Genomic DNA, 121896 nt, shown 5'->3' on the forward strand with positions numbered 1-121896 from the left:
GTGCATTATGATTAAGCTGAATAACATGGAGAAAATCTCCCTAACATTGTGCCAGATCAATATGTACTGACCCCAAAATACTTATTAATTAAACCTGTTATTGCTGTAAAAAGTGACTCTATAATTGTTATATAATCTTATATATAAACATTAAAAAAAAAGTCACATGATAAAAAGAAATAATTAAATATATATGCAGGGTTAGGGGAACATACATTGGGGTTGATTCACTAAAAGTCGATAAGCGTTATCACATGGTTTTTGGCGTTCAAATTGACGCGATAAATAACGACCGATTTGTCAAATTAATTTTGCGTTAAATCGCACACTACTGCAATGCGTTAATTTTAACGCATGTGTTAATTCGCTTAGAAATAATACTAACGCATGATTCACAAACACATATGAAGCTTTAAACACGCTAAATATCCCATTAGTCTGTGCGAAGATTAACACCTACTTGGGGCAGGCGGTACTTAAAGAAAATTGTGGTTTGTGAGCTTTTGGCAACACAATATGGACTTTGCAGTGGGATTTTTTCAAGTATGTGTTGGCCCTAGAGTGATGCAGCCTCCAGTTTGCAGGGAAATGGTCATTTTCAGAAAAGTAGTTTTACGAACGTAATGGTTACGTGCATTAAATTGTGCGCTAGTATAGCAAGCAGCAAAATATATAGTGTGCAGCGGGAATTAACACAAGCGCGGAAAATAACGCAAGAAAAATGCTCATCGCGATTTAAATAACGCAAACAACATTGCGTCTAAATTAATGCAAGTATCCTTTTAGTGAATCGTGCGTTGTCGCAAAAAATAAGAAGCGATAAAATTTTAACACACTTTAGTGAATCAACCCCATTGTCTTTTTTCTACTTAAATTCATTTCACGATAATTAACTATGAGTTCATAGGCTCTCAAAAATATTCCATTATAGAGCCATAGTACTAAAATGTAGGGATATGTAGTTTTATTTTTTTTTCTAAAGTTAAAGGGTGATTCACCTCTGAGATGGCATTTAGTATTTCATAAAATGTTATTTTGTGACTTATATTGAAGTTTAATACAAAACAAAGCAAAAAGAATTTGCAGTTTTATACAATGCATTAATATATATGAAAATCTAACAGATTCGGCAGGTACAATACAGTCTGTATAATCCTGTTATGAGCATTCTTATAATTATTCAAAATCGTTTGTATTCTTTTAACATAGTTAGGTATTGAAATGTTCATAAAATGTTCTTCTTAGGGTAAGAAACCATGGAGCGAGTTACTCGCCCCCGATCGATTGCTGCTATCGCGGGCGAGTAACCAACAATAGAAGCCACCGGTGGAAAGCCCATCGCATCACTTTATTTTCACCTGCAGGAGCGACTTCGGATTACCAAAGCGATGCAAAGGACTTTCCACCAGTGACTTCTATTGTTGCCGGTGGAAAGCCTTTTCAGAGCGGTTATTCGCCCGCAACAGCAGCAATCTTCTCCTTAGAAAGTGATAAATTGGTTATTTTTTTTTATTATGTTTTCATTATTTTATCATTTAATCATTATATTATTTATTAATTTGTCTTATCTTTCTATTCAGGCCCACTTCTATTTACCTTCCCATCTCTTATTTAAACCACTGCCTGGTTGCAAAGATACATTTGACTGGATAGCTGCTGAAATTCTAAATAGATGACCTGCGGAACAAAAAGCTAAATTATTAAAAAAAAAAAAAAATGAAGACCAACTGCAAATTTTCTCCGAATATCACTGTCTACATCATACTATAATGTAATGTAAACATGAACTACGCCTTTGCATCACACACCACTCCTGTGCACTGAAACTTGAAGAGACTTGTGCATCCAGTGAGTTTGAACCAGTTACAGTATCACAGTACAGAGGACTATAGCCTGAGGCAAAAATACAGCACAGAGGGACATAGCTGCCTGAGGCAAAGGTTCTGCACTTTTCACTTGCTTAAATGACAATACCTTTTTTGCAATGCACTTATGGCGCCTACTGTTCTTGTAAACAAATGTTATGAGATACCCCTCTCTAGTGCCCCTAAAACTCACTCCCCACTTACCAGAGGTTCATTAACCCATGTCCTTTCCACCTAAGCACTACAGTTGTGCACTGGGTCCTGCAGAGTGAAGGATTTCTGTTTTTTTTTCAACCAAAGTGAAAGATCTAATTTTTGTGCGCAATGATCCGAATGCACCCTCTTTAGCTGCCCCTCAGCATTCTGGCATTGCCCCATATTTAATGCACTCAGTATGCTGATAGCTTCTGTTTCTGCATAAGTATTCCAACTTCCATAATCTTTAGCCAGAAAAAAATACAGGTAACTGCATGTGTCTTAATACATTGTAATACCACTCTATACATATGCATCACCATGTCCCTCCTATAGTTTATTATTATGTGGTGTTCTGGTTTTCAAATGAAAAAAATCACTTCTACATATAAATATTGTTATTGTGTGTTCTCTGAATTATTACTGTGACTTAAAACCAAAACAAAGGTCAGTTTTTCCCCTGAAATAACTACCAAATACTTTACCCATGATCTGTGCTTCTTTCTCTACAACTAATGACTTATGGTTAACCTATTGCAAAATACATTATTAACATAATTACTTTTGTCAGGGTCCCTGTTACCGTTCCTATTGCTGCCGGTGTCCTCCCCGATGCATTTCATTTACACATGTTCAGGGGAGGCTGTCAGGCGGGTGGCGGGGCCCCTATGGGGGGTTAGGGGGGCACGGTGGGGGGCCCTTGTGGGGGGTGCAGGGCCCTTGAGGCGGCAGCCCCGGTGAGCCCTGCATCCCCCCGGTCCGACCCAAAAGTGTACAACTATCACCACTTAGCTATAGTTTACAGTTTGGCCGAGACATTTAGGCCGGCTGGTGCAGGGCCAGCCTTAGGCCAATTTGACCTATTGGGCCCAATAAGGCCCCACACCCATGGGAGCCCCACACCAGTGGGAATTAGCACATAAAGCTGTCCAGCCCAACCCCAGCAACAATTGCCTGATAATACTGCTGTGTGTTCTGAGACATTAAACACTGCATTTATACTGCTACCCTATGGTACGCATTGTTTTTCACTGTGTATAGTGTGCTTGAGGGGCCGTTAATCACTGTCTCGCACTGTATATAGTATGCTTGGTGTCAGTGCCCAGTACTTGGGAGCCACATTGTGCCATGAAATGTTGGGGGCCAATGGAACAAGAGAGAGAGAGGTGAAAAGGTAGGGTTACAACATCAGTCACATGGAGAGCGCACAGGGACTATTTGCCCAACCATGGAGTCCTGTGCCAGCTGCCAACACCTTGTGTAGGTGGCCCCGCCAAAATGGTCCCAGTTGGGTTCCACAGTTTATAAGACTGGCCCTGTGCTGGTGCTGCTTGACAGCAGTAAACTTCTTGATTCTTTTTAAAAGCTGATTCTTGTAACCCTGTTCTTAAGTATTGCATGTAATGTTCTCCCTCTGGTGGAGACAAGTGAACTGTGCTGTTAGAGCTGGTACATCTCCATAGATGCAAGAGCCATACGTTTCCAGTTAATGTTACACTGATGATAGACCGCAACAAACTGAACTTTGTAAAACCAATTATCATTTAGATTTCACAAGTTCAACCCAGGATGCTGTAATTAAGAATGAAAAGAAATAGAACAATGGGAGTTATTTCTTTAGGTCTACTAAACCCCCAACTCAGTACAGATACTATTGTTATCCTGAGCTTTCCAAAAGATTCTGCCTCACTGCATTTTACTGGCAACCTTATCTGTTATATAAAAGCAACCCCAAAGCTTTAACTGAAAGCTCTGCACTACAATCCCCAATTGTTTTATCATGTGATCTGTGAGTGAATTTAAAAGAGTAATTAAAACCTTGTGCTTTTTGTTGAAAATCATTATACATATATAAAGTGTAATTTTTTTTTTACATAAACCAATATGTAATTTCAGTTTAGTGTTCATTTAAGGTCTGTGTCACACTGTGGAACTAAATGCTGCTTGTAGCAGAAACAGATATAGGTTTGATTGTTTGGTATGGGGGAAGTTATGCTATAATTCTTGTATAGAAAAGAAATAGAACCTTTTTCTAATTACAGTATATTCAAATAACACTGATTCTCCTCTTGTTGTATAGGCCTTAGAATTCCAGTTGCAGAGAAACAATTGCCTCTCCTAAGAACAGCTTGGGGTGGGTCAATTAGGTTGGGATTACTTTCTGTCCAGGAAACTCTTGAAACTATGCCTAATACAGTAATGTGTTCATGTGTCTGTAACTTTGTTATGAGCTAAAGGGATGTCTGACTACTGTACATTTGGGACCTTAAAGGGGGGTTTAAGCCAACTGGTTTGAAATCAGTGTTTTAGAACTTCAATAGGTTCTATGGTTTGCAAGGGCGGCAACCACAGAAGGGCCTGTAATGGCTCAATGGGCAAAAAAAATAATTTAATACTAAAGAAGAGGCAAAAAACACTATAAAGGGACCAATGCACAATTTCAGGATTATTTCATACTTAGTCACAGTTTCACTGTAGTCTATTGATGCTATTCCATTTTAGGCTGTTGATGAAACAGTATGGTATCTCCCACACATATCAATATGCAGATAAGATTTTCTCTGCAACCAAAAAGTTATAAAATGTTAAGGTGCAAGTGTAAGTGCAGAGGATTGCCATGGATTTCCTCCTCCTAACAACCAACATAGCCAACTTGGTTATGTTAACAATGTGAACAGCTCTATAAATTTGTTGCTTACTACTGCTTTAAATAGATGCAAATACAATGTTTCTCCCAGTGTATGATGAACTATTTTAGACCATGGGGCATATTTACAAAAGTGCCACATGTCAGATTTGCTTTATTCTCAAGATGCTGAAGCAAAAATATGCCTGCCGTATTTATGTGAACTTTGAGTTTGAGTAAGATGAGAAGAAAATTACCACTTTAGTAATTATGCCCTATGTACTAGGCTTTATTGGTTCTAGGATGTGGTTGTACCTTATTTACCAATAAAAGTGATACAATGCATCGCTGGTTATTATTGCAGGGAATGTGTTAACTGCCTTATCCAATACAGATGTTTCCAGCTCTGCTTGTAGGACTTTGGCAGTCACAGAGTTTTCAAAGAGTAATAAGTAGTGATGGGCGTGGATTCCGCACGATTCTCCGCGTTTCGCCATTGGCGGATTGTTTAGGAAACAGATGAAAAAATTTGCTGCGGAAAAGTTCGCCGTGCGTCTAAAAATTGTCGTCTGTGTCAAAAGAATAGTTGTGCAACAAAATAATAGCCACGGGCGACAAAAGAATAGCCGTTCAACAAAAGAATAGCCGCGGGCGATGAAAGAATAGCCACAGGCGTCGAAAGAATAGCCGTGGGCGAAAATGTTTTTTGCTGCGCAAGATTTTCGCCGTTTCGCAAATTTTTTGAAAGACAGATTCGCTCATCACTAGTAATGAGTTTTTACGTAATAAAAAAATAACAGTTTAAGGTCTTCCCACGGAAACCTAGCCCTTCTCCTCCTTTCACCATTACTATTGATGGCATGACCATTAACCCTGTTAATTCAGCACGCTGAATCTCTTTCTCTAACCATATTCATAACACCGCCAAAACCTGCTTCTTTTTCCTCCACAATATTGCCAAGATACGCCCCTTTCTTTTACAAGTAACAGCTAAAACTAATCCATGGCATTATCCTTTCCCGCATAGATTACTGCAATCTTCTACTCCCAGACTCCCACCTCCCTCCCCTGCAATCAATCTTAAACTCTGCTGCCAGGATCCTCCTGCTCTCTCCTAAGGGAACCTGTTCAGCCTCACTCTCTAGCATGGTTGCCTTTTAAGCAAAGTATAGCTTACAAAATCCTTCTGATAACATTCAAAGGCCTGCACTCCTCTGCTCCTCACTACATTTCTTCACTGGTCTCCCTGCACATTCCTGGTCGTCTCCTCTGCTCCTCTCAGAGCCTCCGTCTTTTTACACCATCCACACCCACTGCGCTCTCTCGTCTTAAACCTTTCTATCTCGCTGCTCCTTACCTCTGGAACTCTGTCCCGGAATTCCTCCGTAGGGAACACTCACTCACTTTAAGAAAAAACTCAGACTGTACCTTCTGGAGCACTAAAACATTATTTTGTCTAGTCCTGTGCTTACGAGCAAATGCCCATACCTAGTGCACTCTTACCTTCCAATTTGTGTAAGATCTACAGGGCAGGGACCTTCTTCCTACTGTCTCATACCACATGGCACTTAATCCTCTCGTCCTCCCTGTAATTGTGTATATTGTAAGATTTACAGTGCTGCGTGTCCATGTAGCGATTTATAAATAAAGTTATACATACATATTTCACATTTCTTTAGAAATACTGTCAGCGCAAAATGTGTAAAAACACATTACACATTGATGCAACATGGCTTAAGGCGGGGGGCCCAACCTTTCTTACTCGTGAGCCACAGTCAAATTGGAATTGGAGAGCAACACAAGCATCATAAGAGTTCATGGAGGTGCCAAATAAGATTGGCTATTAGGCAGCCTCTATGCTCACTATCAGCTTACGTGAGGCTTTATTTGGTAGTAAATCTTGTTTTTATTCAACCAAAACTTGCCACCAAGTCAGGAATTCAAAAATAACTACCTGGTTTGGGGGCACTGAGAGCAACATCCAAGGGGCTGGTGAGCAACATGTTGGGGATCACTGGCTTAAGGCATAATAGGACTAACCAAATTCTAAGTGCCACTGGCATTAAATCCCCTTCATCTTAGCAGAGCTTCAAAACCTTTTTACAATCAAAAATAGGATGAGTGCAAAGCAAGGCAATGTCTTACTTTTACCAACAAGGCATTAGCAAAATGATCCAGGAGTTTGGTCCAGAGGCCCTGGCATGTGGTTTCTGGTTATGTGTCTTAGGGCGGCATTGCAGTGTTTTAACATTTTGAAGAGGAGTACTCGAAGATGACGAACAATGATGCTGTTAATGCAGAGCCATTTACTTACCAGGCCGATACTCTCACTCCTGCCGTCTCTGTACATAGCCCAGTATGCTTGTTTCAAAATGTTGTACAGCTTCTGAAAAATAAGAATATCCCTTACAAGTGGGGCTTCTCATTTGCGATGGTGGCTCACAAGAAAAGGAGAATGTACACACTGCAAGAACTATCTGATGTGGCCTCATTCTCCCGCTGCCTAGGCCTTCTACCTCTTGAAAGAGTGGAGCGGATTTTTCTATTCAGATAAAACTCCTTGAGACATCATACCAAAAAGCCGTGAACCTCAACCCCAGCAGTAGATTCAAACTCCCCTATATCCATATCTCTGGACCCAGTCTGAGTAGATGACAGGTGACTAGTCTGAATTTGCCACTCTCTCACAGCAATTGTTTTGATATTTCAGGTGCTTTGTCACCATTTTCAAATGCATTATTATACCAGTGTACCACTCATCAATGTGGTCTTACCCCTATAGCTTGGGGAATGGATGCCTTCATTTTTTATTAAACCTCCTTGAGACATCATGCCAAAAAGCCGTGAACCTCAGCCCCAGCAGTGGATTCAAACTTAATTCAACTTACCCATATAGCTTGGGAAATGGATGCCTTAATTTTTTAGGAAAGTTCTCTGCTTGCACTTCACTATTATCCTTATGTTTCCCGGTCACACTGCTACCTCTCCTATGGCCACCCTTGCCTTCTTATAACTCGGATGCACCGAATCCAGGATTCGCTGAAAATTAGGCCTATTTCAGCAGGATTCACATTCAGCCAAATCCAAATATCTTTCCCAACCAAATCCTTAAAATCACATGACTTTTGGAGTTATAAACGCACAATTTTATTTAACCCTTCCGTAGCCTAATTTCCATATACCAAATAGGATTTGGATTCAGTTCGGTACTCAGCCATATCTTTCACTAAGGATTCGAGGTTCAGAAGAACCCAAAAATAATGGATTTGGTGCATCTCTAATATCTCATGACAGTTTTATTAACAAAGAGTTGACAAGCCAATCTCACTATGCTATCAACTCTCATATTATTATAATGTAGCGTGATGGCAATAATAATAATAATGGCTCGGACACCTTCCCTATTTGTTGTCGGACTCTACCACTTTTAAGTTTCATAATTACTTTAAGTACTGGATGCTCAGTTATACATTTTTTGCCCATGACTAAGTGACCCGTAGGGTTTTTGGAGATGTTTCATGTTTTAATGTAACTTTGAATAAAGTCTTTTTTCACTTTTAAATTGTGACCCCTGTGGAGATTCCCGAGTGCCTATATGCCTATAATGGTTGCCACACATACACTTTTGCTAACCTGTACCTCCCTAAACTTGTCCAGGCTCAGGAACTCACCCAAATAATAGATGCACAGCAGTCTTTCATAGAAGGCACCCTAGTGGCAGGAGCCACAGTTTGATTGCTCGACAAGCCAGTCCAGCATTTCCTCCAGGCAGTTGACACAATGTGGACAATTACTTCACTCTGTACAATCCTTGGTGCATCCTGTATCCCACTGAAAAAGATTACTTATTCTATTTACAGACACAATACATATTTGAGAATAGATTACATTTTTATCTCCCACAACTCGTAAATCTGTCATAAACAGATATTTACTAGAATATGGTCAGATCACTCAGTGATTATTTTTTCTCCCTTCCCCTAAACACTGCACCTGGTCCCTTCGTAGTGAGGTTCTCCTTCATGACAATGATATAAGACAAGACTTCACAGAAAATTCTGCACCTGATATTTCTCCACTGACTTTCTGAAAAAGCCCACAAATGTGTACTCCAGGGCCACTTGATCAAACATGTGGCTAGATGCAAAAAAGACAAATAGAAAGTCAGATTGGATTTAATAACTAGAGTAAATACATAAAACCAATCTTTCTGATGAAACACTCTCAAAACTGCAGCCCTCCAGCTTTTGCACAGTACAGTTCAAAAATAGCTAGTTCAAAAAGTTTGGCTATCCTTCACCTATGTATCCTTTTTGCCAGTCAGATGGGAGCAGCAGCATGTAGGCAGAAAATGATTTAGGATTTACCTCCCTAAGGGCTCTGGCACACAGGGAGATTAGTTGCCTGCGACAAGGGAGATTTGTCGCGGGCTACTAATCTCTCCGAAATGCCATCCCACTAGCGAAAATGTAAAATTTCACCCTCTTCTGAATGAATAGGCTGTATCTGAGTTATTAAACCAATGAGCTAAAAGGACAGTAAGGAGTACATTTGCATGTCTTTATTTATATCCCCCTAAATTAGGGTTATAGCCTCTCACTTTTGGATTTAAGGCAATGCTTTGTGTGCAGCATGATAACACCTTCTGGTGTTCTGTCTACCCCTCACTTCATTCACTCAGGGCTCTTTTCACCTCTCCCTTGCCCCTTCAGAGTCCTGGAGCTCTTTTCAAACCATAACAAGCACCCTTGGTTCTTAGCCTAGCATAGCTAGAGTTTCTATTCCCCCCATCCATCATCAGCATTAGCACAGCACCTTGACAACTGGCCTTTAGTGCAGATAAGAATCAGATTTACAGCCAGATTCGGACTGGGATTCCAAATAGGCCTTCGTAGATGCCTTACCCACTCCACCATCTGGAAGAAATGAGCTTCCAGGCAGCTTGTTGGTTATGTTAGGCTAAAGATAGGCTGCCGGCACTGCTCAATGGCTAGACTTATTTATTTTTTTTTTTGGCACTGTTTGTTCAGACTGCATTAATGAGTAACTACTAATTGGGGTCCAGCTAGTTGTAAACAACACATTGGCTACATGATGCAATAGTTAAGTGCAAAGATCCCTGGGTATGAGTCCTGCTTGCTACTTCAGTAAAGGTGGCCATACACGAGGCGATTTCGCTCGTTGTGCGATGAACGATTATATCGACAAACGATCGTATGGCGATCGAGTTCCCATACGATATGCCATCCACGGGCAACGATAATTCGGGAAAGATTTTGTCGCATCATTATCGTAAAATACCTACGATCGTACATCTACGTACGATCGATGTCGTTGACTTCTGCTGCTGGCAATCGTGACATGCGCAGAGAACAATCGTTGAAAGACAAATGTCTGACACTCACACCAACTGGCAGATTTTATCGTTAAACGACCAAAATTTTTAAACCTGGCCGATCGATTTTGGGGACGATAATGTCGGCTCGTTTAGTGGGCCGACGATCGTTCGTACACCACCAACTATACGATAACTTAACGATAGCATCGGATCGTTCGGGAATCGGTCGTTTGTAAGTAAAAAATCGGTCCGTGTATGGCCACCTTAAGATGGTCTTTGTTGTTGGCAGATGTGGCCATTATGATAATTAAACAACACTTAGCAAAGAAACTTGTGAGGTTTTACTTGTGAATCACAAAGCGATAAAAACTTTGTACTTTCACAGTGTGGCAATCAAGAACCAGTTTGGTGGAAGTAAGAGGAAAAGAAGATAAAAAAAAAATAGTGCAGAAATACAGCAGCATATATCAGCAACAATACACATTAACAAAATGCACAATGCCACCTTGTGGTTACCTTCGTACAACTCACACGGTTTAAGCATGAATGCTGTTGCATATATTCCAACAATTGTTTCCCTTAGGGTGCCATTTTATTCATGCTACATTAATGGGAAAGGCAAGGCTGGAAGGCAAGTAGTCTCTGTAATGCAATGGTTAAAGCAACTGCCTCCAGGGCAAAGAGCCCTGAGTTTGAGTCCCTGTTGCTACTTACAAATCCTTTGTAAAATGATTCCTTTTGATGCATTTTGTTCACACTGCATGAGTATCCAATATATATGGTTCGGCAAAGCAGGACAACCCTGTTTTCTCTGTGGTGCAATGGTTAAAGCAACCTGCTGTGATAGAAAAGGCTGTGAGTATGAATCTTGCCTGATGAACTTTGGATGTTGACTCCTGACAAGTTTTAGCTTGTCCTTTTGATGGCATTGGATTGGCACTAGCTGTCAAAGTAAAAGCCCCGCTGCACATTCAGTTGTAATGATCAAGAGGACATTTGCTCAACTTACATTCTTCTGTTTGCCATCCATACTTGTGATTTTAACTTGACCTTTCTAGTAAAACAGCTGCTTGGAAGCCCTGTGGTGAGATAAATTAGAGTAAGCCAGTTCTCTTTGTAGTATAATTTTTAAGGTGAGCTAAACAGACATTTTAATCAGAGGCTGGCTGTTCTTCCCTGGGCATCCAACACATCTGGTAGATCTTTTACCGATTTGGTCAACCTTGCAGTGGTCCAAAATGGGCATACACTGGACCATAGATCAAATCATACTGTGGGCCTAAGAGGTCCACAAGTAATGATGAGTGAATCTGTAAGATTTTGCGCCTGTTTTGCGGAAAAAAAATTGCACATGGGTGAATAAGCTGCTGTATGAACATTTTTAGTCACATCTGAAATAACAAAGGTTGCAGTTGGAAAAATGGGTTTTGTTTATACAAACAGCTTCTCTGTGGATTGGTAATTTGCTTAATCAGCCTTTGGGACTAAATCTGGCCATACATTGTCAGATCTGCTTCTTTGGTCACCAACCCATGGGGCTAAACAATTGCATCATTAGGGGGCCTACAGAGATATGTTGAGAGGATTGCATCAGCACATCAATGCAGTTACTCTTGATATGCTTCTGACTTGGCAAATTTTATGTATGTGCAAAATGTAAGTAGAAAGTTATATAGCCAGTTGTACTTTCAGTTTCAGATTTTTCGGTTTAATAAGAAATAAAATATAATATAAAAAAAAAAAATAGTGTGCTCAGTACAAACCCTATTCATTGAGCTTATGTTAAAAAGGAAGGTATACTGCCCCTTAAAAAAGGGGCATCTGTTCATAAATACAGATACTCTAAATCTTAACTAGATAATTAGCAAAGGGGCCATACTGCTCATTTAAGAAAGCAAGCAGAAATCCAAAAACTCAAAAATAGGTGCAAAATTGAGCTCACATTGACGCTATTTAGAAAGACACTTGCCTCAATACAAGCTATTTTGCCAGTGACATCATCAGCTTGGATCTGATTGGCAGCAAATAAACACTAATGCAGTTTTTGATGCTGTGAGCTGGAAGTGACCAAACACAAATACAGACAGCAATAACATGCATCATAGCTTACACATTATTTGTGAAAACTGATGCTAATTTGTGTCCATATTGGTGCAAGTTGTAGTGAAAGCAACTTATTTGGAGGCTGAAATGTGTTAGAAAAAAAACATGGCAATTTGCGTCCTATTTTAGGAGTTTGTACCATGTAAGTAAATAAGCCTTACAAGAAAAAATCAAACTCAAAATCTAGCCTTAGAATCAATTTCTGGTTTCCAGTATGTATCCACTAGAGGGCAATAATTCTTTTTGTATAATGATGCGACACAGAGAATACGTTAAAAAAGTATATTTGCTGTACACAAAAAATGTTAATTATCAAGGGGGGGCAAGTTGCAAATTTCAAATATTGACATAAAATGACCCTGTTTTGTGCAAAAAATACCTTGCCCCCCCCACCCCTTTGTATGCAAGTTTATGCAGAGGGAGATATGGAAAGATTCAAAAGTCTTGCTTGACCAGTGAACCCAAATAAACAATAGTGCATATCTGGCCACATGAGGCAATATGCCACACCTACATAAAAGCCTCTTAACGCTACAAATTAAAACTTGAGACTCAAATATTAGGAGAGGGAACAAGGCACAAAACCAGGGTAAATTTCCACATTTCTATTTTCTTACAAAATGCTACACAGGATGCGATCGCCATTAGCATTTAGGGGCAGATTTACCAAAATGCAAGTTTTGAGCTTAATAAATAAAAACTCACCCAGTTTTTATTGCCATGGGATTTTTAAAAGTGTATTTGTCAAATGGTGAGTTCTAACTTTCACCCATTGATAAATAAGCTTTTTATGTATTAAGCTCTAAGCTCTCATTTTGATAAATCTGCCCTTTAGTGTCAATATTGCCTTTGTGCCTATGGTAACATATAAGGCACATTGTGCAGCAAAAAAAGTGCAAAGGAAAACTCTCATGTACACTTAATTAGGCATTAAAGGAGTGCTGTATACCCCCTTCTTCAACATAAATCCAGTGAATAAGAAGGGTGCTGAACATACTTTTTGCTTATTGTTTTAATTACAACAAACAGAATTATATAAGGAGATGGAAACTACTCCATGTTTGGTACAGATAATCCCACTGCATTATGGACTCCTACGAAAACAAAGGGGAAAAAGAAAGATTTGTTTAGCAGTAATCCTGTTATTAAACTTGCAGCTTACATGGAATACCTTTGATTTCCCTGTTTAGCTCAAGAATATAGAAACCATACTTTTCGTCAGGTGACCTGACTATGGGTGCCAATGTATAACCTATGCGCCCTGATTTCAGGTTACACTATGGGAAAAAGTGATGCCCAAACTACAACTAAATCCGCCTCTTCACTGGTATGGAAAGGGTAAAAAGTTACTTTGCTTTGGCAGGACTATAATACACTTATTGATAATGCTCAGCAAAGGCTTACAAGTAAAGATGCTTTAGTAATGTTTATATGAAAACCTTTATTATGCTATGTACAAAATGTTACGATAACAAATCATTAGCTCTCAGTAAATCAGACATTTAATCAGTAAAAATACAAATATTTGACTACATATCTTTTATACAATAAAAGAGAGATACTTCTTGCTTACTTGAAATTGTTACGATTTGTGGCTCATTCCTATTGGTTACAAACAAACGATTAATTTAATAACAACTCTTAATAAACATAGTGGTCATGAAGTGTGTAACGGCCTGTAGTCCAGCTATAATATTGGGCAGTAACCATATTTCTCTGTAGTGGAAATGCAAGAATCTATGGATTACACTGGGTTGGGCAACCTGTGTCCCTCAAACAAGTACAGGGCTACAGGATGCATTTCCCTGAACTGTGTCAATGCAGTAAAATACAATAGGAGCAATGTAGAAAGAGGTGCAAGTTTGCTGCAGGCCTATAAACTATGGTTGTCTCCTGGCCCTGCCAGCACAATTGATACTGGATATCCAATATAATCAATAAGGACAACAGATAAAGGGCAGATCACTAGGACAGGAGGAAACTTTGCTTCTTTTAACACATTATTATTTCTGTCTACAGTTATATTGGCACAATCTTACATAAATGGAAACTACATAAACAGTCCGTATATGAAACATTGTTTTATATAAATACAGCATTTTTATGAAAAACTGATTATTCTAATACCATGTGCCATTGCATAATCCCATATTATAACACTGCCCCTATAAGGTGGCTTGTAAAGGCACGGTGCTTACAGACAAACACATACATACAAAGGCACACATACATGCAAGGTCACATAAGTCAATGAATAGACAGAGCTGTGTCTTCTATGCTCAAACTTCTTCCTGTTAAAGTTACAAGCGCCATCATTTACTGTCAGGTGATCAGTGAGTGACACAGAACATGACAAAACAGCGCGACATGCATTGCCATACCAGTGCTTGTCGGACAAATTATGTGCGAGTCAATTGGGGTAATTTTGGGCACTTTAGTGCCATGTTTTTGGGCTGCTCAAAAGACAGAGCAGATTACAACAAATACAGAGACACTAATGCAAAAGCAGGATAAAATAGTAATTGTCACATTCCCATCCAATGATAGGAGGACGTCTGAAAGTTAGAGCCCAAAGGTAAGCTGGGCTATTGATATAAACATATCATTGGCCATGGCTGTGTGTTTAACAGGCGGAATCCTGCAATAACCCCACTGCCTGGCAGGTGTTAATTGTAGGGCTCCCTTGAATCCATGTGTCCTGTATGCACGAAAGCATGTTGAACTGGCAGAGTAGGGCTGGGTGCAAGCTCCAAGAAATGTATACAGATGGAAGTACTTTTTGTAAATGCCATTTAAGTTTCTGCAATTTTGCGCTTATAAATGTGCAACTGTACAAATAAAATAAAACTAAAATAGGACAAAATAAAAAACATGACAAAAATGGAACTTGGACTCCCCTTTATGTTGTCCTACTCAAATCTCATGCAACTTAAAGGGGTGTTCATCTTTGAATTAACTTTTTGCATGATGGAGAGAGTAATATTCTGAGACAATTTGCAATTGGTCTTCATTTTTTAATATTTGTAGTTTTTTTTATTTTGTTTACTTTTTGTTCAGCAGCTCCGCAGTTTGAAGTTTCAGCAACTATCTGCTTGCTAGGGTCCAAATTACCTTGGCAACAGTTTGAATGAGATGATGGTAAATAAATAGGAGAGGACCTTAAAGGAACAGTAACACTATAAAATAAAAATGTTTTAAAATAATTAAAATATAATGTACTGTTGCCCTGCACTGGTAAAAGTTGTGTGTTTGCTTCAGAAAGACTACTGTAGTTAATAGAAATAGCTGTTGTGTAGCCATGGGGGCAGCCATTTAAATTAAAAAAAGGAGAAAAGACACAGGTTACATAAAAAGATAACAGATAAACTGTGTAGAATACAATGGGAATCTATGCTACTTATCTGTTATCTGCTTAGTAACCTGTGCCTTTTCTCCTTTTTTTCAATTTAAATGGCTGCCCCCATGGCTACACAGCAGGGTATTTATATAAACTGTAGTAGTGTTTATGAAGCAAACACACAGCTTTTACCAGTGCAGGGCAATAGTACATAATATATTAATTATATTTATACACTTTCATTTTTTGGTGTTACTGTTCCTTGAACAGAAAAACAAGTTATAAAAAGTAACAATAACAATAAAACTGCTGCCTCACTAAGCAACAGTTTTTGGCTGCTGGGGTCAGTGCAAAGAGTTTAGAAGAAAAAGGCAAATAGATCAAAAACTATAATAAATAAATAATGAAGGCCAATTCAGAAGTTGCTTAGAATAGCCAATTCCATAACATAAAAGTTAACTTAAAAGTGAACCACCCCTCCCTGTAAAAGGAATATAAATGTGTCTATGTCTCACCCATGTACTGCCCCTTCCCCGCATGTGCAATTTATAGCCCATTTGAATGCAGTTTACTAACTAGTGCTAATCTTACCCCTGTTATCTACTAACTAAGTATAATGTAATAGCTGAGTTATTTATTGCACACAAAACAGCAGCAGATAAGATCTTCACAGACTACACAAAATGACAAAGGATTATGGCATATTATGACATAAATGGCAGCAAGAAACACATTTTGGCAGTGGGTTATCTGGAATGTTATAGATAATTAATCCCTGGATAAATAAACCAAAAAGATGCATGAGACCAGACTATAGGGTTATATTAAAGGAACAGTAACACCAAAAAATGAAAGTGTATAAAAATAATTAATTTATTATGTACTATTGCCCTGCACTGGTAAAAGTTGTGTGTTTGCTTCATAAACACTACTACAGTTTATATAAATACCCTGCTGTGTAGCCATGGGGGCAGCCATTTAAATTGAAAAAAGGAGAAAAGGCACAGGTTACTAAGCAGATAACAGATAAGAAGCATAGATTCCCATTGTATTCTACACAGTTATCTGTTATCTTCTTATGTAACCTGTGCCTTTTCTCCTTTTTTCAATTTAAATGGCTGCCCCCATGGCTACACAACCGCTATTTCTATTAACTACAGTAGTCTTTGTGAAGCAAACACACAACTTTTACCAGTGCAGGGCAGCAGTACAATATATTTTAATTATTTTAAAACATTTTTATTTTTTAGTGTTACTGTTCCTTTAACCAAAAAATGTTTCCTTAAGCTGGCCATACACGTGGCGATCTGACGATGTTTCGTGCGACCATCCGTTGCACGAAACATCGTCAGATCCGCCACACACAGTCAGGGCTGAAACAGCAGATAAGGAGGTAGAAACAATAGGATTTCTACCTCCTTCTGCCGATTCAGCCCTGACGGCAGATTTTGGTCAGGCGCCTTCTATGGCACCCGATCAAAATTTTCTAACCGGTCCGATCGGCGAGTCGTCCGATATCGGTCGACTCGCCGACATGCCATACACGCACCGAATATCGTACGAAACGAGGTTTCGTACGATAGTATCGGTGCGTGTATGGCCAGCTTAAGAGATACAGGACCAAAGTGTTATACAATATATTGTACATTAAAGGTGGCCATACACGCACCGATATTATCGTACGAAACCTCGTTTCGTACGATAATCGGTGCGTGTATGGCATGTCGGCGAGTCGACCGATATCGCAGGAAGCTGCCGATATCGGACGACTCGCCGATCGGACAAGTTTGAAAATTTTGATCGGGCGCCATAGAAGGCGCCTGACCAAAATTCTCCCTTCAGAGCTGAATCGGCAGAAGGAGGTAGAAATCCTATTGTTTCTACCTCCTTACCTGCCGATTCAGCCCTGAATGGTGTGTGGCGGATCTTACGATGTTTCGTGCGACCGATGGTCGTACGAAACATCGTCGGATCGCCACGTGTATGGCCACCTTAAGTATAATAGTGGAGTAGAGAAACAGGTTATTACATCAGGCAATTAATAACTAGCTCTATCATACTGTAACAAAACATGCTGAAATAGTATGAAATGTATTCATCAATGCAACAAACTACAATAGCTCTTGTCTGACACTTTTGCTGGCAAAACCTGTATGACTACCAAGTAACCATGCACTACTCCAAACTAAGTGCATTGTCATTATAAATTGTTATTATAAATATCTGCCCTGTGTATTACAAAGACAAAAATGCAGCACCTATTAGTAAGATCAAATGTTTATCACAACATATGGTAAATGATGCTCCAAAAGACAAAACACCTCTGTAATTGTATAATTCCCTGTTCCTGTAAGATGGCAAGAGACTGATTTACCAATAAAAATAAAGGTAAAATCTTCTTCATTTTCTACATAGTCTACCATGCAGATTCTTTTTGTATCCATTGTAAAATTCACATTTTAAAATTTGGCTCACACAGGCACTTTGTATATAGTAGGCACTGCAGATATTTAACACAATAAGAAAATATGGCATTAAAAAAGTATAGTATTAAACAATATAGTACTGCCATTGTACATTATAAAAAAAATTAAGGTATTGCAAAAAAGGCACTTCTTTATATCAAGCAATATTTATAAATTATTAAACATTTAACAGTTTTTGGAGATCAAAAGATGTTTAATTAAAGCGGCAATATGTTATATAATGGTGGGGGTTCCTCAGTTGATTCCTCTTAAATACAGTTAACAACGAGGACATCTGTTCATCATACTTATACTTGTTCTGTACATTTGTATTCATCCATACAAGAAGAAATGGTCTCTGGCAAGCCATACCATGAGCACTAGATAATGCTTTTATACTATGATCTATAGAGAATGAGTCTGCTGAACCACAAGATATTGCAACACCAACTCTTGTACAGACATACTGGTAAGGAATGTTCTATAAACACAGTAGGCTATGTCCTCATATTGCTCTGAATTGTCATGACAAAAAAGTATTATTTTTACATTTAACAATGGCATCTGTTGATTCATTACCTACAAATAAACTCTTTTTGGCAATAAATGTTGTATTTTAAATATGTTTTAATCTTAGAGCTTTGTAGCAAACCAAAAATGCACCTGACCTTGGTTTATATTCCTGTGTAAGAAATAAACCCATTGTATTTTACACAGTTTGTTTGCTAGGTAACCTGCTCCCTTTTTGGCCTATTTAGCATAAATGGCTTCTTCCATAGCTACACAGAAGCTTGTTTATATATAAACTATAGTGGTGTTTTACATACAATTTTAACTAGTGCAAGGTAACAATGCACTATATTTAAATATAAATACATCACTTTTATTCAATAGTGTTACTGGTCCTTCAAAGGGGAACTGTCATTTTTATAAAATGAAAATAAATCTGCTAAACTGTAGTGGATGCTTAATTTTTTCCTGATACACGTTTGAAATCTTTTTTGTAAAGCCAGCTGGGTTAAAAAAAACCATGAAAAAGTTTTAAATGTATAAACAGCTCTGAGAAAAAAATAATAAAAACAATATGTTAAACAGATTTGTTTAATAGTAACTAAAGTACAGTGGATTTCTTTTTTAGAGCAGTGACAGTTCCCCCTTTACGGAAAATAGATCCTAAAATACAGGGGATAGTCTACCCTTCTGCTTTGCACGTGATTTAAATAAATATTTACTTTAGAAAATGTATTTATTTGAGAAAATAGGTTTTCCCATAGTGGTAAGAGTTACTTTAGATATAAAATATTATAAAATATTCCTCTAAGATAGGGCTGTCCAACTAGTGTCTCCCTTCAACAAGCATAGAAGGTTCTATCAGTGCTTCAGAATAATCTGGCTCGGAATATTAGAGAAGAATCGTACTTGCTTGTGAAAACACTAATCTATAACTGCTTGGCTGCATAACAAAATGAAAGATTAGAATATTCCATTAATTAGATCTACACATATGCTGGCTAACACTTGGCACATAAAGAGTGTAAGGTAAGGTTGATTTTATGCACAGTGTTTGACCCATGGATTCCTACAATGCACAGTGTTTGACCTGTAGAGTCTTACTTTGCATCAAAGGTGTAAATCATAAATACGTGTATGTAGATCTTTCTGCTGGGAGACAAGGAGCAGCATAATTTGGGCAGTACCACCATATTAGTGTCAGTGCTAATAAGTGCTTTATTGCAAGCATCTTTTTAAAAAGTAGAAAGTCATTTTTGCTATTTGACACATTTTTAGACATTTTACACTTTGCAATGCGCGACTTTGATAACTATAATATTTTTTGATGTGCAAACCATGAAAACGAATCAAGAGCAAATATAAGTAGCTCCCTCTTGCTTCTTGCCTCCATAGTTACTTATTACTATTCGGATGTCTTGTTGATTTTATTATTGGATGGACTTTGCATTTCAAAAAATGTCTGTGTAGCATATACACATTTAATCTTCCTTATTTATCATAGAGATGTCCATGCCTTTTAGGAACCGGTCAGCCAAACCACCCATCTGTTTTTTCATAACTCTCAAATGTCTTTCATGTAAAAGCTTCTGTGTAAGGTATTTTTCTCGCTTGATCTTGTCTTTGGTTTCATTTGATACATCTGGGATAATGTATGCAATAATAAACTTCACAAAGTAGACAATGTGCTGTTAAAGAGAAATACAAATAATGAATCACAGCCATCAAGTAAATATTATATAATGCACATAAAAAAAAATAAAAATATTATATATATATATATATATATATATATATATATACATACATACATATACATACGTGTGTGTAGTCAAGTGGTGAATTATAATAATGCATGTATACAGCACAAATACTGGTGACTAGCACTTTTTTGTCTATGGGGCTTACCAGCAGAACCATTTTAAGCAGTTTTATAACACTAAAATAATTGTATTGAGTGGGACTGTTTCTGTAGATTACAATGTGAGCTCAATTCATTATTTACTCATTATCCTTGAGATTATTTACCAAAGTATTAATGCTGAAACTCTTAAGCCTTTGCTCCAGACTGATGTTTGTGAGCCTTGTATCCCCAAACTTAGGTAGGTAGCACATTACATTCTGGCCATGCTACAGCCTTCAATGGCCTAGCTACGAAGAGTCACAAAACTGACAGACTAATAATGTAACACCATTCAGATGCGCCACACTCTTTGGAAATTAGCAATTTGCATTCTTGTAAGCTCAAACAGCCAAGAGCAAAGGAAATACATCTATAATAATATACAGAACTCCAATGTAAAGATTTACAACTGTTTTTTATGTATATTACATCACCATCAAAGAAACAAACTATTCTTTCCATGCATGGGTCTTCATCGCACCAAGTATCAAGCATGGTGAGAAGACTACAATTCTCAGCAATCCATGTATATCAGATCTTAGGTGCAGTGTACCAGAAGTGACTCTGGTTGTTCTTTCCCACACTGCACCTTTGTAGGTGCTCTGTGGTAGACATCACTAGGTTTAAAACATATTTGTAGCTGTTTCATAAACACTCTTTCCAAACTGTTTTGCTTTATTAAATTTTACAGAAAGTTTTAGACATTTACCATAAATGATGGCCTATTGTATATTGCCAGGGGGAATATGTAAAATAGACTAATAAAGGTAATTACCTCCATAACAATGAGGAAAGATAGTTTGGCAGCGACAACATGCCAGTAATATACGCTGTGTTCATACTGATGCTCATGTCCAGGTGGGTAACGAAAGTCACGGTATCTATAAGGCAATGTATAAAAATAATTCCAGTTACTTATCATAAGACCAAAGTGACCCACTTGTTAAATGTATAATGTTTATTATGATGTAGAGTTTTGTACTTTAGAGAGGGATGTCAGTGCAATATGTTATTTTGTAAGGATATGTCTTTAAACTTTTTAGGTAAAAATAGTGTCTGCAAAAGGAATGGGACATAGATGGTAGAATGTTGGTTAGTGGCAGCAGAGGCCAAATAAGAGTAAAGGCACAGTAGTATTCTATCCCTATATAAACAGCTAAAAAAATGTAACAAGTACTGACTTACTTTGGCAGTTAGATCTAAACTAGTGTTCAAGCCCTCAAACAATGAAAACACTTTTTCTGACCCTCAAAGCAGGCAACACTGACAATACTTACCTGCATACAGTTGGATTAAACCAATTTACTGCTACCGGCTTGCTCTCACTCTGAAAATCAGATACACTGAAGACTGAGAGTGTATTATTAATGTATCCTTGCATAGTATTAGTAGTGTAGTTTCCATAGGGAGGTACAGAGAAAGACCAATAATACACTAAACGTGGAATCATATCAGATGTAAAAGCAATAATCATGGCCTGAAAGGAAGAAAATAAATGTTATTTCTCTGTGCAAACAAAAAGTGTAACCTTTTACAGAACATACATATCATAGGCAGCTGCTTACACTTAAATCTAGGCAAGAAAATGTCCCCAGTGTGTCATGCAAATAAAGGGGGCAGCACACAAAAGCAGTGTAGAGAGCAGCTTGTATACCATGCTTTACTGCTAGTGAAATGTTAAAAGGGCAAGATAAGCCATAAAGGGAAAATATACCCTCCTTTTGACATGAGCCCACACAGCTGGGCTCCTGGTAATAAAGAACATGCATAATGTCTAAACTTCTGGAAAAAATGCTATTTTTTTTTTTTACACAAACATACCCGATTCCAATGATTTCAAGAAACCATGTGAAGTGGGTAATTCCCTACCCCTGAATTAAACAGATCATTTCCCACCCCCCAGAGTCTGTCAGAATCATTCCCCCTTCCACACCTTGTTCCAAGTACAAGCAGAGGCAACTACCATTCCCAGAATGCATAAAGGGGAGAGGGGAATGACTCTGACAACCTCAGTGGAGATCTGTTCAGGTCAGGGGTGGGAAATTACCTACCTTAAATGGTGTCTTTCAGACAGTGGAATCAGGTATGTTTATGTAAAAAACATATGCATTTATTTCTTACTGTTTAGATAGTCTGTATACATCTTTGTAACGTGTTCCCAGTTGTATGGGCTCATAGTGGGGTATATTTTCCCTTTCACTTATGGCTATGCTATATTTTATTAACTCTTATGCTAAATGAGTGGTTCTCAACCTTCCTTAATGCCGCGATCCTTTAATACAATTCCTCGTGTTGTGGTGACCCCCAACCATAAAATTATTCCTATGACCATCGGAAGTATGTGTTTTCCGATGGTCTTAGGCAGTGTTCCCCAACCAGTGGCTCGTGAGCAACATGTTGCTCTCCAACCCCTTGGATGTTGCTCCCAGTGGCCTCAAAGCAGGTACTTATTTTTGAATTTTTGGTAAGGAGACAAGTTTTGGTGCCATAAAAACCCAGTATAATGCCAAACAGACCCTTCTATAGGCTGCCAGTCCACATAGGGGCTATTAAGTAGCCAATTATTGCTCTTATTGTCACCCCAGGAACCTTTTTAATGCTTGTGTTGCTCTCCAACACTTTTGTCATTTGAATGTGGCTCACGGGTATAAAAGGTTGGGGATCCCTGGTCTTAGGCGACCCCTGTGAAAGGGTCGTTCAAGCCCCAAAGGGGTCCCGATCCACAGGTTGAGAACCGTTGATCTAAATACTACATTACATTGTTAAATATTTCTGATATGTCGCATGGTAACCATAAAGGTAACATTGTTTACAATGTAATAGCATAGAATGTTTACCCATTCGAATCAATGTTTGAATTTGAATTTTTTTCATGATTTTTGCACTAAAATTCGAGTTATGGTTCGAAAACTCAAATGTCTTATTTATTAAGTGTAAAACCCCCCCCAAAACTCAAATTTAAACATTTGGCAGCTAAAAGCTTGTATGTTCATATAGTAGTCAATGGGAGTTGTCCTAGACAAAGTAAAGCCATATTTTCAATTCGAGATTTTCAATTTTTTCGTTTTATTCAAGTTTGTAAACTCGCTAATTCAAGGTATTCACGTTTTAAATTGGAACGAGTTTACCATATTAATAAATAAGGAAGCATTTATTAGAATTAGAAAAAACTCTCAAATTCACAAATTTGAACATTGATAAACAAGCCCATAAGTATAAACCTCCCACTAATGTCACCTACATTTGTCACTACAGCAAGAATTGCAACTCCTTCCATGATTGGTTGCCAGGCGCCAATGTCTTGTGCCTTTTCAGGTACCATGCGTCGCCACTGAGTGGTGATTTTCCAAGCATCAACTCGGATTTCCAACAAATTGTTAACAAGAGCCAAGACAGGTGCCAGTGGAAAAGATGCCACAAACAAAGTGACAAATCCAAACTGAATTACTGCCAGAAGTGAGAAGTGACATTTTAATTTACAAGTGAATATTTACACATATGCATGCCTAGAGTAGTAAAGTGGGACTAGATTTTAATAAAAGTGCATATAAATGTGACATTAGGGATAAGGTAAAAGAACAGCTACAGCAAAATACAGCAAGTGGTTCTTGAACATATGTTCTCCTGTATTAGTCTTACAAAGTGATAAGTGGACCGTGATGACCAGAAAGATGTTCAGAAAGATTTTGTCAGCTTGCATGAGCTCAGCACAACTAAACAATTCCAGTTTTCATTTTAAAGGGGACCTGTTACCCTAAGAAATAATTCCAAATTTGTTTCTATCATGTTAGTGAAGCAAGATTAACACACTATAAAAATTATTTAAATCTTGTTTCCTTCAGTCTTGGAATTCCCAATCCCAACAAGCAGACAGGCGCCATTTTGTAGGCACTGTTGTTATTAAGTCAAACTTTGCATCATCCCAAATTCTTGTGTATGTGCCAGAATAGGGGGGGGGGCAATGCCAATAATCAGGATACACAATTATATGCAGTGAGAATGGAAAGGGAATTAGAGGAGAACAGTGCCATCAAAGGGGTGTAGATTGGAAAGTAAAAGTAACTGCCTAGAGGCAGGGCAGGCAATATATGATTGACAGTTGAGATTTTTAAAAACAGGTATGGATGTTTTAATAGAAAATATTTGGGCTTAATATTTAATTTGAAAAGGACTTTTATTATGCAGCTTTTTTTTTACCAGCGCTATTGTAAGATTATGGTAGATGAAGCAGGCTGGCACAGTATTGGAAAACTGCAATAACTTTATACACAAAGACTTCATAAAGGGCTCTCTCCCTAACATGTAGTTTGTTTATCATTTTACAAATAGAAATTACTGCAGTTTTCTAGCACTGCATCAGACTTCTTTATCTACTAATATTTGTACATGTGTGTACCTGCAAGGTACACCAGGAACAGGTCGGTGAAGTTATTCTGAAGAAGGTGTAAAGCAGCTTGACACCATTTGCCACTCTCCTAATTTCAACATAGCTGAGCTTGACATCAAGAATCTCAAAGGTATATAAAATCAAACAACAAGAAAAAAAAAAAGCAGTAAGAGTTTCCAATGAAAGGAAAAGTGCCCTTTTGTATTATCATAATTTCCTCATTAGAATCTATAGGGGGCCTTGCCAAAGAACTGTAGTTTCCTATTATATGGGAAATATTATATTTTATATTTTTGTGTGGTCATATGCCAATGCCAAGAGACCACAGTCTCTTCTTAGCTCCTATGGATTCTCTTAAGGGGATTATTTCAGCACAAAAGACTATGGAAGAATATAGCAAAATGCATTCTAGACAATGCAAGGGGATTCCAAGGAAAGCAAAGCAAAATGTAAATAATTATTCATTCACCTTAATATTCTGTTAGATAACTACAAACAGAATATAGAAAAGTAAAATTTAGTGGCTCTATAAATAGAAAATACGGTAGAAATGCTTCTAGGTCATCCCCAGGCAACAGTTTAAATTCTAGACTATAAAGCTGCAAAACAATATGTTAAATATTTCAAATGACATAAAAAACAAAACATAAAAGACCAAGACCAACTGCTTAAGGTTAGGGAGTAGCGGTATTATATTAAGCAAGAATACTATAGCAAAATAATATTTCACTTAACAATATACATCGATTTTTGCAAAATCTCGCTTTAAATAAAGTTATAAGGAACCCACCCATTTCCAGGTACTCATAGAACAATCCTAACTTTCCAGCTGGTTGCAAGAGGTAATCAGCTTCCCACCTTGGCAGTACGGCTTTTGAACCCGAAGAACGACACCGACTGATAAGGTTTTTAACCCAGCTAGAAATATCCAACATAAAGGAACTCAGCATGTGACTCAGTGTGCTGACAATACAGAGGAACATTCTTCTTGTATCCTATCCTACTGACTTATATAACAAACTATAAAGCTTAGTTCTGGCAAAAAAAACCTTGGTCCGTTGCCTGTACTGTTAATGCAGCTTTCCCCAGTCTCTGCAATCAACTATGGAAGCTGGTGCCATAAGTTGTATAGAATTTATATTGGTGCAACAGATGTGAATAACATGTTTCACCACTAAAAACAACTTCCATGTTTTCAGTCAACAAAAACTTATGCCCTCATAGTTTACAATCTGCTAAGAACACTAAAGATATGCCCTCATTATGAACACAATATACTGGTTTTGTTTCATCTGTTTTCCTTAAGAAAAGTGACATACAGAGCAAAAATAACTATGTTCAATGGACATTTAACTGCATTTTATACACAAAGGTGTAATATGAAAAAGTGGCAGATTATAAATGGCAATACCAGCTAATTAACATTTAAACGAGAAGGAAAGGTAAAAAGCCCAGTATAAGCCGAGTTTTCCAGCACTCAAAATGTGCTAAAAAAGGAATCCTCGGCTTATACTCGAGGCAAGTAGTAAATGCACTTACATGTCCTTCCGGAGCAGCTGCCACTGAGCTTGCATGCTCGCACACAAGCCACACGTCAGGCACGGCGCGCGCATAACCCCCCCAAGCACCGAACATACACGCACGGCACGGCGCACGCACTAAGAAACAGCAAAGTGGACATTTTATATTATGTAATATAGGCTTTGCATGACTAGCTATCTGAAGTTACACTGACACAACTGCTACTGCGCCGAACATGCACGCACGGCGCGCGCATCCCCCCCATCGCCACAGCGACGTGCCGTGCGTGCATGTTCGGTGCAGTAGCAGTTGTGTCGGTGTAACTTCAGATATCTAATGTGCATGTTCGGCGCTCGGGGGGCCGGGGGAGCACGCGACGTGCTGTGTGTGCATGTTCTGAGCTCGGTGCCGGTGCAGGATCATAATACAGGAGCATGAAATAATGTCTTTGGTAAGTAAGAATGGAAAGATTCATGGGAAAATATCTTGTTTAACAGTTAAAGGTTGCTTTGATTCTGCAACTGCCACTGCTTGGAGAGCAATGGGACAACATTGTGCATAGTATGCTTTGGCCTCCTTTCCATCGCTGGCTTCTTCTCCATTGTTTCCTATGCGCTAAAACCATCTTTCAATTTTACAGCTAAACTGCTTCTGTTACTTTATTTATCACTTATAAAGTAACAGAAGCAGTGGACTCTAACAAGTATGGAGACCCAGTTAAAACAAATTGCTCATCTATATAGATCACTTGACCACATCTCTTTTTGGTCTACATATGTCCAGTTGATGATGGCCCCTGTGGCTCCATAAAGTCGAGTTATTCCTGTGCCAACTGGTCAGAGTTACATTAGCAGCTTAATGCTCTTAGATGGCCAGAGAATGTATCCATGTAACAAGTGCCAGTGATTTACACTAATTAGTCAATTTGAGTGTCCTTTTATTAAATAATTTGATTATTGAAACTTAGCAGCAGCGGCTGCATTTCCCACCCTAGGCTTATACTCGAGTCAATAAGTTTTTCCAGTTTTCTTAGGTAAAATTAGGTACCTCGGCTTATATTCGGATTGGCTTATACTCGAGTATATACGGTAAGCTTTATCAGAAAGGTCTATGTACACTCACCTAAAGGTTTATTAGGAACACCTGTTCAATTTCTCATTAATGCAATTATCTAATCAACCAATCACAAGGCAGTTGCTTCAATGCATTTAGGGGTGTGGTCCTGGTCAAGACAATCTCCTGAACTCCAAACTGAATGTCAGAATGGGAAAGAAAGGTGATTTAAGCAATTTTGAGCGTGGCATGGTTGTTGGTGCCAGGCGGGCCGGTCTGAGTATTTCACAATCTGCTCAGTTACTGGGATTTTCACGCACAACCATTTCTAGGGTTTACAAAGAATGGTGTGAAAAGGAAAAACATCCAGTATGCGGCAGTCCTGTGGGCGAAAATGCCTTGTTGATGCTAGAGGTCAGAGAAGGGTATCAGTATGGTGTTCCTAATAATCCTTTAGGTGAGTGTAAATACAGCCATAAGCACTGCACTGAGTCCTCTTTAAAAAGATTTTTTGTCTTTTTGTTTTCCTGTGCCATAGAAACGCAGCTCTCTCCCCTCTCCTGCTCCCCCTCCCTCAAGAATGCTAAGAACTCACTCCCCCCCTTAGGAATGTGTCCTCATAATCTTACAAACTGGGCATGTACACCGGTCTTGGGCATTATGGGAATTTTCTTTACACAGCTCAGCGTTTTTTTTCCCTATGAGGCTTCTGATCATCTGAACAGGTGAAATATGGGGAGACTTAAGGGCACTATTGAGACAACTGAAGGAATGCCTGCAGCTTGAGATCAACTCTTTATTAGCCTTTCCTTCTCCTTTAAGATTGTGTTGAAAAGCTGCAATGGACAATAGAAAATTGAATATTTTTTATTTGAATTTTGAATGTTTTTAACAAATGTTTCTGCTGTTTCAATTCATAGTACACTTCTGAAAACACAAGCGAGTAGATACTTACGGTACAAGTATTTCCTGTATATTATTCCAAATGGCTTTTCCTCCCATAATAATCGTCAGCTGTGTTGTGAGTTCAAGAAGACACCCACCAGGATCACACTAAAAATAATAATGGAAAAAATGCCTGTTATGTTAAATAATAATGTTTTAATAACTCAACTGCATCATATACAGGTATTTAGTTTTACAAAAAAGCTTACCTCCTCATTGCGATATTTTCCAAACCAATAAACTGGATCCCCTGGGTACCCTACAATCTTTCCCTTGAAGAATGCAATGTAGAAACAAGAGGAATAGTAGTTGACAAACTGGAACAGAAACATCTTTGTGGTCAGACTGTTTTCATATTCTGTCCGTGTCCTTGGTAATTCTGGGGAGAAAAGGGGCAATATTTAACTATTAGCCTTCTATGAACTGTTAGTTATAATCAGTGATATAGTTTGTGTCACATGATTCACTAAAATTTGTGTATTACCAAAAAAAAAAAAAAAAAAAAAAAGTACCCTCTATTGTGAACTGGCCTTCGACCTTGTGCTTTATATGGTCAGGCAACTATTTGGTGACTTGTATTATCCTTATATTTTACAATAGGAGGTACAATATAGACTATAAATATTAATTAACAAAATAAATCAATAAATTGCACTCACAGGTTTTAGCATCACTTTTTACTGAAAATCCAACTTCTTGAGGGTCAGATTTTTTTAGTGCTAAGAGCTTTGAATGTGGTATTTTTTGTTATATAAATTGAATTTACAAAACTATACTAAAACATTTTTAGTCATGTGATCAAATTAACTCTTATGACGCTTATGACTTGTTTAACAGTCAGGTTTCAATAAAGCTTTATAATAAAGACAAAAGGTTACTATTTTTATTTTTACTACTTTTTAATACTACACTTATATTGTATAAATATAAGGTTACTGGAAACGAAAATTTTAAAGGGCACCTAGGGCACATGTTAAAACTGCTTTTCCAATCAGAGGTGCCGGTTAATAGAGCTAGGACTCTATGGGGGAAACAATAGTTTGCAGGTGGCCATGCTATTTAGTGTGCATGTGCATAATGAGCGAGACTCCCCACTTGCTCATTATGTGGATCAACTGCAATCCCACCGGCGAAAATGTAAATCTCGGTGGGATGGCATACGCGGCGGTTTCCTCTCAAGGCAACTTCCGTGATTTTACTGAAATCGCGCCGCCGCGTATGCCATCCCACTGGCGATTTACATTTTCGCTGGTGGGATGGCATTTCGGGGAGATTAGTCGCCCGCAAACAGGCATATTTGTCGTGGGCGACTAATCTCCCCGTGTGCCAGAGCCCTTATGCGCATATGAGTGCCACAAAATGGCTGCCCGAACCGAGGGCTCCCTCCCAGTGCGGGCAGCCTAGCACTGTTGGGGGGACGATGCCACACCGCACTGCTATTGATTATTGTAATCAACTGTATAGCAATGTTCATGTCTTTTTTCTTTTTGTTTGGTTTATATAGAAAAAGCAATAAAGCAGTCAATGCTTCTTGTTGATTAGTTGCTATGGGTTACTGCTCCTGAGCAAACTTGGTGGAGGTAATTTATTTATTGAGGAAATTTGCACCTGAACAGTAAGCCATGGCAATTAATCAGATGTTTATTTTCATCGTTCAACTTTTCACTGATTGGTTGCTATGGATTTTGCCAAGGTACAAATTTGCCCAATGTTTATATATGAGCCTTAGGGGCTGATTTACTAAGACACGATTTCGAATCCGAATTGGAAAAATTCCGATTGGAAACGAACATTTTGCGACTTTTTCGTATTTTTTACGAGTTTTTCTGCGTCTTTACGATTTTTGCGTAAAAACGCGAGTTTTTCGGCGTCTTTACGATTTTTGCGTAAAAACGCGAGTTTTTCGGCGTCTTTACGATTTTTGCGTACAAACGCGAGTTTTTCGTAGCCATTACGAAAGTTGCGCAAAGTTGCGTTTTTTTCGTAGCGTTAACACTTGCGCGCAAAGTCGCGCCTTTTTCGTAGCGTTAAAACTTAAAAGGCGCAACGTTTCGCGCAAGTTTTAACGCTACGAAAAAATCGCGACTTTGCGCAACTTTCGTAATGGCTACGAAAAACTTGCCTTTTTACGCAAAAATCGTAAAGACGCCGAAAAACTCGCGTTTTTACGCAAAAATCGTAAAGACGCCGAAAAAAAATCTCATTTTTACGCAAAAATCGTAAAGACGCCGAAAAAAATCGCAAAATTACCGATCATTACGAAAAAAACGCAATCGGACGCATTCGGCCCGTTCGTGGGTTAGTAAATGTGCCCCTTAGTGTATTTTAATACATAACACCATAAGTTTAGAAGTTGTCGTAAAAAAATTAAGAATAGCCCGTGTACCACAAATGTGAAACCATATGTCTATATGGGGGCCTGTTTAAACTGCAAATGGTGGATAATAAATGGCAAAGTCATGGTGAAAGTAAAACCTGTATTAATCAAAAAGAACTCTGGAAAACATACCAAAATCTGTAATAATAATAGCCACTTTTTCATAGAGCATGTTTAGAAGCATAATAATTATGAAACTAATTATTGATGCAGTAATTGTTGTTGCTGTCTGTGGAGTCAAGTACTTCTGGATTGCTTCTACATTTGTTCCATTCACAGCTCGTGGCAATGTGGCAGAAAATACCAAGAAAACAGAAAGTCGATATACAATAATCCCAACAACAGAAGCAACAATCAACAGGATCTGTGAAAGTACAAAAAAACATTGTTTGTCTAAATATTGTACAGCAAGCAATAATATTTCTATTCAAATATCTCCAGCTGAAGACTGTAAACAATGTTACTTGCTTTCTCCCAAGATTCCCAGCCAGACAATGGCAACTGGAACCTGTAATTCCCTGTATCATAACATTCTATATTAATCTTGCGGCTGTCTTTTCTTGTGAAGGAAAAATATTTGTGCAACAGAATAAGAACAAGCAAACCTAACTTGGAAGTCAGAAAAAGTAAAAAACAAGAAACAGGAATATTATGTTATCAGGTGCTGCATGCAAGTAAGACCAAAGCTTAGGGTGATAGCACACAGAGATATTTGTCGCCTGTTTTTAAATCTGAGCTACTGTGGGCGACAAATCTCCCCAGAATGCTTTCCCACTGGCAATAATGTGTATCGCCGGTGGGAAAGATAAGCAATGCTGCATTTTCCAAAGTTGTCTGAAGTCTTCTCGCCAAATGTTCAAGCCCTGGTCATTTATTCAGGTCTCTTTGCAAATTCTATGATTATAGATATACAAATGTAAGACTGTAAAGGTTGCCATACATGGGAAGATTCGCTCGTCTTGTGAGAACGGGGATAAGCTGCTGAACTGAAGTGCCAGAATCGGCCGTTGAAATCTGCCCGTGTATGGACACCTTTAGGGTCACCCTTCTAAGAGAATCCTTGAGAAGAAACAGACTTAGAACTCCATAGTTGCCATAGTTGCTGGCTGAGGAGGCTAGGATTTTTTTACCAATACTTAAAAAACTTGAAGGAAATCACTAATAAACAAAAGATATTACCCAGAAAAAAACAGCACTTGTACAACAAGTCACTCTCAGGCATTTCCCAAAGGCTGTGTAAGGCACATGCTCCTCTTGCTGCAAGAAAATATAAGGAAATGTCAAAAATTCTAAGAATCAAGGAAATGTTTACAATTAAGTGATATTAAGAGTATGTTATTCATGTATGTGGTATACTTAGTACCTGAGTTATGCGATTTTTTACTACATGTGTGCATTTTGCCTCATATTCTGGCAGAGGTTGTTCTTCTTGTTCTAAAAATTCAACAGTGTCCCACTCATACTCTAGCTCAGCCTGTCTGCGCTTCCAGAACTCCAGGAACAGAGTGACTGCCAAGACAAAAGCACCACCACATTGAGTTACGTTCTGTTACTATTTTTCCTACTATCACAATGAACTCATAGTTACAAACAATCATAGGCACCAGTCTCTCTGCAGTCTCACCAAGTGAAGTTAATACTACAGTAGATGCCCAGCACTGATACAACAGCAATCTACACATTTATTCTTGTGAATGTCTAGGCTACAGGGTCGGACTGGGGTGTGGAGGGCCCACCGGGGCCCGCGACCATAGCGTCCCCCCCCCCAACCCCCCTCACAGGGCCCCCCCCCAACCCCCCTTTGCAGGGCCCCCCACCTGACGTCCTTCCCAGAGCGCGTAAATATAACATGTCGGGGCAGGAGCGGTCGGGCAGGGGGAGCGCCGCAAGGGTCGGGGCCGCCGGGGCCCACCGGGATTTTTCCCGGTGTCCCGGCGGCCCAGTCCGACCCTGCTAGGCTCCAATAATTTAGGATTGAACAGAAGCTGTATTTCTTATTGCCTATATTGTTTCAATATATTATGCCTATATCTTTTTCTAAAATAGTGCTTTCCCCCACTCTTCAACTGTCCTCCCATCATTTGATATAAGGACCATAATACATTTTAAATTAACCTGGATTTACTATATATTTAGAATTTTATGTGGTGTTGGTAGTGACTCTTTTGTTTTTAAGTATAGTACAGGTATCAGACCCCTTATCCGGAAACCCATTATCCAAAAAGCTCCGAATTACGGAAAGCCCGTCTCCCATTGCCTCCATTTTAATCAAATAATTCAGATTTTTAAAACTGACTTCCTTTTTCTATGTAGAAATAAAACAGTACCTTGTAATTGATCCCAACTAAGATATAAATAATCCTTATTGGACGCAAAACAATCCTATGGGGTTTAATTAATGTTTTATTGATTTTTTAGTAGACTTAAGGTATTGAGATCCAAATTACGGAAAGACCCCTTATCCGGAATACCCTTGGTCCCAAGCATTCTGGATAATGGGTACTATACCTGTATGTATTAGTAGGCTGGCCAGTCATGTAATAACTTTTTAATAAATGTAATTATGATACAACATAGTAATGAGGGGATTTAATTATTTGCTAGCAACTTCCTTTTTGTCCACCATCAGTAAAATGAAACAGTGTAACTGAAGTTGTGGCCTTTATGAGTAAAATTTACAAATCAATTTGGTCATCTGTGCCCCAGCGCTTCAGCAGTATCCAACACAAGTGTATTAAGTGTCCAATCTCAAAATAAAGAATAAAAGATTGTCTTACCCCATATTCCCATGAAGACTGCAAACACAAGTGTTCCAAAACTATCAAATATACAAAGTTTCTATAAGAAGAAAATACAACATTTAGCATTTTCATAAAAATTGTGAATAATCATTCAAAAAAGTGCAGCAATAATTAGTAGTTCAGCGTTGTCACAGTGAAATTACAGCCTGTGGACCAAATACTCACTTTATATTTTGCTATTTCCTGGTGAAAGTGCCACTAGGCTTTCTCCACACTACAAGAGCAGCTATCAGTGTCTCTGACTTTATAATTTAATGCTCGCCTTGCTAAAAAGACAAAGGTTTTGCAGTGACTGACTGATCAACTACAAAGCAATGCTTTGTTATAAAGAACTGAAAAGTGCACGGTGATAAAGGTATAAGGGACACTGAAAAACAGCTGCTATAGCATGGGGAAGTTTATTAAGTAAAACAAAGCAGTAGTCCCACACATTTAAACTGTTACAGGGAAGTTTAACCTATTTATTACCACCTGTGCCCCACAAGTTTTGTGGGGTTTAACCCCTAAAACACTAATGACGCACTGGTGATTATAAATAGGGTAAGCCCCCTCTTGCAGTACAAAAGTGTGCAACTACTGCTTTGTTTTACTTCATAAACATATACAAGTGCATATGCCAATGTCTGTTCACTAGAAAGACTGTTAGCAACTCTGCTAAAGGAATTACAGCTGCAAAATCTACCTATTTATCTAACAAAGTTTATTAAGAACTCAGGGTCTTCTGGATAAGAAATGTTTCCTTAATTTGGATCTCCATAGCTCAAGCTTACTAAAAAAAATCATTTAAATGTTAAATAAACCCAATAGGATTGTTTGGGCTCCCATGTTGGAAGGATATAATGATATGGGAGCCATTATCTGGAACCCTTTATCCAGAAAGTTACGAATTACAGGAAGGTCATCTCCCATAGACTCTATTATAAGCAAATAATTCTAATTTTTAAAAACGATTTCCCTTTTTCTCTGTCATAATAAAATAGTATCTTGTACTTGATCACAACGAAGATAAAATTAATCCTTACTGGAGACAAAATAATCCTATTATTATTTAATGTTTAAAAGCTTTTTAGTAGACTTAAAGGTATGGAGATCCAAATTACGGAAACATCCCTTATCCGGAAAACACAAGGTCCAAGCATTCTGGACAACAGGTCCCATACCTGTATTACAAAGAGTGGTTTGATTGAGAGACTGATATGAATAGGGTAGGAATGGAACAGAAAAATAAGCTATACAATGTAGCAATAACAATAAAACTGTAGCCTCACAGAGCAATAGTTTTTGGCTGCTGGGGTGAGAGACCCTTATTTGGAAGCTGCAAAGAGTTAAAAAAAAGGCAAATATTAAAAAAAAAAAAAAAAATAATGCAGACCAATTGAAAAGTTGATTAGAACCTCCCATTCTATAACAGTCTATATAGACTGTCAAGGTTGGGGTTGTTTTCTCTGGAAAAAATTAGAGGGGATTATAGGAAGACGGGGATGTTCTTTTTTCCCATAAAAATGATCAGCACACCAAAGGCCACCCATTTAGATTAGAGGAACAAAACTTTCATTTGAAACAGAGTAGGTGTTTTTTTATGGTGAGGGCAGCGAGATTGTAGAATGCCTTTCTGAGTGATGTTGTAATGGCAGATTCTATTAATGCAGAGGGGCTTGGATGATTTCACAAACAAGCGTAATATCCAAGGCTATTGTGATACTAAAATCTATATATAGTTTATATATGTGAGTGTATAGATAGGTCGGTATAAGTCTCTATATTTTCACTGGGGTTCGCTTGGAGAGATTGAACTATCTAACATCATAGTTTAAAAATAATAAATACTAAGATACCATGCAATTAACGTACATTACCTTTGAAGATTCACATGTAATATTAAGATACCAATAATTGCACGCTTTATCGCATTGTGGACACATAATGATGCTTCCTCCAATACTGGGATCACAAACTTCTTTGCTGAAACAAACCACATACTGTCACCAATATAGTATATACTCAGTTTAACTGTAGAAGCAACACGGATAAATAGTAAAATGTTTTTAAGATTAATCTGCAATTTCTCTTTTCTGAAATAATGTTTATAATGGTCTGGATGATTTCAGCAGAAAGAAAATGGGGAGTTGGAGCATGCAATCTTTTTACACGAGTATAAAAAGTAACAAATATTATATATTGGGCTCCAGTCCTTAAGAAGGATATTAATGAGCTGGAGAGAGTGCAGAGACGTGCAACTAAACTGGTTAAGGGGATGGAAGATTTAAACTATGAGGTTAGACTGTCGAGGTTGGGGTTGTTTTCTCTGGAAAAGAGGCGCTTGCGAGGGGACATGATTACTCTGTACAAGTACATTAGAGGGGATTATAGGCAGTTGGGGGATGTTCTTTTTTCCCATAAAAACAATCAACGCACCAGAGGTCACCCCTTTAGATTAGAGGAACGGAGCTTCCATTTGAAGCAGCGTAGGTGGTTTTTCACGGTGAGGGCAGTGAGGTTATGGAATGCCCTTCCTAGTGATGTGGTAATGGCAGATTCTGTTAATGCCTTTAAGAGGGGCCTGGATGAGTTCTTGATCAATCAGAATATCCAAGGCTATTGTGATACTAATATCTACAGTTAGTACTAGTGGTTGTATTTATAGTTTATGTATGTGAGTATAGATTGGTAGGTGTGGGTTAGGTGTGCTGGGTTTACTTGGATGGGTTGAACTTGATGGACACAGGTCTTTTTTCAACCCTATGTAACTATGTAACTATGTAACTAAAATATCAATAATATACAGTACCTGTTACTGTTAAATATATAGTGAATACAGTGTACAAGCTGTTGTAAAATATAAGGATATTATAAGTCACTGAGGAGTTCCACAACCATATAACAGCACAAGGCTGAAGGCCAAGTGCTTTTATACAGGTCATGGAACTCTGAGGTAACTTCTAATATTCTCATATTTTCCATTAGGGGTACATTATTTATTATAATACACAAGAGTCACGTGACTGAAATTACATCACTAAGCAACAATTATAACTGAAGACATCACTAAGTAACATTATAGGATATAATAAACAGGATATTCATGACTCTTGTGCATTAAATATATATATATTATATATAATATAGATATATATTATATATCCATATAATTATATAGATATTATAATATAGAGTTTTAAGCCAATATAAAAGCACAAGGATGAAACAGTAACACAGATTTTTTTTTTAACACATAATTCACCTCTACATTGCTGTAATAGCAGGTACATGTTACTCCCACATACATTTTACAGCTGCTTCACCCTCTAATTACCCTTACAAAATGCGCCATCTAATTTGCTGAAAGATTCCAAAAAAGGCGATCGGGCACCAGGCAATGTCCACCACCCCACACTTAATAAAAGGCACTAACCTTGCCCAGCAGCAGTAACCCATAGCAACCAATAAGATGCTTGCTTTAACCCTTTCACTGCCAGCCGTTTTGGACAAAGCGGAACTTCTTCTGCCAGACAGGTTTTGAACATTTTGCAACGTTTCACTTTAGGGGCCTTTCCTCAGGGGGACTTTTAGTTTACCCAGGAAAACAATATATCGTTTTTTTCAGGACGACCTAAGCTTTTAAAATATGGTAGAATTTTTGTGTAATTCCAATTCTGTAACAAGATACAGGCTTCTAAATTTCTAAAAAATGAAAAAAAATAATTTTTTCCATAATATAAACACATATACCAGAAACAAAAATTATTTTATGCATGAAAATACACCTGATTTGGAAAGTCCCAGGTCTCCTGAACGTGCCAATACCAAATATATATAGTTTTATGGAGATTTCTCACTTGTATAGGTCAAAAACTTCCAGCAGTACACTACCAAATTTCCAAAACACTGCTTCAGAAAGCTGCATACTTTTTATCCCAGAAAATTTTAAATTTTTAGAAATAACAGATGCTGGGGAATCCAGACTAGGCACAGCTGTCTGTCTGCTCCAAACTACCAAGTCACAATGCTTTCCTAAAGTTATTGGTTTTTATCAAAATTTGTGAAATTTTTTAAAAATCGCTTCAAAGCTTCCAATCTATAGTATCTTAACTCCTAAAGGTCATAAAGTAACCAGATAAAACACCCTAAATATGAACGCCAGGGGTCCCCTGAACAGTTTGATATACAATATGTATAGGTTTACCTAAGTATGTGGCATGTAGAGGCCCCAATGTGAACATACCCCCATATGTACTGTCATTTCTGTCATTTCACCTTCTGCAAAATCAACATTTACATCATTATATGTGGGATAGCGCTGGTAAAAAGTAAATTCACCCCATATATTCTTGGAATGCACACATTCCCCCGAATCTAAAATGGGTACCCATGTCTTTCTACTCCAAAGTACCAAGCTGCAAAGCTTTCCTAAAGTTGTCAATTTTGATAACATTTCCAAAAATCCACTTAAAGCTTCCAGTTTCCAGCATCTTATCTCCCACATAGCATTAGATAACAAGATAAAACAGCCTGAATTTGAACGCCAGGGATCCACTGAACAGTTTGATGCCCAATATGTATAGGTTTACCTAAATATGTGGCATGTAGGGGCCCCAATGTGAACATTCACCCATATGATCTATCATTTCAGCTTCTGCAAGATCAACACATTTACATCATTATATGTGGGATAATGCTAGTAAAAAGTACATTCACCCCAGAAAGTCATATATTTTTGGAAAGTACACATTCCCCCGAATCTAAAATGGGTACCCATGTCTTTCTACTCCAAAGTACCAAGCCATAAAGCTTTCCTAAGTTTGACGATTTTTATGGCATTTCCAAAAATCACCTCAAAACTTCCACTCTGCAGCATCTTATTTTCTACAGGTCATTAGGTACCAAGACAAAACACCCTAAATATGAACCCCAGATGTCTACTGAACAGTTTGATGCCCATTGTACATAGGTTTATCAAAGCACATGGCACTTAGAGACCCCCAAATATACCTTGTGCACACTAATGTCATGGCTTATCTTTACCTAATTCATAAACACACGGCAGTTTTATGAGGGGTAGAAGCTGCAGAAATGTAGGGTGACCCCTAAAAACCCTATATTTTTGGAAAGTACACATTCTGAAAAATCTAACATGGGTAAAGAGTCCTTTCTACACCAAAGTACCAATCTGCAAAGCTTTCCTAAAGCTAGTGGTTTTTATGACATTTCAGAAAATCGCATAAAAATACTGCAGTTTGCCGCATTTATCTCACCCAATTTCTTGCATACAATGGCAAATCACCATTGGTCTACAGAACAGTTTGATGCCCAATATATATAGATATACCAAAGTCTGTGGTGTGTACTGAACCCAAAATGAAAATAGCGCATATGGATTTCTCGCCAACTCAGCTTTTGCACACAGCTGACCCTGACAGGGTATTATGTGCCGTAAGACCCCCTAACTATACAGAGACCCCCAGAAAACCATAACCAGCATAATTAGTGGTCAGAATATCTGATCCAATAGTCACGCTGTCAAAATAAACAGTTTTTGGGGGAAATAAAATGAAAAAAATGTAAAATTAAAAAAGTTTTTGTGAGTTTGTGTATACCTGTGCACATGTAAATGTTGCGTGACAGTGTGTATATAAGTGTATATAAGTGTGCAAAGTGGGAAAAAAAAACCTGTGCTAAATTGTGTTGTATGTGTGTATAACTGTATGTAAGTGTGTGTAAAAGGGGCACATTTACTTACTCACGAACGGGCTGAATGCGTCCGATTGCGTTTTTTTCGTAATGATTGGTATTTGGGGATTTTTCGGAAAATTGTTGCGACTTTTTCGTTGCCATTCCGAATGTTGCGCAAAATCTGGCGATTTTTTCATAGCGTTACTACTTCCGCGAAAAGTCGCGACTTTTTCGTAGCCTTCGCGCCGGGTACGAAAGATTTGGATTCATTCAAGCTTCAGTATGGTGACTTTTCTTGGGCCAGGTTGGAGCTGCAGGGTGCCATTGAGTCCTATGGGAGGCTTCCAAAATCATGCTAAGTCTGAAAGTTTCGCCCGCCGCTTACGAGCGCTCAATAAGAAAAAGTCGCGACAAGATACGAGCACATCGTAATGGCTACGAAAAACTCGCGTTTTTTCGTGCAAATTGTATTGGTAACGAAAAAGTCGCGACAATTTCCGAAAAGTCATAAAGGCGCCGAAAAAAATCGCAAAAAATACAAAAAAGTCGCAAAATGTTCGTTTTCCAATCGGAATTTTTCCAATTCGGATTCGTGGGTTAATAAATGTGCCCCAAAGTGTGTATAAATAAAAATAAAATCACACTTACCTGTCCTGAAGGTCAGATCGCTTCCCTGCTTCTCCATGCTGCAGTCGTTGAGGAAGTAGGTGGGAGGCGGCGCTGGGGGGGAAGTAGGAAGCAGTACAAGCAGCAGATGCGATAGCATCTGCTGCTTGTAGGATGGTCCTGCGACAATCGCATCGCAGGACCAACCCCCTCGGCTCGTTGCCGAAGGGGTTGGGGGCACATCTGTCTCTCTGCACCAGTGGCTTTTGCCGCCGGTGCAGGGAGAATCGCATAGGCAGAAATAACGTAGGTACTACAGTGTTGGCAGGAAACTGCTTTTTATAAAGCAACGTAGTACCTACGTTCATGGCAGGGAAAGGGTTAAAACAGGTAACCAGTTATTATTTACTGCGCCTGGACAAATTAAGCAACTTTTATTACATAACCACCATGGGGCAGTATGATGTACTTATTATGTTAAAGAAAAACTACATAACCAAATGTTTATATTATGTTATGTGACCTATTAAAAAATCTCACCAAGCTGGAATATATACATATCAGTAAATATTTCCCCTTGCCACCATTTAGTGATGGGCTGTGTGCTCCCTCAGAGATCACATGCCCAGAAATAATGCAGCTCTAACTGTAACAGGAAGAAGTGTGGAAGCAATAGGCAGAACTCTGTCCATTAAATAGCTGATGTGGCCTAGCATGTATGTGTGCCTTGGCTTGTTTGTGTGCACTGGGAATCATATGATCCCAGGAGGCGGCCCTAAATCTTAAAATGGCAATTTAGGAGTACCCAATAACACATAGTAAAAAAGTATATTTTTATGAAAATGGTTTATTTAGATGAAGCAGGGCTTTACATATGAGCTTGTTTATCATTTTTAATAGCATATATGCAGATTTTGTTTATTAAAAACATTGGTGTTACTGGTCCTTAAAGAGCGAGTTTATACAGGTCACTGAACTCCAATGTGTCTTCTAATGTCCTCATATCTTAAAACAGGGAGTATTTTATATAATACACAAGTTTCAGTGAGTTATGTGGCATAAATAATCACTAAGCATGTATTATAACTGATGACAGCACAAAGCAAAGTTTTTAAGGATATAATTTACAAGATATTCATGCCCCTTGTATACTATATGAATGTATTCACTGGAAATTTTGTCCAATTTAGATGAATGATGACTCACCTCCAAGTGCAAGTTTCCTGAGACTTCACTCCATACAGGAAACATGCCACTCCTACTACTGCTGCCACTATCAGCATCCGGGTATAAAAACCAAGCCAAGCAAAATAAATTCCTACTTTTTCACCATAGTATTTTCTGTCCAAAAAAAAAAAATTCTTATTATTCCAAGCATTCAGTTAAAGTATACATTTAAAAAGTGTAGAGTTAAAAAGTAACATTTTCTTGCCATTTTAAGTCTGCTTATGCCAATTGTGGGGTTTTGTGGCATTTTAAAATCAACTTTGTGTTCAGAGAAGAGTTTAGGATGCAAAGTGCTAAGGCCTGTAACTGATGCAAGTCAATAACAGTTGTGGTTATGGCTCACACAAGTCAAAAAAAATATGGACATGCTTAGCTTTAAGATCATAAACATTTAACTAAAACTCCTTGTTTTCAAAATTGTATGCAATTGTATATAATGGATTATTAAACTGGAAACTTAAAGTGTGTACTCCCCTTTCAACATTTATTAATTATTATGCCCAGAGGTCTTTCACCACCAAAAGGAATAAAATGCAGACTGTCCAATAAATGCTTTTACCAGAAAAATTGGTGCTGTCTGCACAAACCATGAAAACAACATTTGTCCAATAAGGGCTTTTTTTTTTTTTTACAAAAAAAACAAAACAAAAACTTGTCTGCAAGTACATATAATAAATTAACACAAGTCAAACATTGGGCTGTTGAATGAGTATTGATCAATATCCATTATTATATACTTAAGGAAATATTGGTATTTCAGTTACTATTTTATTAGAGATGACTTAAAAATTTGTTTTATCTTTGTTTTTGAAAAAATGTAAGCAAGAGGGAAACCTTGGTCCAGGGAATGTATATTTTATCAGTTCCCTTTATTTTGCATGTTTTTATTACTAGGAAATGCTCAAAAACTAAAAGTAGCTAGATTTCAAATACTTCAATATCATTTGTCAACACAGGAGTTGAACATAAGACTTCAAAATGGTGAATTTAGACATAATCTTTATTTACATTTACTGTTATTAAACTCACCTTACAAGATCCAGAGGCTGGAACTTTAAAATGCTAAATGGATGAGCCCACTGTTTGTACAAAATATATCTTTCACTGGGGCATCTAGAATCCACAGACACTGCGTTAAAATTACACTGTAAAAACAGAGAGGCAACTATCAGCAGACAAACACTCTCTGGTATTTCTTCTTCTTTTACTGGTAAAAAAAAAAAATCACGCCCAGAGGAGGGCCTAGGCAACCCGGCCTCCCCTCTTGCCTCCTATCCCCCGTGTGTAAATGCATGCATGAGTAATAATATCAGAGGTGGGAAGTACGGACTGGGGGTAGGCAGAAGAGGTATCTGTCTACCATCACCCTCACTATTGCACCCTAGGCAGGTGGCTCTTCTGCCTACCTCTAGTTCTGGCCCTGATCATGTCCTTGTAGTATATGTTTCAGAATTAGTGCTTCCCTTTATGCTTTCTGATATGTCCTAAATCAGTGCCGTTCAACTGTTCTAGTGGTCACATTATAATGATGTGTAATCCAAAGAAGTAAGAGGAGCATCTGAGAAGTTGGAGACCCATATATTTTTCTGGACAGCCATGTTCTAGATAAGCATTCCTATTTATTGTCTCTAGGTAATGGTTTGGGTTCCCTAGCGAGTTTTATTAGTTCCCAGCATTTTGCATCCTGGGAACAATAAACCATGCTAATTATAGAGTCTAAACGGTCTATTTCTAAATTAGGTTGCCTACTAGCTACTGTCAAATACAGTTACCCAGTGATAAACTGTATACAAATCTTAGTGTGCCTATACATCCTGTTTCTACTGCCTTATTATATTATCTTTACCTATACCATTTCTTTTGTACTAATTATGTACCACTAATCTGCTGTAAAATAAATATGCAATAAATTCAAATATTTTCTTTGAAATCCAATATTATTTGCAGCCCAGTGGTATATTAATACATACAAATCTTCTCATGAAGTAGAAAGGCACACATTCCTAAAGGTTGTGTTAAGTGAAGACTTTATTTGATTTTTTTGTGCAAATGTGAATATTATCTTTGCATTGTATGCTATAATGTTAAGGTTATCTTTAGCCGGAACCAGTGTTTCTAGTCCAGACCATGATTTTTTTTCCACTTTATTTAACTTTACAGTGAGCATTACGCATCTACATTCTCATAACATGTACTAAATCCAGGCTAGCATGCCACACTGCCAGACAGTTTGGCATAGTCTCCATGGCTCCAATGGTAGCGAACTTTATACGACTCCAGTTTGGTGCTGTTTTTACTTTTGGGAACAGAATTGTGATTTTAGAAGAGGTCTCAAAAACTCTTGATGATACATTGTGTTTGAATACTTCTGTTAATATAATAAGAATGTTCATCCTATCTTTTCTTTGGCTTCTGCCTGTAAACATGTATACCAACCACCTCATTTACAGTTCCTACTGAGACCCCTATAACTAATCTGGCTTTATAGGATTAAGACACAGACTAGAGCTCCAATGTGACCAGTTACATGTTTGCAGCCCATGCTTTAGTGTTGTTCAGCAGCCAAGTGGGCTATGCACTAGCAGAGCATCAAAGACTGCTTTGTGTTAGGCCAGTACTTAAAGCTACAGTCTCAATACCTCCCAGTTACTGTTACTGTTAAGTAGATTGTGGGTGGTTTATGGATAAAAATGGCCTCAGTGCCAGGCTAATGCAAAGAACATCAATAAAGATAATTTACATACATCATGAAGAGGAAATGCTGCTTTGTAGATTCCTGAATCCAAAAGTTTGTTTATACCAAATTTCTTGACGTTTTCCTTTATTGCGTATTCAACACGTGAGAGAATAAAATGGACCTAATAAACACAGGCAAGACATGAAAAAACTGAATTAGGGATGCACACTTGTAAACAGCTACAGGTACCATACATTTAAAAATATAAACCTAAGGGCATATTTATTACAGTGTGTAAGCCAACATCACCGGTTATGTTCCCATAGCAACCAATTAGCAATTAAGTATGAACGGTACCTACAAATTAGAAATTAAAAGCAAAGATCAGATTGGTTGCTGTGGGCAACATCACTGTTGATGTTGGCTTACACACTACAATAACTATGCTCCTCGGTGTCTCTGCCTTAAAAAAATGGAAGGAATAAACTGGTAAAATCAATTGTATACTATACTAGGTTAAAAGATATGATGCTTGCAGTTTATTTTAATCCTTACTTTGGAAGCCCTTATGATGATAATTTGGAGGTTTGTTTCCTGAAGTGCAATAATAAAAAAATACACTGGAAATGGACGGGCCTGGGATAGGCAGAAGTGGCACATGCATATGGTGCAATGGTGGGGGGAGATAGGTACATGCCTCTGGTCATGAAGGAGGGTACTCAGTGACAACCACAGATGAGAGAGGAAGTTGGCAAGCAGGAGGGGGAGACTTGATGAGCGGGGGATGGAGAGCATGTGTATGTGCATGCAGGAAAGTTTAAATCTGGGGGACTGTTTTCTGAAGGGAGGGGGTGGAAGGGAAATGAAAATATTCTATTTTTAGCTTTTTTCTGACTTAAAATTATCACAACAAATTATAATTATAAGATTAATATCATTTACCAGAGTGCCACAGCCATGTGACTTGTGCTCTGATAAACTTCAGTCATACTTTTCTGCTGTGTTGCAAGTTGAAGTGATATCACCCCCCTCCCTTTCCCCCCAGCAGCCGATCATCAGAACAATGGAAAGGTAGCAAGACAGCAGCTCCCTGACACCTGTGGTAAATATCAGAACAGCACTCAATAGTAAAAAAAAGTCTGGCTTGGGACCTTCTGAAAGCTCAGAATCAGGCACAATGCTCTGAGATGGCTGCCTATACACTGATATTACAATTAAAAAAAAATACATTTGTTGGTTTAAGAACAAAATTATAAATGGCAGAACAAATTATCTGCTATGTAAACAATGTAATTTAGAAACAAAAAGGACACCATAAAATTCATGGCAGAATCCCTTTAGTAAACCTATCCCTTATATAAAAATAGAATGACAATGTTTGGAAGCTCTAAAATAATTTTATGATATACTAGAGATAAGGGATCTATTATTTGGAATGGTTAGGACCTGGGGCTTTCCATATATTTACTGAATAAACCCAACAGGATGTTTTGCCACCAACATGGACTGATGTAGATTAGTTAGTATTAAGTACAAGGTACTGTTTTATTATTACACAGAGAGGAAAAAAAGAAATAATTAACAAAAAACAGAAATATTTGCTTAAATCTCTGTGGGAGATGGCCTGAATTGGGTTTTGCATAAGGGATCCCATACCTGTACTAAGACAAATGTCTGCCCAGTGCTTTTAGAATGAAGAAAAGTTTTACTTACTATTCGGCTTCTTGTAGCAGGGGTGAAGAAGGTTTCCTTATCCTGGATGTAAAAATCATCAATGCGATCCTTTTCAAATGGCGCAGTGAAAAATTCCTGCTCAGGCTTTATTATATCTTCACTAACTCTGAATATTTTCGTAAAGCAATTAAAAGCAGACTGATGTTTTCTCAAGTCATTGGGTTGTAAAGGTAGCTTGATGTGCATGACTTCAGCATATGTACACAATACTTCCCAAGGTGCATGCACCTTTACAAAGATGATTTTTCCATCAGAGACCTAAAGTTTTATGCCAAATAGAAACAAAAACATAGTATGCATGAACCATATAAATAAGGAAAGCAAATATTAGTAATATTGTTGATGACTGGTGCTTAAAATTGACAAAATTTTAAACAAAATGACAAACTGTTTAAATAAACCATTCCAGGGCAGAAATCATATATTTAAATATATTAAACTGAGTATTTGTTCATGAGCCATAACCCATCCTTACTGTTCAGTAAAAGTTACCAAACATCTGCAAACCCAGGCTGTATTTTTATAAAAAAAAAAAAAAAAAAAAGTAACAACTAATTCTATAAAATACACTGTTAAACTTTTTAGAACTTGAGAAACTTTAGATGAAGGTGAAAAAGTAGCAAAATAAGTACTTTACGAAAAACAGTTTCAGGTTCACTAACTATCTATTACACTGAAGAAGAACTTACCGAACGTGTTGCTTCCAAATGTAAACCACTTTTTATAAGATTTGACTCGTATGCTTGCCTTTTTTTCTGCAACAGGAAATTAGTACTGAAATTAAACAAGTGAAAACAACTATCTACAATGTAAAGAATATTTAGTTCATATTTTAAGGAATATATCCACTCTTGAAGGTTTATTTAAAGGTTCATTAAGTGGGACAGGGTACCAATATTCATCTAGCACACATAATCTGAACATTGTACATGTATTAACATAATTCAGATTTTCCATTTGTATATTGCAGTATTTTAGGCCATGCCCCTTATTAGCCAAGTCTTTAGCAGCCATGCTGCCAAACCACTACTATTTTAATGGTAAATATAAGCTGAACCACTTGAATATGGTCAGTGGAGACATATGTAATGGCAGCGTGTTTGCAAGGAACTGAATGGTTGAAGGATGATTCTGGGTTAATAGAATGGGTTAATGATCAGAGGGAACAGAGACAAAAAAGCTTGATGACTCAAGGATTATATAATTGCTATACTAATAACAAAACTGGGTATCATTGTTATTCATAGGGAACACAATTTTAAGCATGTTATAACGGCACTCATTTCCCTTTTTTTTAATGGTCATTTTAAAAGAATATTATTGCGCCAGACTACTCCCAAGCTGCCTTAATGCCAGCTATTTGAACCATGTTTTTTTTAACCAATATTGCATTCTTTAGTTCTCAGTTGCCAGCCCTGGCTGAATCCGAATCTAGCAATCCAGCACTGGAAGGAAGGACCGCTAACCATCCTAATCCTGGCTGTCAGTCTGAGGAGGGAAACGCCACATCCTTCAAATATTGGACAACCATTTATGTAATAAAATTAGTCACAAATCTAACCAGCAATCTTCCTGTTTCATCTCATCTCTTGCGCAGCAGAGTGAAAAGCCAAACTTTAACAAAAAAGCCAGCTTATTCACTCTACTGCACATGTGCCGGCCCTGGGATCCCAAAGATAGAAGAGAGAAGAAAGAGGATTGTTGGTTGCAGCTACCCTGGGCTGGTGTGGTTTTCTCCTAACAGAAGCACCAGCCATGGGTTAAAGGTAAGCGATAACAATCACTTGGGGGTGTCTAACATTTGGCACCCCCCAGTTATTTTTATCTTTCCTTCTCCATTCAATTCTTACTTTCTGCATTCTGGGAAAACATGGGAATGATGTGCTCAACAGACAAAGACCTAACAAGCATATTTATAAACACCATACAATATTATAAAACATGTCTGAATAAACTATAATGAATGCCAATATAAAATTTGCAGAAAACACATAAATACATAAAGTGCTTTAGAGAGGGTAATTAGCTGCAGTTATATTTAAAGTATAGAACTGCGTTGTTTCTCATTTATAATACAGAAAAACAAGGAAGTCTGTGCCCTGGTGTTTCACAAGGGAGCAGTGTAGCTGCATAACAGTTTCCATGAGAGCAGATGCTCATAAACAAATGAGGGAGAGTTTTGGAAAGCTGCTAACTCAAAGGAAACATTACAATTATATTCTATACATAGAAAAATGTATGGGATAGTCTGTATTCACACTATATGGTTCTGGCATAGACTGGTACTGATTTGTTTTTATTATATATTGATGGAAGTACCAGCTGTATTAAACAATGAGTCATTATATAACATTCACCTGGCACTAAGTACTTAAGGCTAATGCCAGACGAGGTGTAGGGCGGATATTCCATCTGGCATTAGCCTTAAAGGTAACAAAGCATAGTGGACAACAAAATGTTTGGAATCATCCCCTATTTCTTGCTAACGTAATGTACAGCACCCATACATCCACAGACTTTATTTGAAAGTCTTAGCTAATGCATTTTTGAGTGCTAATTGTGTAAACAACAAATTCATTTGCACTGCTGTGACAAATCCGTGTGGAATATTTATCTTATAGGAATTTATAAGTGGACTCTAGGTTCCAGAATGAATTCATTTGGAATGAAATTGTTTTTTGGGACCTAAAAAAAGAATAAATAAGGTTAGATCCTAATTTCTGTACAGCATACAAAGTGGGGGAGGCATTAGGATATTATTTTAAATTATAGGATTGTTTAACCCAAACAAGTAAGGCAAGGATCTCATATATGCACTGTATATCAGTGTGAGTGTCCCTATGTGCTATATGTTTGTCATGTAAGGCAAACTTAAAATCCAGAGAGTATATGGATTCCTGTCCAGGTGTGCTTTTCTGCACAGCCACCTTTGGGCCTGGCCCTCAGCTTTTTAGAGCAGGCAGGATTTACAGCACGCTTCCTTGCCTATCCCTGTGTAACTCCCAACGGGTAGGCAAGGTAGCCAAATGTATACTGCAGGGAAGAATCCTGTAAGGACAGAGCTGGATCAGGTCTGGACCAGATAAGAACCATATAATAGTAAGACAAACAGAAGTCAGGAACAAGCCGGGGTCAAAATAAGGGAGTCAACACAAAGGACAGGACAAGGGAAGCAGAAACCAGGGAACAGCAGTAGCAGAAATTAGAGCACATAGGAACAAGCAAGCTTGACTTATAACAGGCAATGAGTAAATTCAGAGCTGAGGAGTTTATAGGCAGACTAAAAACCAGGCCTGCATTTGGATTCAAAATAGGCCCTCACTTATCAAGTACATAGAAGCCCAAACAGCCCCCCACAAGCCTGCTAAATAGTGACTGTCTATGGCATCTTACAACAGCTCTGACATTTCCCAGAATCCAAATATTGCCAGTCCAGGCATGCTGAAAACTCAAGACACCAAAGCAGTGAACCAGCACCTTAGCTATCTGCCTTACATAGAGCCATGACAGGTATGACAACCTGCATAGTAGATCAATGGTTCAAATCCAGGAGACATGTTACAGTGTTAAAAATAAAGACTGCATTGTAGGGTTGAATTGAAGCAGCTGATTAATAGGTAGGGATGGGAGACTTGGGAGATTTGTAAAGTGTTTTTATTAGGGGCATTTTAAGTCCATATATAATGTTGAGTGCATCTCAAATGATACTAGTTTCTCCTAGTCTGTTGCAATCTAATCCTTAAACAGATATCACATTGGCAGAGGAGGGACAAACCGACCGGCCGACCCCATGCCTGGACAGGGATGTCATTGTTGGGGGGGTGCACGACCTACAGGCCTTATGGAGGGGAAGTACCAAGAATTGAGCAGTGGGGGTAATATTTACAAAACCAGGGTTATACTTCCTCAGAGGCTATCTGCAGTTTTTTTACAATAGGGACATAAATGGTAGTTTTCTAACATACTTCATTTAGTTACTGCACTGTATATGTATATATTTCTATTTGTAAATATTGTGTGCTGTGAACTCCTATTGAATTCCAATTAATAACACTGCTGGCTTGGCTGATAAATACCTACAATTGTATTATTTTTGTTTTTTTTGTAATAACTTTGATTACCCAAGTAATTTGTAGCATGGCCCTTGGCTTTCTGCTGCCTCTGAGATCTTATAGGAGCTCAGTGGGCCCAGACAGATAGTCAGGGTGCAGAGTGAGTGGGCCTTTTGATTACCAGGTGGTCACATGCTACCCAAGCACTGTGGTGCTTGTTAGAGGACCTGGGTGCAGTCAGGCTGGTTTTAAGTTGTGCCTGTGGCAGAGGTCAGGCTAAATTAGTTTTTTTTTTTTTTTTAATTAGACTTGAATTGTTATAGTCTCCTCTTTATTTTTGCCCACTTAATACCCCTGGTGGATGTAACTACCCCTCGGTTTCCTCATACCCCTGCTTTTTTCACATCAGTAGGGCTACTGGCCCTGTAGGCTTCCAGGAGCTGTGGTCAGAGCTCATTTCAGGGGAATATCATAACATGTAAAATACAAAAGGCTTCTAATTAAAAAAAACATTTTTAATGGGTTTATACTGCAAATGTATTACATTTAGTTTAAATAACACATACAAAGATTATAATTTTTGACTATACATCCCCTTTGAGATGATAAGTAAATTTAAAGCTTTGTGTCGATTTTTTTTTTTTTAAATTAACAATAACAAATTTTTAATTTCTCAGAAGATGTAATTTACATGTTTTGTAAATGTACTGTTGTACAGGTAGGGGATTCTTTCTACGCAAGTCAAGTGTCTCCCATAAAACTATCTATAGGGCTTTCAAATCAATGTATTTTTGTGTATAGAAAAAAAAAAAATCTATTACAATTATTTCCCTAAATTTTATGTATTTTTTACATAAAAAATATATCTACAGTCATATATCTTACAGAAGTAAAAGATATATGAAATGCCCTAAATAGTTAATACTGCTATGTACTTTCCCTCTTTTACTAAACTGTAAGCATTAAAGATTTTTCTAGAAAAGGAATCTTTGTCAAAGTGATAAAAACCCATAGATTTTAAGCAAACAAGAAAAAAAGTGATTAAAACTTTTCAAAACTAGTACACTGATAAAACATACAAAATTATTTTTAGAAACAGATAACACCTTTCTAATGTTGATAATTCTTTAACCAAAGAAAATTAAGACAAAAACTACTGCACAATAATTTCTGTTCCATAGAAGCAGGTTGGTCACTTGTAAAGTATGAAGAAAAGTTTCCAGGAGAAGCCCTTGTAAATTATGCAGAAGAGTTTCTGGGGCAGTACGGTTTGTATGTGAGAAAACCAGTTTTTTTGGCTATAATACAGCTGTCCTTTGTGTTACAAAGTTTATAAGCTACATCATCAACTATCTGAATAAGGACATAGAACAGCTCATAAAAACTAAAATATTTTCAATTCAATCCTATTCCTAATGTTATATGAAATCCACCTTAATATTACTTTGCTAGCGGACTCCATGTAACATTGCCATGGAGCAGCCATGGCACACGAGGGAGGGCTTGTTTGACTGCTGCAGTTATGAAAACCCTGTGCCACACTGGGCTAAAGTATATGGAAATCTTACAGAATTGCTGGGTCCTTAAATTATTACCTCTTTCTATTTATAATTAAATGCAACACACAGTAAGTCATTTTATGGACATAAAAACAGGCTGGGTTTCCAGGTTCTTGGTAGCGACTGACAAGCTGAAGCATGTGTTCTGGAAGCCCCTATCTGGTTTGCAGTGCACATGCTCCTGGTCGTTAATCACTGGCAGTGTTTGGGCAGCTGCCCTGCTTTACTGCTTTCATTTTATAGACCAAGAAGGTGGTAGACACTGGGGAAGGCTTTATGCAGTTGGGGTGGTTGCCTTGTACTTTAATTAAATTAACTGAAACATCAGACATATCTAATATGCAGGGTTCCCTTTACCTCCTGTATTGGGCAGTATTAGTATGTAACCTGTTAATAATAACAGCACAACTACATTCTTAAATGGGTATAAATACTAAAACCCTTTTGTTGAAACATAGATGGGCAGCACAGAGGTCAATAAATTTCTTGCCACCTAGCTTCCAATATGGGTCAATGTCTACATATTATATTGGGGGTTATGGCTTCAGTGTGTGTGTGTTTTTTTGTTTTTTAAACTAGCCTCATAAGATGAGGTTTCAGAACACCACTGTATTCTATAAACCTTTTTTTAGCACATCTGTGTGTTCTCTGAAAAAAGGGGTCCTGGATGTAACTTTCCCAGTGCTGGGAAGCAACACAAAGTGAACAGAACTGGAAAGTGACCATAAACTGATGACTCATGCAGTTTTAAATTGGGAACACATGAGCTTGGCTGGAAGCAGCTAACAAAATGAGAATCCCATGGCAGTTACTTATTTGCAGAAGACTTGCCGCCAGTATAAAAATGATTACATTATGAAAGAAAAGGAGGCACTAAACTAGGTTGCCCGAACCGGGAACCGGAGTTCGTGGTGCAGGCAGTTTGTGGCACATGCATGTGCATAAGGAGCGAGTGCTGAAATTCTTTCATTATGCACGTGTATAATGTAGACGGGTGAGTTGCACCCACCGCTCCTATGTCACACATATGCAGATAATGAGCGAGCAGGGAGCCTCTCTCATTTTCCGCATGCACACTAAATAACATGGCTCCTTTTTGGTGGGGGCGACCTAGCATTGGCAGGGACTGTTTTTTTTTTTTTATTGTTTTGCCCAACCGGAGTGTGGGCTCTATTAGCCCACACCTCTGGTGGGGGAAACAATATGGGGGTGATAGGTGCACTAAATGCTAGCTTAGAGGCCACAGATTGAACTGGGAAGCATCTTGATGAGATTGGCTGGGTAGGATCCAGAGCACATTATACTATGACAGCAATGAAATAGCATCTCTACCACATAAAGTAATTTAGCAATTAAGCAATTAGAACTAGCATCTCTAGCACTATATTCAGTGAATGGCATTGCATACAGACATAACATGCACATTATATGCTCCCCTGGCCAATTTTTAATTCAGAAAGAGAGGGAGTGGAACAATTAGGTTAGGATGCAAGATGAGTAAATGCCACCAGAGCATTTAGTAGGACACAAACCATGCCAGACAGGATCTAATGATAATTCTGTATGTAATTTTGCAAAACACATGGCAAGATAATTGCAGGCACAAAACAAACTGAGGCTTCGGCCCACAACCCTGTACTCTATAGATGTAAATAAAATACCCCTACATATCTTCTCGTTTGTTTTTCCATGCTTTCTACTTTCTCTTTTATTTCCTTTGCTCTATCACTATCCATTTGTATTAATTTCTCTTTCTTCCAATTATGTTTTTCTTGTCTAATTTTCATCGCTTCCCAAATATTCTATTTTCACATTCTTAAATGCATTCATTTTACCCATATCTAGCCCTCCTCTCACCTCCTCTGATATTATACCTTCCCTAACGCTGATTTCCTTTATCTTTCTATTATGTTTTCTTTCTGTTTTTCCCCTATTCTATTCTCTCTCGCCATTCCTATTCCGTTTACATGTTTTTTTGTTTATTTGGGACTCTCTTCTGCTCTCAATATCCTTATGCTTTATTTTCTGTTAATTTGTTTTTTAATCTTATTTGTCTGCCCGATTCTTGTTTTCCCCTTTTCTTAGGGCAATGATACATGGAGCTACTTGTAGGCAGCTACTTGTCGTGGCTACAAAATGGACAATACTGATTATTGTTTCTATGTATATTCAAGTAAACTGCCATTTTGCGCTAACCATGCACCACATCACGAGGAGGCGCATCAACTAGTTTTGCCATGCCCTGCTTTATGACATGGCATTTTTGAAAGGCAAGGTGAAAGCTAAACACAGGGCCAGTAATATAATACCTATGTTTCAACTTCCTTCAAAGTCCTTAAGGCAAATCCAGATGAAGAATTGTCCCTGCACTTATATAAAGAATAAAACCACTGGGTCACTAATGCCAAGGATGACTTGTCTTGCTTCATTCTGCTCACTCTTTTTTTGGCATTCTATGATTATAAATTAGGTCTGAGGTAGTCTCAGTTTCTGGTTTCCTTCACAGTCTCAGTTTCTAGTTTCCTTCACATCACACCAAATCATTATGTGCGAAGAGTGTTACATCACTTTTAGATGGAAATAATCAAAAGCTTTTTTTAAAAACATTATATGTTATAAACACTAATTTCCTGCACCTAAGGACTCCTCCTCACCTCCCAAACTTGCCACAATATGATTTAGGAAATCCATAAGTGACAGTATTGTACTGAAATTATCTATACAGCACCACATATGTATGTAGTACTTTACAAGGCTTACACACAAACAGGGGTAACATTATTAATTATACAGAGCAAATGAATAACATAAGAGGAGTGGAGACCTGGGACAGTCCAGTTGGATAGACTGGCTCCTTACTTGTTCCGTCAACCCACATTTTTGTCTGAAGGAACCCGCAACAGCTTTAACAGCAACCCAACACAATACCATGCCTGCAATAAATCCATAAACGTATAGGGTGGGTGACGGCAGGAGGGAGGCAGCCTATTTTCCAACCTGCATGTTAACATGAGACCTCACCTTTACCTCTACCAGCATCTGCATTTACTTACACACAAACTATCCAATACCTGCATTTTCCACAGATATCTGGTACTCTACCTCCTGGGTACTCCAGTAAAAAGACCAGTCCCATGGCACCCTCTTCTGCAACTTTAATAACTTAGTAACAGAGCAATCAAATCTCCACTTATTGTTCGGTATACACACACCAAAAGGATTATTAGGAACACCATACTAATACAGTGTTTGACCCCCTTTCGCCTTCAGAACTGCCTTAATTCTACATGGCATTGATTCAACAAGGTGCTGAAAGCATTCTTTAAAAATGTTGGCCCATATTGATAGGATAGCATCTTGCAGTTGATGGAGATTTGTGGGATGCACATCCAGGGCACGAAGCTCCCATTCCACTACATCCCAAAGATGCTCTATTGGGTTGAGATCTGGTGACTGTGGGGGCCATTTTAGTACAGTGAACTCATTGTCATGTTCAAGAAAGCAATTTGAAATGATTCGAGCTTTGTGACATGGTGCATTATCCTGCTGGAAGTAGCCATCAGAGGATGGGTACATGGTGGTCATAAAGGGATGGACATGGTCAGAAACAATGCTCAGGTAGGTCGTGGCATTTAAACGATGCCCAATTGGCTCTAAGGGGCCTAAAGTGTGCCAAGAAAACATCCCCCACACCATTACACCACCACCAGCCTGCACAGTGGTAACATGGCATGATGGATCCATGTTCTCATTCTGTTTACGCCAAATTCTGACTCTACCATTTGAATGTCTCAACAGAAATCGAGACTCATCAGACCAGGCAACATTTTTCCAGTCTTCAACTGTCCAATTTTGGTGAGCTTGTGCAAATTGTAGCCTCTTTTTCCTATTTGTAGTGAAGATGAGTGGTACCCAGCTTGAATCAGTCGGCCCATTCTCCTCTGACCTCTAGCATCAACCAGGCATTTTCGCCCACAGGACTGCCGCATACTAGATGTTTTTCCCTTTTCACACCATTCTTTGTAAACCCTAGAAATGGTTGTGCGTGAAAAACCCAGTAACTGAAATACTCAGACCGGCCCGTCTGGCACCAACAACCATGCCACGCTCAAAATTGCTTAAATCCCCTTTCTTTCCCATTCTGACATTCAGTTTGGAGTTCAGGAGATTGTCTTGACCAGGACCACACCCCTAAATGCATTGAAGCAACTGCCATGTGATTGGTTGATTAGATAATTGCATTAATGAGAAATTGAACAGGTTCACCTTTTGGTGAGTGTATTTTATATTAAAGCACCAGGCTGTAAACTGCACCTTAATGTTGTTGAAGTTATGGCCCCACTTTCATCAGTGTCATGTATTTTCTGCATACTGCCTGTTTTTCTCTAAAATTTAGCACATGGTCTAGCATGTAAACAGTGAACCCCTTCATGGTCGTGGGTTCCACTGCAAATACATGTATATAACGTCACCAGTGAGAAAGAAAACAGGTGTCAGAATGGCAGGTGCAGAGGGAAGACTAGGGCCATAACATGGGATGCTTCCAATGGGAAGATTTTGTGTCTTCACTGCCTGGCCCTCACTGTAACCTCAACCTAGCATGAAGCACCTAAGCAGAGTACCACCCCCTATGGTGCTGGGTTGTACTACACATGCAAAAGTACCAAACTGAGCATACATATGACATGGGCAGTACATAACTTCAGTATGTAATTCACGACTATCGTAAGAAATTCATCAGCAAGAAGTGCTGTTCATAAAAGCCTATGGTCACTGTATACACTACAAAAGAACATAAGGGAAAATGGAATGATGCCTGTGCATTTGGTTTTGGATGATTTTAATAAAATACAGCAGTTATAAAACCCACCTTTTGCTTTAGAAAACTTTTTTTTGCAATATGCTCCTTCATGGTCTCATCTTCATAAACAAGAACATAGTCAATTCGTCTTTGGTTATCAGTGAAATACAAAGAATCTAGATTTTCATCAAATTCAACCTGTTAATTTGAAAAGAAATGTTAAATTCACACTCAAAAGGTCAAAAGGATATAATTGCATATGTTTTGCCACTGGCAATTCACTTTATTGCCGGTAGGAAAGCATTCAGGGGTGATTTGAAGCCTGCAGTAGCCCACGGTTAAACAATCGTGACAAATCTCCCCGTGTCCCATTATCTTAAAGGGCTGTTAATTTGACATCCGTGGTACAAAAGAGTTTCTTGGGGAACAGATATTGGAATTCAGGGTGGTTTAAATAAATTAAAGAATTGAGGAGTAAATGTGGTTCAGTGTTGAGAAACACAAGTGTATGAACTTGGGCACAATTAATATTGCTGTTTGTACAATAAATATGATGTGTTGCAGGCCTCCTTAATTAGTAAGGATCTGGGGGTTACTGTGAATGTGCACAGTCTCATATGGAAAGCTTTCTTCATCATCAAAATGCAGTTGGCCAAACACCCAAACATACCCTAATATAGGTAAGCATTGAAATCACCATAAGCATGCAGTGAGGCTTTCACTTACTCACTTTTACAGGCATACTTACGGCAATGAAACTACTTACCTGTGGAAACGTATAGTGACAGTCAACTGTAAAAATACAATTTGGTGACTTTTGAACAAACTATATGATAAATAATGACCTCTGGTCTGCAGGATCAAATTGGCTTTCAGTGTCTGCCAGGGAGCTTAAAACCTGATATGTTGCATAAAAAGAAACCTGCTGCAGGTACAGGGCAGAATTTGTTTCAAAATGTCAGGGATACAGTTGGGGAGTGGGCCCTTTGTGGTTGTAGTAAGCCATAATTGTAGGGTGTGTTTTTTGAGGTTTTAAATGGCAAAAAGGCAACTCCGGAGTCATGTAAATGCAGATTCAGTACTGCGTGCTGTGAGTAGAAAAGCATTTGAAATATTTACATAGCAGCCACTGCAAGAAAAAAAAACCAGACAAAAAAAACCCAGACAAGTTATAAAACAGCATTGGATATTATTGGATATGGCTAATAAGTTCATGTATTAGTGGCAACAGAAGGAAGAGACTAATTTGATCAGTTAAAAGAAATAATTAGAGGACTATCAAGCTCCAAGGGCTAGGGATGCACCGAATCCAGGATTCAGCCAAGATTCAACCTTTTTCAGCAGGATCCGGTTTTGGCTGAATCCACACTCCTGGCCAAACCGAATCCTTAAAATTATGTGACTTTTTGTCACATAAACACAGAAGTTGAAAATTTTTCGCTACGTGCTATGCGGCTACTAAACAGACAATACTGATAATTGTCTCTTAGATCCGCTTTCTCCAGTGTGCAGGTACACAGAGCAGAGAGGAGTGTAGCCCCAATATGCCAGCTTTCATGTTTTTGGCCTGGTCTCCACTCTGCTCTGCTCCATGTACTTGCAATAAGACGGAAGCTGTACTTGTCAATGCAGATACACAGAGCTGTGGGAGAGAGCATATCTGCTTCTCTCTGCCTGCCTAAAAACTGCAGACTGAGAGGAGCAGAACCAATAATCTGTGTGTCCTTGCCCTAGGGGAGGTGACAGAGGGGGAGATTAGTCGCCCCACAACAAATCTTTGTTGCCACGGGCGACTAATCTCCCCGCAATGCCATCCCACCGAGAAGAATGTAAATCGCTGGTGGGATGGCATACGCGTCACTGTGATTTCCGGTCCTCTCAAGGCATCTTCGGGTGACTTCCAGAAATCACAGCGACGTGAATGCCATTCCACCAGCGATTTACATTCTTGCCTGTGGGATGGCATTGTGGGAGATTAGTCGCCCCGTCTGTCACCTCCCTTAGAGATCAGGATAATGAGGTAGATAATAACAGAAAAGGAAACATTTTACAGCCAGAGACTGGACTATCCATCCATCTTAGTTTAGGGATTATTCCGCTACGTTTGCAAATGCACTCACAGACATGGTATCGGCCTGTCAGTGCGAACACATGAAGGATTACGGTGCAGAAACACAAAAGTATGCGTGTGGATTGTATTTTTATCCACTGGCGTATTTATGCCAGCAAAAATGTGTGGTATTCCCCTGGCTAGAGGGTAATAGGAGGGTACTTAATGCTTTTGCAGATGAATAAAATAAATGGGGAAGAAATTGCATTACAAAGTAATTAACAAAGTACTTACAATTTCAGCTGCTGAAAGTATTGGTGCATTTTCTGCCATTGCGCCATATGTAGGAACTATTGTTTGTTCCATTTCCACTGAAACTAAAAAAATAATTAAATGTTTAGACCACAGCAAGTATACCACTAGTGTGAGACATGCAATTAAAGGGTAAAAAACGTCACTATTTACCCAATTTTATTGGCAACCATGCTTAACCTGCACCTCTCATCTAAGTAGTTTGGCCGGCTCTTAGAAAAAGCCCCTCTTGCATTATTTGTGGCATACATATTGGATTGCATTAAGAGCTTTCAAATATATGTGTGTACAGGTATGGGATCCCTTATCCCGGAAACCCATTATCCAGAAAGTTACGAATTACAGAAAGGCCATCTCCCATAGACTCCATTATAAGCAAATAATTCTAATTTTTAAAAAATGATTTCCTTTTTCTATGAAATAATAAAACAGTACCCTGTACTTGATCCTAACTAAGATATAATTAATCCTTATTGGAGGCAAAACAAGCCTATAGGGTTTATTCTACATTTAAATTATTTTTAGCAGACTTAAGTTATGGAGATCCAAATTACAGAAAGATCCCTTATCCGGAAAACCCCAGGTCCTGAGCATTCTGGGTAACAGGTCCCATACCTGTATATACATACAGATAATGTCAATTAAGGTGAACATCTTTCATCTGTACCAAAAGAAAATCAGTGCAAAAAATAACTGCTGCAAAATGGATAGACACTTGTATTATGTATTCAAGGAAACAGCAGTTTCCATTCAAAATCAGAGCAGGCTCCTCTGGCAAAAATAGCATTGATAAGTGCCAGGAAGAAAAACAGATGTGTAGATAAGCACAGCAGTGAAGCAAGGATTGAAAACAGACTACACAAATCTAATAAACCGATTAAAATTGGCTTCCAGTAATAAATTCCATCTAATGCTAAGAGTGCGTAAAAGGCACTTTTGTAGCCTTCAGTCAAAATATATACATAGGTCACTATGGCGTAGAAAATTTGTTCAATAGATTTGAACATACATATTATTCTTTTTCAAAAATGAAACAATCTCATCTAAATTTCTACACTGAACCAATTACAACTGTCTCTGAAATGGGCAATATGTTAAGTTGATACACAAAACAAAATACACAAAAATGTGATGCTTTGCTATCAGGATTCATTAGGATATTGCACACACAAAAAATGTTTCTCATTCCCCATCAAACTTTTACTTCCAACACATTCATTGCCAGAATAAAAAACTATGATCTGATGAACAAATTACAGAGAAACTGCCAAAAGTCCTTCAAAAAAAAAAAAAAAAATGACCAGAAGGAGATTTGTGGTTATCCTAGAATTTATAACAGGCGTTGCTACTGGGCCACCATCAGAAATACTGGGGACCCCACGACCCAGCCAAAACACAAGCACATAGTACCATAACTTTTGGCCACTTCCTTCTATGCGCTACACAAAATAATCAACTAGCAGTTTGGTATGTTTTGACAAAACAAAAGATTTAACTTGATGGATGTGTTTTTTCAACCTCAGCTTCTATGATACAAACTCACTAATCATTTTACTAAGAAGTAGGGTTGATGCAGCTCGGTCCTTCTGCAAATTTTTGGCCCATGTATGGGGCCTTTCGACAGGCCCACCCGACCAATATCTGGCCAAAGATAATTAAATAAAACAGGGACTGTTTGCCCATATATCCCGTGTATGGGCACTACCGACAGGCCTGCCCGACCAATATCTGGCCTGAAATCGGGCAGATCTCAATCGGCAGGTTAAAAAATCTTGTCGGATCGGGGACCGCATTGGATCGTTGATGCGGTCCCCGGACCGACTTTGCCTATACCCGCTGTAATAATTTGACCTTTTGGCCCCAGGGCCAAACGATCGAATTAGCCTGGATTCTCCCGATATCGCTCACCCGTAGGTGGGGGATATCGGGAGTGCCCATGAAGGTGTATGGGCACCTTAAAGGAGAAGGAAAGTCAAAGTCACTTGGCGGTGCCAAAATGTTAGGCACCCCAAGTGACTTCAATAGCCTACCTTTTACCCCGGGCTGGTGCCCCTGTTCTGAGAGAACAGCACCAGCCCGGGGTAGCAGCGATCGCTTCCTCCTTCCTGTATCGCTGCGCGCGCATACGCAGTAGAGTGAAAAGCCGAACTTTAACAGAGAAGTCAGCTTTTCACTCTACTGCACATGCGCCTGTCTCAGACAAACAGCAGCAGCTCGAGTAGGAAGGAGGAAGCAATGCGCTACAGGTACCCCTGGCTGGTGCTGTTCTCTCCGAACAGGGGCACCAGCCTGGGGTACGGGGTAAGCGATTAAAGTCACTTGGGGGTGCCTAACATTTTGGCACCCCCAAGTGACTTTGCTTTTCCTTCTCCTTTAAGCCATCTGACCAGCCCTATAATTTGTTTTACTTACTGTTTTGTTACACATGTATAGATGGGCATATAAAACAAACATACACATTACATACAAAAATACAACCAATAACAAATACAGGTAAAGAGGGACCTGTCCTGAAAATCTAAAAGTAGAAGAGGTGCAAAACACAAGGTGTGGGGATAGGCAATCTCAGGATTCAGTGAAAGATGTGTATTAAGCATTACATTTAGCAGCACACAGCGTACACTGACACTACTTTAGGCTTGATGAGAGTAATGTTCTGTAAATAAATACGTTTCAAGAGATTGTTTAAAGCAGCAAGATTAGGAAATATTTGGATGGAATGTGGGAGGGAATTCCAGAAAAGGGGTGCAGCCCAAGCAAAGTTTTTGAAGAGGTAATTAGGGAGAAGCAGGCCAGTAGAGGAGTGTAACAAGCAGTTTGGGGGTTGCTTGCAGATTAGCTCAAGAGATGTAGGATAGTGTAGTGAATTGCTTTGAATTTTATTCTGAAAAGTAGCGGAATTCATTATGTACTGGAGAGGTAACAGTCTCTGGAAGGCAAGGCCAATTAACAGAGTGTAATTGATACATGACACAATAAGACAGAATCAAAATTTTGGTGGCATCTTGGTTGATAAACTATCCTAGTTTTGGGATTATTCCTTAGGGCTCTAGCACACGAGGAGATTTGTCACCTGCGTTTTTTCCCCCTGGCGCTTTGGCGACAAGTCGCCACGACAATACCCACGAAGAGATTTCATGCGAGTTGAGCTCCAGGCGATCTGCTACCCATGGTACACTCAACAGTTAACCCCCCCTCATGTTTACTCAAGTTGCTCAGAAAAGAGTCTGTGTGCGATTTGAAACAGCAGGCGATTTGAAGTAGCCTCGTATGTTTTGACGCTGGCGATTTCCATTGATTTAGCATTGGCATCTTGTCGCTCGTCTTGTCGCCAAATCGCTCTTTTAAAAATCGCCAGTGACAAATCTCCTCGTGTGCCAGAGCCCTTAAAGGAACAGTAACACCAAATAAAATAAAGCAAATAAATTAAACTAAACTATAATATACCGCTGCCCTGCACTGGTATGGGCTCTGGCACACGGGGAGATTAGTCGCCCGCGACAAATCTCCCTTGTCACGGGCCACTAATCTCCCCGAGTTGCCATGACCCGCCATCCCACCGGTGAACATGTAAGTCGCCGGCGGGATGGCACACGCGGCGGCGCGATTTCCCGAAATCGCCGAAAAAGACTCGCGAGTCTTCCCCGTGTGTCAGAGCCCTAAAAGTTGTGTGTTTGTTTTAGAAACAGTACTAGAGTTTGTATAAATACCCTGCTGTGTAGCCATGGAGTCAGCCATTCAAATGGAGAAAAAGCACAGGTTGTATAGCAGCTAAGAGATAAACTCTGTAGAATACAATGGTGTCTTATCTGTTATCTGCTATGTATCCTGTGCCTTTTCTCCTTTTTCCAGCTGGAATGGCTGCCCCCGTGGCTACACAGCAGCTTATTTATATAAACTATAGTAGTGTTTCTAAAGAAAACACTTTTTCAGTGTGAATGAAATGTATAACCCACTCCAGATACCTTGTGCTTCGGTTTAAACAAAAAAAAAATACTTAACTCTGGAGCGCCCTCCTCTGTCCAAACTTCTCAGATGAGGTCTTATGGGGTAAAATAAAATAAATAAAAAATAAAAATAGCGTAATACAGTAATAAGATATTAATAATCACCCCTCTAAAACGTGTTTATATCTAAAACAAATCTAGTGAACACCGCTACTAAATTTACTTCACTTTTCTGTGAAAACACATAAATACAATCCACCGCAAAATGTTTAAAGTTCGTGTCTATTTAAATAAGTGAATTTCAGTATTTCACACTCTTCCGTGACTTCTTTTATCCTTAGCCAATTGTGCATATACTTACAGACCAACACTGTGGTCTTGGAGCTTGTAACAAATTCCCTCGTGGTTGAACTATAACTCCCAGCTTCTCTTTTTCCACTTTCTCCTGCTGCTGGACAAATATACAACGGACATGTGTAAAATCCTAAAACTTTATTCTAAAACATATTTAAAGTTTAAACTCACAAACGCCATAAAAATTGTGCCCATCGGCCCATTTGGCGAGAGAGATGCCAAAGGGAGAACGCGAACGGAGAGATTTGCAAGCCAGGATCAAAGCGAGTACTGCAGATCGCATAAAGAGACTGATAAGCAAGCAAGGATCCAATGCTGTTTACAAAAGGACTCCCGATGGGCGCAATTTTTATGGCGTTTGTGAGTTTAAACTTTTAATATGTTTTAGAATAAAGTTTTAGGATTTTACACATGTCCGTTGTATATTTGTCCAGCAGCAGGAGAAAGTGGAAAAAGAGAAGCTGGGAGTTATAGTTAAACCACAAGGGAATTTGTTACAAGCTCCAAGACCACAGTGTTGGTCTGTAAGTATATGCACAATTGGCTAAGGATAAAAAGAAGTCACGGAAGAGTGTGAAATACGGAAATTCACTTATTTAAATAGACACGAACTTTAAACATTTCGCAGTGGATTGTATTTATGTGTTTTCACAGAAAAATGAAGTAAATTTAGTAGCAGTGTTCACTAGATTTGTTTTAGATATAAACACGTTTTAGAGGGGTGATTATTAATATCTCATTACTGTATTACGCTATTTTTTATTTATTTTATTTTACCCCATAAGACCTCATCTGAGAAGTCTGGACAGAGGAGGGCGCTCCAGAGTTAAAGAGATACTGACACCAGAAATTCAATCTTTTTTTACATCTATCATAACATTGTCTTTGCAAGAACTTTATAATTTTGCCATAAAAATATTTGCCTGATGCGTTTACATTACCTGTCTGATCCCCTATGTTCTTCTATGAGGGGGCGGCCATATTTGTCTGTTAGCATTAGAAGCTATAACTGACAGGTTGGGAAGTGACAGTCAGGTTGGCAAAACAGTCAGGTTTAGGAACTTCAAGTAACAATTACTTACAAAACCAAACCTGTCAGCAAAAAAACGTCAACATGACCTATAGGTAACTTTTTATGTATATTCATATTTTGAAAAGTAGTTTTTTCATGTCAGTATCCCTTTAAGTATTTTTTTTTCTAAAGAAAACACACCAGTTTTACCAGTGCAGGGCAACAGTAAATTATATTTTAATTACTTTAAAACACTTTCATTTTTGGTGTTACTGTTTCCTTAAGTGAATGCAATTTAGTTATAGCTGTAATATGAAAGTGAAGGACAGAACAGAACCAAAGATTACCCCAAGGCACTGTGCCTAGAGACATGCGGTGATAATGAATTATTTATTAATGCAATGTTGTGGCTGTTGGATGGGGCAAAGGGAATAATTCTGTCTTAGAGAGGTTTAGAGTAATGTCCCATGGGCGAGTGTAGAGGACCTCTTCTTTGTACCCCATTGCAGTAGAAACTGAAAGTGATTTGTGAGATGACATAATGCATAAAGAAAGAAATTATCTGCCTTACACTAACTTAAATTTAGCAGTAGATATACTGTGAAGATGGGGGGCACTGTGCTGAATTTTTAGGCTACTGACTTTTCATAAGGAACCATTTGGCTCTATAGACAAAAGCCTAAAATGTATGTTTGCTCAGCTATAAGGTGTGTTATCACTTGCTTTCTTTTGCAAAGAAGAATACACTAAGCATGGATTATAGAGATTAATGTATACTGATTATATAGCATAGCTGTTTGCTCAGCTATAATAATTGAAACATTGTTTTATTTGACTTAAGAACTAAGATAAAAAATGGAATAGGACAGTGTACTGATACAATCTATTGTGAGCAATGGATGCAATGGATGTAATGGTAAATAGGTGGAGTATCCTGTGTTACACAGGCTTTCCACAAAAAGTGAATTATCATTTGCTATGTTTTGCAAAGCAGAATGCATTTATCATGAATTATAAAGAGAGAAAAGAAAAATCGCAAGTTAATTATTCTCTCATCTGTGCACATCTCTGATGTCACATTTACTTTTAGAGCCAAAAATATTAATCAACTAAATATCTGATGTATACAGTTTAAAAGTTATTTCCAACCCAGGCAACTGCTTTTTCATAAATGACTGATTATGCAATGTAGCGACATAAGAGCAATTTACACTTTTTGAAACATTGCTGCTACACGCTTGGATTATATTTTTTGTGCCATTCACCTCTTTTCCTGCTCTATGTATATCTGCCATTTCAGTATTTTCATATGCATCCTTTCACTTAAGCCATTTGTGTGCTACCTCAGAGATCACATGACCAGAAATAATATATGTGTACCTTGTGTGCACTGTGACTCCTATGATCCCGGGGGGGGGCCTTAATTCTTAAAATGGCAATTTTCTATTTAAGGAGTACCCAATGCCAAGCAGGGTTTGACATGTGAGCTTCTTTATGCAATATATTTCTGTATAGACCAACACTGTTCATGGGTATAGTTTTTCTTTAAGCTAGGCTGGGTAACATCAAGTAAACAGCAATATCTTATTATTAAAAAGGAAAATGAGATAAGCGAGTCTCATCAAAAATGAGTTGTTTAAATAAAACACTGTAAGGAATAACACTGCTGTTTATAACCTCTTTAGATGATGAATTTTCTGAACAGAAATCTCATACATGAAATGAACGTTACAATATGTTTGGATATTGTAACCTGGAAAACGTGTTATTACAGAGTATGTTAATATTGGCAGGGTTCCAGGCTTACCAGTTCTGGCTCCAGAGTGGCTTTTAGCCAAGGACTCCAGAGGTATGATTTTTAATACTTTGGCTAAAGATAAAGCTACTAACAACATACATATTTATACTGTGGCAGTTTCTAAAATTAAAATATTATATAACAGTTCCAAACTTTTAGTATCTTGCAGGGGTGGGATTCCTTATGTGGAAATTCATTATCCAAAATCTCTGAATTACAGAAAGCCATCACCCATACAGTCTATTTTAAGGGAATACATCTAATTTTTTTTCTTTAATTATTGCCTGTAACAATAAAACAGTACCTTGTATTTGATCCTACGTGGCATGAATCAATATTGGTGACAAAAAAATCCTATTGGGTTCATTTAATGGTTAAATGATTTTAACAGGCAAAGTAGATTAATCAAAATACAAGTTTTTTGTTTTTTCGATTTGAGAAAAAACACAGCAAAAACCGCAAATGTGAATATACGTGAAAGAAATTTCTGAAACCAAGAAAAGTCGCAAGTAAAACCTTACAATGGGAACTGTAGCATCTTTAGTTATCTCCTAGTTTGATAAAACATTTGCGATTTTCAGCCTCAAGCAAATGAATGAAAAATGATTTCCAGTGGAAAGGAAGCGATTCTCTATTTTGTGATCTTTTGGGGCATATGGGGATTGGGGCATATATTGAGTTTGACATGCAGCATTCCAACTAATGCAGAGGGGCAGGAGAGTTCCCACTGGGCGATGAAGCACCCCATGTGGCACAGCCCTAAGGAAAGATTTTGGTTAAATAAAATGCACATGAAAACCAATCTTGAAGGTCAGTTAGGTAGAGATGAAAACGTTATTTGCTGTCCTATTCTTTAAACTATGGCCAAATGGCTGATACCTAGTATTCTGCAGATGCACTATATCTGCACCATGTATGATGCATTGCCACATGAATATGTGAAGAGATATATTCACAAAGCATTAAAGGCTTACCTGAAATTATCCTACAAATACTAACCAGTGAATTCTAGCCTTAAAGAGATACTGACACCAGAAATTAAAATGTTTTTTACAACATCATAGCATTGTCTTTACATGAGCTATAGAATTTTGCCATAAAAGTACCCAATGCTTTTACATTACTTTTCCAAATCCCTATGTTCCTCTATGAGGGGGCTGCCATATTTGTGCAGCAGGAGTCATTACTATTAAAAGCTATAACTGACAGGTTGAGTAAGGACAGGCAGGTTGGCAAAACAATCAGGTTTAGGAACTTTAAGTTACTTACAAAAGCAGCCCAATCAGCAAAAAATGATCAACATCACCTATAGGTAACTTTTAATGTACATTAATACTTTGTAGAGTAGTTTTTTGTGTCAGTATGACTATAATGCTTTATTTGCACCTTTCAAAAGACACAGTTACTCTATCATTAGAGCTTGCATGCAGTCAGTTGCATTTAACAATGTCTTGTGCTGCAGGAAATAATTGTAGTACAAAAGCAGCAGGTTACAGTCAGGTTTCCTTTGGGTCATAAAATCCAGTCACCACACAAAAAAAAAAACAACTTGTGCTAGGGTATTGACATATTGTAGCCTTGTTTCTCTTTGCAAATGCTGCATTTAAATCTATAGAAACTATGATTAAAAAACATAAAAATTATCACATAAAACTAACATCGCATGGGCCTTAAAGGAGGAAGAAAGGCTAATAAAAAGTTAATCTCAAGCTGCAGGCATACCTTCAGTTGTCTCAATAGTGCCCTTAAGTCTCCCCATACTTCACCTGTTCAGAAGATCAGAAGCCAAACAGAAAAAAAAAACTCTGAGCAGGGTAGAGAAGATTCCCATAATGCATCACTCCTTCCCAGACTTAGCGACTTGTTACTATAGGTGGCGCATGCGCACACAGCAGGAGCATCCGGTTGCCATGGCGACGCAGGACAGTGAACTCTGTGACATGCAGGTGGGGGGAGTGGGGGCAGATGCAGGGAGCGACCGAGGGTTTGTGGCAGGAGCGGGGAGCAGGGGGTTTGTGGCAGGTTTGAGTATGTCTCTTTTTTGTATGGGCCATGCGAGTAACTGCCGAGCCGCCAAGCTGCGAGCGGCGGCAGCGGGGGGTGCTGCCGGCATGCTGTGGGAGGGCACAGAGTGTGACATGCTGTGGGGGGCACAAAATGTGGCAGCAGCGGCGGCAGGGGGGGGTTGTGAGTAGCTGCCGAGCCGCCTAGGTGCGAGCGGCGGCGGGGGGGGGGGGGGGAAGGTGTTGCTGGCAAAGGAAGATCTGTGACATGCTGTGGGGGGCACAGAGTGTGGCAGCGGCGGGGGGGGGGTGCTGTCGGCAGGTGAGCGGAGCGGAAGACACTCTGTGACATGCTGTGGGGTAGGGGGGGGACACTCTGTGACATGCTGGACAAGATGGCGGGGCCGTTCACTGAAACAAGTATGTAGGTTCTAGTATGTGTATCTCTGTAACTCTTTCATTAGGCAAGCCAGGAATATAGCGTTTTTACACAGCAATAGTAGTACTATTTAATAGTGTGCTTAATAGATTTTGACTTTCATTGTCCTTTAAGCTTTCTTGTAACATGGCAGTAGGCCACTAAAAGTAACTGGGACCCAAAATTTGTATGACCCCTTGTCAACAGAATTTGAGATTATGTGTATCATATGCCTTTTCTGAATTTATTAGTCAGGACCCCAGGGTCCTTGCTGGGTGGGGGTGGGGGTGAGCTGGTTTAAATTTGGCAGAGGTCCCCCCCCCCCCTTATTCTAAAAGAAGGATAGTGTTATTCACTGGAGGGTGTCAAATGTTAGGCATGCACAGAAGTCAGTACAGGCTGAAAAATGTATCTAATTTAATTGTTAATTAGCCACTGAAGGATCAGTAATGAATGTGTACTGGAAAGTTGATTGGATTTATAGTTTCTTTCACTAGCCAAAAATGTATTTTTTGTGGGTATATAACCTCTTATTCAGGGGAGATGTTACACCTAGTGCAGTAAAGATTCACAGCAAAAAATGCACCACAAAGTATAGCTGTTAAACCTCTTGGCAATACAGTCCTATGCACCATATTCCAAAATTAGCAGAGCTCTGTGTTCTCCCATAGACAAGCAAGTGTTGTTGATGAAACAACTCACTTGTTGCTGCCAACACACTACCAACAACATTTGTTGATTGTTTGGCTGTTGTCTGTCAGGAGAAATTGAGGCCATGACACCTGACTGTGTAATCCAGTGCTATCCAACTCTGTGCTACTGAGGGCTGGAATTTTTCTGACCTACATGGTGGATGGCCGATAATGGAAGCCAGTTTTGACCACTCCCCTTTTTAAAAACCACCCTTCTTTCATATGGGAAAGAATTATATTATGTCATATTAAGACATACTCATAAATCCTTATGCCTCCTTCTCCCCTGTGGATAGCACAGCAACCCCCAGCATATATATATATATATCTATATATTACACACCTTAGTGGCCATATAATGACTATTTCCAAATACTAATAAACTCCCAGAACAAACCCCTGCCAGGTTCACCTCCCACAGGCAGCATAGGGCAGGCAGAGTATGGCACACACAGGCAGCATAGGGCAGGCAGAGTATAGCACACACAGGCAGCATAGGGCAGGCAGAATATGGCACACACAGGCAGCACAGGGCAGGCAGAGTATGGCACACACAGGCAGCATAGGGCAGGCAGAGTATGACACACATAGGCAGCATAGGGCAGGGCAAGCAGAGTATGGCACATAGGCAGGTAGGCCCTATTTAAACTTACAAAAAGGTAAGCAGTCACAGCAGCCAGGCAAGAGGGGGGGGGGGGGGGCGCTGGTGGCCAGTTGGACAGCACTGGTGTAACTAATCTACAGTATGTGAATATGCAGCTAAATGTAAAATAAAGGCATTAAAAAATGCAAGAGAAAAAATAATGTGTAAATACACGTTATCATGTGTAACTGAACTTTATAATCATGTCATTAATTTGACACCATAAACACTTTGCGCATTTTTATTGATAGGGCCTGTAAGACATGTATCTATAGCCTGCAAAAAGTAGTCAGCTGCAACTCACCGGAGTGGCTAACCAATATACTGTTACCCATAACCACAGTCCTAAACATATTTCATATCAGTGGTACAATATTATCATTAAAAGCTGTTGACAACCTACAGTACACGGCTCCTCCTAAACTATAACTCTCCACATCCTGCTGTTCAACCTACCAAGGAGCACAAGTTCCCAGCCCTGGTTTAGTCAGCTCCAGTGTAGAAGATTAAAGTTGAAGAGTTTGCAGCCAGTTATCAAAACGAGTTTAATAAACTTACAGGCAATCCAGCCAGAGCCCAGCTCCTGTCCATCCTTACCTATCATCTCGCCATCCTCGTCCGACACATCGTCCAGCTCCAAGGTGGTATGGTCCCATACGGAGGCCATTGCGCAGTGTCTGTACCCCCTACGGAATGTCTGCCCGAGGGTCCGGCTAAAAGCCGCTAGCAAGAGGCGTCTCGACCCAAAATAAACAGGGTGCAGTTATATAGCGCAGCTGCCTTCCCCGTTGTGATCCCTGATGACAAGTCACAGGGTGTTGCCTCTGAAGAGAAACCCTTTTCTTAACTTCAGGCAACTGCAAGCGTCCCGCCCAACTTGTTGCAAGGAGACTGGTGCGGCCGAACGCCTGTATCACTGGAACGTAATTGTGGGGAAGTCCGGACACATCTGCCTGCCGCTTCTGCCCCTCATACACACACAGCAACTAGCGGATATAGGAGGGGTTGCTCCAAACCTTATTGTTCCGCCAGCAAATATGCAGTGGGCAAGAGCTAGCTAGCTCATATGTGCTCAACAACTCCCCTCTTGCAATGGTGGAGCCCTATTGAACCTTATTATTTGGGGTGGAACAGTTGTGTTTACAGTAATGAAGAGTATTGAGGAAAGACTCCCACAGTGCTGTATTCCTTGGCTTTTAGGAGTCTGCATATTGCACAGACACTAATAACAAACGTACTGCCCCTTAATGTATTTGTAGATCTGGTTTATTTGTCATAAATAATCATACAACCGTGTTGTAACCATAATAATATATAGGTAAAGTGTTTTAAAAACTGTAAAGCCCCTGCCAAACATATACGAAAAGCTTAAGATAAAACAGCGTAGAACTTCCATCCCAAACCGAGGTGAGCCCTCTATATAGCAAGCTAGTTCTCTTCCTCTCTGATAAACGCCATTATCAGACTATCACACTATGTAACACACGGTGCCACAGTACATATCTGCATTTTTACCATGGACGACCCCTTCTTAGGGTTGTTTTTTACCCCACCCCATAATTCCCATGAGTTTCACAGACCAATGATCTCCACCCAACCCCAGGGTAACAAGTGAGCTTGCGCAGTAGGGAACAAGCGGCCGAACACGGTGGGCGTGGCCTAGGTGTGACGGGAGTGGTTTCAGAGACAAGAGTGTAGTTTTACGCCACAAATCACAGACATCACATACCCTGTTTCCCCGAAAATAAGACATCCTCCGAAAGTAAGGCATCCCCATGATTTTTCACCCCCCTCGGAAAATAAGGCACCCCCCCGAAAATAAGACACCCACCTAGGGCTGGGCGATAAATCTGTACTGTATTCTTCTTCATGGAAAAATAAGACATCCCCTGAAAATAAGACCTAGTGCATATTTTGGAACTTAAAAAAATATAAGACAGTGTCTTATTTTCGGGGAAACATGGTATTTCCCATAACCTTCCTTCCTGCTTAAGTTAATAAGCGCACAAGAGTTTAAAAACTGATATAAATACTCTGAAAGGTAGCCGGCACCCTGTTTTTAGCCCCATATGTCCCTTTAGACTTGTACAAAGGTATTTTAATTCCTGTGTAATTCTATAGAACAATTTGCGCTGAACAGTTCACATGGTTCAAGTGTTAAAATGCTGAAATGCATAGTCTCTGCACCTGTCAAACTGCATACAATATACTGTGCTCTTCCATCCCCATGCAAAAATCCTGTTTACAGACCTCTCTTTTAAGTCCAAATGCCTAAGTGCCACTTTGCTTTTACAGCCACCCACATGTCACAACCAATGCCCATTTGTGCTCATCTTATGCAAAGGTACAATTATGTCCCTTCAGCCTGCCCCTCTGCTAGTTCCCCTATAAAACTCTCACTCTCCTTAGTACTCCCCACAACTCCTCTGTATCCTTTTTAAGGGTGAAGACGCACAGAGCTACTAGTAGCAGCTACTTGTCCAGCCAATTCTCAGTATTGTCTATGGCAGGGTATTTTCTGGTGTTTAGTAGCTGTAAAATAAAGTAGCTGCTACTTGTAGCTCCACGTGTCTTCACCCTAAGGGCTCTGGCACACGAGGAGATTAGTCGCCCGCGACAAATCTCCTGTGTCTTGGGCAACTAATCTCCCCGAAATGCCATCCCACCGGCGAAAATGTAAATCGCCGGTGGGATGGCATACGCTCTCGAGGCAACTTGCGCGATTTCACTGAAATTGCGCCGCCACGTTTGCCATCCCACTGGCGATTTACATTTTCGCCGGTGGGATGGCATTTCGGGGAGATTAGTCGCCCGCGACAAAACTCCATGTTCGCGGGCAACTAATCTCCCCGTGTGCCAGAGCCCTAAACAGTCCAACCCACTAACAACAATGTTATAGCTGGGTAATGTGCAGAGAGTTGAGTAGCACTAATTATTTTTATCATCATTGTTGTAGGGAATGCAAAGGAGTAAACCTCCCACTGTGGGTGTGTAGCCTATGCCCTGGGCTAGGAATGTGTTTCCATGGGCCCAGGAGAATTATGAAAGATATCTGTTCTATAAGAAGTAAAGGAGAGTATGGTTGCACCTTCTAGAAAAAAATATCAAGTCCAAAAGTATGTGGTTACTTAATGAGGATGAGAGGGTAATGTGCATATAGAGTATCGAAGAAGTATATGAAACAAAAGAGAAGAACACCACTCAAGTGATATTAAAAAGGCTCCAATTATCTGCACTATTCCCCAAAATACAAATCAGGTAATTCAGTACCCAGAGACAAAATTAATTAAACTTAACTTTTATTTACAGAAATAAAAATCCACAAATCAACTCTATTTAAATTAAGAACGCATAGGGTAGAAAAATTAATTATTTGAGGATAAGAGAGTCAGTTATATCACAGTCCGTTTAGCAGGGGAAAAGGGAAAAACAGAGAGACAGATGGTGAATTAGGTGGAAGAGAGAAATTACATACAAGAATATGTCTTGAGTTCACCACCTAACCAACAGATTAATGTTACAAATGTCTCTGCCTCTTACCTAGAGCTCACTACACATCCAACGGATTTATGCTACAACTGTCTCTGCCGTATCTTGCAACAAATGTATCCGCTCACCTTAGAGCGCACCACACATCTAAGGGCTGTGACAGACGGGGAGATTAGTCGCCCCACGTCAAGGGAGATTTGTCGCGCGGCAACTAATCTCCCTGAAATGCCATCCCACTGGCTAGAATGTAAATCGCCGGTGGGATGGCATACGCGGCACCGAAATCACCGAAGTTTCCTCTCAAGGCATACACAACGCGCGATTTGCCAAAATCGCCAAAGTTGCCTTGAGAGGAAACTTCGGTGATTTCGGTGCCGCATATACCATCCCACCGGCGATTTACATTCTCGCCGGTGGGATGGCATTTTGGGGAGATTAGTCGACCACGACAAGGGAGATTTGTCGCACGGCGACTAATCTCCCCGTCTGTCACAGCCCTAACAGATTAAAGCTGCAGCTGTCTCCACCCAATTTAGCAACAACTGTATCCGCTCTCCTTTTCTTCACCCCCATCTGATCAGCACTAGTGTTGCCTCAGTCGGATTGTGGCAACAATTGTATCCGCCTTAGCACATTTCAATATAGAGGCTTCTTAAATGAAAAAGCTGAAATGGGAGTGTTTCACCTAACTTGTTTAAATAACGGCGCATACGCCCATCCGAAATATCATCAAACGCACCCCATTTGGATGTCACCCACCAGCTGCCTCAGTCACCAACCCTAATTAATAAAGGACTATTATAACAGGCAAAGTTCCCTTTACCCAACCTCAAACCCCAAAGTTAAACCACCCTAGCTTTTAAAAAAACCCATCAACAGCCTTCAACATCCCTCCTACATCAGCTGCCCAATATAGGTGAAACACTCTCATTTCAGCTTTGTCATTTAAGAAGCCTCTATATTGAAATGTGTGATAATAATGTATGAATATATTTAAGATGCGATAATGTTGCAGTTAGAATAATATATTGTTCTAATTCATAAATGTTACATGTCCCACTTGTAACACTCGATTTGTTGCTACCAATGTTGATATCAGAATAGCTTATTTCATATTTATATAGTAGCGAGTAAGTAGAGAGTTAGTTAAGTAGGAAGAATGGCAGCAGTGGTGTAATTTCCAAGGCCCTTTTAATGAATCGATGCTGTTAACGAATGTGTGTCTATGATTACATGCTTTCATACATGAAACATGTCAGACTTTTAACAATGTGAAATAAAGGTGACTGTTTTACTGCAACTAGGATTGTGTTGAGTGCACATCGAATATATTTGTGCCAATTATGTGGAACTGCCATGACATATCATAATGTATATGTATGTATGTTTTGATTCATATTATAGCACTACTTATGTACACATACAGCAGAACAATCAGTTAATACAACAAACAGGGGGTCTTTACATTAATAGATAAATGAATACAAAGTACAATAATAAATACAAAGTATAATTGCATTAAAAATTCCACAGAGCTAAGAGACAAGAGAATGGAGGTCCTTTTGTCATTAATATTCTTTGTACAAAGTTATCTAACCTCTTTCTATTACTTTGTTCTTCAATAAATCTGTAGTTAAAGAACCCTTCTACCTGTGGGTCCCCAGTTCCCTGACTTCAGTGCTAGATGTAAAAGGCAGGGGAAGGGGCTGATAGGGGGTTAGGGAATGGGGATTGTGAGCTGCAGGGAATCCAGAATGGGGTGGCCCCTGTGTCCTGGGCTCCCTGCTAGTTAAGCCATTGATCAAGATCCCTTCTCTCATTTATCTGCAAAGACAGCAGCTGAGGAGGAGTTATGTAGAAATGTTCTGCCTTAAAGAATATATGTATATACATACACAAAAAGATATACACAACTATTGCCCAGTTATTAGAAAAAAAATATTTTGCTTCACATATAAAGCCATAACATAAAGTGTAAGACAAAGTTTGGGCTCCCTTCCCTCAAGTCTCTCAGAAATCACAGTTACTGCCATTTCCCTTATACTGCATATGAACCCCATTGACACCGCACTGGTTGCACAGTTATTGCATACCTGGAGATGCAGGCGTCGCATGCATGTCAGTAGAAATATTCCATTCAGTGTTCAAGTGTTTCTGAAATGGTAGAAAAACTGTAGCAAAAAGAATAAAACATTTCCTCAGTTTTGGCAAAAGCTTATGATGCACTGTTATCACTTTCAGTGATGTGGAGCAACAATAGATAATGATAAATACTGTGGGAGTGGAGAGCTCAGCCCCTGATAATCAGTCAGAAACTTGTATAGCTGCCTCTTATCTGAATGGTTTTCTGTTTTGTGAAACCACAGCTGCAGCTAAGGGAAAGTATACTGAACTATTCACATGACTTCAATTTACAGCCAAATTATATGTTCTCTGGTGAATGTGTGCCCCCCCCCCCCGCAGCCCTTCAATGTAATGTTACTGATAGAACTGCACCAGCACAAACCAGCCAAAACAAAAAGCTAGGCTCAAAAGGCATTTATGTATGGGGACACCCGGGATGTTACATGGTACACACTAGTTTAAAAGATCAGCAAAATAACTTTATGATTACCATTGCCTTGACACATACAACTGAACATTGCAGCTGAAGCTGTGCAGCTTCTAAGAAATGGATCAGCTAACATAGCATTTTAAAGAGGCTGTTTACTCCTAAAAACACCTTTGCTAAAAATGGGCACAATAGGACTTTAGTTGAATTTACATTCTGCCTATTGTTTTAATGGAGAAGGAAAATTACAAACACTGAGAGGTGCCCAAATGTTAGGTATCCCCCAGTTATTGTAATCACTTGCCTGATACCCCAGGCCAGTGCACTTGTTAGCAGAAAACTGCACCAGCCCAGGGTATCTTTGACCAAGCATTCATCTTCCATCTTCTGTTTTTGCGCTGCTTGCGCATGTGTAGTAGTTTGAAAATTCAACTTTAACAACAAAGTCTGCATTTTCACCAACCAGGGTACGTGATTACAACCACTGGGAGCTGCTTATTGTTAGGTCAATGACATACAAGGAGATTAGTGGCACTAATCTCCTCTAGTGTTGGTGACTAATTTCGAATGCTCCCAAGAAGGGCCTGCCTAGGCCTCTATAATGATCCACCTTAAGGTGCCCATACACGGCCCGACTATAGCTGCCGATTTTGGTCCCTTGGACAAATTCGGCAGCTAATCAGCCCATGTATGGGCAGAACAGAGCTGCCTGGCCGACCGATATCTGGCCTGAAATTGGCCAGATCTCGATCGGCCAGGTTAGAAAATCCGGTCGGATCGGGGACCGCATCAGCTCGTTGATGCGGTCCCCGAACCAACTGCCCCATAAGCTCAAATGTAATCCGATCGTTTGGCCCCAGGGCCAAACGATCAGATTATTTTTTTTTTAAGTCCCTTGCTACCCGATATCGCCCACCCGTAGGTGGGGATATCGGGTGAAGATCCGCTCGCTTGGCGACATCGCCAAGCGAGCGGATCTTATAGTGTATGGGCACCTTTACAGCTAATTACTTAGCTTATTTTGGCCCACCACATGCCAAATTTGGCAAAGACCTGCTTTTCTGGCAGCCTTGCCAAATAAGCAGGCCCTTTGAGGCCAGTTTTACTGTACATTTGCATTTCAATATAAATACATAGTAATGTATAATGTATATTATTACTTCTGATGCATAAAGTTTTATGCAGTATGTTGCTTTATGTCTTTAGAAAGTCTATGAACTGGTTAGGCTGTAGCAGTCCTGATTAGCAGATGTTTGTGACTGTACTGCAGAGATATGCAAAGCTGCAGCAACATTATCTTCTGGCACATATGACAAGGTAATACTATGAGATATGACTGATGGTCAGGATTCTATCACTTACGATAGGGAATCAGTTATGGGTGAATTTAGGGTGAACAGCAAGACTCTAGGACTCATTTATGATTACAGCAGCGATTGCAGTCACAATGGACAGATTTATATTCATTAAGGTACTTGGGTCCAAATATGCTCCTTTTACTTCTGCAAATTTGAACCAAGTACCATTGTGCCTGCCTAATCTGTCTGATGAATTGGGTGCAAGTGTGCCTACTGGAGCCCTGAACATGGAGGTAAACCCAGGGTTCCCACTGCAAACCACATCATTAGATGTAGCAGACTTGTGCCTAAAGGTTCACAAGGAAATTACTCAATCCTGCCTGACATTTTTTATCACAATTATCTTCCAAAAAGTTAAAATGGCGCATGTGCAATTGTGCACATTTTAGCATTTGGGGAAAGTTACGACAGTAGTAAATCCACACACGACTGCAGTTACACTGGAGTTATGCATTGTGGGTAATAAACATGGAAAATATTACTAGAAACTTTCAACTGCACTTGCATTTGTAGACGATCCCTATTGTCTTTTTCTCAAGTTAGCGTAATTTTTGTCATGATTCTTTTCAACTTTTTTAGTTCTGCAGCTCACTAGTTTGCCATTCACAATGCTGTTGATACATAGTTTTACACAGAATGATATAATTAGCATCTTACTCACTGAAGAACACGTACGTGACAGAAACACAGTTCACACAGATTGCGGCAGAGTGGTTTATCCATAAGAAAAGCTAAAGCAATCCAGCCACTGTGATAAAATTAGCAGCTCTTTTGTGGACAAATTTTCATTTTAGGGGCATAACTTTACAGTGTGCCCAGTAAACTTCTATTGTGTATATTTTTTATTTTAAAGTTGTAGGATCTGACAGAGAAACCAGAAGGAAAAAATGTGTTTAAGATTTACACCTAGAGATGTAGCGAACATCGCCGAAAATGTTCGCGAACCCGTTCGCAGACTTTAGCCAAAACTCGCGAATATTCGCGAACTTTGCGAACCCCATAGACTTCAATGGGAAGGCGAACTTTAAAACCTAGAAAAGCCATTTCTGGCCAGAAAACTGATTTTAAAGTTGTTTAAAGGGTGCCACGACCTGGACAGTGGCATGCAGGAGGGGGATCAAGCAAAAATTTCTCTGAAAAATACTTTGTAAAAAAACCGCCAAAAAAAAACGCAAAAAAAAAAACCGCCAAAAAATAACGCCAAAAATAAAACGCAAGCTATTCCTATGTATATGCATAGGCGATAAAACGCGGCGGAAAAACGCGGCGGGAAAACCAAGGCGAAAAAACGCGGCACTAAAAAAAAAACGCGGCGAACCCAAAGTGGCGAACATCGGCAAAAGTCAGCGAATTTACGCGAACACCCGATGTTCGCGCGAATTAGTTCGCCGGCGAACAGTTCGCTACATCTCTATTTACACCTGTGTTTCCTTAGTAACCTGGGTCTCTTTTGGTTTTCTTATAGCAAAATATACATTTTCAGTCAGGCATCACTTTTGTACTCACTCTAGGAATGTTGGTTGCTGTACACTTCCAGCATCAGGGTACTCTGTTCTTGCTTGGGAACCACTTGGACTTCACCTTCCAAATCTCTCTCCCTGTTTCACCTGCAGATACTGAGAGCATCCCCCATTCCTACTCAACAGGGCTTCTGTATTAAACAATTAGCTCTCTGGGTTCAGATCACATGCTGTTTGAACACTAGAAGTCTTTTCACAAGGCTTACATGTAGACGTTCCCAGTTGAGACACTCCCTGGAAAGTCAACTATATTGCATGAAATGGACTGGAACATTTACCCTTTCCTGTTTTGACTCTCTAATCGCCAGCTCACACTACATATATCTTGAAGCCACTACAGCACATCCAAGAACACTTACTTATCACAGTTTATGCTGTTGATGTCCACAGAGAATTTTCTTGCTATATCAACCCAATCAACTAATATTGATTGTTTGTACAAACATGTGGGATATTTCTCTGTTCACAAAGAATACAAAACCTAATTATGTTACAGTTAACAATAATATGAAAAGAAGATAAAAATAATTTGAAGAAGTAGTTTCCTGCACACAAAACTTTGAGCAACTTTGGAAAAGGAAGTGCCGTGTATGCCTCCACACAAGTGATAAATTTTATTGCTGGTGGGAAGGTATTTCAGGGAGATTAGTCGCCCGCTGTAGGTGAGATTTAACTGCAGCAACTAATCTACCCATGTGCCATTAACATCCTCATGCTGTAGCATTTTTATTCACAAGCACAGCCTGTAATAGTGTAATAACACAGCTATTTGGAAAGTTCTATTTCATACAGCACTCAGTTTCAGTTTGAAATTCTTCAGAAATAAAGTTTCTGCAGGGAAGACAGAAAATGAACATATTCTTTATACTCCTCTTTGGATGACTACAGTTCTACAGTTCAAAGCTTTACCATGCAGTCCAACCTGTTTCAGTTAAAAAAAAATATTCTCCTTCATTCATCCCTCATTCATCTAATATTAAAACTAAAAGCAAACATTTTTGTTTGCCAGCATGGTTGACAAAAGAGGACTGTCTCATATTACTCCAGTATTGTCTTGAAAACCACTAACGCTGTGACTGTATTCAGTACTGGCTGATTTAAATGTGGTCATGCAAAGAACCTTTCTAGTACTAACAACGTGAAATCTTTCACTGTTTTCTGTTTAGTTAGCAACTAAAATATCAGGAGGCTGATTTATTAACAGTGTATCAGTGCATTTGCCCATAGCAACCAATGAAAACACTGCTTTTATTTTCTAGCTTTCAGTAATCTGATCAAAGCACATTGCTAATTGTTACCATTACTAACTGCAATCATACACTGTATCACCTATATACTCTATCACCTTATTATTTTTGTAGGGAAAATCTTTTTGTACTACAAACAATTTAACATGTACCTTTTCACAAAGTACAAAGTATAACCACATTTCATGGTATCCAGTTATGTTATATGGGCCTTGTATAATAAAAATGTACCCCCCATTGTAAAATATAAGGATATTATAAGTCACCAAGGAGTTCTATGATCATATAAAAGCACAAGGCCAAAGATGGATTGCTTTTATTCAGGTCATGATGTCAAGTTGACTTCTAATATCCACATATTTTACAAAGGGTGTACATTATTTATTATAATACACACATTTCATTGACTCATGTGACAGAAACAGGGCTGTGGAGTCGAGGAGTCGGAGGCAATTTTGGGTACCTGGTGTCGGAGTCGGCAAAAAATGAACCGACTCCGACTCCTACTAAATTTAAATGGGAATAAAAAAAAAATAAAATAAAGCAAGTTTAAATGTCCCAATTCACAAACAGTCATAATTAATTACTTCTCTGCTATAAGAATAAAGCACACAGTGCATAAACGAACACGTTGAGCGACCATGAAGCTTTTCATTGGCTGTATGCTTCACTAAATGGGATGTAACGCACAGTTAAGGTGCGGCAGCTCCACTGCGTCGTGTTCCTCTGTTACAGGGAACACAATGCCCACTGGGAACCTAGCCTAACTCTCACTGATAACTAATTAAGTAAAAAAAATTTGCAGGACTAGAAATACTTGTATACGTGAAGGGAATGGATAGTCAATAGTTTAAAGGAACAGTAACACCAAAAAATGAAAGTGTATAAAAGTAACTAAAATATAATGTGCTGATGCTGTGCACTGTGTGTTTACTTCAGAAAATCTATAATTTATATAAATACCCCGCTGTGTAGCCCCGGGGGCAGCCATTCCTACACTGGTACAGCTGGGGTGTTTGCTACAGAAACCCTACTATAGTTTATATAAATACCCTGCTGTGTAGCCCCGGGGGCAGCCATTCCTGCACTGGTACAGCTGGGGTGTTTGCTACAGAAACCGTACTATAGTTTATATAAATACCCCACTGTGTAGCCCCGGGGGCAGCCATTCCTGCACTGGTACAGCTGGGGTGTTTGCTACAGAAACCCTACTATAGTTTATATAAATACCCCGCTGTGTAGCCCCGGGGGCAGCCGTTCCTGCACTGGTACAGCTGGGGTGTTTGCTACAGAAACCCTACTATAGTTTATATAAATACCCCGCTGTGTAGCCCCGGGGGCAGCCATTCCTGCACTGGTACAGCTGGGGTGTTTGCTACAGAAACCGTACTATAGTTTATATAAATACCCCGCTGTGTAGCCCCGGGGGCAGCCATTCCTGCACTGGTACAGCTGGGGTGTTTGCTACAGAAACCCTACTATAGTTTATATAAATACCCCGCTGTGTAGCCCCGGGGGCAGCCGTTCCTGCACTGGTACAGCTGGGGTGTTTGCTACAGAAACCCTACTATAGTTGTAAGTAAGTAAGTTGCTGTGTAGCCATGGGGGCAGCCATTCAAAGGAGCAAAGGCACAGGCACATAGCAGATAACAGATAAAACACTATTGTATTCTACAGAACTTATCTGTTATCTGCTAGGTAACCTGTGCCTTTTCTCCTTTTTTCCAGCTTGAATGGCTGCCCCCGTGGCTACACAGCAGCTTATTATATAAATTATAGTAGTGTTACTGTAGCAAACACACAGGCCTTTACCAGTGCAGGGCAACAGTGCATTATATTTTTATTACTTTAAAGCTCTTTTATTTTTTGGTGTTACTGTTCCTTTAAGACTGAAGCTTTAAAACATTTGAAAAACTGCTGTAATTCAGCTGTAATGTTAGCTTAAAACTTTAAACATGACTATGGGATTCTAGGTAAATCATTAGGAGTATAGATAAAATTGTCTATCAGTTTATTATCAGTTCAGTTGTGTTTTAAGTGCCCCTTCCCCTTCCTGGATGTATAAAATACATTAGCATATTAAAAACAGAGGAGTCGGAGTCGTAGAGTCAGAGTCGGAGTCGGAAGTATCAGAAACTGAGGAGTCGGAGTCTGAGAATTTATCTACCGACTCCACAGCCCTGGACAGAAATTACATCACTAAGTACCATTATAACTGATCACATAATTAAGCACTATCTATAAGAATATAATTTACTGGATATTCATGGCTCTTATGTATTGTAATTCCATAATCTCCAGGAATGGCAAATCTTTATAAAAACAAAGCCTAACCAAATACCTACTGAAAAAGTATGTATAATGGGCATTTATACCAAAATAGTCTTAAATAAATATAATTCAAAATGTGTTTACTATTATTTTACTTTCTAAGACATTATAGGATTTTTTTCATAATAACATTTTTGTTATATGTGCAGTCTTGTGATAAATACAATTATGAATAGCCATTTTTAAATATGTTAATAAATTTAATATAATGTATACCACTTTTACACAGTTATACTCACCTGTAATATAATGGCTGACTTTTGTTTTTTCCACTTCAGCCAGAAATATTGAATTTTTAGACTTTTGGCTTCACAAACTGTAGCAATATTTTAATTGGTAGAAATATTGGACTCTAACAGTGGTCATGGCATACTATTTTTAAGCAAATGTTATGAATGTCCTTCTAAAATATTGCCACAAAATGCAAAGCAGTCAGATGCTTTAATCCATAGCAGACCTTTTGAAAATCTGAATGCAAAACATAAACTAGACCAACTTGCTATTCCAGTTTATATCCTACTGGAAACCCCTATTTAAACGTAGTGTATCCTAAGCTGCCTATTTAACTATTTCAATACAAAACAACACAAATGCTTTAGTTTGAATCATACACAAATGTCCAGCCTGAAGTCTCATTAAATAATTGGAAGAAATGGTGAATATCATGTTTGTGTTTTTACCTGATATGCAGTATTCTTTCCTAAAATTGCAGGGAAATCTCACACACCACAATCAGGATCACAATTTTGCATCAGATATAGGAAGAACAAAGATTTGTATAGTTTACAAACTATACCAATGGGTGCAAGTTGCACCTGTGACGTAAATGGTGGCACATGGGTTCAACAGATCCTTCAGTTTTGCCACTGAGAAAACACAGTTGAAAAATGCCAAAATTTAGTTTTCAGTTACTTACACTGTTCTAATTGAAATAATATCAGGATAATTTGGCATGCTTTCTATCTACAATACATTTGTTCCAGCATTCCAGTTTATTTTTAGGTTCAGCAATATTTGCACACACCATCACTTCAACCCAATGTGGCGATCCTCGTACAACTGTTGCACCTATAATGTAAATAAGGCACACGTTGCATTCGTTGTATAGGCACAGAGCCTATAGGTGTCATGGCTTTCTTGCTTACAACATACCGTACCTTTAAGCTGAGCATTTTATGAATCAAAGCAGGTGCAAATGCATGTGAATAGGGTTTTTGCAGTTATGTAATAAAAAACACGAAAGTTTGCCTACAAGCAGTAACCCAACCAATCAGCAGGTAGCATTTACTAATCACATGTTTAAAAGCAAACATCTTATTGGTCACTATGGGTTACTGCTCCTGTGCAAATTTAGCGCCTTTTATTACATATGGGGTTAAATGTCTCACATTGCTTCCCACTGTTATGGTACATATGGGCAACAATCACCAAATAAAGAAGACCTCCACCTATTAAATCAATAATAAATCTATACTGTATTTTTTTATGATTGATATGTTTTTTTGCATATTGCCAAGTGGAATATACATAGCTATAGAGCAAACCAATATTTTAGTTGTTTCATCTAGAACCAAGGTATTGCCTCAGTACATGGTAAGGACATTATAGATTGTATTTTCTATACATCTAAATCAAGTCTGATGTTCATTTTGCATTCCAACTCATCCTACAGATGCCAGGGACGTGTGCGTGCACTGCAGTGTGAGGCAGGTAACTAGGTGTATTAAAAATCTGTAGTAAAATTTTAGAACCAAATTTCAAATTTAAATTTTTCAAAATGGAAATCAATTCTTCTAGTGCAGAGAGTACAATTGCGTTGTCTGCACTAGTAATGTAGCCCCCTCTTGACCCAGTCCTATACATAAAAGAAGAATGTGTTGGGGTTGGGCAGCATCTGGGCTGCTACCTCAGGCAGTAGCACCCCCTGGAGCACCCCTGACAGGTGTTTGTTTGGGTTAAAGTCAGGGCTTTGTGCAGGGCTGTCAAGTTCTTCAACTTGCATCTTAGCAAAGCAATTTTGTCCAGACAGAATGTTATTCCACTAGGCATGTGCTAAATTCATAAATTTTGGATTCCAACAAATTCCCTACAAAAGATGTGGCTTAAAGGAGAAGGAAAGGCAAAGTCACTTGGGGGTGCCAAAATGTTAGGCACCCCCAAGTGAATTTAATCACCTACCTTTTACCCCAGACTAGTGCCCCTGTACGGACAGAACAGCACCAGCCCGGGGTAGCTGCAGCGCTTCCTACTTCCGGGTTCGCTCGCGCGCACATGCGCAATAGAGTGAAAAGCCGAACTTTAAAAGAGAAGTCGGCTTTTCACTCTACTGCTCATGCGCCTGTCCTTAGTCGTTCCAAGAACGAAACCGGAAGGAGGAAGCGCTGCGCTACAGGTACCCCGGGCTGGTGCTGTTTTCTCCTAAAAGGGGCACCAGCCCGGGGTACAAGGTAAGCGATTAAAGTCACTTGGGGTTGCCTAACATTTTGGCACCCCCAAGTGACTTTGCCTTTCCTTTCCCTTTAAAGGAACAGTAAACACCAAAAAATTAAAGTGTTTTAAAGTAATTAAAATATACTGTACAGTTGCCCTGCGCTGGTAAAACTGGTAAGTTTGCAACAGAAACGCTACTATAGTTTATATAAATGAGCTGCTATGTCAACACGGGGGCAGCCATTGAAGCTGGGAAAAAGGAGAAAAGGCACATAGCAGATAACAGATAAGCTTTTATCTTTTATCTGCTAAGTAACCTGTGCCTTTTCTCCTGTAAATGGCTGCCCCCGTGGCTACACAAAAGCTTTATTATATAAACTATAGTAGTCTTTCTAAGGAAAACACACCAGTTGTACCAGTGCAGGGCAGCATTGCATTATATAGTAATTACTGTTATACACTTTCATTTTTTGGTGTTACTGTCCCTTTAACTTTAGGTGTTCTGCCAAACCAAATCGGAATCTGAATATATAGCATCCAATCCTGCAAAAAGTGCTGGGATTCAGCCAGATTCCAAACTGAAATCTAAATTTGTTGCATCCCTCAATTTCATGTGCATCAAAACAAGGGGTGCCAAGGGGGCTGCACTTGGACATGCACACACTAGTGCAGCCACCTACTCTGAAAAATAAACCAGCATCCCTACCTCTTGTCTTTATAACCTACAATTGGCATTAATGGTAATTTTTACCAGCCATGTGGTAACCCTAATACACATACACATGTACTTGTATGCATTTCCACTGTTTTAGCAGTTAACTTGTCCTTTTACTAAGTCAGTGTGATAGTAAGTAAATTGAAGAATTGCAAAACTTATTATACATATCCTTAAATAAGGCTGGCCATACACGTAAAGATCCACTTGTTTGGTGGAGTCAAACGAGTGGATCTTTGCCAGATTTGGCCACCTATGTGCTGGGCTAAATCTGGCTGATCCATTTGTTTATTCCCTGGGCCAACGAACGGATTGTAACGTAGTCCATGCAGGCCATTGGGAGAAGACCGCATCAACACACAAACAAGGTCCTTGCACAAGAAGATTTTCAAACCTGCCATGACCTGTTGTGGAGGAAATCAGGATGGGCCCATACACTAAAGTAAGTAAGTAAGTAAGTAAGTAGAGTTTTATTGTCATCCCAACAATATACTTACAATTACACAGTGGGACGAAATATCGTCCTCCTGGATCAAAAAGGTGCAATAAAATAAATAAAATCCCAGCACAGAACTGTGCAACACAAAATCAGTGCAGTGGTAAGGTAAAATGACTAAATTAATAAGCAGTGCAGTACAAAATAGGCAATATTACAATTATTGGAGAGGGGTAAGCAGCATTATAAACATTGTGGGTTTTTTTGTTTTCCTTTCAGTTATTGAATACAATAAATGTGCAATATGCAAGTTTGTGCAAAAATGTGATAATATTCAAATACTTATGAATGTAAACATACACACATAACTATATTAAATAGAAAAGTGTTATATACAATATAAGCTGTCAACTTGCTCTGAAAGGGCTGATTGGGAGTGTAAATCTGCCAATGTAAGGCTGGCTTAACTTTAAATCAGTTTTTTTTTTTTACTAAGTGGAATAGATGGTTACCCCTTGGCCACTTTATAATAAAAAAAAGACAGGTACCTTAAATGTCCACCTTATAGCCCAGGATTGAATTAGACCCACTGAAAAATGTAAAATGTGGCAATTTGTTAAACAATTCTTGACTGTTATGTACATTTTTCTAATTTTCAGAAAAGGGTCAATAAATTGAAGAATATATTGAACACATCCTCTGGATCTCCCTTTCCCCCTTTTCTTGGTGTTTTTCTTTCCAGTAAATGGGAGTATAAAATATCTAAACAAGTCACATTCATATATTACTATACAAATATATATTTTTCAATTATTATTAAAATATAAAAAATATAATAATAATATCTGAATCTTGCTTACTACAAAAAATGAAAGGTTTTGAAACAGGCACTAAATATTTTATATGAATGTGATCGCTCTTCAAACATTATATAACTGGAAATATGGGCCCGCTTTGCCCTCTGGTGGACAAATAGCAACCAACACTTTGTAGGTGAACTAGACTACTGCTATTTGTAATCTTGTGTTATTATTTGTATGCAATGTCTTTCTTTTGCTTTTTGTTACAAAAGAAAAATTATACAAAAAAATCAGACAGGTTTAGGAAGCTTATATAGTTTTCAAAGGTGCATTAAAAGTTTACCCAGGAAATGTCCTTAAAGAGAAAATGTCCCTAAAGAGAAAGACTAAATAAGGGCTCTGGCACACGGGGAGATTAGTCACCGGCGACAAATCTCCCTTGGTCACGGGCGACTAATATCCCTGAACTACCATCCCACCGGCGAACATGTAAGTTGCCGGTGGGATGGCAGACGCTGTGCAGGCGATTTCGGCAAATTGCCGAAGTTGCCTCGCGAGGCAACTGATGGGAACTCGGGGAGATTAGTCCCCCGCGAACAGGGAGATTTGTTGCGGGCGACTAATCTCCCCGTGTGCCAGAGCCCTAAGGTGTTCAAAATTAGGAAATCCAGACAGGACTCTATAGTAAATGATGCAGTGATTAGCAAATCACCGATTGCTGGGTCATAGCCCTGCCTCTAATTTATTTGTCCTAATTCATCCCTGAAATGTCACCACCCTGCACCTCCACCCAGACTTAGCATGTATAAAAAGTGTTAACAATAATGTGGATGTATTAAAAATAAAGCTATATCTGTTTTTGTGTGTGTGGAGATGGGATTGCAAACATACATAAACTAAATACATACTACATTTTACTGTCTAAAATCTAAATTCATTGTTAAAAACAGACACTTTTCAATTAGACCTTGTGGTGGCAGCATCATTTGCATAAAGAAATAGTCTGCAAATCTTGTCGCAAATAAAAAAAGTAATTTTGGGGATGTGGGTCCACTCTGTTATTTATATACACACATATACAGATTTACATAATATATATATATATATATGTGTGTACATATCACTGTGAATAGTTAATAGATATACAAATGCAGGCACATACATAATGTATTTAAAAATCTGACAAATATATCACAGTCCTGACATTTCTAGAGGTTTACCATGGTGACATCAAGATTTCAATGCTAAATGATGTCACTTTAACAAAAGCTTCATTCATTGTTGCCCCAAAAGTTGCATTGTGTGACATTCTTGCTAGCGTGTTAATGTAGGGTCTATTAATCTAGACCTCATGGTCAATTACGCTTTCTTCTATCTTGACCCCATGAAGTTTAAGGGTCTTGAGCACAGTGTGAAAAAGCAAAGGGTTTCACTCTCACCCATGGAGCTTATTAGGACTTTATAGAAATACAATTAATACCCACAGATTACCAACACTTGCACTGAGGAATACTCACTAGACAAACAGCCTGGTGCAAGAAGGTGGCCATTGTCCCCTTTATCTGACAATATATAAAGCCAACTAAAGGAAGAGCTCATTTGTAAGTCAACATTTCATGCTTTGTTGGGAAGTTTCAATTACCACTAAAAGGCTTTAAGGGAAGTCAATAGAGATAAGTTCCACTCAAAGATAATCAATTACTGACTAGCAATACAATACAGAACTGGATGGACGCAAATTTGTCTCCCACTAAAAATGTCACAAATGAGAACTTTTTGCAGTAAAGTATTTTGTACATCTACAAGGGTCAGGGAATGCAACCAGTGTTTTTATATTTCCTGGTTCAAATAGAAATCAGCTCATTTTTACTGGGACATTGAAGTATCACTTTCTAGCCCTTTATTTAATTTTCATACCTAAACCTGTCCTCTCCAATAGGATGTAGGCAGAGTGCACATTGGTCCTCCCAAGGCCATAGTTGACACATTTCAATTATCCTTAGGTCTGGACTATTCTGCAAAATGGTTAATATTGTTAATGGTTTTCCTATAATTTATAATTCAGTAAGTAGTAAACCTGAAGTCCATTCTGGCAGAACCCTGTTGTGGTAATCCAGTTACTATGAGTATCCCATTGTAATAAAATACTATTTTTGCAAAATAAATAGTTACATAGCTAACTTGTTTTTTATGAAGTTTTCCTGGATAACAATGTTCTCCTTTGATTAAATATATACGATTTATAGCATGATGCTAATTTTTGGTTTCTTCATAAGACATAAGATTTTTTACAGTGTAAGCAATTCTGTTTACAATCATTAGTTTATGAGGTTGCACTGGATTTATAAATATGTGTATTTCAATGACTGAAAAAAATAAAAAATCCTGCAGTTTCTCAACAGATGTAATCAGAAAACCATAGTGACAGTAGATATTCATTAGGAATTGTTGTTTTTATAAATAAGTGGAACTCCAAATTTGATTACAAGCAACCTTTGGCTTTCTATCTGTTAGACAATGGGTTATTCTGTTAAGGGCAATTTCCATGCACAGCATGTGGGTCCTGTTATTTTCATTCTAAGACATGGTTGTTTACTGCTCAAAGCTCTTTATGCATTTTAAGCAGCCTTTCTCTGCTTAATAAATCACTCTGAAATGAATGCACCCTGCTACTAATAACCTCAGTTTCCATATTAATGTATTTTTTTTCATTTAAGAACAATTTATGATAGTAATTCTTCAGTAATTTTATATGTTGCTATTTACAATGATTTCAATATATGTTCAGAAACCTTTTACTGATACAAATTTGGCTGGTCTATGATGGACTTTTTTGCTCAAAAATGTCTATTTTTAAAAACGTTTTTTAGAAGCTGGTGGTCATTTACACTGATGTCGCAACCAGTGTGCAAGTAGCAATGCTGGAGCTACTGTCAACACTTTATTAAAGCACAGCCAACATTTTGCACTGGGCATAGTGATGGCAGCCTTGTCTGTGGCTGCTTGCTCATATGAAAATCTATTGTCCCTAGTTTGAGTCCACTCCTGACAATCTTGTGTTAAAATTTAGAAGGGTTGTATGGATACTATTGGCCATATTGTCTTAATGATGGACATTCATTGGTTTAAACTGGTGCTCAGTAAATTTACGTGTTTCACAGTACACAAGATTAGTGATGGGCGAAATGTTTCGCCAGGCATGGATTCGCGGCGAATTTCCGCGTTTCGCCATTGGCGGATTGTTTCACGAAACGGATGAAAAAATTTGCCGCGGAAAAATTTGCCGCACGTCCAAAAATTGTCGCCGGCGTAAAAAAAGAATTGTCGCGGGCGTCAAAAGAATAGCCGCACGACGAAATAATAGCCGCACGACGAAATAATAGCCGCGCGACGAAATAATAGCCGCCTGCGACGAAACAATAGCCGCGAGACAAAATAATAGCCGCGGGCGACGAAACAATAGCGTGCGACAAAATAATAGCCGCGGGCGAGGAAACAATAGCCGCGCAACAAAATAATAGCCGCTGGCGACGAAACAATAGCCGCGTGCGACGAAACAATAGCCGCGCGACAAAATAATAGCTGCGGGCGACGAAACAATAGCCGCGGGCGACAATTTTTTTTTCGCACGACATTTTCGGCGTTTCGCGGATCTTTTTAAAGATTCACGAATTTTTCGGCGAAGCGAAACGGAACAGATTCGCTCATCACTACACAAGATTGATACTTGTACATTGGGGGCACTTATATCCCAGTCAGACACTGTAAGTTATAATGTAAGGCATCATTTATCGACATTTGAGTACTTTTGTGCAAAAAAATTGTGAATTCTAGTTTGTGAAATTCAATTTTTAAAAACATTTAGTGAAAAAAAGTTGAAAACTTGAATATGAAAATGTGACATCGAAATAGGCAGAAAATAATAAATAAAATATGATTAATTTCACAGCACAGAGTTGTATTGTTCACATTTTTACAGTCTTGCCCCTGTGTGTAATAAATGGCACTGTTTTCCCAGAAACAGTAACCCATAGCAACCAATAAGATATTTGCTTTTAAACATGTAACCAATAAATGCTGATTGATTGCTATGGGTTACTACTAGTGATGAGCACAATTTCTCACCACAAATGGATTCGCAGCAATATTCCACATTTTTTTTCTGCCAAAAAATTGCTGAGCGAGGAAACGTTGCGGCAAAAAAATCACAGTCGCATCAAATAGATTGTGGTTGCGTCACAAAAAATGATAGCCTCATTTCACGAACTTTTTGCTGTTTTGCAAATGTTTCAGCAGTTTCACAAATTTTTCGGCACAGCAAACAGGACAATTTCGCTCATCAGTAGTTACTGATGCTGGGCAAACTTAGTGCCTTTTATTACATAACCCTATTTTTTTTTTTTTATAAACAAGCACACATTATTGATATTTGAGTTTCTTTGAATTTGCTTTCAAATGCAATATATCTGCCTCTGTGTATTAATCTTCTTTTCCTTCTCTCAGCTGAAGTGCTGGAGCTCTTTTTGTATTTTTTTTGTGTATTTATAGGTATTTGTTTTTTCGTGTGTTTACAGGAACAGTATAAGACTTGTTAGCATAAGTTCAATGGCCAGGGCTTGGGCTGAACATACTTTTTGGCAAAGCAGGAAACACTCTATGGTTGGTCCTTATAAGCAGGTGTTGGTTATTAGAGATGTAGCGAACTGTTCGCCGGCGAACTAATTCGCGCGAACATCGGGTGTTCGCGAACGCGCAAGTTTCGCGAACTTTTTGCGTATGTTCGCAATTTGAGTTCGCGTGGCGTTTTTCCGCTGCGTTTTTTCTCGGCCTAAAAACGCCGCGCAAGCCACACATGGCGTTTTTCAGCAAATCCAGTTTCCATGGTGGTAATAGTGCGAAATAGCAAAAAATGCTGCGTATTTCCGCTAGGGCTGCCAACTGCCTTTGCGATTTAAGCAACGCTGTGTCAACAAAGTATTTTTCAGAGAAATTTTTGCCCTTGATCCCCCTCCTGCATGCCACTGTCCAGGTCGTGGCACCCTTTAAACAACTTTAAAATTAGTTTTCTGGCCAGAAATGGCTTTTCTAGGTTTTAAAGTTCGCCTTCCCATTGAAGTCTATGGGGTTCCCAAAGTTCGCGAATATTCGCACTTTTTGGCGTAAGTTCGCGAACTTTTTTTTTGAGGTTCGCTACATCCCTATTGGTTATGCATGGGGATTTACTGTGCTGCATGTATATAGTTACATAGAACGCTTTTATAACTAAAAGAAAAAAAGCTTGGTTAGTTATTGCTTTCATCTTAATTTTTCACAATTATTGTAACCTCAGCTGTCAGGCGATGCTGGGAATTTTAGTGTTCCAACAACTGGAAGGTCACAAGCTTGAGCATCCTATTACTACAATATATAAGGTTTTCTAAAGAATATGATACGTCATCTACTGTTAACATTATAATAATCATTTATCAGCTCAGTGAATAAGGCTTTGCTGCAAGTCTATATGCCTTAGATTAAAAGAAACAATCACATAATGTAGTAACTTCAGAGCTGTCAAGCCATAAGCCCAAGGACAAGTGATTTTTATGGCCCAACTTATCTGACCCACCAGAAGTAGTGGATGTTAAATAAGCAACCCACAACATTGAAAAAATGAACAGCACTAACACTGGAAGCCATTTGTACTAAAATTCAGATTTTTTTTTTACCAGAATATTTAAACCTTGAATCAAACATTCTATTATTTATTTTCAATGAGTCTGTAAAATATTGAATTTATTTTAAAAGCCTGCATTTAAAATTGCTTGAAAATGCAGATCCTATATAGACTTTAACAAAAGCTTTTCAGGTTGTAACTGTCCAGTCTTTAAATTCAATTTTTTTTAAATAAACCCTTAAATACCCAAATTAGAAAACACTCACAATCATGTTTGTTTTTCCAGGAAAAACTTGAATTGTGGAAAAATAATTTATCTTGAATTTTATTAAATCAGCCCTATAGAGATTTGTTGATATTCTTTTCCAGCTTATTCTACTTGATTACATTTTAATTGTACATTGTTTTGTTGGAAGCATGGCTTTGTTAGTTTTGTCCTTGGGTATTTAATTTTCTTCCCTCAGCTAGTAGTAGGGCAGCTGTCACTCACATAAACACAAATATACTATGCCATATTGTGCAATAAAATACTATGTATAATATACCAATGAAATAGAACTATGTCCTGCTTGCATACAGGATATGGATATTTTCCCGTTACAGTGGTATGCTGTGCAGCTGACCTCCAAGCAAAGCATTGCTTACCACCTCCTCCTCTATTTTAACACTAAAATGCCTCATAGGCATTACTTTTGTGGCAGAAAGGGCTTGTTCAACTGCATCTCCTTACACTACAGCAAGCACATTGAGACCCCAGCTCAGTATAGCCCTTTACTGAGTTTAACCCTGTGCAGCAGTTTATTGTTGGCCATGTCATACCCCACTTGACATAATGAATGGATGGACACACCTTCTCCCTAAAGAAACTACTCTCCTATCTCCCCGGATTCTCATTAAGCTATCCATGGAGCACTAAGTACAACAAGTGTTTTTGTAGCCATCCAAAACCATCTCCTTGCTTAAAAATCTGTGCTTGCATTTTGGAAAACTAGTAGCCAGACAGGAAAAGTTTATTCAGCTGTGCTTGCAGAATGGACCCTGGAGCACTATCATCTACTTTTTGGGGCTGGGACCTTCCAAGACCTGCAGCTCACATACAAAGTTCCACAGTACCTCCTGTATTTGGAAACTTGGGAAGAAGCTTTCTGATTGATGATTTGTTGAAGGATGTGGACCCTTTGGCCATGAAGTGCCTCCCTGTGGCTTACAGCCATGTGCCTGTCACACAGTGCCCAACAAAAGAACAATTTAGCTCTCTAGGGAGCACATATCCCAGAACTTGGACTTTCCAACTTCTTCGCACGTCAGACAGGCGACAACCTTTTTACCCACATCCTTTTACAGGGGATGTATATGAAACAGGTAATGATGTAGCCCAGTGCTCTGTTGGGAACTATAACATCCACTTTGAGATAAAGTTTAGATAGTTTTAGGAACAAAGCTGCTGGAGGGGATATTGTTATATATATTTAAAAACTTTTTCATAAAATCAAAATGGCATTACTATAAAATAGCTACTGGAAATAAAGCAGCATGCAGCTGAAATATTATCTGCAATGTAATCTTTGTCTCTGATTTCTCTGAGCAGGGGTTTTGCAATTATTTAAAATACATAAGGAATGCTCCCTCTGCCTAGGAAAGCAAATTGCAATTTTTGGTGCTGTCATTAGATGGAAGATTATGATTTTATATTAGTTGCTAATGTACATGTTTATATAAAAAGCAACATCAATTTTGTACAATTCAGACAATAGAATTTCCTCTGTCCTCTCCTCTCGTGTAACTTGTTTAAATGTGCAGTAGATTATTGTGTTCTAACTATACTATGTAAAACCTAGCTCGTCATAATGAGTAACTTAATGTTAAAATTATACAATATATAATTAATTTGAAAGCAGCTGAGAAACCAACCATTACTTGATGTAATTAAGCTAGAATTACAGCTGTCAAGATTTATGAAAGTCTGAAAGATACTCTTTGCTGCTGAGAATTAAAATTAAATCTAACATTGGTGCCCATTTTGTAATATTTGTCCTTGTAGATTTCTTCATAGATGAAAGCAGCTGATGCTGTAATTAGGAAAGGCCGCCGTGATTGTACTGCGGTCAGGGCTGTCTAATTGCCTAAATATGCTTAATACCCTGGTATAATACATACAATTGCATATCCATAGCACTCTATATAATGATACATATTTAAGTGTATCATTTAAGTGACAATAACATACTCAGTGCTAGTTCCGGTGCTTCTCAATGATATCCAAATGAAACTATCATGGCCCCCAAGAGCAAATTTAGTTAATGGAACGTTAATTAAAGAGATACTGACACCAGAAATGAAACCATTTTTACATCTATCATAACATTGTCTTTGCATGCTATTTATAATTTTGCCATAAAAGTATTTGGCCAAGCTTTTACATTACCTATCTGATCAACCATGTTCCTCTATGAGGGGGCTGCCATATTTGTCCAGCAGGGGGCCGTTAGCATAAGAAGCTGTAACTGACAGGCTGAGAAGGGACAGTCAGGTTGGCAAAACAGTCAGGTTTTGGGATTTCAAGTAACAATTACTTACAAAAGCAGCCATATCAGTAAAAAATGATCAACACAACCTATAGGCAACTTTTTATGTAGATTTATATTTTAAAAAGTTGTTTTTTCATGTCAGTATCACTTTAAGTTAACATGAACTGTGCTGAAGACACACAGAGCTACTAGTAGCAGCTACTTGACACAGCTACAGAAATATATAATGCTAATCATTTACTGATAATTGTCTTTACGTGTGTTTTAGCAGAGGCAATTCTCAGTATTGCAGGGTATTTTCTGGCATTTAGTAGCCGTGACAAGTAGCTGCTACTAGTAGCTCTGTGTGTCTCCACCCAAAAAGCAAAAAAAAAAAAGCACTTTTTTTTGTTATTGTTTTTTTGTGCAGAATTGAGAATGCTATGGCTTTTTTTTGTACCTTTTTACATTTATGTATAGCAACTTTAGATACTGTAGATAGATAGATCCCATACCTAAATGACTGTATATTTATAAATATTTAATAACGGGAGAACCACGTATTGAAGGTGACTTTTATAAATTACATACCCTGTACTGCACCCATCTTATTTCTAAAGTTCCACATTTCTTGGTGGCTACAATGATACCGCGTGCGATTAGTCACAGAGACTTATATAGTAGTCTACGGCAGGGAAAGTAGCCACAATTAGTCACTACGCCCACATTTTTAAAAAGATGCAGCAACTTATTGCCCAATATATCTTTGCCCTAAAGGGGTTGTTCACCTTTGAGCTAACTTTTAGTATGGTGTATAGCACCATACCTTTACTACCCAACCTTTTTAAGCCGCGAGCTACATTTAAAAAGTTGGGGAGCAATATAAGCATTAAAAAAAAAGGCTGTAATTGGTTATTTTGTGGATTGGCAGACTACAGGCTCTGTTTGGTAGTACCCATGGTCTTTATGCCTCCAAAACTGGAAGACCTGCTTTGAGGCCACTGGGAGGAATATCAAAGGGGGTGGTGAGCAACATGTTGCTCATGAGCCACTGGTTGGGATCACTGGTATATAGAGTAATATTATGAGACAATTTGAAATGGTTCTTCATTTTTTATTATTTGTAGCTTTTAAAATATTTCAATTTTAGTTCAGCAGCTCTCCTGTTTGGAATTTCAGCAGCTATCTTGTTGCTAGGGTTCAAATTACCTTAGCAACCAGAGGGTGGCTTAAATGAGAGAATGAAGTTTTGAAAACAAACAATAACAATAAAACTGTAGCCTAACAGAGCAATCATTTTTTGGCTGCGACAATTCGAAAAAGTCTGGATTTTTGGACAAAACTCAGTAAAATCTCTAACGTTTCAAGACAAAAGAAAGAACTTCAAGGAAAGGGAACGGACCTTTGCCATTGACTTCTACATGAACTTGGCAAGTTTAATCCGGCGAATTGTCAAATTTGGATTTTGACGCATTAAACTCGGAAAAGTTTAAAATTCAAAATTGGTTAGTAAATGAGCCCCAACATGTGCCAGAACCTGCAAATATATATACAAAAAAACAATATATGTATTTGTTTCATTGCTCAACAGTATGGTGTAAGCATAAAGAAATGCATATAAAACATATTCAACTTAGCTAATCATTAGTACTGTTACATAGCTTTACTGTTAAGGTGACTAGATGTTTATATACATATTAATAGTGAAAATGTATTTGTTTTTAATCGTGGAGAGATCTAGTAGGGACAAAAAAACTAATACCCGTTGACTGGGTAATTAATTAGATTAATGCTGTGATTCTTTTTACAGCTTTCTCAAAGTACTGCTATCTGCAATCTGCACCATTCTACTCAGCTTGCTGTGGTGGGTCCTGTCAGCACCCTGCATCCCCCACTGCTTTTCCAAGTAAGTCTTTATGCTTCATCAGTAATGCTTGACTTATTCTGTAAACCTAAGGCAGCAGGATTTAATGGGTCCTGGAAAACTAATTGGTGATGCCATGGTAAGTATCTAATTCCTCAGAAAAATAACAGCAGCCCCATTCAGTGCCCCTTCCGAAGATTTATCAGATTTAGGTGCATGGAACAATTGAAAATGCTCCATGAACACTAAACCATGCAAGAGGCTAATAGCTTTCTTGTTACCAAGCATTTTAAAGCATACAAAGGGGCTGATTTACTTACCCACGAACGGGTCGAATGGAGTCCGATTGCGTTTTTTTCATAATGATCAGTACTTTGCGATTTTTTCGTATGTTTTGCGTTTTTTTCGGATTCTTTACGAATTTTTCGGATCCAATACGATTTTTGCGTAAAAACGCGAGTTTTCCTATCCATTACGAAAGTTGCGTAAAAAGTTGCGCATTTTGCGTAGCGTTAAAACTTACGCGAAAAGTTGCGCATTTTTCGTAGCGTTAAGTTTTAACGCTACGAAAAATGCGCAACTTTTCGCGTAAGTTTTAACGCTACGCAAAATGCGCAACTTTTTACGCAACTTTCGTAATGGATACGAAAAACTCGCGTTTTTACGCAAAAATCGTATTGGATCCGAAAAATTCGTACAGAATCCGAAAAAATCGCAAAACATACGAAAAAGTCGCAAAATATTCGTTTTCAAGTCGGAACTTTTCCAATTCGGGTCGGATTCGTGGGTTAGTAAATCAGCCCCATAATGTTACTCTAGTAATGGAACTGAATAATAATAGCCTCTATTGCAAAATGAAAAAAAATATATAAGCATAAATAATAAGCAGACCTTATTATAATGAAAATGTATTTAAAAAACAAAGTACCGGTATGTACATTCCACAATAAACTGACCTAGGGTGATAAATGAGAGCTCTGTTTTCTTTATTGTTTTTTTGAAAAAATTAGTTTAGCTGCATGTTTTGTGCGATAAAATACAAGGCAGTCTGTTGAAGTAGGACAATTTTTCTGGTTTCACTGTGTTTCAGGAACAAACAAATCCTCCTATATAAAAAAAAGTTTAGCCATTTTTGAGTTGATGATGTTGAATTGATAGTGACATATGCACTGTGCAATGTTTGTAATATCCTAACTCAGCAAATATCATAAAAATATAAAGCAGAAATTAATTGTATTTTGAGGCATTTTACTTCGAGAGTGTGCACCAACATATTGGGTTGGTTTTGTGAACAGTCCCAGAAGTCAATGACTCTTACATACAGAGACCATACAAACTGACAATGAAATGAGCTTTGAGCGTATGAGTTTTCCTTTAAGGGTTTTTTACTTTCCCACAGAGCATTTAGCATAGCTTTACACAAAGCAGAATAGATGATAGCACCGTGACCAATCGCCACTTTGACTTCGCTCTTCCACACGCGACTTCACCACAATTTTTCACTGTGCAGATGAACTTTAAGAACCACTGCACGGTGAAAAGGCCTTCACAAGGGTCACTTGCTCTTTTGTATTACAATAAAGCGGAGACCCGTATGCACTCTTTTCTCCTTTTTTTGCATTCCAATGGTGTTTCTGCAGACAATTTAAAACACTTGACTGAAAAATAAAACAGTGAATGAAAGTGACTTTTATAGACTCCTTTCAGCTCATCTAACCTATAACCTTTTCCTACCTGAAAAGAAATTGAGAGCATACAGGGAAACTGATTAAATACGCAAGGCACATTATCAACTACTGGGATTGTCTATTAACCCAGAATGATGTACAGTTTTGAAAGTGACCTATTATTTGTCTCTTTAACAAGTATGTATTGATGGCCAATGAAGAAACTGAAACCATGACTAAACCATTTGCTCACTCTTACAAGGTGGTCTTCTACCAAGCAAATCAGTTTTGTTGCACTGATTAAGCAGATATCTATCACTACCATTGGCAGAAGTGATTCTCCAGTGTGATCTGGAATTAGGCATTAGCAGGACAGCATATATAACAGGTGCCAATGTTAGTTGAATTCACAGTAAAATAACATTTTGCATAAAATGATATTTAAGAATTGCCTTCAAGCAATAGTTCATTGCAGTGACAACTACATATTAGTAGATAAAGGTTTCATTAGGACAAGGGCCTAATGCAATACTTCAGTATTAATAGGTCTCTTTGAAGACCTTTATATTGTGAGTTAAAACTGAACTTAACCTCTTTCAGCAATTAGATTTATATGATCTGTAGTATCAGTATGCTACTTGCAATGTTTGCAGCTGTTATCAAATAGATATAATAATAGGTACCCACATTTTAATGCAGTTTAAATGTTTATTGTGTAGGAAATGAAATGCTGCCGCCCTTATGTGGCCAGGATGCAAGCTCTAAGACAAGGCGTGTCATTTTAAGAAGGGCGGTTTTTTCAGAGGAGCAAAGAAAATCTCTTGAGAAGATGTTCCAGAAGCAAAAGTACATCAGCAAGGTTGACAGAAAGAATCTGGCAGTAAATCTTGCACTAAAGGAATCTCAGGTACATCATTCATTTACATAGAGTCTGTGCGGTGAGCTAAGGCTTCCTCAACCAGGAGTAGATGAATTTTATTATAGCAATATGTGGCAAAATATGTGGTAAAATGCCAAAAAGGCTCAGCACATGTCTAATAAAGTTGCAACGAAAGACTGCAGACTGTATTTCTGTAATAAGGATAATATTACCTTTCTGGTAAAGGCAAACATCACTAAGTAAATATATATGAGAATTGCACACAATAATAAATATATATCCCTTTGTGGTTTCCCACACAGACAAGGGCTTGGCTGGTTCTCTATATTATTCTAGATATTGTTACATGTGATTGTGTGACCATGCATTTGTGTGAATTAACTATATGCAGGAATGCAGCAGTAATTATTATAGCAAATTTATGTAGTTTATTTTCTTTTGCAAAATACAGAAAATAATTTGTCTGTCATTGGGCTGTAGGACTAAGCATAAAGCAAGAGATGCAAGGATGAAAGTAATGGGTCATTAGAACATTCACAGATAAAGGCAAGGAATAATTTTAATACAGAGGGAATCTATGAAAAAATATTTGACTGGTGTCAGTAATGCACTAGTTGACTTATGGTTGACTGTTGGTTTAAAGGCAACATTAGTTAGGGGCAGATTTATTAAACTGGAAGATTATAGCTCGCCACACAAAATTCACCTACTTTCTATTCATTCCTATAGTGTTTTTAGAAGTGTATTTATCAAATGGTGAACTCCAACTTTCACCCATTCATTAATACGCTTCTAAAAAGTACATAGGAACGAATTAGGTGAATTTCTGTGGTGAACTCTAATCTCATATTTTGATAAATCAGTCCCTTAATGTCTCTGAGTGAATTAATCCTGTACCCTGTTTCCCCGAAAATAGGACATCCTCCGAAAGTAAGGCACCCCCCTGATTTTTCACCCCCCTCGGAAAATTAGGCACCCCCCAAAAATAAGACACCCACCTAGGGCTGGGCGATAAATCTGTACTGTATTCTTCTTCATGGAAAAATAAGACATCCCCTGAAAATAAGACCTAGTGCATATTTTGGAGCTTAAAAAAATATAAGACAGTGTCTTATTTTCGGGGAAACACGGTATTTAGCATTTGTAAATAGCAATATTCTTGTTCTTCAGGGCCCACAAATGAAGCAATAGGTATGGCACAGTATTCCTATGGAAGGATGACATTTAGGGTGTCATTATCAGACAGGACATACAGTGTTTTTTTTATTTACAGCCTTGTGACATAAATTAAATATTTTTGCATTACCGATTTTCTCGCCAGGTTAAGATCTGGTTCCAAAACCGAAGAATGAAGTGGAGAAACTCCAAAGAAAAGTCAGTGCTTTCAAATAAATTTTTAAAGGAAGATTCTGCAGAACAGAAACTCTCAAGGACTGTACAATGCATCCATACACCCTGTTGAAAGGAGGACAAATAATCAATCAAAGCATTAAATATAATAATATAGAAGAGTTCACAGAAACATCAGCTGTGCACACCACAGGAAGCAGCCAGCGCACACACAGAGGGGATAGAATGGCAACGGATTGGCTGTTATTAGCCTAAAAAGTGCATAGAATTTTGGGGCTGATTAACATACGTAGGTACTAAATTGTACAAGTGCAGCTGCATATAAGCTAAAAACTGAAAGCTAACACAGCATTTGCATGGGTAATTTCTTACCCATGTTTGTAAATCAGTTTCACTATGTAATAATTTTGTTTTTTGCATACTAAATACTTACACTACTGGAAAATTTGATGTTTAATGTGATTGCATTCATTTATAATGTGCTTTTTAAAGTAATTTTAAAAAAGAGAAAAATCATGTCATGTGCATAAAGTTATTTTTGCAATTCACAGCTGGCATTGGGTTGTCATCACAAGTTAAAAAACTGTTGTCGTAAAATACACGTGTGCCCTCTATCTGATTAGTATTGATAAAAATCACCAGTCGCATATATGATGTTACAATATTATACAGAATGCTGTTGAGAAATATAAAATGGCTGCTAGGAATGCTGCCATTAGGGTCTAACTTCCTCATTAAGGACCAGGTCAACTGTATAAAATGTCTGGGTGGTCAGAAGATTTGCAAAACGACATATGTTTCCTTCTATGCCTTTCCCTCAAACCACATTCAAAATTTTATAAAGAAAAGATATCTGGAACCTATAATAACATTAGGAGGGTATTGTGAAAATTGAACACCAGCAAATGAAATCTACTGTACCTTCCTCATTTTATGGTGGGAAAACAGGCCATATACTGTACTAGTTTGGACAGTAAAAGTAGATGAGGCCAAAAAACAAAAAGACACATTGGGGCCCATTTACTTACTCACGAACCGGCCGAATGCGTCCGATTGCGTTTTTTTCGCAATGATCGGTATTTGGCGATTTTTTCGGAAAATTATCGCGACTTTTTCGTTGCCATCTGAATGTTGCGTAAAATCTGGCGATTTTTTCGTAGTGTTAAAACTTGCACGCCTTTTCCGTAGCCATTCCGAAAGTTGCGCAAAATGTTGCGATTTTTTCGTAGCTTTCGGATTCATTCAAGCTTCAGTATGGTGACTTTTCTTGGGCCAGGTTGGAGCTGCAGGGTGCCATTGAGTCCTATGGGAGGCTTCCAAAATCATGCTAAGTCTGAAAGTTTCGCCCGCCGCTTACGAGCGCTCAATATGAAGTCGCGACAAGATACGAGCGAATCGTAATGGCTACGAAAAACTCGTGTTTTTTCGCGAAAATCGTATTGGTAACGAAAAAGTCGCAACAATTTCCGAAAAGTCGTAAAGGCGCCGAAAAAATCGCAAAAAATACGATAAAGACGCAAAATGTTCGTTTTCCAATTCGGATTCAAATTCGTGTCTTAGTAAATCAGCCCCATTGTGTTGTACTTTTACAAAAGGCTGGAAAATAGAGAAAGGGTTTGAAGCCCTGGAAAGATGTGCCTCTCGAAAAAGTTATGTTTGTTTTTTCACTGGCATTCACACCACCCATGGCTGTATAGGAAGTTTCATTTATATTTTTTGGCATCAGTAAGAGCTGGATTGACACTGGGGAGGATGCTGAAGCTTTTGGAATTTATTTCTATATTGAAGTCATTTTTTTCCTACTGGAGAGTGAGAGTTATATACCCTTTAACTGATGTGAAATTGAGAATTGGGCCCCTACCTATGCCTCACAGTATACTAATGAACCTTAAAAATTGGTTTTGTTAATGCCTGGGTAGGATGTTTTACTCTCTTTTGTAATAACACAGGGATTCACTATCTCTTGCAAGTAGGCCATTGAAATACCGGCCAAGTGGCAACCCCACTTACAAGGTCAGTTTCAGAAGTTATGACAAAACAAAAAAATGGTGTTTTTCAATATTAACAATTTTGCTATTGAAATGATTGTAATTGTTGTATTTTATATGGATCTATGAATTTTTAACACTGAAAGTTGTAGATGAATTTCAGCAGCCCTCCATTTACATGCAATTGGCTCTTCTGTGGGTTTTTTTGGCACATTTCCAGCTTCTTTGCCAATGTGTGCTTTTTTATGTTTTCACATAGTACATTTGACTTAATATTGTGTATGTTGGCATAGCAGCTGAGCACTGTTATAACTGTTTAATTTTGCCAAATTTTGAATAAAAATATTTTGCTAACAAGTGGGGGATTTATAGCAATGATATCTGCTGCTGGTACAACTCTTATCATCTGAGAAGGCAGAGAACAAGACCAACTGAGGCACAGTATTTGACTTGGCATCCCTTAGCTTTCCATAGAGGGTAGTGCACAGAGTTTTTGTAAAGCAGAGGGTCTGCAAAATAAAATCATTAATAAAATCTACTATCATAACATTACCCAGTCACAACCTCACTGTCCTCACTGTGAAGAACCATACTCACTGTTTAAAATAAGAGTTTGGTCTCGAGTCTGTTGAGGTGGCCTCTTGTTTTTTATTTCTTAACTATGCAAAAAAGATCACCTGTCTATAATGTTCTCTTATGTACTTGTAAAGAGTAATCATGTCCCCTCACAAGTGCCTTTCTTCCAGGAAAAACAACCCCAGCCTGCACATCTCTGCACTCTCTCCAGCTCATTTATATCCCTTTTAAGGACTGGGACCCACAACTGCACTGCATACTCAATGTAAGGCATTACCGGGGGCTATAAAGAGTCAAAACTTTGTTTGTATCCCTTAAGTTAGTGCCCTTTTATGCAGCACTTTTATTTGTTTTGCTTTTGTAGCCACTGTCTAGCATTAAACAGCTTGTTATTCGCATAAATTATCAAATACTTCTGAATTAAGGATGCCCCTAGCTCACTACCATTGTATAACTCTATATAATTTCTACCAACCTGGCATTTAGCAACATAGAATATCATTTGCCAGTTTGCTGCCCAATTCTTTGGTTAAATCTCTGTGCATCCTGCACAGAAATTTAGTATCATCAGCAAAAATAGAAACAGTACTTAAAGACCATTAATAAATTAAAAAGCAAAAGACCAAGGACAAAACCCTGCAGTACCCAGGTTTAATCAGAACATTTTTTTTTTAATTTACCACCACTCTATCACTTTGTAATCTATCCTTCAGTACTCTGTCAGAATAAATATATTGTATTTCAGGTCAATATTCTTTAACTTAACGGTGACCATTTGTGTGGTATATCATATTCACTGCCATTTCAGAGTCTAGGTTCCTGCTCACCTCCTTATAAAAGGTGATTAGTCTGGCAAGATAGAGTATGGATAGAGTATGGATCCACAGAGTATGGATCCAGAAGTTTTTTTGCCTCACTGAAAAGCACAAACCTAAAATAAATAGGGGCACAAAATCTAGGCAATATTTTAAGATCAGTATGCTAAAGAGGCCTGTCATTCAGATATAAAGAACTGAATAATAAAAAATTTTTCAAATCAAACTTGAACTCTTCCCTTAAAACACAGAAATAGGCAAAGTGAGACCCTTTCCCCGGGGGCTCTCAACCAGGGGTAGGAAAGAATCAACCCTGGTTACCTAAAGAGAGGAATGCTGGGTTTTAACCCGAAATTCTGCTCTTTTGTAATGGAAATTGGAATGGTTCTCTCTACACTAGCTATCACCCACAACCAGATTTACTTGCAGTAACTGTACCCAAATAATATAATACATATGTGCCTTACTCAGTTTTAGGGGACTGCTTTGTTATAAAATGTTGATTCTATACTGAAAAACCAGCCCCAACATAAAATGCTAGTAACTACTTTGTGCAGTACAACCCTCTACAAATACATTTCCAGCCATGGTGAATAACTAACCAAATTTAAGGAATTGCTACTTTATAATCCCTTGGTGAGACGCTACAATCTCTTAAATGACACCTCCTTAAACGTCTAACCCCTTGATTTTGAGCTGCCAGTCTTCCTAAAAGACAGTCTTCAGTGCCACTTATCACTATATTTAAGAAAAGATTTGTGTAACCTTTAATAACTGATTCAGGGTTACCTTTAGTAAGAATATCTGTCTGCCTCATATATGCAGTGATTAGTGCTTAGATTAGGAAATTTACAAAATGTACTTAGACTAGGAAATTAGTTTTGGACTTTGGACATTCCCTAACTAAATCTCAGCCACAAAACTATAAATGGATACATCAGTTTCAGAACAAGGCTGTAAGTTAACCTTTCCAGGCCCCCGGCAATAAAAATTTGTGGACTACCCTAGACTAAATGTTACCCACAATTCAGTCTGTAATGAGGGACTAGATTCTAGCCATGGGAAAATTGAGATATTTCTGTGCAATTGTCATTGTTTTTATAACCTGGGACAATTCTTGGCATAAACATTTCCAGTATAATATGGAGATCTATGGAGAACCCTTGTCTATTGTGGTTGGAAGAAATGCATAGACAATATTCTATGTTTTACCACCTGCCCATTATGCTATGGGGATTCTGGGACTCGGATCGCCATAAAAAATGAATGTGGTATGTAATAAAAGGTGCTGAGTTTGCTACTGGTAAAGTTACCTCTAGCAACCCATCAGTTGGCATATACTGGTCAGCTGGTTTCAAAGTAAACTTTTTATTTTTTAATATGGATTATTGCACCTGGGCAAAGTAAGTGCCTTTTATTACATATGGGAATAAGTGATGCTTGACTTAATGTACAAGTAGCAACAAATACATATGGTAAAATAATTTATGCAATTTAAGCAATATGGACAAAAGTTTAAATATAACGTTTTATCATGTCACATTTTTAAATTATTAGTAAGTAGGTCACTAGGAAGTGCTCACAAAATTCATCTGTTTAGGGAACCATGATTCTCCCAGATGCCTCGAGATCTCAGCCAGTATGAAGCCACAAATATTATGTCCAGTGAAAGCAGCTGGAAATGTTTCCATGTATTTTTCCAAAAATGCACTGTTTTTTCCTAGAATTCCAAATTGTGGATGCAAACTGTGCTGGTCCTACCGATTCATCAAAACTGACGCAACTGCATGTGCTTTTCGTTGCAAGTTGCGCCAGATAGTTTTCTAAGTTCACTGACATCATCTCCATGCGGGGCACTGAAAAAACCCCAGAGCTACTGGCTGGTCAGGAGGGGGTGAAAACTTTGGGGTTCTTTTGTGTCAATAGATGCAGCAGTACCCAATTCCAAACAGAATGCAGGAAAGACTGGCGCAGAGCGCAACCATAAGGAGGTACAAAGAACACATTTTGATGCAAGTACTTTTAATAAAAGTGATTTTAGGCACAACTCACTATGGGGAAAAGCACAAGTTGCCCACTATGCTTGTGGAAATTAATGAGCCCTTTAAAGGGCATGTCAACCCCAAAAATAATTTTTTGCATAATAAAACAGAATTCTAAGCAATTTTCCAATATGAAATATTATAGTTATGTATAAATGTAATTGCTATTTAAAGCAGCATTTACTGAACTCCTGATTGTTACTTTTAAAACAATGTTGCAACTGTCAGTTTCTTCCAGCAATTCAAGTCTGTCAGGCTGCTGCCTTGTGTTACATTGTTTCAATAGTCAGAGCCACCAGGGAATAGAAAAGGACAGGCAAACACTGCTTTTACTAGCAATTATATATACAAATAACTCAAAAATCATTACAAATTTGTAATAAATGTATATTGCAAAGCTGCTTAGAATTTTGTTTTCTTTTATTAGGCAAAAAATTATATTTTGCGTTGCCTTGTCCTTTAATATCAACTGAAGCTGGAGGTACAACTCATATATGGGGTTAAAAAGTTACATATGCATGAAGATTACTTATGTTGGCTAAATCAGAAAAATAAAGGCTAACTGTAAGGAGGCTAACTGGAATAAATAAACCACATGTGAACACTCCGAGACACTTTACATAACCCAGCATACTGTACATTTTATTTCTCGGCAAGCATCCCACGGCTTTCTGAAATTGACTGAAGCGCAGTGAGCACAAATGAGGCAGGACCATAAACTGGGTATGATGAGATACATTTCTTCTCTTGAAGTTTAATATTCATATCCTGCTAAAATAATAAAACATGAAAAAACCAAGCCACACTCCCCACATTGGAATAGCTCAAAATTCACAAAAGCAATTTTTAGTACCTCAAAAATCCCAGATTAGAAATGATGAAAAGAGCTTGTAGGCTGCACAAATGGTCTTTTCTTGGCTCCCAATACAGTCTTCTAAATTTCTGAAGAATGTCTTGCAGGTTTTATTCCAGCTTATTCTTCCGCTTTTTCTTCTTCTTCGTGCCCCCCCCATTTTCTAAATGCTACTCCTCCTACAGGTTTAGGGGTACAACACCCAAACTCTCCACACTTCTTCGCCCTATAGTGGAGCAGGTTGCTTGTGCTTTTCTAAGCGATCCTGCCCCCCGTATTTTTGTGGCACCAAACACCCCAAGTTTTCCATTGACTTTGACAGGGCAGATTTTCAAACTGTTGCCACTCTTACAGCTTTGAAGCTACACTCCCCAAACTTGAATAACATAATAATGGGGTCACTCCGAATGACAGCGACATTTGTTGGATGACCCCTAAAGTGGCAGGGGCCAACAACAGCCAACCAAATTTCACCCAGTGACTTTTATTGGGAAATTGAAACTGCTGCTAATCTTACAGCTTTGAGGCTACACTCCCCAAACTTGAATCACATAGCCATGGGGTCAGCCTGAATGAAAATATGATGATTGTTGGATGCCCAAAAGTGGGCGGAGCTGTGAAGAGTCAATCAGATTTTACCTATTGACTTGGCGGAAATCCAACCTGCTGCCATTCTCACAGTAATAACACCGGGGTCGCCAAACTTTGCAGAGTTAGGCACCAGGTAACTGTGGTTCAAAGTGGGCTGAGCCAACAACAGCCAATCAGATTTTACCTATTGACTTTTAATGGGGAAATTCAATCTGCTGCCATTCTCACAGTATTAACACCAGGGTCCCCAAACTTTTCACAGTTGGTCACTAGGGGACTGCAGTTTTAGCCAATCAGATTTCACCTATTTTATTGGTTTGATGTCAGGGTTCCCAAACTTTGCACAGTCACTGGGTGACTACGTACTCAAGGTTAGAAAAAGTGGGCGGGGCCACCAAAAGCCAATCACATTTCTTTAATTGTTTTCAGTGGGGATTTTAACTGCTGCCATTCGCACATGTTTAATGTCAGGGTCTTCAGACTTTGCACAGTTTGTCACTGGGTGACTATGTTCCAAGTTTAGAAAAGTGGGCGGGGCCAACAACAGCCAATCAGATTTCACCTATAGATTTTCTATGTTTAAATTTAAACTGCTGCCATTCTTTAAATATTAATACTAAGGTCCCCAAGCTAGTCACCAGGTAACAGTGGTTTAAAGTTAGAAAAAGTGGGTGGAGCCACTGACAGCCTATCAGATTTTAACTATTGATTTTCAATGGGGAAATTCAACCTGCTGCCATTCTCACAGTATTAACACCAGGGTCACTAGGGGATTGCATTTTTAGGTTTTAAAAAGTGGGTGGAGCCACCAACAGCCAATAAGACTTCACCTATTGATTTTTTTTGTTTAAATTTAAAATGCTGCCTTTCTCACACTATTTATGTCAGGGTTCCCAAACTTTGCACAGTCAGTCACTGGCTCACTACATATTCAGGGTTAGAACAAGTGGGTGGAGCCAAAAACAGCCAATTCATTTCCACCCATTTAATTTTATTGGTTTATATTTAAACGGATTCCAGGGGCGGGCCAAGCCGACCCGGCGCCCTAGGCAACCCGGTCGGCCAACTCCCCCCACCTCTCCTCCCCCCCCGAACGGCGCATGCGCGCCAAAGCACAGGAGGAGGTGCAGGGGGGGCGGGGCGATTTGATCGGTCATTGCCTCCGCCGCTAATGACAAGCGGCGGAGGCAATGACAAAGTAGCACTAGGGGTAGGCAGGAGAGGCTCCTGCCTGGCGCCCCTCAATCGTTGCGCCCTAGGCAGCTGCCTCTTCTGCCTACCCCTAGTTCCGGCCCTGACTGATTCCATTATTCAAGTATTAATTCCAGGGTTTTTAAACTTTCCAGTGTTAGTCACTGGGTATTTGCTGTTCAAAGTAAAAAAAAAGTGGGCGGAGCCACCAACAGCCAATAACATTTCACCTATTTACTTTCAATGGTGAAGTGTAAAATGCTGTAAGTCTCACAGTTTTTATGCCGAAGTCCCCAGACTTTGCAAAGTTGGTCACTGGGAGACTGCAGTTCAAAAACAGGAAAAGTGGGTTGGGCCACTAACAGCCAATCACATTTCATCCATTGAATTTTATTGGTTTAAATTTAAAATGCTGTCATTCTCACACTATTTATGCCAGGGTGCCCACTGTTTGTCGCTGGGTGACTTTGACTCAAGGTTAGAAAAAGTGGGCGGGGCCACCAACCACAATTTACCTATTGACTTTTATTGGCTTAAATTTAAACTGCTGGTGTTCTTTAACTTTTAATCCTAGGGCCCCTAAACTTTGCAGAGTTAGTCACTGGGTAACTGTAGTTCCAGGTTAGAGAAAGGAGGTGGAGCCACCAACCGCCAATCAGATGTCACTCTTTGACTTTCAGTGGGGAAATTTAAAGACACTACTAAAACCAGGGTCCCCAAACTTTGCACAGTGGTTTTTACTATATAAGTGTGGTCCAAGGTTAGAAAAGTGGGTGGAGCCAACAACAGATCAGACTTCCCTTTCTAGTTTGTATTTATCTATTATTTTAATAGCCCACTGTTGTATTAATCTATTCTACTGTACAGAATAAGGTAAGGCCCCATCTAGAATATGCTGTTCAGTTTTGGTCTCCAGTGCTCAAACGGGACATTATTGAATTAGAGAGGGTCCAGAGAAGGGCAACTAAGCTGGTAAAGGGTATGGAAAGTCTCAGTTATGAAGAAAGACTGGCCAAGTTGGGTTTGTTTACACTGGAGAAGAGACGCTTAAGAGGTGACATGATAACTATGTATAAATATATAAAGGGATCATATAATAACCTCTCTAATGTTTTATTTACCAGTAGGTCCTTCCAACGGACACGAGGGCACCCACTTCGTTTAGAAGAAGGGAGGTTCCATTTAAATATTCGGAAAGGTTTTTTTACTGTGAGAGCTGTGAAGTTGTGGAATTCCCTCCCCGAATCAGTCGTACTAGCTGATACATTATATAACTTTAAGAAGGGGCTGGATGGATTCTTAGCAAGTGAGGGAATACAGGGTTATGGGAGATAGCTCTTAGTACTAGTTGATCCAGGGACTGGTCAGATTGCCATCTTGGAGTCAGGAAGGAATTTTTTCCCCTCTGCGGCAAATTAGAGAGGCTTCAGATGGGGTTTTTTTGCCTTCCTCTGGATCAACTAGTAGTTAGGCAGGTTATATATAGGCATTATGGTTGAACTTGATGGACAAATGTCTTTTTTCAACCCAACTTACTTACTATGTTACTTACTATGTTACAGTGCTGTGTATATAAGTAGCGCTTTATAAACAAAGATACACATACACAGTGTGAATGTAATGCCTCTAGGCCCCCCAACACATCTGCAGTGTAGGTCAGAAATGGACCAAAAGTAGAAGTCTGTTGGAGCTACCCTTAGAGACAGTAGAGACTGCTGTTTGCAGTTTTCTAGCTGTTGTTAATTAAAGGGGGTCAAAACCCAAAAAATGAGTTGAGGTAAATTTGTTTAGAGCCAATTTTTAGCAATGCTAATTTAGTGATGAGTGAATCTGTTTCGCCGGAAAAATTTTCTTGAAAAATTTGTGAAATGTGGAAAATGATGCACATGAAAAAAATTGGTGTGTGCGCCATAACAATTATGCATGTGTCAACAAAAAAATTTTCCGCTGCAAATTTTTTCACCCATTTCCCAAAACAATCCACCAATGGTGAAAGGTGGAAATATGCTGCGAATCCATGCCTGGTGAAAAATTTTGCTCATCACTAATGCTAATATCAGGATTTTTGCTCAAGTGAGAGTTTTGGAGAACATCAAGAATTAGGGTCAGACTGGGCCAGCAGGGCACAGGGAAAAAACCCTGTGGGTCCCACCGACCCAGAACTGATCCTTGCTGTGCTCCCCCGGACTGCTAATCTACATCCCCCAATGCGTCCAAAGGCAACTATATTGTACGCACTCTCGGGGTTGGGCAGGTGGCAGGGAGTCCCTTGGGGGGTGTGGGGCCACAGTATGGGCCCCAAGGGCAGCAGCCCCCTACTGAGTTGGGTCAGTGTGCTTTCCGGACTCCCTTTTAAATGGTGCCCCTGACAGAACACCTATCCCCTCTGATGACAGTCATTGCTCTGGGGCATAGGGCTACTTGTTAAAGGAACAGTAACACCAAAAAATTCAAGTGTATAAAAGAAATTCCAATATAATGTACTGCTGCCCTGCACTGGTACAACTGGTGTGTTTGCCTCAGAAACACTGCTATGGTTTATATAAAGAATGCAGCTGTGTAGCCATGGGGGCAGCCATTCAAAGGAGAAAAGGCACAGACACTTAGCAGATAACAGATAAAACACTATTGTATTCTACAGAGCTTATCCGTTATCTGCTAAGTAACCTGTGCCTTTTCTCCTTTTTAAATTCTGAGCCAATAAATGGTTGTGTTTCTCACTGAATAATGTGTTTAATTAATGTCAACTGTGCCTCAAGCCCATCATATGAAATACACAAACACAAAACTAACTGTAACCCTTGAGATTACTGTAGCTCTGCCCAGAATGTCAGTCCAAGATATTCAAGACACTCCATGGGGCCGATTCACTAAGGTATGAAACCGAATCATGAAATCCGATCATTTCTGACGATCGCAATTGTCACGAAAATTTGTTTCATTTGAATACGAAAATTTCGTACTTACGATCCAAAATTTACGTATTGAAACAATAGTTTGCGACAGTCATTTTCATATCCAAAAGATCATAAACGACGGGAAAACCTGACTTTGAACCTTCAGAGCATGATTTTGGAAGCCTCCCATAGGACTCAATGGCACTCTGCAGCTCCAACCTGGCCCAAGGAAAGTCACGATACCGAAGCTTGAATGAATCCGAAACTTTCTTTCTTGTTGCGACAAATACGATTTTGTCGCACACATTGTCCCAAAGTATGAAAAAGTTGCGCAAGTTAACTAAAAAATCGCAAAAAATACACACTGTTTTAAAACTTTGAAAAAATACGAAATTTTTTGTATTCAGACTCAATCGTACTTTGAAAAATGGGCCCCTTAAAGTGAATAAGGAATCTGCCACCACATCATCACCCAACAATACATCTATCCTTATTGGTAATAAGTAGTGATGAGCGAATCCGTTCTGTTTTGCTCACTGAAAATTTGTCAAATGGCGAAAAATTTGCAAAATGCGGCAACTGCACAACTTTTTTGAAATACGCAACTTTTTTGACATGACCACAACTTATGCCATGACTTTTTCCTCACTCTGTGAATTTTTGCGGCAGTTTTGCAAGAAAAATTACTAATGGCAAAATCTGTAATTTCACAGCGAATCCATGCCTGCTTCAAAATTCCGCTCATCATCATGCTGTGTAAAAGGTGGAGTGAAGCATTACTGATGATGTTACCAATCAGCAATTAGTTCAACAGTTAGAAAACCAAATCAAAGCATCTGATTGGCTGCTATGAGCAACATCACCAGTAATGTTTTACTCCACTTTTTGCACAGCATGATAAATATACCCCTAGTGTGCTATACTAAAATGCCCTCTAGATGGCACTACATTTTGTTAATAAGTGTACATTGATATTTGCACTTATATTGCTGCCCTCTATTGTTTTTCTTTCCTCCTCCTCAATCCACCATACTGTTCTTGCTACCCACACTGTGAAAGTGTTGCACGTGTGTTGTGTGATTTACCAGTAAAACCTTCTCACAAGTTGTTATGTATGTTCCCTGCATGATCTTTCATTGCAAATGCGCTTTTCAGTTTCTGCCATTGTATTTTGCCATTTCTCTTTGTTCACCTTTTTTTCTACTTGTCTTTTCTAAAGGTGGCCATACACGCACCGATATTATCGTACGAAACCTCGTTTCGTACGATAATCGGTGCGTGTATGGCATGTCAGCGAGCCGACCGATATCGCAGGAAGCTGCTGATATCGGTCGACTCGCCGATCGGCCAGGTTAGAAAATTTTGATCGGGCGCCATAGAAGGCGCCTGACCAAAATTCTCCCTTCAGAGCTGAATCGGCAGAAGGAGGTAGAAATCCTATTGTTTCTACCTCCTTACCTGCCGATTCAGCCCTGAATGGTGTGTGTCGGATCTGACGATGTTTCGTGCGACCGACGGTCGTACGAAACATTGTGAGATCGCCACGTGTATGGCCAGCTTAAGTCATATTGACAAGAGGGGGAGCTGCTTGTATACTTAATGGATATGTGGCAAGTGTTCAGTAAGATGTTACATTTTCCTGACAGAGTACAACTCTTCTTCCTCCTGCTATAAAAGCTCACACTGTTGCTGGAGCAACCCTGGAGCAACCTTACAGGCAGGAGGAAGAGCTAAATATCCACTGGAAAAGGTGCCAGATAATTCATCTATTGTCACATTTCCAGTCTCTAGGTGGATAATTTTTCCCTTGGGGCACTTTCACGCCTGCAGTCCTGTGGCCTCCTTTGTTCTCTAAATGCTGCCTCCCACCATGCATATTGCCACTTGAGCCACAGTTTGGGAACAACTCATTTCAGGTGTTCATGTTCATGTGTTCATCACCCTCTGTCCAGAATGTCTGGCTCCCTGGTCTGTGTCAGTGACGCAGAAATGTGTGAGTGACAGAGCAGAGTGAAAGCTGATTTGCTGTGACATGTCATGAGGCCACACCCCTAAACAGCAAACATGTGCAAAGGGAAAGTAAAGGAATGGAGCTGGGCTGGGTGCTGATGAAGCTGTATTGGTACACAGAACAGTAAAGCAGCTTATTGCTTATATCCTTTATTTCAACATATACTTTTGCATTTGGGTTTTGTGCTGCACACCAGCAGCTTTAAGTCAGCTGTCAGTCACCCTCCTGGAATTTACACATGCAGATACAGTAGCCAGATGCAGGTGTTACAAAAGAGTGTATAAAAGGGACTTCATCAGTACCAGTAACAGTGACACATCAATTGCAGCAATATTACAGACCTCTGTGTGTATACAGGTACATAGATTCCTGTATGTTGGATTCACAGTCACCTCCCTATGTCTCTCAGTCAGAACTCTCCTGTAGACTAATTGGGCAGGTTTTCAGGCTTTTTGATTGGCCAGCTGAGTCTCATCAGGTCCACCTGGTCATTCTGTAGCATTCACTCTGCTACAGGGATTTGTGCCTAGCCCATGTGCCATGGGCTTGCTAGTGGTGTATAGGCAAACAAAGTGAAACCTCTGCAAACTTGTTCCCAGTTTGGAAATAAAGTAAAAAAAAAAAAAAAAGAAAACAAAAAAATTCTATTGAATGATAATGTATTTTAACCCTGCCCAAGGCCAGTCCATGTATTCTTAAGAAATGGCCATATATTCCGTTATCAATTAGCTTGTATACAATGTTATTGCACTTATTGAACAGTAGCACAAGTTATTGTTCCTACAACATTTATAAGTTACACAAGACAAATTGTAGTTTTTTGGGAATGTGCAAGTAGATGCCCTAAAGTTATTGTTTAACTACAACTCCCAGAATCACCTGCCAGCTCACTTGGCATGTATGTTTCAAATTGCTGAGCCTTTGTGCCAAATAATTCAACTGCTGCTGCTCAGCAAAGAAAAAGCAAGTGATATGTGGCTTCTTTCATGTTTTTCTAATAAATAACTGAAATAGTGCTCTATGTGTTTGTTAGTGATTAGGGTGAGTGAGAGGGAAAGTGTCACACAATGTAAGGGTGAATTGGGTTGAATTTTTTGATTTTCTTTAAAGAATTTTCCAGGTTTTCTATCAGATAGGAAAGATGGGCAGGTGGGGGTTGAACATTAGATGTCAGTCAAGAATGGTTGGACCACTCCCACTCCCAAGTTAAGCAGATTCCCTTTTTATGATAGTTCTGCTTTAAGAATCCTTACTCTATTCTATAGAACTCCTACATACTCCTGGGAAACAGCACACTGTTTCTGATCTAACATTACTAAAAATAGTCCATGTTTATTTGTGGATTTTACTGTCCTTGAAAGAACTAGCAAACATGTAAGCATCTGGGAACTGTGTGTATACACAAATACAAAGGGAAAAGAAACACCAAACTGCAGTAGATGTTTAACCATTTGCCTTCCAGTGCCTTCTAATTTACATTTTATGTAATATTTATATAATATGATATAATATAATATTTTATTTTATGTCAAGTTGTTTTTTTATTGACAACATGTGGCACAGCAAATTTAAAGAGCCCCCAGCAGCCATGGGCATTACAAAAAAAAAAAAAAAAAAAAAAGCTTATTAATGAGTTTGTTGCCATGTACTGGAAATCATAACAAGTATTTTATCAGTATGCCAGCTGTGAAGCTGAGGTACTTACACATGGTGGCATTAGGAACTTGACCCAGCACTGAATCAATCCCTTGGTTCTCTTTGAGTTCTTAGAGATGAATAAACACTGCCCTTCCAAATCAGAATTCTTCAAACAATTCATTTACAGAAAATGTATCTGTACATTTATTAAATACATTTACAAAATTACACAATTCTTTTCAAGACCAACGAAGACCTGGCGTAAACCATTATCTTCAATCGCTGTATTAAACACTGTGGAAAGGAAGCAACACCTAAGCAGGGCCGGAACTAGGGGTAGGCAGAAGAGGCAGCTGCCTAGGGCACAATGATTGAGGGGCGCCAAGCAGGAGCCTCTCCTGCCTACCCCTAGTGCTACTTTGTCATTGCCTCCGCCACTTGTCATTAGCGGTGGAGGCAATGACCGATCTAATCACCCCGCCCCCCCTGCACCTCCTCCTGTGCTTTGGTGCGCATGCGCCGTTCGGGGGGGGGGGAGGTGGGCGGTGTTGGCCGACCGGGTTGCCTAGGGCACCCGGTCGGCTTGGCCTGCCCCTGCATCTAAGGGTAATGTACCATGGAGAGATTAGTAGCCTCAATATATTTTTGCTACTGCCGGCGATTAATCTCCCTGAAAAGCCTTTCCACCAGCAACAAAGGTAATTACTGGTGGAAAGGCCTATGCACCTCTTCAGCTTATGCAAGTTGCCTGCAGGAAGAAACATTGCGTGACTTCGGAAACCCAAAGCAATACGTAGGCCTTTCCACCAGCAATTTCATTTGTTCTTGGTGGAAAAGCATTTCAGAGAGATTAGAGACTATTGCTTGATTTTTTCTGTTGGGGTTTTTTGTTGAAAAAAAAAAAAAAATCCAAATTTGGCGTGGAAAAAAACTGCAATTTTTTCATGGTTTATTATGCAACAAAACTGCAACAAATCTGAATGAAAAAATTAAATCTGTTGAGATCATGTAAAAGTCAATGGCAGATGTCATTTTTACAGGAAACACTTTCTTTGCTTCATGGTTTTTTTTATGCTGGCTTTTGTGCGACAGTATGAAAAAGTTGCAGTTTTCTTATTTAGTTCCTGCTATTTCAGTTCAGATCTTTTAATAAATGGAAAATTCATGGAAATTAGTTTCTAAAAAGGATAAAACCATGAAAATCGGATTGTTAGTAAATCCCCCCTACTGTCAGCATTTACAGTATTTTTCCAAGAAACTATATTTCTTTATAAAATAATTTTACACTTGTTTAGTATTTGCATCATTACATTGCTTTAAAACTACTTTAAATGGCATAATGTGATGGGTGTATTTACATTTATTTGCATTTTATTTAAATTGTATATTATTCCCTAATATACAGAGCCCTTGTTGATGATGTCTGATGTCATTATAATCTGCAATCTCACTTTAGGTAATATCAGTAGTGACTTTTTTATTTGAGCTATAGCATCACATATATACATCACATATATATATCACATATATACATCACAAAGGATTCTGAGGAACAAAATCTCTGCAATCCCTACATCTGCTTAATGATTTCAATTTTCAGATGAGATATACTGAGAATACTGAAAATGTCCTGTGAAATTACTGCTTATGCTAATGATAATTGTTTTAACTGCAGTCACCTCTCTTCCCAGCAGTCTGCAGGCAGCACATGTACAGTCTATTTGCAGTCTATCTACAGTTTATGGGCCATAGGCAATATTACTTTTTTGCTCCAGCCTAAAATCACATCCTTGTGTATGGGGATCCCTTAAACAAAAGCTCCAAATTACATGAAGGCCATCTCCCACAGAGTACATTTTAAGCAAATAATTTACATTTTTAAAAATGTTTTCCTTTTTTCTGTAATAATAAAACAGTACCTTGCACTTGAAGTTAACTAAGCTTCATGAATCCACATCGAAGGCAAAACAAATCTTATTGGGTTTATTTAAAGTTTAAATGATTTTTTTTTAGCAGGCTTATGGTATGCTGATCCAAATTAAAAAAAGATCCCTTTAAAATCTGAGGTCTCAAGGATTCCAGATATAAGATCCTGTACCTGCATCGCCGTTTGTCTAATCTTAGTTTAAGCTTTTCTCATCAATTATTTGAAACTGACATTTTCGATACATTTTCTGCTTCATAGGAACATATAGCCACAAGGTGTCACTGCAGCTTTTCTGTTGCACAATGTACCAAATTGTTTCACTAAACTGCTGCAGCTTTTTAATGGAGGAGAAACATGCCATTCAGGCAATTCATTAAATAATAATCTAGTGAGTAGCAAGAGTGGAATAAGTGTTTTAACTTTGTTTAGTGAATGACACCAATCAGTACAAACTGAACTGCCTTGTATATATTAACAATTGCAACTAAATCAAACAGATTGCTTTTCAACATAAAACAACACCTAAAAAAAACCAAACAAACAAAAACAATTGACAGGTAAAGTCCTGCTCGTCTGACTAATGAGTGCCAGGTAGAAACATAACATTTTTACTTACATAGATATTTGGCTCTGAATTGCAGCTCTCTGTTCTGAGTGACCTACAATCTCATTATGAGAGAGAAAGTGCTGACAGACACACCTGTTAGATAACAAATAGGTACATGCTGTTTTGCATGACAGCCCCAGAATCAGTATAAAATATGAAAGCAGGGGGCCTTTTATCTAATCTAATCAAGATCTAATCAAAATCAAGATTTAGAAAGAGGATGTTTTTTGTGAAAAAATGAGCCATTGTGGTTGTATTGTAATGTCCATGAAATACAAGGGGTATTTACCTGGTAGCTACCAGGTTCTTTATATAAGCCTATCATTGTAATTCAATTGCCTGTAATAATGACAGACAATCTTAGGACTCATTTAAATCCACAAGCTGAGTGGGTAACTTGTACTTTTCTCCACAATCAGTTGCACCTAAACCACTAAGGGCTCTGGCACACAGGGAGATTAGTCACCTGCGACAAATTCCCTTGCTTCGGGTGACTAATCTCCCCATAATCTCCGCGAAAATGTAAATCGAAGTTTCCTCTCAAGGCGTATGCCACCCCACCGGCGATTTACATTTTCGCCAGTGGGATGGAGTTTCAGGGAAATTTGTTGCCCGTGACAAGGAAAATTTGTCTCGGGTGACTAGTCTCCCCGTCTGCCACAGCCCTAAGGGTGAAGACACACGGAGCTACTAGTAGCAGCTACTTTTTAATGACTACTAGACTCCAGAATACCCTGTCATAGACAATACTGAGAATTGCCTCTGCTAAAAGACACGTAGAGACAATTATCAGTAAATGATCAGAGTTGTCTATTTTAGTAGAAATGACAGGTAGCTGCTACTAGTAGCTCCGTGTGTCTTCACCCTTAGGGCAGGAGTATACAGGGAGATAAGTCATGCCGCAATAAATCTCCGTTGTTGCGGGCGACTAATCTCTCGGCAATGCCATCCCACCGGCTAGAATGTAAATCGCCGGTGGGATGGCATAGGCGTTATTGTGATGTCCTGCAGTTGCCCGAAGTTGTCTGCCATCCTGCTGGCGATTTACATTCAAGCCGGTGCATTGCAGAGGGATTAGTGCCCGCGACTAATCCCCCCGTGTACCCCTGCCCTGAAACCTAAAACAATCTGTTGCACCTAAACGTACCTTTCCTGTGAAAGGTACTTGCTTCAGAACATGCTCTTTGTACTTCCTTATAGTTGTGCTCTGTGCCACCCAATCCCTCCTACGTTTCATCCTGAATTCGGCACTGCTGTGTCGTCTATTGACGCATGGAAACCCCCAAGCTACCACCAGTGTTTCCTGGCACTGGAAGGATTAACTTCCCTAATGCATCAAGCACATTAAAACAACTTAACCATTAAGCTTCTAATTTATTTGGTTTCAGCAAAAATTCATTTAAAATATGTGTTAAAAAAATGTATAGGGATTAAAAAATTTTCACATCAAAACCAGTGTCCACTGCTGGGACAGGGAGGCATTATTCCATGGGCATTCTGCAGCTGACTAAAATTCAGGTTCTATAAACAGCACAGTGAAAAGGGTGACAACTGGACAAGGTGCCTGAACCATATACTTTTTGCGAACAGTCACATAGTAAGGAAAGAAAATAATGGCATTCAGCCATTTCCAAGTAGAAATGCAATCAGAATAGTTATGGCTGTACCTCCTCAAATAAGATGGACTTAGAATATTACATATTCTGTATGAGGATTGTAATATACCAGGAGTACAATCTGCTTTTACAATAATATGATGGGAAGAAATTAAGATAAACTTTCAGAGTTCTTGTACATAGGCTGTTCGCTGTTATAATTCAAATTCCTGGGAGAGTCATAACCAGGAAATTGTAGACAGTCCAAGGTTTGCACTAAGGAGTTAAATAAAAAAACAGAAGTGTTCTAGTTTTAAGGAGCTCACACCTGCTCATAATATGAAAGCAACTGATGTGGTTTGAAGAAATATATTTTTTTCCTGTCGTAGTAAAGCTTTATAGTTCTTTTTGTCTGGAAATATTTTCTACACTGCATGCTGAGGTATTGATTTATTTGGGTTAGATGGGTCAAGGTAAAAGGAAAGCTTTTGCGTTAACAATTCCAATACAATTTTTAATGTGCCAAATAAAATAATTGCCTAGGCAATTAATGTCGCCTGGGATAACAGTCTGGATAATTCCTTTTGGGGTATTCTGTAGTACAACATTTTGACTGCTAGGTACCCAAAATAAGGAATAAGAGACTGAAGTTAGATTATTAAAATATCAGAATGATGACACTGAAGTGTTTCAGGAAAGTGTAACCTCTTGTGTGCTTTATTCAAACAAATCACTGTCATGGAATTGTTTGCTATTCCTATTTATTTTGCATTCAATGTATACCTGTATTTCATGTGGGTTATTTAGTACCATGTGTTACAGGATATAAATGTTTAAAGTATTCTGGGATTTGGTGAGTAAGCTTGCTACAGTGATCACTGGTGCCATTCTGCCGAATCTAGCACCTTGCAAAATGGGAGCTTCATTCCTACTGTGAGTATTTTCTGTTCATATGTTGTCAGTAGATGAGTGACACAATGGGTCTAACCTATTATTAGAACTTGTATCCAGCCTAAGCAAAAGGAACCACATTCCACTAAGGAGGGTGGCTCAGAGACCAACAATTCTCCCATTTAGGCCCTTTTAACTCTAATGGAACCATCAGCCTCACTGGATTTATGTAACCTGGAGGACTAATAAGATCAAGGATTTCAATATACCAGCCTGTCTGTGGATTGGCTACACATGAACTATGTGTGGGACACTCTAGGTAAATTCTGTAGCAGTTGGCAGCACTAACCTTTATGATTTTATGTCTTAAAATGGCACCAACACCTTATGCTAATTGCTAGAAAATGACCTAAGTACATTTGCCCAATAAATATACCATGTTATGGTTTATGGGTAGCCCTGTTACAATCACTTAAGCATATGAAAGGCAATACAGAAGCATCTAACTAGTATCAGCACTTGCAGGAGCATGCAGTGACTTTAGATAAAAATAAACATCCTATATCAGGGCAAGCCTTCTGGTGTAGTTCTGCAATAGCTGGTGAGCCACGACATGCCTTGGTCTGATTTATTTATGGGATAAATTCAGCAGTGCATGTCTTCAATAACTCTTATAGTGCTTCTTGTTTTGTTGAAAAAGAATTCTAAAGCTATGTATCTGTAATCTCACTGTGAACCAGTAAATAAAATAATCTCTGCATCCAAAATGAAATATTAATGGAATATAATTCAGTGCTAGACATCACAGTAATACATTATTTAGATACCTTACTCGGCTAGAATTTTCAGTCAAAGACACATAACTGCAGTAAACTTCTGGTTGCTGCAACATAAGCACAATATGCACTTTATCAAGAATGCCTTTGCTATAGACTTCTTAGTCTTGAATCTGTTATTAGGCTGTGATAGCCTCAAGCTCTTCCTGGAGGATTTTTACATTCAGAACATCAGGGCACGAATGCCTAAAGTGGTGTTGATATGGGTTGCTACTTCTCAAATTTATTTATGAAGGGCATTTGTATGTTGTATTCTGGACGAGAGGTATTATTTCAGTCTCTATTGTCATACTGTGACAGTTTAATATTACTCTGTTAAATAATAATGATGTATTTTAGGGGCCACCAAATCAAAACAATATAACAGAAATAAATGACTGCACTTGTATAATGGCTACAATAAATATTTACATTAATAAAGGAATCTTATTTTGCTTTACCAAAATATGCAATCACTTAGAGGCTTAAATCTCAAATTCCATTTTACAAATCTTTGCAAATTAATTCTTATAAGTGTAATACCCAGTTCAGCATTTTTCCATTAAAAAGTGACTGCTTATTTATATGCTATGCTCATCTCTGATATCATTTTGTTATTATATGCAATTATTTAGTGCTTTCTCTGATCCTATGAAATGATTCTTCTCTTTTGTGACTTCTGCACCTTGCTTCTTCCAGGCCTCAGTGCCTAACAGGGATGATTGGGTTGGCCCAAATCCATGGAACCTTGTGTAACCACATGGGGGCCAACTGTTTAATCCTGAAACAAGCTAGAGAGCTTTTCTGTCTGTAGCTTTGACACTGACTGGTGTCAGTGTAAGTCCTATGTTTAATAGGCTTTGCCAAAGCATTTACTTTAAATATGCTGAGCTTTGCCCAGTGTTTTTAAAATATGAAGGCAACACAATTTAATATATCGTGTGCATTTAAACCTGCCAACTGACACATGGAAAACATGGAGAAGGTTGATAGGAGAGTATAAGTAAGATTAAGGAGTAGACTGAATTGGCCTTGGACAGGCAACAATAACCCTTGAAAGTAGGGGTGTATAGGTGTAGTAGCACAGGTAAGACTGATTTACTCCATTACAGCCCACCACATGAATTTGTAATGTGAGACTACCCAATCCTTGTTATTTCACAAGGAGCTCAAGCTCAGCATGCATTTCTCTCTAATAGCACCCCTTTCTGTTTGGAAAGGACTCCCAGTGTTAAACAATGGTACAAAGCAGAGTCGGGGAAAGTAGTGAATAAATGGAAAAACTGTTCTAATGCAAACAGGAGCAGGGGTTCTTAGTGAAACTCTATACTGAATGATATCAAGCATGCTGCAATAAAATGAGCACATCTCTATTACTTGTGTAGCCTGGCGCACATTTTGACTGTCATTTTATGGAAGTTTGAACAAGAAACATGATTATGCATTTGATAACTTTATACGTTCTAAGGTGCAGCGGTACATTTAATCTTGTGATTCTGGGAAAGTATTTTTTTTAACTTCTTCCTAGGCTACTGATTGGGAAGATATGAACCATATATTGGTTTTCATTCTGTAATGCTCTGCTGGTCTCTCATCTTCAGAGGGAATGTGAATTACACATAACATTGATTATTTGGAAACTGCATTAGAGGATTACGTGGGTTTTGTACTGTACAAGCC

The 121896-nt window shown here is 38.7% G+C and overlaps 2 protein-coding genes across 4 annotated transcripts; one reads left to right on the top strand and one right to left on the bottom strand.

Annotated features, from left to right (window-relative positions):
• Positions 1-18122: 18122 nt before the first annotated feature.
• Positions 18123-117013, bottom strand: ano6 (anoctamin 6). 3 transcript variants are annotated; one of them, XM_012959928.3, is made up of 20 exons: positions 116925-117013; positions 58097-58179; positions 55822-55950; positions 46030-46095; positions 45320-45598; positions 43674-43787; positions 41959-42074; positions 40909-41043; positions 35283-35388; positions 33403-33463; positions 31989-32134; positions 31805-31882; positions 30758-30989; positions 28458-28627; positions 28259-28356; positions 25520-25647; positions 23584-23789; positions 21620-21819; positions 21118-21223; positions 18123-20127 (listed from the first exon to the last, which is right to left on the bottom strand). In XM_012959928.3, the coding sequence occupies exons 2-20, from the start codon at positions 58166-58168 to the stop codon at positions 19921-19923; spliced, it is 2649 nt and encodes an 882-aa protein (XP_012815382.1). In that variant the 5' UTR covers positions 58169-58179; positions 116925-117013; the 3' UTR covers positions 18123-19920. The 3 variants fall into 3 exon arrangements, with proteins under 3 accessions (XP_012815382.1, XP_012815381.1, XP_002932853.1); XM_012959927.3 differs by lacking the exon at positions 116925-117013 and adding an exon at positions 74564-74656; XM_002932807.5 differs by lacking the exon at positions 116925-117013 and adding an exon at positions 69579-70052.
• On the top strand, positions 92370-100825 carry dbx2 (developing brain homeobox 2). Its single transcript, XM_002932821.4, has 4 exons — positions 92370-92873; positions 95829-95924; positions 98269-98456; positions 99751-100825. Exons 1-4 carry the CDS (start codon positions 92543-92545, stop codon positions 99889-99891), a joined length of 756 nt encoding a protein of 251 aa, XP_002932867.1. The 5' UTR covers positions 92370-92542; the 3' UTR covers positions 99892-100825.
• Positions 117014-121896: the final 4883 nt, after the last annotated feature.

This window comes from Xenopus tropicalis, chromosome 3, assembly GCF_000004195.4.
Source record: "Xenopus tropicalis strain Nigerian chromosome 3, UCB_Xtro_10.0, whole genome shotgun sequence".
In the NCBI taxonomy this organism is placed as follows: Eukaryota; Metazoa; Chordata; class Amphibia; order Anura; family Pipidae; genus Xenopus; species Xenopus tropicalis.

Coding starts and splice junctions, on each gene's coding strand:
- ano6 (XM_002932807.5), bottom strand. CDS start 69,648: ATGGCCTCCGTATGGGACCATACCACCTTGGAGCTGGACGATGTGTCG. Junction 42,075..43,673: donor CAGCATTTCCTCTTCATGAT/GTATGTAAATTA, acceptor CTGTTTTTACAG/TGTAATTTTAACGCAGTGTC. Junction 28,628..30,757: donor TATTATTATTACAGATTTTG/GTATGTTTTCCA, acceptor TTTTCTCCCCAG/AATTACCAAGGACACGGACA.
- dbx2 (XM_002932821.4), top strand. CDS start 92,543: ATGGACCCTGGAGCACTATCATCTACTTTTTGGGGCTGGGACCTTCCA. Junction 92,874..95,828: donor AGGGGATGTATATGAAACAG/GTAATGATGTAG, acceptor TTCTTTTTACAG/CTTTCTCAAAGTACTGCTAT. Junction 95,925..98,268: donor ATCCCCCACTGCTTTTCCAA/GTAAGTCTTTAT, acceptor TTTATTGTGTAG/GAAATGAAATGCTGCCGCCC.